The 106446-nt window shown below is 38.8% G+C and overlaps 5 protein-coding genes and 1 long non-coding RNA gene across 7 annotated transcripts; 2 read left to right on the top strand and 4 right to left on the bottom strand.

Annotated features, from left to right (window-relative positions):
* Positions 1–37659: 37659 nt before the first annotated feature.
* LOC134206735 (uncharacterized) lies at positions 37660–38121 on the bottom strand. The gene has a single exon (XM_062682463.1). It carries the CDS (start codon positions 38119–38121, stop codon positions 37660–37662), a length of 462 nt encoding a protein of 153 aa, XP_062538447.1.
* Positions 38122–44682: 6561 nt separating this feature from the next.
* LOC134208160 (large ribosomal subunit protein eL37A) lies at positions 44683–46502 on the bottom strand. Its single transcript, XM_062684227.1, has 3 exons — positions 46344–46502; positions 45812–45947; positions 44683–44906 (listed from the first exon to the last, which is right to left on the bottom strand). Exons 1-3 carry the CDS (start codon positions 46344–46346, stop codon positions 44770–44772), a joined length of 276 nt encoding a protein of 91 aa, XP_062540211.1. The 5' UTR covers positions 46347–46502; the 3' UTR covers positions 44683–44769.
* Positions 46503–51754: 5252 nt separating this feature from the next.
* LOC134208172 (uncharacterized) lies at positions 51755–80467 on the bottom strand. Of its 2 annotated transcripts, XR_009978532.1 has the most exons (7): positions 80335–80467; positions 80204–80275; positions 53251–53300; positions 52717–53179; positions 52313–52580; positions 51962–52238; positions 51755–51894 (listed from the first exon to the last, which is right to left on the bottom strand). It is a non-coding gene; the product is annotated as an uncharacterized LOC134208172 (long non-coding RNA). The 2 variants fall into 2 exon arrangements; XR_009978528.1 differs by lacking the exons at positions 80204–80275; positions 80335–80467 and having other exon boundaries at positions 53251–53497.
* Positions 63420–64813, bottom strand: LOC134218434 (uncharacterized). Its single transcript, XM_062697421.1, has 4 exons — positions 64716–64813; positions 64392–64660; positions 63670–64319; positions 63420–63483 (listed from the first exon to the last, which is right to left on the bottom strand). The coding sequence occupies exons 2-4, from the start codon at positions 64548–64550 to the stop codon at positions 63420–63422; spliced, it is 873 nt and encodes a 290-aa protein (XP_062553405.1). The 5' UTR covers positions 64551–64660; positions 64716–64813.
* Positions 66189–68195, top strand: LOC134218439 (uncharacterized). Its single transcript, XM_062697434.1, has 3 exons — positions 66189–66192; positions 66733–67001; positions 67074–68195. Exons 1-3 carry the CDS (start codon positions 66189–66191, stop codon positions 68193–68195), a joined length of 1395 nt encoding a protein of 464 aa, XP_062553418.1.
* Positions 80468–81429: 962 nt separating the features above from the next.
* Positions 81430–102193, top strand: LOC134205493 (semenogelin-1-like). Its single transcript, XM_062680772.1, has 4 exons — positions 81430–81859; positions 82598–83183; positions 83323–84134; positions 100969–102193. The coding sequence occupies exons 1-4, from the start codon at positions 81755–81757 to the stop codon at positions 101830–101832; spliced, it is 2367 nt and encodes a 788-aa protein (XP_062536756.1). The 5' UTR covers positions 81430–81754; the 3' UTR covers positions 101833–102193.
* Positions 102194–106446: the final 4253 nt, after the last annotated feature.

Consider the following 106446-nt stretch of genomic DNA (forward strand, 5'->3'; position numbering starts at 1 on the left):
CTAAATCTGATAGATTACCTGTAAGAACTAGTGTCCCCAAGGCAGCATACTGGGGCCCATATTGTATAACATTTTTACTTCTGACTTACCTGATTTACCACCAGGGTGTCAAAATCTTTGTTTGCAGATGATTTGGGCCTTTCAGCCAAAGGGCGAAGCCTTCGTGTCATTGCAGTAGATTCTAAAAGTTTAGATATTTTCTCCACTTACTTGCAAAATGGAAAATTTCCCGAATGTTTCCAAAACTCAACATAATTTTCCCACATAAGCCGAGAGCTTCTTATTTGAAACCTTCTAGCAGACATATTGTCACTATGAATGGGGTTCCAATTAATTGGTCTAGCAAGCTAAATATTTAGGACTTCTGCTAGATCAAAAATTAACTTTAAAAATCACATTGAAGGCCTTCAAGCCAAATGTAACAAATATATTAAGTGCCTATATCCACTTATAAACAGAAAATCAAAACTTTGTCTTAGAACAAACTTTTGATTTACAAACAGAATTTTAGACCTGCCATGTTGTGTATGCTGTACCAATATGGACTAGTTGCTGCAATACCAGAAGAAGGCACTCCAGAGGATTCAAAATAAAATTTTGAAAATGATTCTGAAGTTGCCTCCGTGGTATAGTACCAATGAACTTCATAGAATTTCTAATATTGAGACATTTGCAACAAATGTCCAACAAAATAATTTCAATTTTAGACAAAATCGTTGCAATCTTCTATTGCAACGATTAACTCCTTGTACCCTTAGTATAAAATAGGTTAAGTTTAAATTAAGTTGAAAACATTGTAATTCCTACATGGTTCAATTCAACCAGAGGAAAAAATTCTAACTGCCAGAGGCAATTGAAATGTATTAATAATAACTAAAAGCGTAACATAGCAAATAAGGATGATAATGTTAAGAAAACACGGAACACCTAGTCTAAGAGATGAATGCATGTATTAGATAATTAGCAAATAAAATTAGTTAAAAAAAAAAAAAAAAAAAAAAAAATTACATACCGCTTTCAAGGGCACATAACTCCTAAAACAAACGACAGGCAAAAGCGAAAAGCCATATTTCACCTTTGCTAACTTGCAGCATTCACGAAAAATGGTTTTCATACATGCTTATCTACATTTGTACGAGCAAAAACGCAAGGGTAGGGCTAGCACGGCCATTGTGGCAGCCAGAGTGTAAAATAATCGAAAATTTTTGGTGATGTCCACCTTTCTTCAATTGCCAGTTCACTTCCAGACACATTCATAGTCGACTCTGGACAGTCAATATTCGGACTCTGTCGTAATTCACCTGCGCATCCAGCGTTTTGGCCCATACCGGAGCGCTGTACCAGATTATCAACAGCACTACACCCGCAATCAGTCTGCGCTTATAACTCTTAACTGCTGAACTTTTATATATCATTTGCAAAAGAGACCACTGCTTGTCACTACCCTTTTATAAGGTACTAGTTGACCCGGCAAACGTTGTCCTGCATAGTAGGCGAGAATGTGCGTTCCGAACTGCCCATGCAAAGTTCGCATAAGAATCACAATTTTAGTTTTTCACGATTTGCTCAACTTTACTCGTAATTTTCGCATTAGGAAATATCATATAAACCCGTCGGAAACTATTACGAATGTTTCAGCTGAAGACATGAAAAAAATCCATCCAGCCGTTTTTGAGTTATGCGGATACGAACACAGACCATTTCATTTTTATATATCTCGGGTACTTATTCAAAAGGACGTATGTGATTTTGTAAACAAAGATTCAAACGTCGATTAGTCCGATCTGATGGCACTCCCACGCAAACCAACACCACCAACAGGTAGCCGAAGCCTCCCCCTATCTGTCTATGGTGATGGTTTGCGTGGGAGGCTATCGAATCGGACTAATCGACGTTTCTTTGTTTACAAAATCACATAAATCACTGAATAAAGTACCCGAGATATAAGAGAAGATATAAGCGCTATGACTTATAAGTTATGTCAAGTATGAAGTGCGCATCATAAAAAAAACAATCATTGTGAGTCTTTTTTTTTAGAAGTCTTCAATAGGTTTGAGTTGATTGACCAACTACATTTGAATAGACCGGTAAATCGGTGTACAATAGTAGACTTTCCCAATGAAATATTGTTTTTAAAATTAACTTAAAATAATTCATTTGTGATTATACAACCAACCTGCGTTAGTAGTTCTACCAGGAATACCTCTTTTTGCGATGTTATAAAAGCACTTGAGTCCTATATGTGCAAAAGTGATGCTCTTCACGTTGCAACTCATGATGGTCTTTATTATTTTATTGTTAGCATCCTGAACAAAAGTGTGATACCATTTTGCTGTGGAATATACCTACAGATGTTTGGAAAGTGAAGTGACAATATGTTATCATCTGAACCTGAGCTGATTGAGTTGTCCTGGCCCCCTCTTGGTTCATCGCTGTGGATAAATATACCTTTCTTCAGATAGGTGCTGGATAGCACAAGAAGAAACCAGAGTAAGAAATTGAGTTATGGTTACGGATTCATATTGCCTCCTTCCATTCAGAACTCTTCCACCCACAAAGCTGTGTTAAAAGCATCGACTCGTTTATCTCGTTTTATGCTGCATTATATCCCTTCGTTCCAAACTACGGCCGTAGCGTGTGTTTCACTGACAAGAAGTTCCATTGCAAATAAAGTGAGCGAGGGTGTTTGTTCGCTCAATAAGAAACAATTTAGCAGCACCTACTCTTAACAGAATAATATTATTTACGATTTAAATAAAATCAAATATTAATTTTTAAGGAATATTCAACCGCTGCAATATCGATACGTTGCTTATTCCAACTCCCATTTAAGTGTTTACGGGTTGAAATGAGGCCGTTACAAATATTCCCCCGTAACGCCGGGTAGACACCTTTTCGTGGTGTGTTACGGTGTAAGATCTACCCTGGCAATATGACCGTGGTATCAGGCAAATCCTGACCCAACGAATACCTTCCCCAATATTCAACTCCGTGGTACTTATGAGGGTGTCGCTGAGTCGGGGGCCTCTCGTTAAGTAAGTACTACATCAACACTTCCTTCCCCTCCCAAGTTACGGTGAAGATGGGCGTGGCCAGGAGTAGTAATCCTCATGCTTTTGTGATTTTTATCCTAGATTGAAATCAAGGACCACGCCCACCTTGATTTCTGATAGCAATCTGGATAAGGGTTTCAAAAGAAAAACATGAGTATCACTAGTGTCCAATCTACGAAGTACACCGTAACTATGCTATGCTATGCTATGCTATGCTATGCTATGAAATGAGGCCGTTACAAATATTTAATTTAAATTATGTCCTACTTGTCTTTGAAAGGTCAAGGGGGGGACAATAAAAAATAAATATTCAAATGGAAAAAATCAATAAATCGCCCGAATTTATTTTGTTGCCCCCTCAAAATATTTTTTTTGGGCAAAAAAACCGAGGGGGGGGGCATAATTGTTTTTAAATATTTGTATCGGCCGATTTAAATTTACGATATTCGAAATACAAGCGAAAGTGCAATGGTTGTACCGTCAACTATGAAATCATGGGCAGCATGGTACCACAGATAAAAGATATTGAGGCTGGTATCCGATACGTTTGTAAACATCTGCAACCGTTGATTTAAATGTATTGAACATTGGAAACGCAATTAGCAATCGTTTGGAGATGGCGCAACGATCATTGTTGTGTAAAACGCAACCCAAATGTGACTGTCAAACGTATTGGCTGCGTTCGACGATTGCTAATCAGTTTCTAATCAGTTGCGTACTTGCAATCAGTTGAGTAGATGGCAGTAGTGAGTCAACGTATACCAATTCAAAAGTTTACACAAGATTCTCGATAAAATTTGTTCCAGCTTAAATATCTGTTATTTGTTATAGTACTTTGAGCTTTGACAATGGCGTATCAAAAATGGGCAAATATTCTATCATTGCTTCAACCCTAACTGGTGCTCTCTATTTGTCCCCTTGAAATAATGGAAGAAAAAGCATGTGCTCCCCATAATGGTCAATTTGTTGGCTTGCTCAAGGCCACTAACGACGAGAAACCAATGTCGTATCGCATATTTCTAGATTAAAAACTCAAAGGTGCAGCCCAGTCGAGTTGTACGCAAAGGTGACGTAGGACTACGTATCTATACGAAATTGATGGTATTTGCCATTATGATTTGTGTCTCTTTATTACCATTGAGCAAACTGCTCGGAGGTCAACTGAATCAAGAAGCCCAATTAGATGGAGTTTGAGTCTCCAATCGTGGAATTAACATGACTTATCGGCCTCATCGACGCTGAAGCCACTCCACTGGTTTTCATTGGAGCGCATCACAACCCTAGAAGACACCATCCTCAAAAATGTCCGGAATAAAGGAGAAATAAGCAGAATCAAAAGTAGCGTGAAACCAAACGCAAATATATTTATTTAAAACGTTTGGTTTTCGCCCGCGATTTAAGCGTACGTGGCAAAGTGAGGAGAACTTCAAGAATTAATTACACACAGTCCTCGATGATTTTTTGCTAAGCCTCCACCATTTGGAATAAATTTTCAGCATTGCCACTGCTACCTACGCCTTCATGTTGCTGCGTCCGCTCCGCTGTATAAAATTTTGTCTAACCGTCCTTTGCGGAATCTCGATCAAAATGGCTTGCGCGCGCCGGAAAGCAGCTTTCTTGTATTCAATAAATTAATATGGGTATATATATAACGTGCACTTATAACGATTAATGAAGGGGCGGGGTTAATGGAATGAAACTCTGACAAACTCTAAGAATTCTATGAATTTTTTTCGCAAGATTCTGAATTTGGTTATAAGCTATTGGTTACCTAAGATGCGTATTGTTGTAAAGAATAACAACATAAATTTGAGTCAAGACTAAGTTTCTTCATATTACAAAACATTATCTCTTGGCATTTGTCTGTCCGAGCGACGTTCGCCGATGGGTGGTAGCTGTAGATAGTTTCCACTGAGGTGGCGTCTTCATTGATTTTATACAAAAGCCACCATTTTATACAAAAGAAGGTTGATCCGACTATCCGAAATAAACTTTCTTCAAATTGCAAAACTCAATCGTAAAAAGCAAATTTGATAGCGCGTCGGAGGGAGATTATGCAATAAATTTGAATGGATGGAATCACTAACAGCAACAAAGCTATCACGCCAAACTCGATGCCACCGAACAGTCCATTTTCGCAATTAACTCTTTCTTTCCATAAAATGTTGGTCCTGAGAAGAACCAATTTTCTTTAATTGCATATTATTCGGCAACTGGGCCGTACGAAAACCATTTTTTTTGTTAAATATCTTGGCTGTGCATATGCACAGCACATGTTTCGAAATGGACAAATTGGTATGAAATTTGCGAAAAAGAATCCACGTGTCTTGGAGGGACTCGAACCCTCAACCTCCTACTCTCTAGATAGGCGTGATAACCCCTACACAATTTGATTGCCTTACACATGCGGTCGCGAGTACTCAGACGACTAATGACGGAGGAAGACCGACACTTGATTACAATTAATTGCATATTATTCGGCAACTGCCGTACGAAAATCATATTTTGTTAAATATCTTGGCTGTGCATATGCACTGCACATGTTTCGAAATGTACAAATTGATATGAATTTTGCGAAAAAAAATCCTTGTCTTGTCTTGGAGGGACTCGAACCCTCATTTAGTATCTTGGCATTCCAAGTCCAGAGTTTCCAACTATGACTATGACCTTATTTCGTTGCCGGGTCGGTTGCCAACAATAACGTTCTCTTTTTGATACGAAAATTATTTTAAGCTTTTAGTGGAATGTATTTACTGATCATAAAATGAGTTTGTACTATTCCATTTAATTCCACTACTTTCATTTCATTTATTTAGTCTACATCTAAACAGATAACACTGAATCAACAATTTGACGCCACAATACACGGTTCGAGGCCGCATCTCTCCATCCTCGGATACGCCCAACGCTCGTCAAGTCGTTTTGCACCTGGTCTGCCCATCTCGCTCGCTGCGCTCCACGCCGTCTCGTACCTGCCGGATCGGAAGCGAACACCATCTTTGCAGGGTTGCTGTCCGGCCTTCTTGCAACATGTCCTGCCCATCGTACCCTTCCGGCTTTAGCTACCTTCTGGATACTGGGTTCGCCGTAGAGTTGGGCGAGCTCGTGATTCATTCTTCGCCGCCACACACCGCCAAAGATGGTCCTAAGCACCCGTCTCTCGAATACTCCGAGTGCTTGCAAGTCCTCCTCGAGCATTGTCCATGTTTCATGTCCGGTCTTATTAGCGTCTTGTACATGACATATTTCTTGCGGACGAATATTTTTTGACCACAGTTTCTTCTGTAGGCCCGACTTCCACAGATGATGCGCCTTCGTATTTCACGACTAACATTGTTATCAACTGTTAGCAACCGTCGACCACCACCAGTCTATCGTAACACTGCTTCCCAGGCGGGCCCTGTTGCGCTCGGTTCCACCCACAAGCATATACTTTGTCTTTGACGCATTCACCACCAGTCCAACTTTTGTTGCTTCACATTTCAGGCGGGTGTACAGTTCTGCCACCTTTGCAAATGTTCGGCCAACAATGTCCATATCATCCGCGAAACAAATAAATTGACTGGATCTGTTGAAAATCGTACCCCGGCTGTTACACCCGGCTCTCCGCATGACACCTTCTAGCGCAATGTTGAACAACAGGCACGAAAGTCCATCACCTTGTCTTAGTCCCCGGCGCGATTCGAACGAACTGGAGTGTTCGCCCGAAATCTTCACACAGTTTTGCACACCATCCACCGTTGCTTTGATCTGTCTGGTAAGCTACCGGGGAAGCTGTTCTCGTCCATAATTTTCCATAGCTCTACGCGGTCTATACTGTCGTATGCCGCCTTGAAATCAACGAACAGATGGTACGTTGGGACCTGGTATTCACGGCATTTTTGAAGGATTTGCCGTATAGTAAAGATCTGGTCCGTTGTCGAGCGGCCGTCAACGAAGCCGGCTTGATAACTTCCCACGCACTCATTCACTAATGGTGACAGACGACGGAAGATAATCTGGGATATCACTTTGTAGGCGGCATTAAGGATGGTGATCGCTCGAAAGTTCTCACACTCCAGTTTGTCGCCTTTCTTTAGATGGGCCATATAACCCCTTCCTTCCACTCCTCCGGTTCAGTTTCCCAGATTCTGACTATCAATTTGTACAGGCAAGTGGCCAGCTTTTTCGGGCCCATCTTGATGAGCTCAGCTCCGATACCATCCTTAACAGCTGCTTTATTGGTCTTTGGCTGTTGAATGGCATCCTTAACTTCCCTCAAGGTGGGGGGCTGGTTGGCTTCCATCGTCCGCTGAACTGACGTAGTCATCTCCTCCACTGCCTTGACTTTCACTGCATGTACTCTAAGCGCCATTCAAATGTTCCTCGTAGTGCTGCAATTCCACTACTTTATTGTACCTTTGACAGATACGTATTTCGACCTCAACAGTAAGGCCGTCTTCAGTGTCTTGTACTTGACTCGACTCGACTCGACTCAAGTACGAGACACTGGAGACGGCCTTATTGTTGAGGTCGAAATACGTATCTGTCAAAGGGACAATAAAGTAGTGGAATTAAATGGAATAGTACAAACTCGTCTTATGACAAATTCCCTTTTTTTTCTTCATTTTTCATGGTAATTGAAAGGCTTCAGTAAACTACCTTACTGGCGTCGCGTTACTTACATCGCGCTTGTGGGGCTGCCACCTCAGGTATACACCCAACCGGCGATTGTTAGATTTTCTAACAATTCTGTATAAGAATCTACCAACACCTGTATAAAAACTGGGCATATGCGAAATTGTTAGATTCTTATACAAAAAATGTAAGAAAAGCTCACAATATTGTTGGATTCTTATACAATATTTGTATAAGAATCTAGCAATTTCGCATATGCCCAGTACTTATACAGGTTTTGGTAGATTCTTATACAGAATTGTTAGAAAATCTAACAATCGCCGGTTGGGTGAAGCTAACGTTGTACAGCATTCCGTTTATCAGCCGCTTTAGTGTGTATAGTTATTGTTGCTACTAGAGCCCGAGAATACCTCTGCAGCTCCACAATTCCACGGAAAGATTTTTTCGTTAATTGGGTAGGGTTGATAAACAGAAGAATAGATTAAGAACTCACCTTGTTGTAATTAATGCAACATTTTTTTTAATAGGGAATTGGATCCACGACCTCCTGCTTAAAAGAGAGAAGCAGTGGTTGTAGTTAGTTACTATCAAGGAATGTAAAATAACAACATTGCCAATGACAACAACATTGTCCTCTCTTGTAAATGTTGGGACAAACTCAACTCGCAATAAGCGTTTGTCCCAAACTGCAACAGAATAGGACAATGATCGCCTGCCGCGCATTTTGAGAAGTAGTCGGTTTCCGATGATGTTTTTGGTTAAATAAGTATCAGTTATCACAGCTTAGACATAAACTTAACCATCTGTTGACATGATTTGTGTTTTACTTCTGAAATATACAAGTAATCGCAGTTTGAAAAGTTCACAACAATTACCTCTCCATGTTTGTTGCAAATAAAATGGAACGCAACAATGTATTTATCCTCTGCAGATGAGGACAAAGAGTTATCGCTATTCTCTTTTGTCGCTTGTTTTTTGGATTTTTCAGCGACAATTACATTCCTTGGTTACTATACGACCGAGCATGGCAGGCGTAATTCTCGATAGTCGATAATTTGATCAACACAAACAATAGCTAACAAATAATTTATTATTGTAATGTGCATTTCTGTAAAACCATATTATATCTTCGTGCACTAAATATTGTTTGACTGGACAAGCAAAATATAATGCAGTGCAACAAAATCTAATCATAACAAACTACACATACAGTACTCAACTTCCATGAACGTACACCTTGCAGCTAGGAGACGTCTGTCATCAAGTAAACAGCTTAAAATGCACATTAAACTGTTAATCATTCATAAATTCGTCGCTCCAAGCAAACGAGCAGTCGCCACTCATGCATTTGGCTCTATGGACATAGCTCTACATATATGGACTTCGGCGTATGCAGTAACTGCAAATGCAGTTGCATCTATGCAATCCTACATCCACACCATGGAGCAAGTTAAACAATAGAGTTCCTTACTCTGCCAGCGCACTATTATGCAAAGTGAGAGTGTGACGACGACGAAAAGGTGATTAAGTCAAAAGCTCCCGGTTAAACTTTAGCTGGTACTTTGCATAATAATAGGCGAATCTCTACTTCCGGGCCGTCTGTCTGTTACGGGGCTTACATCTCTCATATGTTTGATGGCAAGTGTGAGATTCACATTGCTAGATACTAGTCAATAGTAATACAAATGCAGGAGATGATAATGGGGCTTGCTCTTATGGATGTGAGGTGGTTGGTAGAGTAGTAAACAACTAACACTGTATTATTATTGAATTGAAATCATTTTAGGAATGTAAGCTATATTTATACAACAGTAAATCAATGTGATGTTTTGCACCGAAATCCTAGGACATATTCATACATATTTCTACACAAGGACATTAAATAAATAACCAGAGTCCAGAATAAAATGCCCACCTCACGTTCACAACGGCGTAAGAATATATTTCCCACACTTATTTGTTCACGAAAATACAAAATTGTTTATTGTTTATTGTTTATTGTTTATTGTTTATTGTTTATTGTTTATTGTTTATTGTTTATTGTTTATTGTTTATTGTTTATTGTTTATTGTTTATTGTTTATTGTTTATTGTTTATTGTTTATTGTTTATTGTTTATTGTTTTATTGTTTATTGTTTATTGTTTATTGTTTATTGTTTATTGTTTATTGTTTATTGTTTATTGTTTATTGTTTTATTATTGTTTATTGTTGTGTTTATTGTTTTATTGTTTATTGTTTTATTGTTTATTATTTATTGTTTATTGTTTATTGTTTATTGTTTATTGTTTTACTGTTTATTGTTTATTGTTTATTGTTTATTGTTTATTGTTTATTGTTTATTGTTTATTGTTTATTGTTTATTGTTTATTGTTTATTGTTTATTATGTGTTTATTATTTATTGTTTATTGTTTATTGTTTATTGTTTATTGTTTCTTGTTTATTGTTTATTGTTTATTGTTTATTGTTTATTGTTTATTATTATTGTTTATTGTTTATTGTTTATTGTTTATTGTTTATTGTGTTTATTGTTTATTATTTTATTGTTTATTGTTTATTGTTTATTGTTTATTGTTTTATTGTTTATTGTTTATTGTTTATTGTTTATTGTTTATTGTTTATTGTTTATTGTTTTATTGTTTATTGTTTATTGTTTATTATTTATTGTTTTATTGTTTATTGTTTATTGTTTATTGTTTATTATTTATTGTTTATTGTTTATTGTTTTATTGTTTATTGTTTATTGTTTATTGTTTATTGTTTATTATTTTATTGTTTATTGTTTATTGTTTTATTGTTTATTGTTTATTGTTTATTGTTTATTGTTTATTGTTTATTGTTTATTGTTTATTGTTTTATTGTTATTTATTGTTTTATTGTTTATTGTTTATTGTTTATTGTTTATTGTTTATTGTTTATTGTTTATTATTTATTGTTTATTGTTATTGTTTATTATTTATTGTTTATTGTTATTTTATTGTTTATTGTTTATTGTTTATTGTTTATTGTTTATTGTTTATTGTTTATTGTTTATTGTTTATTGTTTATTGTTTATTATTTATTGTTTATTGTTTATTATTTATTGTTTATTATTATTGTTTATTGTTTTATTATTTATTGTTTATTGTTTATTATTTATTATTTATTGTTTATTGTTTATTGTTTATTGTTTATTGTTTATTGTTTATTGTTTATTGTTTATTGTTTATTGTTTATTATTTGTTTATTGTTTTTATTGTTTATTGTATTATTTTATTGTTTATTGTTTATTATTTGTGTTTATTGTTTATTGTTTATTGTTTATTGTTTATTGTTTATTGTTTATTGTTTTATTGTTTATTGTTTATTATTTATTGTTTATTGTTTTATTGTTTATTGTTTATTGTTTATTGTTTATTGTTTATTGTTTATTGTTTATTGTTTATTGTTTATTGTTTATTGTTTATTGTTTATTGTTTATTGTTTATTGTTTATTGTTTATTGTTTATTGTTTATTGTTTATTGTTTATTGTTTATTGTTTATTGTTTATTGTTTATTGTTTATTGTTTATTGTTTTTTTATTTGAAAGGCTCATTCGCCATAGGCATCACGGACCCGGAATGTTACATTTTTCCCTCCCCCTCTTATTTTTATTATTCAACATATTAGCACCATTTCCAAAGAAAGATGAAAAAATGTTTGTGCAGTTTTCATCTACGAGAAAGGTTTTTGTTAAGTTAGTTGAATTCAGGTTTCATTTATTTTCCAGCACTTAATACAGTATCATTTCACTGCTCTACATACTACTGCTCTACAAATAAATTCTTATTCATCTCATTCGAGTAAGGTTAGCACAACAGAAAAAGAAAACTCAACAAAAGATATTCTAAAAAGACGCGCCAATAATATCCCGTATCTATATAAATTCGTACCCGGATAACAACCTGCATGGAAAACAGAAAATAGTGGCATGAAGCTATGCGTATACTTATATGAAGCTCGTCAATCGTTGTTAATCGTATCCATACCCTTATCTATTTCCTGTTGGCTGGGTTGACGTATTCGTTCTTTTACGGTTGTGTTTCACCCCAGAAGAAACATACTTTTTATATACTCTAACAATCAGCTTGCAATGACAAAAAAGCATCGTGTTATGTGTAAAATAATCAGCACCAAGGTTATGTAATAGTTCGTACGTGTTCAAAAACATGAAACGATATGCTTCATTATCGTAAACTTTTTGCCTTTCTCGTATACTAAGTATACATAAAGGCTATATGTTTGCTCCAAAACCAAACTTTTGATAGAAGGCTCAGAGACCCATAGTGTTGTATACCAATCGACTCAGCTCGGCGAATTGAGGTGATGTCTGTTTGTGTGTATGTATGTATGTGTGTGTTTATGTGTGTATGTGTACAATTTTTGTAGACACACTTTTTGAAACTTAGCATTGGCCGAATTTCTCGCACAAATTCCATTCGACTGAGAATCCTGTCCCATTATTTTCTATTGAAAATTGGCCAAATTGGACTATGGGATCAGTTATGGCCAAAATACTATTTTCTATGCGCAAAACACGCTAAAAAACACTCACTCATATTTTTTAGTTTTTTTTTGCACGAGAAAGGCACCAACGCCGCTAGGTGGATTAATCGGGGTTTTTTCTGAAATTTTATTTGGAAAAACAACTTAGCATGAAATTAGTCGAAGCTAGTAAATTAGATTGGGTAACTATTACCTTCTCTTTAATTCACTAAAAAATCGCATTGCAAGCAAGCAAAGTATGTAATCCTCAAATAAATCTTCCATCACCGGAACTATTTCATTTCACCGAGTAATCCCATCGTCACTCCCACTGAAAACAACATGCCCGGCAGTTGACCATGATTGCCTCCCTGAATATTACATGCTCACGAAAGTTAAAAGTTTATCCACGGAATCATAGGGAGAAAAGTGATTACACGAGTGCCAAAGTGTTGTTCTCCAGACAACTCCGACATGGTCTATCCATCGGGAGCAGAGTATCTGAAAATCAAATTACAACTTTTATATCCCATGAAAATTGAATGTAGCACTGTATTCACGGCGACCGATTGTCACTTGTCACTCCTCTTGGATATCCTAAGACCTAAGTACTGCTTCCTGCCCTTGTTCCATACATACCTACATGAGGTGGCTGGGGACTGGTAAGCAGGAGTGGCATGCCTGAGCCAAATGTGAAATGCCGAAAGAGTAACTGCTGCTATTTTTCCACCCAATTTCAGCATGACAGTCACTATCAGCAGGATAAAAATTTCTCTTTGGGACTAGATGAACTGAGAAGCATTAGCGTTAGCAAGTACAGTCATATGTCGGTTATAGTATATGTATGTATGCCAGAGGAATGGGAATGCGGCCCATTTCGTATCCGTGACACGACGACATGGTTTGCTCCGTAGAGGGAAAGAAGGAAAAATTGAACCGTATTTTTATAGTTGAATTATTGGTTTCTTCTCCTCCACGTGGGTGTTGAACGATTTCGTTTTGTTCCGTGTTTGTTAAATATAAAATTTGCTTATTTCATCATCCATCTAACAAAACTCTCTACTAATGTTCTTTTTTATCTATTTACACGGAACAATCATCGAAAATCGTGGTCTACATGATTCATTGAAACTTAGAACTATAATAACAATAAGTATTGCCGAGCATTTCGAAGCAGATTTTTAAAAATACATCACACATATAGAACGAATCGGTCCATTGAGTTCGTAAAAAGTACGGCGTGCATGAAAGCATAAAAAAATGTCTAAATATCCTGTCCTACGTGGTATTTCAATGGCGTTTAGAAGAATCATTGACAGAATGTTCGGTGCTTAAATTTTCGATACCAGCAATTTAGCTACAAAGGTTGCTTTCAAATCCGCAGTCTTTTAACCTTTTGTCTGTGCTCTGGGGTCAATATGACCCCAGGCCACTTTGAGTGGCTGCCATTTTTTTAGTTGTCAACCGATTCTCCTAATTTTTGGTAGTTTGGTAAAACTCGCCGAGATCTGTCTCCTATGTGCAAATTCGCTTGAAAAATCTTGAAAATATGCGCTACAGTGTCCTTTTTTCAAAAAACTTACGTTGTCTGTGCTCTGGGGTCAAATTGATTTAAATTGAAATGCTATAACTATTTTAATGTTTGGCCAATTTTGGATTTTCAGGGCTGTTTCGAAGATAATTTAATCATCTTTCAGGTCGTAACCAAAGATTGACTATAGGTGGGCGGGTACATCGCAGGGAGAGTGATTTTTCATGCTTATTTTATTATATCTAAAAATCCTACCCATTTTGAACTGCACCTTTTCAAAAAGGTTATGCAGGAAGGCGTCTGCTTTGACATGAGGCATTGATTAGTTTAGCGCTTGGTCGCTAGGTGGCAGCATATTTGAATTCAATATTTTACACTACTCAAGTAACTCCGATATATGGAATTTTCCTCATTGTAAATATTCTTATCGCACAATTTTGAAATTTGTAAAGATGACGTCTGTAACAAAAGTTCGTCTGGTCATAATAGACTGTCATTTGACGGAATAAATAATAAGGAAATTTACAAATAGGCGGCGCTAGTGTACTTGCAATATTCTTGCATATATGAAATATTGCTTTAGCTTGAGATCCCTCATACCTACACCAAAGTTGTATTCGGCAACATTGTTCAGGATGTCTAGTACTACAAAGCGGTGCTCAATATAATGAGCACTTCTTCTCATTTTTTAATTTGTGTGGTAAGAATATTTACACTGAGGAGAATTCTATATAGCGGAATATCTAGAGTAGTCTAAAATAATGAATTCAAACATACCACCACCTGGCGACCGAGTTCTAAACTTATCAACGCCTCATGCCAAAGCACATGCCTTCCTGCATAGCCTTTTTAAAAAAGTTGCAGTTCAAAATGGGTAGGATTTTCAGATATAATAAAATAAGCATGAAAAATCACTGTTTTTGTACCCTTGTTTACTAAAACCCCTCCCTCGATGTACCCGCCCACCTATAGTCAATATTTGGTAACGACCTGAAAGATGATTAAATTATCAAACAATCAAATCAAAATTGGCCAAACATTGAAAAAGTTATAGCAATTTCAATTTGGGGTCAATTTGACCCCAGAGCACAGACAACGTAAGTTTTTTTGAGCACAGACAGAAGGTTAAACAATGCTGTGGTTCCATGTTCAAAAGTTGATTGCTATCGCCATAAAGAGGTAACTCAAATCTGTTTGACCAAGGAATTCCAAAAAAATCCTGGTTTTCAGAACATGCGATCTACCCGATCAATCATGTTCTGAGCGATATATTCGTTCTGCGCTAAACGTCCCAGCCGGTCCATTGATCCAATAGGATTTCTCACTTATTACTTTCACAAGCTATTACGGACCTTTTTGATTCTCAAAACCGTCCTAGAGTTCACAGCATACGATCTACCCGATCAAGCAAGACCTGAATGACATATATGTGCATTGCTTAATGTCTTCACCTGTCATAAGACGGTTTTTTCAAAGTTGAAATTTGAAGTGCTGTAAAAAATCACCCCCTTATCACCTCCTTAGCCACGTGAATGAAGGACAAGACCGAGTAAACAAATGAACTGACGTGGAGCTGTCGCTTTTGTATCAGTTTATAATAATATGTAGTGTTTTATTTTTGAACATATCAAGAAAGGTAATTTATCACTAGTAAGTGAATTTTCACATGACACATTCCCATAGGCGTAACTAGAGTCTCGGTCTAGGGGGGGCCATGGCACCAGCTGGTGGGATGTAATTTTCGAAGGCGATTTAAAGCACTGTGCGCATGGATTGCAATAGAAATTGTTTGACTAAGTTTATCGCTCATTCGTCCTAGAACTTACATAAAAAAAATCGCGAATAATACAATTGATTTCCAATGATGCTGTGATTGCTTCAAAACGCTGTGTCTGTCTCAACTTGTCTTCTCCATGTTACTAAATGTGGATAAGTGTGTAATCTAAGATTCAAGAATCTTCTTCGAATTATCTATAAATGAAATTCGATATGAGTATATTTCTGAAAGTTTTCAAGCATTTCCATGATTACTTAATGCATAAAGATCTCGACTTTTTTTAAACTTGAAATTTTTGAAACTCTTTATATGTGGAATAAATTCCACGAAATTTTGTCATAATCAATATAAGTATTCATGCAATTCCAAAATGTATGCTATGTGCTGAAATAGTTAAGTACCGATGAACACAAATTTGGAATCCTAAAGTGTTTTTTATGAGTCATAAATTCCATGAGTCATAAATTCCATGAGTCATAAAATTATGAGTCATAAATCAAATTCCAGAATAACATAGGGTTTTTGTAGTTACTGACGTTAGGAAGAGGCTTTATTATGGTTTTCTGAATAGGTGAGAGATTTCTCTGCAAAAATCAAAGAGACTTGAGAAGCAACCAAATCGATCTGAATTGTGCTGCAAAAGAAATGTTTTCTGATACGAACTGGTTTCTAAATCTATTTTTTTTATCCTAAAAAACAAATTCTAACTAAAGCAGGCACAAAAGAGTTTTCCGATGATCCTTATGAAATCGCCAAAAAATTAAATGGAACAAGATCTTTTGAGGATTATAAAAATATTTCTTTAATGCAATCTCTGTTGTGAGTGCGAAGGTTGCCTAAGTTTTGTCCTAATACTTTCAATGGAATACGTTGTTGATTTTTCTGTCATTGTAACAAAGATTCTTAGGTTTTATAATTTTATATCTTTCTGTGCCAGAATTATATAGCGAGAGCAAAAAGCTCCATAGGAATTTGATCAACTGTTTTGCGGCATACCTTGCGATTAACTCGAAGATTTTCGAAAGAATGGTCGTTCGATATTTCATTGACCGGATTTGTGTACATGTGCTCATTTTGATGTAGTTGCTTCAGTCTTTTTTGAAGCGGATGGTAGTTTAATAGAACAGAAATATTTATATCTTAATACAATTATGTTTTTATGTTTCTGCGACCAGCATACTAGTCAAACAAATGCAGAACAAATTTATTATTTTAAGCTAGCAACTGAATTAGAAGCGGCATTGATTTTAGCTTAAAAATCGAGAAAATGTTCCCGGGGGTCCAACTTGAATATTTCGATGCTTTGCTGAACAAATGGTCATAGATGTGATAACGCAACAAAAAATATGTTTATAGAATTCATAATCAAAATTACTTTTCAAAATTTTCTGGGGGGGGCCACTAGTAGGTCTGGAGGGGGCCAGGCCCCCCCCGCCCCCCCTTATTTACGCCAATGCACATTCCAACGTAACGCGACACCATGAGGAATCGACTTTCAATGAGAAATTAGGTCGGCATTCGAAAATTAACTTCGGGGACATATGATTAAATAGGTTTAAAATTATCCTCACTAAATTTCCTTTCTGATAAAAGATATTTTAGTTACCAGATAAAGATTGTCGCTTCGGTTCCCTTTGTTCTTCTGTCCGAAACATGTGTGGTACCTAACTGTCAAATTGTATGTATTTTTCCTACATTGACATTTAGATCCCCTATCCTCGCCAGCAAAAGATGTTCCGGACAGCAACGACAGCGACAATGTTTATCTTGTAACTAAAATATGTTTTTTTCTGATGGTATATTAATTTTAAAAATTTTCGCTTTGATTGTGATTAATATAACGCGCTGCATTTCATAACGCGACACCATCGCTGAAACGCACTTTTTAGCAATTGGAAATGCAAGTGCGTTTTTCAGCTCTCGTATAAGGTTTGGAATTTCGGTTTATTCCAAGCATTTCTCGTATACATTAATAGAAATGTGAATGTGAATTCAAATTACGGATAAAAACGGATATTATATGAAAAATTGCTGGATTGATTTAAAACCCGCCGCGTTACGCTGATCAACAAACAGTGTTCTGCAAATGGTGTCGCGTTACGCGAACGTGTTTATCGTTGATGGAGTACATAATTTTAGTCGATCTCGATGCGGCATGTTGCGTTTGACGTGGAATATTATAACATTATCTATTGTTGAATTTTGTTCGAGTTAGTGGTCGCGATCGGGAGTTTCGGCTATTGAGGTTTTAGGGACTAATCGGCCCGAATTCGGTACTGAACCAAAACCATTCACGTCACATATCCAGTTTTCAAAACGAAATCAAAGCTAATGGGTTCACTGATTTTTAAATAAGTCACACCCAGGTATGATCAGGATCGGTGTTTCAATACACGGTCAGATGATCGATCCCCCTAGAAGTGAGTTGTATTTTTACATTGAAAAGTGACCCAAGCAAATCAGAAATGTTGAAGATGCACCTTTCTGTCGTTTTTTACTCTACGTTTCTATTGGAACGTGGTCTGTTTTCAACTTTTTATTTTTACCCTTTCAAAGACATTGGTGTATGTTTCATGCCTCAACAAATGTTCATTACAAGAGAGTGCACTACTTGCGTGCATTTTAAATCTTTACGCTCTAGAGCTTGCACTTTTTTTCAATACTTTAAGCTTTTAGCTTTTTTTTCAATAAGCTTAAGAGCTTTTTTTTCAATACTTTAAGTAAAATGAGAATTGCCGATACCTCCCATTTAAATTACACGGTCTGTCACGTGAGACGAGTCAGATTCGACAATTCTCGAGTCATTCAAGACGCATAATAGGCACAATTGTTGTATATTCAAGTTCACAGTGAAATTCATTCAAGTTCACAGTGAAATTCATTCATTCCTCAAGGAATCTAAAATTAAATGCACTCGCGTTTACAAGGGCACCCCACTCAACAACAAAGCAACGCACAACTGCCATGTCTGTGAAATGGTAGATGGAAACCGCGCTCAGGAGCAAATTGTTCGTTACGTATACACATATGAGTACCTGATAATGTTGAGTGCGAGAGATGTTTAAAAAAGCCTCACAATCTATTCAAACCATTTAATTGAGCCCTAGTTTCACGGGGGTTATTTATGGACGACCCCTATGAGTTCTACGAAACAACCAAATTTGCAATTTCAATTTTTCGTAACATTTCTTATATGGGAACTCATTTTTTTAGTATGAACCAAATGACACACCCCGTTCCACCCCCTATTTTGTTGCGCTACTCATGTACAATAGACTGGCCCAGATTACTATGGGGAGAAAAAAATGTTGTTGAATTCCACGGGGCACCCCCCAGAATTGGGTGAGAAAATCAATCTCTGAAAATTTCAGCTCAATCGCTTGTTGCATAAGCTGGCGCATTTGATTTGAAGTTTGTATGGGGATTTCACCCAAAATGTATAGAAAAATACACCTCCGTCACTCATTTGATCTGGAAATTGGTTCTGATTGCTCGATTGACCTCAGAATTGCAAAAACGGCAGTTGGTATGCAACAGAACAATTTCACAGAACATTGCAAGATGATCAAATGAACTTTTATATAATTTTCGGCTGATTTATTAGGAGCTGATTTGTGTATTTTTGGGTTTTTTGATCGAATCGCATCAGCCGAAACCAATGTAAAAGTTCATTTAATCATCATACAATCCCAACAAACATTCACTAGTTTAACTAACATCAGTGTGATGATTCAGTTCAGCACTGTGTTGAATTATGTCTGTACTATTTCTTATCGCAACTTCTGTTCAGGCTTTGTTCACACAATTTTGGAGAAGTTATACAGCTACAACATCTCATTTTGAAAAACAATTTCATTACCTGATTCGTTAAACCTCTAATAAGCATTTTACTTAGCCTTAATTCAGCTACATGTAAATTCTTCGAAAACAATAACGCATTGAGAGTAACATCATCAAGATCTCCATTGAACGTATTGCAATTGCTATTTTCATATAATCATTTTAAAATTTTCCTAAATCGGGTCTCGAACTGCTGACATTTGATCATCCGCCGGTAACGTTGCCATCCGCGCCATATTTGATTTGTAAGTTATGGCTTACCCAATGCAAAACATAAATAATTGTATGGCTGAATATGAATCATAAGTGGACTCTTAATCAACAAGTCAATCTGTCAAACTACAGTTTGTTAATAACAGTACAAGATTTTTGTTTCAACCATTGTTCAGCCAGTCATAACCATTCAACACTGGGAAAAAATATAAGAAAATAATGTCAAAACGAAAAAATTAAATTCGTCTCCAATGATAAGATTTATGAAAATTTAATGAATTTATGTTCGACCTTGCTCGTCATCAATACCACACATGCAGCGAGTAAATAACTACACATATCGACATTTATTTACATACAGAAAAAGCAACTAGTTCTTAGGAAATCTGTAACAGACATCCAATATAGTGGATTTTTTATGAATTTGTTTGTGTTCGTTTCCGCACAACTTTACAACAACTGCGTGAATTTTCTTCATTGCTCCACCAATTTTGTTCGTTGTAATCTCCAACAGCTTTATAGATCAGGAATCAATTATGTATCACGAAACCATTATGTATTGCCCACGAATATAAAAAGCCTGATTTTCCTTACCAATGATTCCAATGTCTTGAAAATAAATTATTATTTCCCTATCCAAATATCATCAATTCAAGCCTTCGCGATTTTCTTTCAAACGGAAAAAAACATAAACTATTATTTATAATGTTTTCTTTCGCTGTGCGATAGATCCGGTAAAGGTGAAATCCAATGGTTAAGAAGGACAACGGTTAAGAAGGATGTCTAATGCTTGCTTATGAATCTACTATTCAAACTCAATTCGACCACCCTTTTAGAGCATCACATCATAGTCGAACAGAGAATTTTGAAAATCATTAGTTCAGCACATTGATAAACTTTCCCCAATGTGCTGAAATATGATAAAACTAAAACGTTAGTTCGATCTCAAATAAAGGTGGTAAACAAATAAATAGGCCAAGTCGAATATTAGTTGGATCAAATGCTGAGATGAAATCTGCCTAGCGAATTATTCAGCAACCATTTTATTCAGCAATGAAGATTACAAATGAACAATAATTCAACTTAGATGCTTATTTGTAGCTTGTCGTTGTTTGTTGGGATGTTCTGTGAAATTGTTCTGTAGCATACCAACTGCCGTTTTTGCAATTCTGAGGTCAATCGAGCATTCAGAACCAATTTCCAGATCAAATGAGTGACGGAGGTGTATTTTCCTATACATTTTGGCTGAAATCCCCATACAAACTTCAAATCAAATGCGCCAGCTTATGCAACAAGCGATTGAGCTGAAATTTTCAGAGATTGATTTTCTCACCCAAAGACACAATCCTGGGGGGTGCCCCGTGGAATTAGACAACTTTTTGTTTCCTGGGCCAGTCTAATGTACAAACCCTAACATACAAAATAGAAACTTTTTTTTCATTTTATGACCCATTGTGATACTGTATACATAAACCGAAAACCGTATATACCTCATTCCAGAAGCACACTGAATTCGCGTAACGCGACACCATATTTTTGTACCTAGTGTAATTACATAAATAATGATCCGATTTTGGATCGTAATATATGAAAAGAAAGCTTTTGACAAGTACTAAGAGAATCCAAAATATTACTTTTCCAATGTGTGTACTTTTTGTGTAGTATCAATAATACGACTATTTTCGTAACGCGACACCATTTCAATGTTACTGTTTTAAAAATATAAATATTTCATGAAAACAAAAATGTTCGAAACAATACAATTGGTACAAAAAATGTCATTATAAGCTCTACTTTCTCATACGATGGTACGATGGAGCACATTTGTAAAAAAAATGATTACGAAGTCTTTTTCTCATGCTAATAGTCTACTACTTTGATTGGCTGTTAAACTATGTTCCTAAACCAATTTTCAGTGGAAAAATGTTTTTTCTTATAATTCAATATATATGTTTTCGTGTCCTATTGATACTGGACCTTAATTTTTAGTTTGAAATGTTGGTCCTTTGGCGTAGAAGTGCGTGGAATGTGTCACATGTAAAAATAATCGAAAATCGATTGTCACTTTGTTTTTTGCATCATAGATTCAAAACCTTCCAGAAAACGCCGAAATATAATTTTGGCCAGGATTTTGGTCTAGTTACCCCTTAGAACGACGTCTTATGTACATACATATTATCATCCTTCTTGTAGCAAAGATTGTTGAATTAATTTTGCTCCTCATCCTACATTGACTATCGTATTGATTAAAATATCAACTATAATTATAAACTACGATATGTGCAATCGTGCTAATTGAAAAAGTAGTATTTGGTCTGAAATTGATGAAATTTTTACAAATTATGTGAGGGTCAGAACGAAAGGTCCGGAGGTCCATTTTTTTAAAATATGCATCGATTTATCTACACCAGAACCCCAGAACTGTTTCCTGGGATTGAATCCTAAAGAGAATGAACAAGTCTCTCACTTATTATCTCTGTATACATATACGATATGTAGCATACCGCGAGAGACTTTTTTCGCAAGCTGTCATGATAGAGATCTGATTCGGGAGGCTATACCCCATGATTAATTTCTTTAAGAAAGCTCAAAATGCGGGGAGCACTGGCTCTGATGATGCATTTCAACACAGCTGTGCAGTAGGGTGTTCCAAAAAAAATCGATGTTCGATAAGTCATGGTGCTCAGCCCTGAAATGAAAGATATACCTGTCTGGATAATTTTTGTAGAAAAAACCTAAAAAATCGTTTAGAGGTCGCGCCAGATCGATTTTTGAAAAATGGGCTTTTTTAGGTAAAAAATCAAATATTGGGTCCTTTCACAATTTTTCTGAGGGTCACCCATTCGTTTTATATTTTTTTATTTTTCTGTGGTTCTTTGCCCATATTCTTCATGAATTAGTTTTTGGTATCTTTGGTTTGGAACTTTTTAAATATCGATAAAACACATTTTTCTGACTAATTTTCGAAGTTATTTCACCCTCAAACCAAACATATTTCTTCCTCGTTCAAAAAAACTTACATACTACAAAGATTCATTTATAAGGAGTATTTTCATTAAAAAAATATCCAAGAAATGTTGTTCTGGGGCTGAGATATTGCAGTTTTAGTAAATAATCAAAAATTGTACACTACAAATGACACTTCAAGAGTGACGCATATTTTATCGCCACATGTTAGAGTACAAAAGTAAGCATGCTGAGACCGTAGAGCATCGTCTCAGTTCAGCTTGTGCAAAGATAGTAGTGACGACACATGTTTACGTTCAAACTGAATGTTTACACACGTGCTGAGCCTGCCTTGTTTTTTGTATACCATGAAAAGCATCCTATGATTGAATCAAAACTAATAAAGAGATCATAGTAAACCTGATTACTTGTATATTGCTACATATTAACTGTTGGGTGTGATATCATTTTATAACTGGCTCCATCCATATACTCCGACCAAATCCTGTAATTCAGGTAACCAACTCCATCGGAAAGAAAAGCTATGTTACCTAGAAAATATTCCCATTTATTTGCTATGGAATTGTTTTTTTTTATTTAAATTAAAATATTGGTGCAATCTTGATGAAATCCTTCTTCTTCTTCTTCTTCTTCTTATTGGCATTACATCCCCATACTGGGACAGAGCCGCCTCGCAGCTCAGTGTTCATTAAGCACTTCCACAGTTATTAACTACGAGGTTTCTATGCCAAGTTACCATTTTTGCATCCGTATATCATGAGGCTAACACGATGATACTTCTATGCCCAGGGTAGTCGAGACAATTTCCATTCCGAAAATTGCCTAGACCGGCACCGGGAATCGAACCCAGCCACCCTCAGCATGGTCTTGCTTTGTAGCCGCGCGTTTTACCACACGGCTAAGGAGGGCCCACTTGATGAAATTATAACACGTAAAGAAAAAGTACCGAATTTTTCACTTTTTGACTATTTACTAAAACTGCAATATCTCAGCCCCAGATCAACATTTCTTGGATCATTTTATATGAAAATACTCCTTATAAATAAATCTTTGTAGTATGTAAATTTTTCTGAACGAGAAAAAAATATTTTTGGTGTGAGGATGAAATAACTTCAAAAATTAGGCAGAAAAACGTGTTTTTTTTTTCAATATTTAAAAAGTTCTGCGGACTGTAAAAACGCATAATACCAAAAACTACCTAAATCATGGAGAATATGGGCAAAGATCCACAGAAAAATAAAAAATATAAAACGAATGGGTGAACCTCAAAAAAAGTTGTGAAAGAACCCAATGTTTGATTTTTTACCTAAAAAAAGCTCATTTTTCAAAAATCGATCTGGCGCCTCTAAACGATTTTTTAGAAATTTGGTTTGTTCTACAAAAATTATCCAGACAGGTATATCTTTCATTTCAGGGTTGAGCACCATGACTTTTCGAACATCGATTTTTTTTTGAGACACCCTACTGTGCAGTAACCATCACGAAATGAGCGAAAACAATGCGAGAATCACCATTTCTTTGGGCCGCCTATCCGATTCTGTTTTTTTGCACTTGTATACAAGTTTGATGAATTTGTTATCATGGCTTGTTATGATTCGGAACAGTTTTTGCCTCTTTTTTATCGTTGTTCGTTATCTATTGAGAGCGATTTCTGCAAACCCTGACTGTTGCACAAATCGGTATTTCCCCTATTTGTCCTACCCACGACTTGCAACGTGGATGCGCCTCTGATGCTGAGGGTGGCTGGGTTCGATTCCCGGTGTCGATCTAGGCAATTTTCGGCTTCGAAATTGTCTCGACTTCCATGGGCGTAAAAGTATCTTCGTGTTAGTCTCATGATATACGAATGCAGAAATGGTAAATTGACTCAGAAACCTCGCAGTTGATAACTGTGGAAGTGCTTAAGGAACACTAAGCTGCGAGGCGGCAATGTCCCAGTGGGGGATGTAATGCCAATGAAGAAGAAGAAGATATGCATCGTTTCAACGTGCCCGCGTATCGGGACAAGTTGAAAGGGTGACCATGTGATTTTTTTTCTGAAGAAGGACAATTCACCCGAATCGTAGCGAAAAAGGAGGACATTTGGTTGAAAAAGGAGGACACCGATCAATTGTTAGTTTTTAAGAATATTATATTTGTTAGAATTTTGCACTTAAGTCCATTAGAAGTAGTATTTGTAAGTCTTCACTCTTCTTCTACTTTGTTAACAAAACAGATCACTTTATTAACTCCAGATGGAACATCTTCGAGTCTATATAAAGCACTTTCTATTTATTAACTACCAACACCATCTTTATAATGGGAAGATTTTAGCTTCAAATAATTATAAAATCAGCAGTGAAATGTTGAGTATAATTGTGCTATCATTTTCAGCGATAATCCACAGAATTTTAACAAGAAAAGTTCTTTGGTTACGATTCTGAACATTTAGCAATTGATTACTGGCCGAACATTGATCATAGGAGTTTTTTTCCCTTGAATGCCATTGAGAATCGCAATTTAAGGAATGTGAATGAGAATGATATCGTTAACTGTATGACCACAAAATACTCAACTGAAGAAACTCAAAACTGTTCAGATTAGTTTTAGATAGATTTCTATTGCATTTCAGGCATGGCATGGCGGCTCCTCTTTGCCTCACATATTCACGGAACATATCGTACGATGCGTTCAAAAGAAAGTATACTCGTAAAAAAATTTCAGAAGCATTTGCATTTTTCCTGATCCATTTTTCACAATTCCGATTCTTCTGATAACTTCGACACCTGTATAACTGTAACTCGCGCGTTTCATGTTCGATGTTTACAATTATTTTTTCCAAAACATGAAGGAAAATTGTAGAAATTGTGGCTATCCCAGCCTTGAAAACCCAACTTAATTCACCGAGTGGTGATACTGCCTTTCTCGCATTTAGCCAAGACACCAACCTTATATGGCGCTAATATAGTTCGATCCCATCACAGACAAACAGACATAACACTCGTCAAATTTCCATAGTTCACTGATTTACTGGTCAATTCAAATAATCATTAGTTGGCCAATAGATCACTTGTGGCGCGCGCATCATTTTTGCTCGAGTTTGACGTTTGCTCACTACCGCCATCTGGTTCGTGATTTGCCCAACTAACTGAAATCAACAGATGTCGTTAGTGTTTGAACGACGATGAATTTGATGAGTAAATGTTCAATGTGTTATGTCTGTTTGTCTGTGATCCCATGTTCTTAATAACTTTTAAACGCAATGGTTTATCGTTATCAAATTCAATAGTGATCAACAAGGCTTTGTCCCCTGTCGAATGCAACTTGTTGCGAGAAAATCAGTTGAGAATTGCTATATGAAAAAGTGGCTAATGTTTTTTCGGTTTTCGTGTGCACACACACACACACAGACATACACACGGACAGACAGACATTTGTTCAGCTCGACGAGCTGAGTCGATTGGTATATAATATCATGGGTCTCCGAGACTTTTTATTACATTTGGCTTGAATGCCTTCAATGTGATTTTTAAAAGTTAATTTTTGATCTAGCAGAAGTCCTAAATATTTTGCTTCGCTAGACCAATTGATTGGAATCCCATTCATAGTGGCAATATGTCTGCTAGAAGGTTTCAAATAAGAAGCTCTCGGCTTAAGTGGGAAAATTATAAGCTGAGTTTTGGAAGCATTCGGGGAAATTTTCCATTTTTGCAAGTAAGTGGAGAAAATATCCAAGGAGAGGCCCGTGTCATCTGCAATCAAAGATTTTTGACACCCTGGTGGAAAATCAGGTAAGTCAGAAATAAAAATGTTATACAATATAAGCCCCAGTATGCTGGCTTGGGGAACGCTAGCTCTCACATGTAATATATCAGATTAAGAATTCTGATAGTTTACTTGCAGTGAGCGATCTGATAAATAATTTTGGATCAGTTTAATAATGTACAGAGGAAAAATAAAAATCATCAATTTTACAATCAACCCTTCATGCCAAACATTGTCAAATGCTTTCTCTATATCAAGAAGAGCAACTAAAGTCGAATATCCTACAGATTTGTTGAGTCGAATTCAATTCGAAACTCTTAATAACTGATGGGTGGTTGAAACCAAATTGCTCATCAGCAAAAATAGAATTGCCTTAAATATGAACCATCATTCTATTTTAAATAATCTTTTCAAACAGTTTGCTCATTGAAGAAAGCAAACTGATTGGGTGATAACCAGAAGCCTCAGCCGGCTTCAAAATTGGAACAACTTTGGCGTTTTTCCATTTATCTGAGGGGTACGCCAATTGAAAACATTTGTTAAAGAAATTAACCAAAAAGGATAAAGAGCTTTCAGGAAGTTTTTTTGATAAGTATGACGCAATGGATAAAAGGACGCAATGAGAAAACAGAACTGTGCAGTAAAAATCCTATTCGACTAAATGCTGGTGTCATATTAAAAATTTGGAGACAGCTGAAGCGGAGTGGAAATGTCCCGAGCGGAATATTAAAACGCTTCTACCACGATATATGAAGCGTTCTAAGCCGACGGCGCGGCACTGGTCTTTCGGTTTTTCTAGTTCAAACACTCAACTACGGTTAGAATAAAACTTTATTATTTATGTATCACTTGTTTGTACAATTATAAACTTCTTTTACATTTTAGCACTTATTTATTACAATTATTACAATTAACACTTTTCGTATAATTATAAACTCGAATATTTTCCTTTTTACAAACTTTGCACTATTTCCCGTATGACAATGTCTTTCCCAGAGATACTAACACATTTTGTTTATCGATACTTATTCTGAGACTGTAACACCGTTTTTCGACTTTACCGCGACGGACTTTTTAACTGTTCACTTATGTTTTTTCACAGAGTTAATTAATTTCAACTTAGATCTCGATTCGTGCACTAGTCACGAGTGTCGAGGTGTCTAAGGGACAACCCTGATTCAATTGGAGTGTTCGGTAGGCCGGCTAGGGAAACCTAGAAAGCGCCGAATTCCAATAAAGGTGCTGCTGAATATTTGGGACTGACCCCGAGCTTGGAAAAGCGCACGGTATATATAGTCAATCCGAGTTCTGAATTTCATAATGATTTCATGAATTGCATCAGACTGGACTTTAGACCCCACGAAAGGTCCAAGAATCCTTAAATAACGTAACCATTTTCCTCATCCCACATTTATCTATTCAGACTATGTGGTTTTAATTTTAACTTCGTAAATATCCTCAATTTTGAGGTTCCATTCATTACTCAACTTTGCATTCTTTATGGATGCTCCCTAAAGCTCTTTTGCACGAAACGCTTCATCAGCTTATTTGAAAAATCCATAAATTCTGAAACAACTTCCTTTTGATTCCAAATTTTTTCAATAGTTATTTAATTTCTTGTCATAGATTAGCTAATTCAGCCTTAATATTGGACTTCCATACTTTACGAAACTTTGCCCCCTTTTTTTGATGTCCCCTTTGAAATTCTCTTGGAAAACCCCATAAAAAATTTGACAGTTCTGAAATTTCACGATCATTCGACGAAATCGGGTGTCTACTAAAGTGACCTATTTTTAGACCGACGACGTCAATTGTCGTAGGCTACATATTTTCGTCACCAGATTTATTGTACGATTAAGTCGAGAGTAACCCTTTGCCTATTTCATCGGTAAAATAATCGATTGATTGTTTATTTGGTGCTTATTTTGATCGTATGATTATTGAACAGACGACATCGGGTCCAAATGAAGCAAATGAAGCAAAGTGAGTATTTGATATTTATTCGATTATTGTTACTTTATTTAATAAATTTTCAGATCGACGCATATTCAGGAACATCCCGGGAGACTGGTGCTCTCGAAATAAGCTGTTAATCATGGTAAGGTATAAATTTTGGTCAATTTTAATATATATATATGTTTAAACAACAAGATCCCAAACTAAGTGAAAAGCTTTTATTATATCCTGGATCCCTCGTATTTTGAATTACTGGGTCTTCAAGGAGCTTTACTATCATCTTAAGGCTCGCGTATTCCTTGGCCAATCATGTCCACGGATTAGGATCACAGCTAAGAAACGAAAAATGAAACATTTTCGTAAAAGAAGGGAATGAAGGATTACCTGTACCAATATTCTTACATTTTCGTTAATTTTGTATTTTTTAATTTGAAATTCATTAAAGTGAACGAGTACCTGGTAGCTCTGTGCTGGTAGTTACAACTTTTTTCCGGGTCAAGGAAGAGTTTGTAGGACTTTGTTCATATGGACAAAATTATGAAGTTATGTTACAGTTTTCAAAGATATTCCGCGATTTTATGGAACGGGGCAAACACCTCCAGAAAATATAACAATAACTTTTTCTCTTACAGAATGATGAGGTTTGAAGACGATCCCGTTCGACCCAAAGTGTGTGCTGAAGTTCCTGAAACAATTACCCATGCCACCCATTTAAAATCATCGATTAAACTACATATTTCGTCGGATTTGATTATTTTCCTCACCGATTAATCGTAAGATTTGGTCTGGTTCGAACATTAATAAAATATAATAAATCGATCAAACCACAGATTTCGTCTGTTTTCATTATTTACTACACCGAACTATCTTCAGATTAAGTCTGATCTGTTCGACGAGGCAATTTATTAAACAGATTAAACGCCCTATTTTGTCGGATTCGGTTATTCTTTTTACCGATTATTCGATGGACTTGGTCTGGTTCGCTCAATGATATTATTTAATGAATCGATTAGACCACCTATTTGATCTGATTTTATTTTTTTCCTCACCGATCAATCGATACATTTTGTCTGGTTCGCTTAATAATAAAATTTAATAAATCAATTAATCACTCTATTTTGTCTGTTTTCGTCATACATCAGTGAAAAGGAAATTGACCTATTCTTTATTTGATTTAGTCGATTTTAGTCTGCCGATTTCGTTTGTCGTCGCGTCGGTAGGCCCCCCTGTAAAATCCCATAAGGCTCGGTGAAACAATCTATAAATTCGTCGGGAACAAGATCGGTCGACCCTACCGACGTGAACCGATCTAATCTGGGGGAAAGTCGAGAGTATTTTTTATGGGGAACATTCTGTTCTCTTTTCACTCTCTAAAACTCTCTTATTTCGAGCACACATTCAAGTGGCTACTTCAATTTACTAATGTATTAATTCATATATCTTTTGTATAAAATGAGTATCTCTAAGTCCTGTCCCTTTCTTTACACCTAAACTTGAACATTACTGTCTCACAGAGTAATGTTCAACAAGTCCCAAATGTTTCATAATGCATGATACTACTAAACCAACGGAGTTGTGAAAATCTTCACTTAAAAATCTGTATTCAGACCCAGCATGGGTTCTTTTGTAAAACAACGCATCATACCGCCGAGCTATTAACAGCTACCGCTTGTATTACTCTTTGATGTTAAGTATACTCTTAAAAATCAATCAATCAATTGTTTTCTCTTTCTTTCAACTGGGCTTTGAATTAAATTCCCCTTTCCCTAAAGAATCATTACCCCTTCGGGTCGGCTCTTTCTTATCCGAACCACTCAGACCCCAAAATCAATATTTCCTTTCAAGTTTATATTGGTAAGAACAAAATCATGTTCTCTCTGTTTTCCATACTGGGCAACAAACCCCTTTATATCAATACACCTGTATACGTGTATGCAGATTCAATGAAGACTCTTATTGTCTCTATCATTTTGGCTAAGTTATTATTCCGCGCTCCTCGCCCAAACAAATTCTTTTCTTAGTGTCCTATACATATGCGCCAATGCATCATCATCAATGACGATCGCGGCTATGTACCGCTATATCGTACACTGTCCAATATGTGAGCACGTTTGAACATGTCAATCCACCGTGCTCCAGTTAAGTAAATCTGACTAAGCTGTTTTCGACGGTTTCGCCAAACCGTGATAAGGGTATGCGATATTTCACATAACTTTTAAATTGATGAAAAGTAAATTAACCCAACAATTCCTACATGCAACATTTTTAATTTATGTTGATTGCTCAAATTACTTTGCGTTGAGTAATTGAATATATTCGGCCTTGTTTTTACAATATCTCACTGCCATCAGTATTTAAAATGGTTTTAGGAAGGTGTCGGCACATAAGGCTGTGCACAGCACTCGTCGATAGAAAATCCTTCCGCACGCGATGGCATATGAGCAAATCAAACCACTTTCCTTTTGCCAGTGGAGATATATCAGCTTCCACACTGATATTCTTCCCTCCCTCTTCATACGGGAGCTTGGCAGAAGGAAGGTCGTGTGATATGTGCCATAACAAATATTGCCCTCCGCTCGCTTTCAAATCGACTTCTATAAAAACATTCTTCATGCCTGCCGTATCCTAACGGAACTATCAATTCTATACTTTCGCCTCTAATTCTATCATGAACATGTGCGTCTAAGTTTGGAAGATGATATTAGCATTTCCTTGATTGAGAATGTCTTCGAAGCTCCGTGTAACCTGATCCTCAATTGGACTAGTGAGACCTAGATTAAAATTATGGGCACTCTCGAACTGCTGAGCAAGTTTTTGAGCCTTTTCGCCATCTGTCAATAAAACTTTATTTCCCTCTTTAAGTGCTGGAATTGGCTTTGAGGTTTTTTAAGAATTTTCGTATATTTCCAAATGGATTTCGAACTGGGATCCAACTTCGAGGCATTATTCTCAAAGTTGGTATTTCTCAGAATAGCGAAACGCTTTTGCCTTTCTCGTACAACAAAGTTGTACCAAAAGGCTATCATTTCACTCCGAAAACGAGCTTTTTATAGAAGCCTCGGAGACCCATAGTGCTATATACCAATCGACTCAGCTCGAAGAGCTGAGTAAATGTCTGTCTATCCGTGTGTATGTATGTGTGTATGTGTGTGTGCACAGAAGCTAAGAAAAACATTAGACAACTTTCCATACAGTAATCCTTAGCCGATTTTTTGCAACAAGTTTCATTCGACAGAAATCAAAGCCTAGTTGATCACTACTGAATTTTATATCTTTCGACCGTTGCATTTACATCGAACCATATCAACGCCATCTAAGGTTGGTGTCTTGGCTAAATGCGAGAAAGGCAGTTTTACCATTAAAATCTAATCTGCTAATCTCGCCAATTAACTTTCAACACGGGATCGGGAGTTCTTTGGTATTGCCTTCGCCTCACATTTTTAAGATCAGTAGCTGAAGATCGTCGTCAATAATAATGGAGTTGAATTTAATTTCACATTTAGGAATTGCAATGCCTCTGGCTTCGACAATTAAATTTGTCAAAGATACGAGAGCATTATCGATATCACTTTTGGTATCGAGAGGCATATCAACATCAAAATTCCTATCGATATACGTTTTATATAAATCCCAATCAGCTCTATGATAATTAAAAGTAGAGCTGATTGGATTGTTAATGGCTTCTTGTGAGATTTCAAATGTCACAGGAAGGTGATCAGAGTCTAAGTCAGCATGAGTTACCAATTGGCCACACATCTGACTTGAATCCGTTAAAACTAAATCAATTGTAGAAGGATTTCGACTGGAAGAAAAACAAGTTGGTCAATTGAGATATTGAATAGTATAACAATCTTCAAATAAAATTTTACCATTGGAATTGCTTTGAGCATTATTCCATGAACGGTGTTTGGCATTGAAGTCACCAATTATGAAAAATTTGGATTTGTTACGAGTTAGAATTGAAAGATCAGCTCTCAACAAATTCCTTTGCTGTCCATTGCACTGGAAAGGCATGTAGGCAGCAATAAAAGAGAATTGTCCAAAATTTGTTTCAACAGAAACTCCCAAGGTTTCGAAAACTTTGGTTTCAAATAAAGAATTTAATTTATGTTTGATACATCTATTAACCTTCCTAGTGCATTGGGGTCCATTTCGACCCAAGCACACCCAAAACACCGCTGTAACTTTGTAACGCAACGAGATACAAATCTGAAAAATTCTGACTTTTCCTAACTTTCGGAAATTAAGATTTCCCGAGAAAATCAGCTTACAGCGACATCTAGGAGAGGCGCCACAAAAAAAGTGACACATTGTGCATTGGGTTTCATTTGGACCCAAGATTTCATCACGATCACAAAAACTCAAATTTCAACCGATTTTCAATCTTTAGGCATCAAACGAAAGTTGTAGGTTCCAATAACAAACCCATGGGGTGATTCATCCAAATTGATCACTCTAGTCCCCGGGGAACCTGTGTTTAAGAGCTACTGTTTGAGCTTCTCAATTTGGGACCAAATTTTCGAGTTTCGTGTTATGAAACATAAAATTGCTTGCAAATATGTGCTCTGATGATCCCAACTGTATTTACTATATTGTACATGCTATTTCTGGGCAAATTTATCCCTCGAACGGTCATCGGAAAGCCCTTTGGTTGAGGATCAAAGGCCGGTTCTTCAACTTCAGCATAATCAACGTCCATAGCCCTCACTCCGGAAGCACTGATGATGAAAACAACGCATTCTACGCGCAGCTGGAACGTGAGTACGACAGCTGCCCAAGCCACGACGTCAAAATCATCATAGGAGATTTGAACGCTCAGGTTGTGCAAGAGGAGGAGTTTAGACCGACTATTGGAAAGTTCAGCGCTCACCGGTTGACGAACGAAAACGCCTACGACTAATTGATTTCGCCACCTCCAAGAATATGGCCATTCGCAGCACCTACTTCCAACACAGCGTCCCGTATCAGTACAACTAGAGATCACCACTGCCGACAGAATCACAAATCGACCACGTTCTGATTGATGAACGGCACTTCTCCGACAATAACGACGTCAGGACATATCGTAGCGCAGACATAGACTCTGACCACTATATGGTGATGGTTAAACTGCGCCCAAAACTATCCGTCATCAACAATGTTCGGTACCGACGACCGCCGCGGTACGACCTAGAGCGACTGAAGCAACCTGATGTCGCCACTGCATACGCGCAGCATCTCAAGGCAGCGTTGCTGGGAGAGGGTGAGCTCAATGGGGCCCCTCTTGAGAAATGCTGGAAAACAGTCAAAGCATTGATTCGACGAAGAGTGCAAACATATTCTGGACGCATCACGGGCGGTCGCGCTGCAGCAAGGTACCCGGCAGAACGTGGAACGTTATAGACGGTAGCGGAGACAGCAGACCCGCCGCCTGGAAGAAGCGGGGTGCGAGGAGATGGAACAGCTGTGCCGTTCTCAAGAAACACGAAAGTTCTTTCAGAAGCTCAACGCATCCCGCAAAGGCTTCGTGCCGCGAGCCGAAATTTGCCGGGATAAGGATGGGAGCATCTTGACGGACGAACGTGTGGTGATCGAAAGGTGGAAGCAGCACTACGAGGAACATTTGAGCTGAGAGTACAGGCAGTGAAAGCAAGGCAGACATGACTACGTCAGTTCAGCGGACGATGGAAGCCAACCAGCCCCCACCTTGAGGGAAGTTAAGGATGCCATCCAACAGCTGAAGACCAATAAAGCAGCTGGTAAGGATGGTATCGGAGCTGAGCTCATCAAGATGGGCCCGGAAAAGCTAGCCACTTGCCTGCACAAATTGATAGTTAGAATCTGGGAAACTGAACAGCTACCGGAGGAGTGGAAGGAAGGGGTTATATGCCCCATCTACAAGAAAGGCGACAAGCTGGAGTGTGAGAACTTTCGAGCGATCACCATCCTTAATGCCACCTACAAAGTGATATCCCAGATCATCTTCCGACGGCTGTCACCATTAGTGAATGAGTTCGTGGGAAATTATTTATCAAGACGGCTTCGTTGACGGCCGCTCGACAACGGACCAGATCTTTACTGTACGGCAAATCCATCTGTTCGTTGATTTCAAGACGGCATACGACAGTATAGACCGCGTAGAGCTATGGAAAATTATGAACGAGAACAGCTTCCTTGGGAAGCTTACCAGACTTATCAAAGCAACGTCGGATCTGTGGTCGGATGGTGTGCAAAACTGTGTGAAGATTTCGGGCTAACACTCCAGTTCGTTCGAATCGCGCCGGGGACTGAGAAAAAATGCACAGCATATGTTTCGAAATGGACAAATTGATATGAAATTTGCGAAAAAGAATCCACGTCTCTTGGAGGGACTCGAACCCTCAACCTCCTACTCTCAAGATAGGCGTGATAACCCCTACACAACAAGGTCACGTTTGCGGAAAAGCCATCAGATTCCGAGTACCAACCTCTACCGCGGTTAGCTCTCTTTTTTGCAAATTGAATATCTTTCGGATGCTTGATTTGCCCAATCTCCACATGTGCTTTACTGTTGTATATCCACAGCCAAGCGAGTGCACATTGTTTATTAAACGAAGAGGATCGCACTCCATGCCCTTCAGTAACGGACTGGGCGGGACGGTATAGAATGCGAATTCAATCGCACTCTGCTGTGCCAAAGGCTTGCTTGGCTAAAGCATTTGATGAGTGTTAATTGTAATCAACGGGAATTCTCTTTCAAAATTATAATCCTCTTCGTACAGACGGCTGTTCTTGCGGTTATGTAGTAGGAACGAGAGGATTATAATTTTGAAAGAGAATTCCCGTTGATTACAATCAACATAATATAATTTTTGTTTAGTTCCCTGTAATCAAGTTGAAGGTCGAGTTTGTCTAGCAGGTCGTTTGGTCAGATCCTTGTGAGTAATAGTTAATTACTTGAGCAACGTGGTTTCGACAAATAGCACTGTCAGAATGTTGGTGTTTTACTGCCAATTTGTGTATAATTTTAACATTAGTTATAAGAATTTAGAAACTAATTCGATAATGGATAATCTTAGGTTGAATTCATTTCGTGCAATCATAGGGTTTGTTATTATTCTCTCCTTCGTATACACTCACCCGTTTGTCAAACCTATACCTGACACTAGCCATCAATATGAGTAGCAGACGAAAGGTGCGCTGGTCGCCATAATAGGGTCGGCCAACACTCCCCTCAGGGTACACCAACTTCGTTTGGTTTATCTCAGTCGCGCCGTACGTCCAAAATCGCCAACTTCGTCGTAGGTCGTTCGTAAACTCCAGATGCAGTTTGCAGGGTGGCAGAACGAATTTGTCCGTCCTTGCTAACTCGTACGTTGATGATTCTCCCTTTTGGCCAGCAGTTTCGGGGCATCTTGGGATCCACGATGACTGCTATATCGCCTACGGCAATTGGTTTCGTATGCTGAAACCATTTGGTGCGGCGAGTAATTTCTGGTAGATATCCGGTTATCCACCGCCGCCAATATTGGTTAGCCAGGATCTGTGATGTACACCAGTTTTGCGCCAGAACGGGTCCTTTATCGTCTAGGACGGTAAGTGGTTTGGAACCGTCGGATGAGCCGAGAAGAAAATGGTTGGGCGTTAGAGCGGGGGCCGAGTCGTCATCGATCGGTACATGTGTTAACGGGCGGGAATTCACCGTATTCTCAATTTCCGCCAGTAAATTACGAAGGACTTCGTCAGATAACCTCCGTGTTGAGCATACGGCCATCAAGTTAGTTTTCACTGTGCGTATAAGCCTTTCCCAACTACCACCCATATGTGGTGATAGGGGAGGGTTGAATATCCATTCCAGCTCCGGACTAGTAAATTCTCTCATCATCATCTCCTGGCTCAGCATATTCTCCGTTTCTTTCAGATGTCGATTAGTTCCAATAAAGTTTGTCCCACGGTCGCTATAGATTTTTCTTGGTGTTCCGCGACGGGCGATGAAGTTGCGGAGACCCATAATACAAGAACTTGTACTGAGAGAGTTGACAACTTCAATGTGAACTGCGCGTATTGTTAGACAGGTCACTAACATCCAATTACTATTTCAATAGGTCCAAAATAGTCAATGCCAATATATGTGAACGGACGTGAAAATGCTGCTAAGCGTGCTGGTGGAAGATCGGCTATGATTGGAGGTTGGGGTATAGCACGGTCATTTTTGCAACGCTGGCATGCTTTTCGTACTTGAGAGATACAGACTCGTAAGTGTGGGATTCTATATTTCTGCCGAAGTTCATTTACGACTGTTTCTTGATTCAGGTGGTGGTACCGCTCGTGGTAGTGCTTTATAATAAGAATTGGTGGTGTGGTGATTTCTGGGCAGAATTATGGGATTCTTGGCATCATCTGAAGCATGTCGACATGCGCCAATTCGTGTCCTCATTCGCATAATTCCACGATTATCTAGCCATGGTGCTAGTTGGTAAATAGAGCTGGTCTTCGGGAATGCAGTAGAGTTACTGATGTTGACTCGTTGTAGTGTGGCGACTTCATTTGCGTACCCTTCAGATTGGGCACGACGCAGGATATAGCCTTCAGCCGTACGAAGTTCCTCGCTAGACAGTGGATCTTTGATTATTGGCTTTTTACGTAAGTGCCTAAGCGCAAAGTTTTTCAGGAAACGCTGGATATAGGCGACGATGTTAATCAGTCGAGACCAGCTGGAATAGTTCTCCAAACAGATGGCTTGGTCTGTTGTACGGTGAAGTGCTAAGAACATCGGACGAAGCTCGGTGTTGGTCGAACGTGTTAGGTTGGATTGTTGTGGCCACTGGCTTTCTTTGCGCTGAAGAAAATTGGGTCCTTTGAACCAACGGCTTTCGGGAGACAAATCTGGCAGGCCAGTCCATTTTGTAGCTTCGTCGGCAACGTTTTGTTTACTTGGAACCCATCTCCATTCAGTAGCTTCCGTTGACTCTAGTATCTCACTGACCCGGTACGCGACGAATTGTGTATACCGTCGATGGTCTGAGTTCAACCAACAGAGAACGTCACGAGAGTCTGTCCAATAGAACTTTTTTTTTGGTTCAAGAGATAGCGATTCACAAACTGTTCGAGCCAATCTTGCTCCGATTACTGCGGCTTCAAGTTCCAGACGGGGAATAGATGTGAACTTGATCGGTGCCACGCGTGTTTTAGATGCAACTAATGAACATTCGATTTCCTGTTCTCTGATGATTCTTAACATCACATAGGCAGCCATGGCGTTTTCACTTGCATCGACGAAAGTGTGAAGTTGAACTTCATCAACTTCATTTGCAGCTATTCGAACTCGGTAACATCGCGGAATCTTTACTTGTTCAACGTTTGGGAGAACCTTTAGCCAGAGGGCCCATTTCCGAAAAGCTTCGTCGTTGATAGTTTCATCCCAGTGAATCCCCGAACGCCATATTTCTTGGAGAATAACTTTTAGATATGTGAGGAAGTGCGCAATCAGTCCTATAGGATCATAGATCGTCATCAATACGCGCAAGACCTCTCTTTTCGTGGTACCGCTGACCTAGCAATAGGGCGCTATCGTAGCGACTCCATCCAACCTTATACGTGAACATATCTGACGTTGTGTTCCACCACATCCCCAGGACCTTTTCAGTGGACATCTCTGCGGTGAGGTCCAGACTTTTCTCTTCAATACTCGATCCATTCAGCATTGCCAGTACACTCGTCGAATTACTTATCCAATTTCGGATCTCAAACCCTCCTTCTGCGTGAACATATCTCACGTCTTCAGCTAGCTGAATTGCCTCTTCTTCAGATTCAATGCTTACCAGCATATCGTCTACATAGTGAGCCTTTGTTATAGCGTCAAATGCCGCCGGAAATTGTTCTTTGAACCGTTCTGCGTTTATGTTTTTGACAAATTGCGCGCTACTCGGTGAACAGCAGGCTCCGAACGTCATAACCCTCATAGCATAGATTTCGACTTCGCCAGCTCTTCCTTTTCAGAAGAAACGCTGGCTTGCTTGATCTTCCTCCTTTATGAGCACCTGGTGAAACATCTCGCGAATATCTCCAGTGAGACCGATGCGCCCTTCTCGGAACTTGAGCAGGATTGTAAACAGGGAGCATGTTTGGTCTGGACCTTTGAGGAGTGCAGAGTTGAGCGATTTGTCGAATGCGGTAGCTGCCGCGTCCCACACCAATCTCACTTTGCCTGGTTTATTCGGATTAGTGACGGTGAAAACCGGCAAGTACCATGTACGCGGATGATATTCGTCTATCTCCTTTTTTGACAGTTTCCGTATGTATCCATTGGCTTCGTAGTCTGCAATTTTTTGACTGAGCAGTTGTGCTAGTTCAGCGTCGCTTGACATGCGTTTCTCCAGACAGTAATGTCGACGCAGAGCCATGTTACGACTATCCGGCAGTCTAATATCGTCGTACCGCCAGAGCAAACCGGTTTCATAGCGCCCCTCTCGACGATGAGTTAGAGACTGGAGGAGAGATATTGCTCTTTGATCTTCGTTAGAAAGCAGAGGCATGTTAGGCTTCGTGACGCCGAGACTATCCAACGAAAAGTAGTCCTTAATTATTTGGTGGAGGTTTTCATCTGATTGTTTGTTGCAGGGACAGATGTGGAGATTGAACCGTAGTGATTTGGTTGAACTGGAACCGTTTCCGCCACACACTGTCCAGCCAAGCAGAGATTTCGCCGCAATGGGTTGGCTGGGGTTCCCTTCCGGCTTTTCGTACCATACTCATTTTAATGTTTTTCATGCCGATCAGAATACGTGGACTGATTTTTCATAAAAGTCTATCGGAAGGCCTCGGAGATATGGATACATGTCAGTTAGCTCATCCATGTTCAGCGTCTGTAAAGGCAATGTCAGGTTTTCAACGGTCCTCACTTCTTCCAAGGCGAACTGTTTGTCCCGATTTTTAACTCCGGCTATCCGCAGGCTCACTATTCGAGAGTTCCGCTCAAAGCGTTCCATTCCGCCCGTCCATCCTAGGCAAATTGGGTCAAGCGGGCCGCTTAGGTCTAACTCCTCCGCGAGATCCTGATTGATTAATGTTTATTCTGCACCTTCATCGAGAAACGCGTATGTGTAGATCATTCTCTTGTTTCCATACAGAACTACAGGAATGTAGCGGAACAATATCGTGTTCGTTTTAGTGATGTGTGCATTACATCCTTGCTTAGAACCGCTTGTTCCGAGTACTGCAGACTGCGTATCACTTTCTGCAGGAGCCGTCGGCTTCTCCTTTTGGTCTTTATGAAGTAGCTCATTGTGCCTGAAATAACAGCCATTTTTTCCGCATGGCTTCGCTCGACAAATTCCTTTGTGTCGACGTAGGCAGGTCCGACACAGTCCAAATTCTCGCACTGCGGCCCAGCGAGAATCCCGAGAGAGCTCCAAAAAGCGCGTGCATTTGTCTGCTGACTTACAATCTCCTTTGCAGATCGGACAGTCCTCGCATAATACTGTGGGATATGACTCCTGTGGGAGACTGGGTTCGCCTTCTTCGTATGATGATGCTTCGGAATGTGCGTTCAAGAAAGTCGTACTTTTCTTCGTTCCACGATTTTCAACTTTTGTTTGTTTAGTTAGCTGATATGTGATCGGAAGGGTGACAGAGCTTGCTGCCTCTGCCAATGAGTAGATCCATCCGCTGAAAGTCGCCAGGTTGACTATTGGTTGTGTCCTCTTATGTTGGCCCCAACTGAGTTTCATTGAGGATGGTAGTTTGCAGACAAGCTGGTGCAGAAGCGTGATATTATACATGTACTCCTGCATTCCGCACATGCCGACCATTGCACAAAAATTTTGCACGCTTACTGCAAAATCCACTAGTGTATCAAGCTTGTCCTCTCGAATTGCGGGAAGAGAAGCGATTTTATCTATCAACGAGTGTACGATCGCCTCTGGTTGACCAAACATCATCTTCAAGGTTTCAATGATTCCAGGAACGTTTCCAGGATACATAAGACGACATTTGACTGATTCATACGCCTTCCCTTTCAGACTCTTCTGCAAGCGCACTACGTTTTCTTCATCAGTAAACCCACACATAGCTGTCGTACTATTGAAGGTAGAAAGAAAAATGGGCCATTCTTCCGGGTTGCCAGAGAACGTGGGCAGATCCTTTGGAACAGCCTGACGAGCTGCTATTTGTGATCGAGAGAGTTGAAATGGATCGAAAGGTTCTTGTTCGATGCCTGGATTTATGCTATGTCCCGGAAATTGGTCAGAGATGAAGTTCGCCGGGGGGTGTCCTTCTATGACGGTAGAATTGATCGATTGTCTGGATTTACCCGGTCGATGTTGACTTGTTGGTAGGCGAGACGGAATTGTCATCATGCTGGTGCCCGTTGTTCGTACTGGCATAGATGGCGGATTAATATTTGCAGACGATCTTGGAAGATTTGACGTATGATCGTGGAAAAGATTTATGACTCCACTTGACGCTGTTGGTTGACTCGGTCTTGCAACAGAGTGTTGAGGTAATGAACTCGTATCGAATCGGACGTGATTAGCAGCTACATGCGAACAAGGTAACTCCGGATGGTATCGGTTTGCTTCATCTACCCAATTGCCAACTCTACTAGTTTTATCACTGGTGTTGGAACTTATATCACTATCAATTTCTTCAAGAAGATTGTACTTCTTGTCCAAGTACAGTTTGTAATTCTCAGCTTCACGTTGAGCTGCGATCTTACGTTGCTCCGACTGCTGTATTTCGAATACACGTTCTTCTTCCAGACGCATTAATCGTAGTTGTGCTCGACGACGCAGTGTCCTTTGTGATGAAGTACCTGAGAATTCTGATGTTGCCTTCTCCATTTGCATCGGTGCGTTCTACTTCGATGATGCTTGCTGTAATAGTTGCTCATGGTCGATAAAGCTGGGACTGGCTGGAACAATTGTGATACTTGGAACGCGAAACGGTTCATTTTGCTTGCTAGATGTTTTTGCCGATGACTTCACCTCAACAGTAGGAGTAGTTCGCTGGATCCATTTGGCTGCTACGCAGCTGGTACATTTCCAGCTCTGGTTCCCGACTTCATCCGACACACCGACGCACACAAAATGATGCCACCCACTGCACTCGTCACACTGCACCATACCATCAGCGTCAGGCCCTCTACATGTCCTACACGAATGGCCTTCAGCGGTCTCGTCCGCGCCAATTATATGTTCCACATCATCACCACCACCCACAGCACCGTCTTCACTAATCTGTGCCCGCGATCGTGTAGCGACACCGTTTTTACTACTCGTTTTCGAACCACGGTTTGACATGACTTCGACAATGCCAATAAACAAAAATTATATTATGTTGATTGTAATCAACGGGAATTCTCTTTCAAAATTATAATCCTCTTCGTACAGACGGCTGTTCTTGCGGTTATGTAGTAGGAACGAGAGGATTATAATTTTGAAAGAGAATTCCGATGATTAATCAACATATAATATAATTTTGTTTAATTCTAACAATCAAGTTGAAGGTCGAGTTTGTCTAGCAGGTCGTTTGGTCAGATCCTTGTGAGTAATAGTTAATTACTTGAGCAACGTGGTTTCGACAAATAGCACTGTCAGAATGTTGGTGTTTTACTGCCAATTTGTGTATAATTTTATCATTAACAGAAACTAATTCGATAATGGATAATCTTAGGTTGAATTCACTTCGTGCAATCATAGGGTTTGTTATTATTCTCTCCTTCGTATACACTCACCCGTTTGTCAAACCCAGAGTCTATTATATAGAGTTGCGCAAAGAGGATCTTCTTACTCTTATTCTGAATGATGCTCTTGTTATTATGTTGAAAACTTTCATTTTTGTTCAACCCTTCAAGTGACTTCAAGGGAGTGATCACTTCTAAAGCTTTTTAATTCGATAACCAAAGTCACCTACAGAGTGCAAACACGTGAGTTTCTTGTTGCAACTTTATTGGGGGGTGTATTGAAGTTTTTTGAAGCTGTTTCTAGAACAAATCTAATACATTTCAATTCATGAGTTTTAATTCGCCATAATAATCATCAGGTACTTCCGCCTTACCAACAAGCATTTGTTTACTTTGCTCGATAGGTAGACGGTTTGACAGTTCAATAGGTAGATTTGGCTTCACTCTTTGCGTAACTCTATATATAATAGACTCTGGTCAAACCTATACCTGACACTAGCCATCAATATGAGTAGCAGACGAAAGGTGCGCTGGTCGCCATAATAGGGTCGGCCAACAATGAGTTTGATTGCCTTTACGTAAGCGGTCGCGTGTACTCAGACGACTAATGACGGTGAAAGACCGACACTTGATTACAATTAATTGCATATTATTCGGCAACTCGGCCGTACGAAAACCATTTTTTTGTTAAATATCTTGGCTGTGCATATGCACAGCATATGTTTCGAAATGGACAAATTGATATGAAATTTGCGAAAAAGAATCCACTCTCTTGGAGTGCGATCCTCTCGTTTAATAAACAATGTGCACTCGCTTGGCTGTGGATATACAACAGTAAAGCACATGTGGAGATTGGGCAAATCAAGCATCCGAAAGATATTCAATTTGCAAAAAAAGAGAGCTAACCGCGGTGGAGGTTGGTACTCGGATTCTGATGGCTTTTCCGCAAACGTGACCTTTAAGTGGTCTTGTTGTGTAGGGGTTATCACGCCTATCTAGAGAGTAGGAGGTTGAGGGTTCGAGTCCCTCCAAGACACGTGGATTCTTTTTCGCAAATTTCATATCAATTTGTCCATTTCGAAACATATGCTGTGCATATGCACAGCCAAGATATTTAACAAAAAAATGGTTTTCGTACGGCCGAGTTGCCGAATAATATGCAATTAACTGAGAAAAGATGATGGATTTTCGTGCCTGTTGTTCAACATTGCGCTAGAAGGTGTTATGCGGAGAGCCGGGTGTAACAACCGGGGTACGATTTTCAACAGATACAGTCAATTTATTTGTTTCGCGGATGACATGGACATTGTCGGCCGAACATTTGCAAAGGTGGCAGAACTGTACACCCGCCTGAAACATGAAGCAACAAAAGGCACTACATGCTTGTGGGCAGGACCGAGCGCGACAGGGCTCGCCTGGGAAGCAGTGTTACGATAGACGGGGATACTTTCGAGGTGGTCGAGGAGTTCGTCTACCTCGGATCCTCAGCCGTTAGTGATAACAATGTTAGTCGTGAAATACGAAGGCGCATCATCTGTTGAAGTCGGGCCTACTACGGGCTCCAGAAGAAACTGCGGTCAAAAAAGATTCGCCACCGCACCAAATGTGTCATGTACAAGACGTTAATAAGACCGGTTGTCCTCTACGGACATGAAACATGGACAATGCTCGAGGAGGACTTGCAAGCACTCGGAGTATTCGAGAGACGGGTGTTTAAGACCATCTTTGGCGGTGTGTGGCGGCGAAGAATGAACCACGAGCTCGACCAACTCTACAGCGAACCCAGTATCGAGAAGGTAGCTAAAGCCGGAAGGGTACGATGGGCAGGACATGTTTTGCAAGAATGCCGGACAGCAACCATGCAAAGATGGTGTTCGCTTCCGATCCAGCAGGTACGATACGGCGTGGTGCGCAGCGAGCGAGATGGCCAGATCAGGTGCAAAGCCTGATTTCTTGTATATGGTTTGAACAATACTTTTCGAAGCGTACATATAAACATTTTTTGTAGACCTTCCAGCTACGTACCTTCTTCGGTTAAATATTTCGACATCTTTCAAACTATATGCTAACGTATTGAGCAAGACCATGCTGAAGGTGGCTGGGTTCGATTCCCGGGTTGGAAATTATCTCGACATCCCTGAGCATAAAAAGTATCATCGTGTTAGTCTCATGATATACGAATGCAAAAATGGTAACTTGGCTCGTAAGAAAGTGTGGAAGTGCTTAAGAACACAAAGCTGCGAGGCGGCAATGTCCCAGTGGGGGATATAATGCCAAGAAGAAGAAGACGTACCTTGTAAAAACAACTTCAACGAAAATCTTTTTTTTCGGTTTCCAAAAATCCCCTGATAATTTAAAAAACCACGTAAAACCGTGTTAAAATCGATCCCAGTGTAAATAACAATGAATGCTGACCACTATAGGTTCGTAGGTAGAACACAGCAAGGGATCAATCATCACTAGCAAAAATGTTCTCTTTCTCCACACAGCTTTGTCGTGCTGTAATTCACTGGTAATTATCATTTTGATTATTAGGGTACGGAAAAAGTTCGAACTGTATGATAGAGATACCATTTTTGGAAAATATTCAAAAAAATTGAGATAGCCCCAGATATTATTCAATTCATTACTCGAGCGCATTACAACTGGTACTTGTTTTTTAGTACATGGTTAGTTCCTGTCGATATCTAGTAATGTACAAACAATCAAGCCATTTGGTTGGAACGCGGTCGGGTTATTAATGTTGTGGACGGGAATAGGGGTGCTGCCCAAATGGTCCCGCTCCCTATTGGACAAGTTCAGGAGGTAATTCGGATAAAAAAGTACTCTCAACAAGTGCAAATTAGTTTTTAAAGAATTATTTCAGATATAATTCTCCTCCATCATTCAGCGCATTTCACATATTAGTAGTATCCTGGAATCGTACTGTTTATGCGGTGGCCTTGCGTGGCTTGGCGACCTGTCCCTCACGGAATCCGTTGCGGAACTTGCGGCGCACCACCTTCAGGTAACGCATGCGACCAGTTCCAGTGGTCTTCCTCCTCTTGGCCTTGATGGACCAGTTGTCTAGAAAAGATAAAATGCAGAAAAGTTGTTGTTTAGCAGAAATATGCAATAATAAATATATAACTTTGCAATAAATTATCAAATTTTGCACCTTCCAACTTAACGACGAACCAGCCTTGGATTGAAAGTCTCGCTAATAGACATAAAAAAAAACTTCCAACTTTCGTTGAATTGTTTCAACAACAAAAAGCAATACCGTGACCTAATACCGTGGTTTTCATAAAAAATCAGAACCTGGCTATCATGGACATCACATTATTTGGTGAAATGTTCCAAACATAATATGTTTGAACATTTTATGCCAAATAATCTGATATCCCATAATAACTCAGAATTCTATTCTGATAAAAAAAGCTAGGTATTAATGCTCAATCTCTTATGGAATTAGGGCATGTCGGTATATCTGGTAATCTTCTAAGTTTTATCAGGCTGCTCATAAAACTTTTTTTGGTCAAATATTCAAAAATGTATTTTAGATCCCGAATCAAAAAAAAAGTTTCTGCCTCAGTTAGCTCTCTTTCATGTAGTGTATCTACACCTATCTACAAGTCCCATTAAAATTACAGTTTAAACGTTTACCGAAATTTATGAAAGTAGGGGAAATTTCAAAATCATTTTTACTTATGTAGGAAATACGAATAAATGTGATTCAAAGAAATTTACTTCTGGTGCGGCGCTGTAAGTATGCTCAAAGCAGAAATCAATAACGATACACTGTTTCCTTACTTTTTAATGAAACGACATTGATGAAATTCGTTTCATTTTGATCGTAAGACTTGTAGGTTCAATCTACGTCTGTTCCATAGGTCGGGGGAAAATATTGATCATCTCCGACCACATATTAATGGAAGAGACGAAAAACTCTTTTCACTAATAAATATACTCCGAGAACATTCAATACTTACATGATCGGATCTTGGCCGCCGGATATCCACACTGCGAGCAAGTGTGCTTCTGGATGTGATAAGACGACCGGCCGCAGCGACGGCACAGCGTATGGGTCTTATTACGACGTTTACCAAAGCTGGAGGTACCCTTGGTCTGAAAAATAAACGCAGTGAAACGTAGGGTCAGTTTCGGTCAACTTCACGTAAGCTTAGGTATCGGAGTCTTCAACAAGCGAATTACAACATAACCAAACATTGTTTACATTTTTGATTTTGTTTGTGACTGATACTTTGCATTCTACTATTTAATTAAAATATTCTCTATTTCAGCTGGGACAAAACTAGTGTTGTCGAAACTACGATACTTTGGTCGGAATAATCCAATGCACATGCAAAACATCGATTCTTCAACCGGTGTGTACACTTTAAAGCAATGTCGCAATTCACTTGTTTGGACGCCGATTTATCACAAATTCACTGCCCAATATGTTCGGGGCCTACAATATAACACGAATTTAACTTAATTCAAAAGAATAATTAAAATATTAACCATTTTAAAGCATTAAATGCCAAGAGGTATCAAATTCAAGTGCGAACACTTTTACAACAAAAACGGAAAGAACAACTGTCAGTTTGCCGGAAATGGAGCTGACATTTCGACTGGGTTGCACGAAAATTATTCGGTCGTCACATGAACTCAAGCAAGATGAGGGAGTGGACACTGGCATATGCGCGCAAAGGGTCGATCAAAAATTACGATTTATAGTTTTTCTAACGTTTTCGTCTCCACCCTCATAATTCTTAAATATAACAAAAGATCATTTAATACGGTCTATGTTAATTTCAATCCCATAACCAGAACGGTAACAAAAAAGCTAACTGTTGGTACACTGAGATAAAAATATGTAAAAAAAACCACCATATTTTAGTTTAATTCAATCAAATGTTTAGGTTGAATAATTCACAAAGAAAATTTAAGTTTGATGTAACTTTTTGCTATGGTTGAAACAAACTAAAAGTTAAAGTTGTTTGTTTTTCGTGTTTCACGTTAAATCAACCTACATTTTGTTTGAAACAACAATTGTTTTGCTTGCTCCAGTTTGACAGTTTATTCAACAAACATGAATATTAGTTGTTTCCGAGGGGTGCGACACATCCAGATTAACAATTTGATGCTTCTTGATATCTAGGGGCAGCAGGGACTATGTCCAAGGGCTTGACGATCCCTCCCCAGGCCATCTGCGAGTTGTGGGGCTTGCCTAGGATGTGGTGGGGTTTGACAGTGAGCCCTGTTAAACCTCTATAAAAAGCTGCATGTATCCGCAAGTAGGCCCCACCAAAGCGACCGTGTGCCGCTCAAAGCGCACAAGCCCAAGTCCTGGTGTTAGGTGGGACGCTAAACAGCCCTGACACGACGGCCTCCGACAGAGACAGGAGGTTTGCGCTGGCCCAATAAGCCGCCTAGAAAACCAATCATTACGAACAATATAAGAGATAATGCGACTCGATATAATCGGCAAAGACCTAGGCGACGAATACAGGATCACGATTGGAAGCTTGGAACATGGAATTGCAAGTCGCTAGGTTTCGCAGGTTGCGACAGGATGATCTACGATGAATTACATCCCGCAACTTCGACGTCGTGGCGCTGCAGGAGATTTGCTGGACAGGACAGAAAGTGTGGAAAAAGCGGGCATCGAGCGGCTACCTTCTACCAAAGCTGTGGCACCACCAACGAGCTGGGAACCGGCTTCATAGTGCTGGGTAAGATGCGCCAACGCGTGATTGGGTGGCAGCCAATCAACGCAAGGATGTGCAAGCTGAGGATTAAAGGCCGTTTCTTCAACTATAGCATCATCAACGTGCACTGCCCACACGAAGGGAGACCCGACGACGAGAAAGAAGCGTTCTACGCACAGCTGGAGCAGACATACGATGGATGCCCACTGCGGGACGTCAAAATCGTCATCGGTGACATGAACGCACAGGTAGGAAGGAGGAAATGTATAGACCGGTCATCGGACCGGATAGTCTGCACACCGTATCGAATGACAACGGCCAACGATGCATAAACTTCGCAGCCTCCCGCGGAATGGTAGTCCGAAGCACCTTCTTTCCCCGCAAAAATATCCACAAGGCCACATGGAGATCACCTAACCAAGAAACGGAAAACCAAATCGACCACGTTCTAATCGACGGTAAATTCTTCTCCGACATCACGAACGTCCGCACTTACCGCAGTGCGAATATTGAGTCCGACCACTACCTCGTTGCAGTATGCCTGCGCTCAAAACTCTCGACGGTGTACAACACGCGTCGAAGTTGGACGCCGCGGCTTAACATTGGGCGGCTACAAGATGGTAGACTAGCCCAAGAATACGCGCAGCAGCTGGAAGTGGCACTTCCAACGGAAGAGCAGCTAGGCGCAGCGTCTCTTGAAGATGGCTGGAGAGATATTCGATCCGCCATTGGTAGCACCGCAACCGCTGCACTTGGCACGGTGCCCTCGGATCAGAGAAACGACTGGTATGACGGCGAATGTGAGCAGTTAGTGGAAGAGAAGAATGCAGCATGGGCCAGATTGCTGCAACACCGCACGAGGGCGAACGAGGCACGATATAAACAGGCGCGGAACAGACAAAACTCGATTTTCCGGAGGAAAAAGCGCCAGCAGGAAGATCGAGACCGTGAAGAAACGGAGCAACTGTACCGCGCTAATAACACACGAAAGTTCTATGAGAAGTTAAACCGTTCACGTAAGGGCCACGTGCCACAGCCTGATATGTGTAAGGACATAAACGGGAACCTTCTTACGAACGAGCGTGAGGTGATCCAAAGGTGGCGGCAGCACTACGATGAACACCTGAATGGCGATGTGGCAGACGAAGATGGCGGTATGGTGATGGACCTGGGAGAACGCGCGCAGGACATAATTCTACCGGCTCCGGATCTCAGGAAATCCAGGAGGAGATTGGCCGGCTGAAGAACAACAAAGCCCTGGGGTTGACCAACTACCAGGAGAGCTATTTAAACACGGTGGTGAGGCACTGGCTAGAGCGCTGCACTGGGTCATTACCAAGATTTGGGAGGAGGAAGTTTTGCCGCAGGAGTGGATGGAAGGTGTCGTGTCCCATCTACAAAAGGGCGATAAGCTGGATTGTAGCAACTACCGCGCAATCACATTGCTGAACGCCGCCTACAAGGTACTCTCCCAAATTTTATGCCGTCGACTAGCACCAACTGCAAAGGGGAGTTCGTGGGGCAGTACCAGGCGGGTTTTATGGGCGAACGCTCCACCACGGACCAGGTGTTTGCCATTCGTCAAGTACTGCAGAAATGCCGCGAATACAACGTGCCCACACATCATCTATTCATCGACTTCAAAGCCGCATATGATACAATCGATCGGGACCAGCTATGGCAGCTAACACGAACACGGTTTTCCGGATAAACTGACACGGTTGATCAAAGCGACGATGGATCGGGTGATGTGCGTAGTTCGAGTTTCAGGGGCATTCTCGAGTCCCTTCGAAACCCGCAGAGGGTTACGGCAAGGTGATGGTCTTTCGTGTTTGCTATTCAACATCGCTTTGGAAGGGGTAATACGAAGAGCAGGGGTTAACACGAGTGGTACAATTTTCAATAAGTCCGTCCAGCTATTTGGTTTCGCCGACGACATAGATATTATGGCACGTAACTTTGAGAAGATGGAGGAAGCCTACATCAGACTGAAGAGGGAAGCTAAGCGGATCGGACTAGTCATTAACACGTCGAAGACGAAGTACATGATAGGAAGAGGTTCAAGAGAAGACAATGTGAGCCACCCACCGCGAGTTTGCATCGGTGGTGACGAAATCGAGGTGGTAGAAGAATTTGTGTACTTGGGCTCACTGGTGACTGTCGAAAATGACACCAGCAGAGAAATTCGGAGACGCATAGTGGCTGGAAATCGTACGTACTTTGGACTCCGCAAGACGCTCCGATCGAATAGAGTTCGCCGCCGTACCAAACTGACAATCTACAAAACGCTAATTAGACCGGTAGTCCTCTACGGACACGAGACCTGGACGATGCTCGTGGAGGACCAACGCGCATTTGGAGTTTTCGAAAGGAAAGTGCTGCGTACCATCTATGGTGGGGTGCAGATGGCGGACGGTACGTGGAGGAGGCGAATGAACCACGAATTGCATCAGCTGTTGGGAGAACCATCCATCGTTCACACCGCGAAAATCGGAAGACTGCGGTGGGCCGGGCACGTAGCCAGAATGTCGGACAGTAATCCGGTGAAAATGGTTCTCGACAACGATCCGACGGGAACAAGAAGGCGAGGTGCACAGCGGGCAAGGTGGATCGATCAGGTGGAAGATGACTTGCGGACCCTCCGTAGACTGCGTGGTTGGCGACGTGTAGCCATGGACCGAGCCGAATGGAGAAGACTCTTATATACCGCACAGGCCACTTCGGCCTTAGTCTGATTAAATAATAATGATATCTAGCAATTTTATGAGATTTTTTAGATCATTGTATTTTCATTAGATTTCTTTTGCTTCAAACCGCTGCTATATTTTTTTCATCGTGTCAAAAGGATGCGTGGAGATGGCAAGGATAGACGAGGATGAATATTTAAATAAACATTAGAGATTACATATGTTTATTTTTCATTCAGTCAGGTCAAGAGCATCGACATCGTTCATGTCGCTGCGGAGCAACGTTATTAAAATGAAAGTAATTCGGTGAATCGATATCACCAGTACTACAGATTTCCGTGAAGAATCATTCTGGGGAGCAGGATCAGAATGGCGCGGCACCGACACCGATATGTTCCATTCGCAAACGTTGTCAAAGGATCCTGGCATATCTGCTGCCAGTGCCAGTCCCAGCCCAACATTTTCATTAAACCTAAAGAATGGAATCATTCCGGCACACAAGAGCATTTTGCGAAACGAAGTTTGCACTCGTAAATCTGAACCGAAATCGCAATTTGCACTGATCCCGATTGTATAGGTTCCGCAAGTACTGACATTTTTAACGATGCCACCGGGAAAAGTACGGTAATCAGGAAGTGGTAGTCGGTTAAACATTGCAATGTACTGGTCCAAATCGTGATTAATTGATGCGATTTTACTAATCAACGGATTCTTATTGAAAATAAGAAGGAATTCCTTGAGAGATTCCTTCATGAGTCTTTCTGGGATTCTTTTTGGAATTCTGAAGGGATTTCTTTTGGAATTTTGTAATTTCAAAGATACGCTAACCTCATCATAAATCATAACCACTGTATGATATGTTGTGATTGGCAAATCGATGGGCGGTTAAGTTTAATTCAAGACAAAATTTTCAAAGCGATTTATTTGCTTTTGTAAACAAAGATTCAAACGACGATTTGACGAATCTGGTAGCTCTCCCACGCAAACCAACACCATCTACAGGTAGCGGAAACCTGCACCTACCTATTGGTGGTGTTGGTTTGCGTCAAATCGTCGTTTTAATCTTTGTTTACGAAAGCAGATAAGTCGTTTTGAAAATTTTGTCTTGAATTACAATATAAAACGGGACATTTCTCAGTACATTGTTTTTCTAACATGGCATGTGGTATGGTCCAGTTATAATCCGTGTTTTGGATGAGAACAATATGGGATGTAGTATCCAGCTTTCCACGCTCGGTAATGGCGGCTTTCCGCTGTGTAAAAATCAATCGGTCACTGTACTGTTTGACACTAGCTGGAGGAAAGCTCACACGCTTACTTCAGTCCACCCAAATATGGGTGAAGAGTACCTAAAATCGCCAAAAAGTGCACATACCTAGATATGGGTGAAGTTGCATTTACCTATATATGGGTAAACCGAGCGAGGAATAATTTCTAGGTGATTTTCACCCATATTTGGGTACTTTTTAATTATTTTGTATATGGAATAGGAATCAAATATTGGATTCAAAATTGTAATTAAAAGTAAATCAAATTAAGATAGACAAGACATTTAAATTTATTAAATTTTTCCAATATATTATAGATAGATACAATTAATCTAATATATACAACCCTATAGCTAGTTTCTGCTTTAATCGTAGTCTCCACATCGTGTCATTCATTGAGTTTTTCCTGGAATACAAAGTTGAATATTATATTTCGCATAGCATGTTAAGATATTTCACCCTGTTCCACTTACCGATATGCGTGGAATAATCTGAGCAAATCTGCTGAACCTTATAATAATTTATGCAGTCACGGGATAGGCAGTATGCAGTCACCGGGATAGGCTTCATCACAGGTATGACACTCCCGGCTCCGTTGGTGTAATGCAGTATATATACGATTTTGGTATATTGGTGCATTCCCCGCTAGTGGTATATTGCAGCACACTCCTGTTATGAAACCCAAACAGTGTTCTCTCGTTGTGGAGATCGCAGCACAATGTGGGTGATGTTCCATGGCGAATCCGGTTCCTGAAAGGTAGATGAAAACGGAAGATGGAGTGTCATTATGGAAGTTAGAGGCATGGACAATCATTAACACTCACATGTTGACGAGGTACGTGTCATGGTTGCTGATTCGGCTGGTATAACTGATTTCCACATCAGATGTGCGCTCTTCATTGAAGCTGATTTCGTTGGGGTGGATGGGGTATTAATGCTGGTATATTGTTTCCTCGATGGTAAAGAATACAAAACGAAGAAATCGTTCCATATTCCTAAAGTATCTTGTCTCTCGTATCCGGGACGTCCGGGTGCAATACAAACCAAGCCTCCCAGCGATAAAAAAGAATGACAGTATTTTCATTGTTGATTCTGAAAATAAGAGAAAAACATCATTAGAATAAAACAAATACGTATTTGATGGAAATATGATTGTTATTATTATTAATTATTCAGATTCATTCCGAACTGATTCTACCAAAGGAATAAAAATTTCAAATCTACTTACCGATGAAGGGACACCTGTCTCGTGATTTGACATTTTACGTGGAAGGGCATAGCCGTGTTCTGACCCGGAAGGTAGTACACAAAAGGGATCAGACTAATTGATTGATTTAACGTAACCAGTAGATGATTCATAGAGGACACTATTGGTTGGCGATCTTCCGGAGGTTGACAGAAGTTGAGACGGCATAGCGCTGGATTTTTATTGATAGTTGTCCGGATGTTTGAAAGCGACCGATAAAGAACAAAAATTTTTCCCCGGTAGCTGATTCCACTCATTGCTTGAAGATCAGATTTATTCGGCCGTTGTAGAAGAAGGATGATTGAAGAGGATGACTGCTGATTCGGTACATTCTATTGGGTCGCGAATCCGAGGGCTCCATAAGGATCGTTAGAGGCTCAAAAGGAACTGCTGGCTTGGGGTTCATCCGTTGCGTATAGCAAATTAACCGTGTCACCGCCGATATCTTTAAATTAATAAAATTAACAATAAATAATCTGAAACAGGATTTACCAACTTAATTAGGATTTTACTCACCTTTATTGCTTCATGAACTGCCGGACCGGTTTTATGATTGTTTTGCAGAGCTTGAAATAAGAACAACAAAGTCCTTTTTTTCAACCAAATATGAGTAAATTAATTTACCCATAAATTAGTAAATTCACTTCATCAACAATATGGGTGAAATTTACCGATTTTCTCAGTATATTTCACTCATAATATAAGTAAAGTTTGCAATACTCAAATATGGGTAAATGAAGTACTCATAAATAGGTAAATTGATCTAAGCGTGCACTGGCGTTCCTGGGTGAGGGGAAGGGAAAAAAGGCCCTTTCGCCAGTGAGTTTTCCTCCAGCTAGTGTCAAAAAGTACAGTGACTGATTGATTTTTACACACCGACAAGCCGCCATTACCGAGCGTGGAAAGCTGGATATAAACAGTAGAATGATATTAGAGAAAAATTGGCACACCGTATCCCTTATCTTTCACTTGAAACAAAGCAGATGAAAAAATCTCCCACGGTAAATAAAAACAAGTGCTTGTTACATTTTGATTATTTATTTGTATGATTTATGTTTCGTTTTCCTTAAATAAAATTTATGGGCAAAATAGTCAGTTTGTCTTTGTTTGGGCATCCGGGAAGCTGCATCCAAATGAATATTACCCAAGTAACACCAAGCATTAGAATATTGCACATATATCAATCATAAAACGGCATCCTAAATGCTAATTGCATTAAATCAGTTTTAACGATGTGAAGCTGCATTTATTTATCAACTGTCAGACAACGATACTCCACATCAGCATTACGAATGCACCGATGCTTTACTGATGCTTTATTTCAACATGTCAAAGTAATGAACCATTAATTCGGTCTTACAAGTGCCCTTTTCCACTTTAAGTCAGCTTTTAGGGCTATATATTTTACAAGTTTATATAGCTTCATGGTTACTTGGGTATTTATTCTGACCTGAAAATACGCACACCCAAAAAAATCTGCACGTTGTTTCCACCTGAAAAAGTACGTAGATCCTTTCCACCTGAAATTCACGTAACTTTCACCTGATTTTTTGATAGAATTTTCATTCTACGTGAAAATCAGGTAAGTTCTACCTGAGTTTTGGATAGAGTTCACCGGACACGTAAGTTTCACCTGAATTTTCTGAAGCATTTGCAGTTACGTGTGCACGTAAAATGTACCTGAAAATTCAGGTGGAAACAACGTTTAGATTATTTGGAGTGCAGGAAGAAAACCGCGAGATTACACACAAAGAAATTTCATTGGTGTTTTTGAAAAATCCATTGGTAAAAATAAAAAATTGCATTGGTTCTTTTTCGTAGAGAGTTGTGTATGTTTGAAGCAAAAGTCAGCATACTGTTAAAAAAAAAGTTGATAGTCATCTGCTACCCACCCCTGAAATAAAAGTTTATATACTTTCGAAATAAATTGTAAAAATGTGAAACCCATATAACGGCACTGTTAAAATAAAAAATGTTTTTTTTCAGGAAAATTCCCACACCCCTTTTCCCACACACTTAAATTGAGAATACCAGCTCGGTAATATTTTTTACTGATTTTATACGGTAAAAGGCAATTCTAACCGAGAGCTCAGTTAATTTGAAAGAATCAACGGATTTCTGAAATCAGTTTTACCGATGTCTCAGTTGTAAAAAATAAAATACTGGGTTTCGGTAGTATGTTTTACCGATCATCTTTGTTCTAAAAAATTATCCTGTACTTGTCAAAAAACAAACCGATCACTCAGTAAAAACAAATGCACTTTACCGAGCACCGGGAAAATAAGTACAAAGTTCTCAGTTTTCGACCAGGCGCCGCAGGTTTGACGCCATTTTTATTTGTGAATCTGAATTTCTGGAAGTCTGATTGCATCGCACGAACTTCCCAAGTAACCGTAAGCATTAAGTAACTGCATATTAATGGCCTTATATTGGCATTTATGCTGCATAAAAACTTAATAATAGCATTCTTGAAGCATTCATGTTCTATATAAGCATCGCTAATGCTTTTAAGCCAAGAAAAATGTAGCATTATAACTAGCATTATATTCGTCTCTAATGCTCATTAAATGTGTCTAAGCATTATAAGTTTCAAAAGCTAATCAGCTTTAAATCGGCATTAGGAATGCAAACATTAAATCTATTTATAGACGCGTTGTTTACGATCGTCACTAGCTGCAAACAGAATGGATTTCACTAGGTGGAAAAAGCTTTGAAAAGTGGAAATTATAGAAAAAGAGTGAATTTGTATAGGCGAATTGCCGATTCTGAAGTTAATATCACCAAAGTAAGTGATGTCGTACCCCTTGAAGGGTCAGCCATTGATCGTCCTGATCCGCGTGAAGAAGTATTATCGGAAGGGCCTGTATATGACCCATGCCCTGTTCATTCAACACTGCCATGCGACTCCGATGATGAAACAATAGTTGGTTGCGAATGCATCTATAGCCCCGATGAGGATTCCGACGAAGAATCGGAAGAGGAGTGGACTACCGTATTACCTGAAGATTCACTCGCCGAAGAACCGGTGCGAGGCAATAATCAAAATGAAAATTTATCTTCCTTCCTACGCAACTGGAGCACGCAGTATAACATTCCGCAGAATGCATTGAAACCGTTGCTACAAAAATTAAACCAGCTGGATAGCACAATTCCGAGAAGCCCACGGCAGCTTCTCCGCACTCCTCGTATTAATGCTTCAATCGTCCATATAACTGGAGGACAATATTGGCATCAAGGATTAGGTGATTCTCATTGGAAAACTAATGTATTCCAAAAACATAATATTTCTTTTTTTCTTTTCAGAGAATTGTCTTCGAATGTATTTCGCTGCACTGAACGAGTCAACATCGGTTAGCATAAACATATATATATATATAGACGGCCTTCCATTGTTCAAAAATGGCACTGATCAGATTTGGCCGATACTATTTAATATTCACGAACACAAATCCTTCAGGCCCATGATCATTGGTATTTTCTATGGCAAAAGTAAACCACGACATGTAGAAGAGTTTCTTGGTCCTTTTGCGGATGAAATTCAGCCAATACTAACATCAGGCATTGATATAAATGGATTCAATCTCTGTGTTCGAATCCGAGCGTTTATCTGTGACTCGCCTGCCAGAGCATTTGTTAAAGGTATGTCCGTTTTCTACAATTAAAACAAATGTATATTAATATATTTCTTTGTTTATAGGTGTAGTAAATTTTAATGCTTTCCATGGGTGTTTAAAATGCTGCACTATTGGACAACACTCGACACTGTTGCGAACAAATATCTTCCCAAACACATTTGCTCAAAAACGGAATGATTTAGATTTTCGGTCTGGCGCCTATGATGGTCATTATCAAATCAACAAAATTCACGAAAACGGAAAACTAAAAAAAAAATCTGGTTGTGTCACCACTTCTCCGATTACCGATCGATATATTAGAGGACATAATCGTTGCTGATTCACTCCATTTGCTCCATCTTGGAGTAATGAAAAGATTACTTCTGTCATATAAAGATGGTCATAACGGTAGTGACGATAGTAGGTGGTCAAAAGATATCGTTGTGAGAATATCAAACACATTGAAATCCATCGAACTACCAATTGAGATACATAGAGCTACTCGAGGAATTGATTGTTTAACCCACTGGAAAGCATCAGAGTGTGCCACGTTTTTGCATTACATTGGAATCATTTTACTTAAACATTTTATCAGTGAAAGCCAGTTTAATAACTTTGCTAATTTATTTTGTGCCGTTACTATTTGTTCAAGCAGCTACTATGAACGATATTTACCGGTGGCTCAATCACTGTTTGAAGATTTCATTTCTAATTATTATGACTTGTTTAAGTCCATAACAAGTAACATCCATAACTTAGTTCACGTTGTAGATTAAATTAAACGATTCGGTCCGTTACCTTCAATTTCGTCATATCCATTTGAAAATCATCTATTTCAGATTAAAAAATTAGTTAGATCAGGAAAACTACCATTACAACAAATCATTAATCGCATTACCGAAAATATTCATTCAACCTCATTGCAAGCAAAGCTACTGAACAGTTTCCAGTATTCAAAAATCCACTAAAGCATGATTGCAATCAGTATTCCTGCGTACGGTTGTCAAGCGAATTCACTTTGTCTTGTAAATTTGCTGATAGATGGTTTCTTACCAGGGATAAAACGATAGTAGCTATGCAATGTGCAAACAAGGAAGAAATTCGTGGATCACAGTTAGATTGCTTTGAAAATCTCTTTGAATATCCATTAGATTCCCCTTGCATAAACGCATTCAAAGCGTCAAATGAATATAAGCTCATGCTGATACAATCATATACATTTGATCAAATTTTATGTAAAATGGTCGCGATTGTTGTTTTTAATGAAACAGCTTTTATACCTTTACTACATACATTACCAGAGAACGAACAACTATGAAAGAAAAATGAACTCTATTTCTTCTAATTCATTAAAAATATATTCAACGATTTCCGGAATTGTTTACATTTATTTTTATGTAACATAACGAATAATGATCTCATAATATCACACATCATCAAACATGTATTCGTCGATGACTCCCGCTTCATCAATTGACTTCGCTTGGTCTGTTTGATAATTTAGGGATGCGTGTTGTAATGACTCCGAGTCCATCAGATATTCTTCGACAAGTACTTCTTCGTTGACTTCTTCCACATGTTGAACTCGATGACGCTCAGACTGCTTGCATCGTTTCCTTGCTACAGAGGCCCTAGTGCCCTTTATTTCTTCAAAGCGTTGTTTAGCATTTCGCAGGCACCGATGAAGAAACTGCTCGCACTGCACCTTGGAAAACAAGGGATCCGAAAAAAGCACAACCTTATGGAACAATGTGATTATTCCGTCATACTTATGAAACGGTATCTTGGAGATGATGTTTTCATTTCCCTTCTTATTGCAGCTAATTCCACTCCACGAACAACTCAACAGGAATTCACGATCGAAAAAATAGTCGATGATCGGAAAGCCTACTGTGGCACCGTCACCAACCGATCGGTCCTTGCCATGAATTGAACCAGTACGCGGTCCGAGGGACTGTATGAAACTTCCATTATCCGACCGTTTTCGAGAGATTCCATGTCAGCCAATCTTTTAATAGGGGTCAAAGGATTGGCTTTTGTATCAAACTTTCCGGTTGAACAGGTACCTCTTGTCGTGTTTTTTGGGTGGCAATTATATCAAGTTTGGCGTTCATTTGTGAAAGCAATGCTGCGTACCTGTTTTGACTTTGCTTGATGCTCTCAATCTGCTTGGCATTTTCGTCCGTTTTATTGTGCAATGATAACACAAGCTGATGCAAATTTGGTTCGTTTATTGTCGAATCGGTGCCATGAAAAGTTGCTCCACCCTGCTGTGAATGTGATGACGTTGAAATTTCCTTCAATGGCTCAGCGTAAACTTCGCGTTTCGGAAAAATGTTCAGATATGACTCGTCAGCAGAAACTTCTTTCTCATTGTCTTCTTGGCGGTCTCCGAAATTTGATGATTGTGCTGAGGAAGGGCCTGGTTGAGATTCGATTTGCTTAAAGAGCTCCGCAGCTGTAGATTTCCCTATCTTTTTACGTGGTTCCGATTCATCTGTGTCGGAGTAACTTTCCATCCGTTTCCGCTCACGAACAGCCTGTATAAAAACAAACAAAATATATACCTATTTAATGTTTCATACCAATGATAACTTTTAGTCGAAATTTACCTCATTGAAACTAGCAAAGTTATTCCGCTTGATTTTGCAACAGTAGGCGCTCAGCACTTTAGTGTCTACCGGTATTTTGGATCCTTTTTTGCCTTCTCCAAGAGCCGGTAACCAGAAACACCTTGTGGCCAATAACATAAATCGTAGCATCTCCCCATCGCCTCCGTTTTCCATCCGTTTTTCTTGACCCAGAGCGAAGGTAGCACAGACAGCAGAATATCATCGTTTTCGATTGTCTGCGCAATCGAATAATTATATATAATTTCACCTATAATACACTGCCAAAAATATCTATATAAGATACATGTGTCGCCGTTATAAATTTTTGCAATAGCTCCACCCTAATATAATCGATATGGAACCACACATAAATTAAATAATTGCTAATTCGAGACCACACATAAAGTTGACTTGGATATATATTTTATTAGCAGTTCGCGTGGAGAATGGTTATGTGTGCGCTGATATAAATCATAATTTAAATCTATGGATTTTGCCAATAAATATGTGTGGATTTTTAGTAGTGTACAATGTTTTTACTACAAATATTAAGATTGTCTTGCAAATACTTACCAGAAACGCAGAATAAACAAATTCAATTCAATAATACACGAATATTACAAAAAATAGATGAAAACAGAATGCGAATTGAAATCGAGGTTGGACGGCTATCCGAAATTGCAACTTATTTGTTTTGTTTTCAAAAGTTTCATGACATTTTGCCTATCGGTTTCTAGTGCAAGGTTGCCAGTTTTGCAGTAAAATAACTCAGTCAATTTTAAATAATAAAAATTATTATAAACAATGAGTTTGAAATTCATGAATTAATCGATCGAAGGATTTGTAGGGTAAAGTTATCAATAATGGTATAGGTTCCATTATTACACAATTACATCTTAAAAACATACATGGACATTTTGAATTCCATAGGAAAAACTTAACCTTCCTTTTTAACTTAATTGATTATATAAGACTTCAAATTGCATTCTGGCAACATTGTTGATCTATGGGAGTATTCGAATGAAGCGAGTTAAAATGGTCACTTCTCAGCGGATTCATACACATCCCGTATGGCCCTGGGAGCAAAGGCGCACTCCAGCGATGATCAACGAAACACCTCAGTTCGAGACCCAGTAAAGTAAATTTTCATTAAAATAGATTAAGTCTAAACCACATGCTAGACATTAAGTATAAATAATGAAATGGTAAAAACCAACTTCGCATATTTGAAAATTATTTTGATTTTCCTTCTTTTATATCAGTTCAAATGATCAAAACCTTTTATGCTAAAAATAGCGATGGAAATCGAAGTGTACCTAACATATGCTTTCTACAGCATTAGCAGTGCTATAAATGAGCTGTCACATTTGACGGGCATATATCACTGCATTGCAATAGCATTAGTGATGCTATATAAGAGTTTTTCATTACAGCATTACATTGGCATGCTATTTCGCCTTTTGCGGCATTAAATTAGCATTATATTAGCATGAAGAGCTAGTTAACTTTAAAAGCTTGCAATATAAATGAATATAATGCTGTATTAAAGCAATTTTATAATGCATATGGTTACTTGGGTATTCACCCAAGTAACCGTAAGCATTAAGTAACTGCATATTAATGGCCTTATATTGGCATTTATGCTGCATAAAAACTTAATAATAGCATTCTTGAAGCATTCATGTTCTATATAAGCATCGCTAATGCTTTTAAGCCAAGAAAAATGTAGCATTATAACTAGCATTATATTCGTCTCTAATGCTCATTAAATGTGTCTAAGCATTATAAGTTTCAAAAGCTAATCAGCTTTAAATCGGCATTAGGAATGCAAACATTAAATCTATTTATAGACGCGTTGTTTACGATCGTCACTAGCTGCAAAACAGAATGGATTTCACTAGGTGGAAAAAAGCTTTGAAAAGTGGAAATTATAGAAAAAGAGTGAATTTGTATAGGCGAATTGCCGATTCTGAAGTTAATAGCACCAAAGTAAGTGATGTCGTACCCCTTGAAGGGTCAGCCATTGATCGTCCTGATCCGCGTGAAGAAGTATTACCGGAAGGGCCTGTATATGACCCATGCCCTGTTCATTCAACACTGCCATGCGACTCCGATGATGAAACAATAGTTGGTTGCGAAAGCATCTATAGCCCCGATGAGGATTCCGACGAAGAATCGGAAGAGGGGTTGACTACCGTTGTACCTGAAGATTCCCTCGCCGAAGAACCGGTGCGTGGCTATAATCCTAATGAAAATTTATCTTCCTTCCTACGCAACTGGAGCACGCAGTATAACATTCCGCAGAATGCATTGAAACCGTTGCTACAAAAATTAAACCAGCTGGATAGCACAATTCCGAGAAGCCCACGGCAGCTTCTCCGCACTCCTCGTATTAATGCTTCAATCGTCCATATAACTGGAGGACAATATTGGCATCAAGGATTAGGTGATTCTCATTGGAAAACTAATGTATTCCAAAAACATAATATTTCTTTTTTTCTTTAAAGAGAATTGTCTTCGAATGAATTTCGCTGCACTGAACGAGTCAACATCGATTAGCATAAACATATATATATATATATAGACGGCCTTCCATTGTTCAAAAATGGCACTGATCAGATTTGGCCGATACTATTTAATATTCACGAACACAAATCCTTCAGGCCCATGATCATTGGTATTTTCTATGGCAAAAGTAAACCACGACATGTAGAAGAGTTTCTTGGTCCTTTTGCGGATGAAATTCAGCCAATACTAACATCAGGCATTGATATAAATGGATTCAATCTCTGTGTTCGAATCCGAGCGTTTATCTGTGACTCGCCTGCCAGAGCATTTGTTAAAGGTATGTCCGTTTTCTACAATTAAAACAAATGTATATTAATATATTTCTTTGTTTATAGGTGTAGTAAATTTTAATGCTTTCCATGGGTGTTTAAAATGCTGCACTATTGGACAACACTCGACACTGTTGCGAACAAATATCTTCCCAAACACATTTGCTCAAAAACGGAATGATTTCGATTTTCGGTCTGGCGCCTATGATGGTCATTATCAAATCAACAAAATTCACGAAAACGGAAAACTAAAAAAAAATCTGGTTGTGTCACCACTTCTCCGATTACCGATCGATATAGTAGAGGACATAATCGTTGCTGATTCACTCCATTTGCTCCATCTTGGAGTAATGAAAAGATTACTTCTGTCATATAAAGATGGTCATAACGGTAGTGACGATAGTAGGTGGTCAAAAGATATCGTTGTGAGAATATCAAACACATTGAAATCCATCGAACTACCAATTGAGATACATAGAGCTACTCGAGGAATTGATTGTTTAACCCACTGGAAAGCATCAGAGTGTGCCACGTTTTGCATTACATTGGAATCATTTTACTTAAACATTTTATCAGTGAAAGCCAGTTTAATAACTTTGCTAATTTATTTTGTGCCGTTACTATTTGTTCAAGCAGCTACTATGAACGATATTTACCGGTGGCTCAATCACTGTTTGAAGATTTCATTTCTAATTATTATGACTTGTTTAAGTCCATAACAAGTAACATCCATAACTTAGTTCACGTTGTAGATTAAATTAAACGATTCGGTCCGTTACCTTCAATTTCGTCATATCCATTTGAAATTCAACTATTTCAGACTAAAAATTAGTTAGATCAGGAAAACTACCATTACAACAAATCATTAATCGCATTACCGAAAAATATTCATTCAACCTCATTGCAAGCAAAGCTACTGAACAGTTTCCAGTATTCAAAAATCCACTAAAGCATGATTGCAATCAGTATTCCTGCGTACGGTTGTCAAGCGAATTCACTTTGTCTTGTAAATTTGCTGATAGATGGTTTCTTACCAGGGATAAAACGATAGTAGCTATGCAATGTGCAAACAAGGAAGAAATTCGTGGATCACAGTTAGATTGCTTTGAAAATCTCTTTGAATATCCATTAGATTCCCCTTGCATAAACGCATTCAAAGCGTCAAATGAATATAAGCTCATGCTGATACAATCATATACATTTGATCAAATTTTATGTAAAATGGTCGCGATTGTTGTTTTTAATGAAACAGCTTTTATACCTTTACTACATACATTACCAGAGAACGAACAACTATGAAAGAAAAATGAACTCTATTTCTTCTAATTCATTAAAAATATATTCAACGATTTCCGGAATTGTTTACATTTATTTTTATGTAACATAACGAATAATGATCTCATAATATCACACATCATCAAACATGTATTCGTCGATGACTCCCGCTTCATCAATTGACTTCGCTTGGTCTGTTTGATAATTTAGGGATGCGTGTTGTAATGACTCCGAGTCCATTAGATATTCTTCGACAAGTACTTCTTCGTTGACTTCTTCCACATGTTGAACTCGATGACGCTCAGACTGCTTGCATCGTTTCCTTGCTACAGAGGCCCTAGTGCCCTTTATTTCTTCAAAGCGTTGTTTTGCATTTCGCAGGCACCGATGAAGAAACTGCTCGCACTGCACCTTGGAAAACAAGGGATCCGAAAAGAGCACAACCTTATGGAACAATGTGATTATTCCGTCATACTTATGAAACGGTATCTTGGAGATGATGTTTTCATTTCCCTTCTTATTGCGGCTAATTCCACTCCACGAACAACTCAACAGGAATTCACGATCGAAAAAATAGTCGATGATCTGCAAGCATACTGTGGCACCATCACCAACAAATCGTTGCTTGCCATGAATTGAACCAATATGCTGTACGAGGGACTGTATGAAACTTCCATTATCCGACCGTTTTCGAGAGATTCCATGTCAGCCAATCTTTTAATAGGGGTCAAAGGATTGGCTTTTGTATCGAAACTTTCCGGTTGAACAGGTACCTCTTGTCGTGTTTTTTGGGTGGCAATTATATCAAGTTTGGCGTTCATTTGTGAAAGCAATGCTGCGTACCTGTTTTGACTTTGCTTGATGCTCTCAATCTGCTTGGCATTTTCGTCCGTTTTATTGTGCAATGATAACACAAGCTGATGCAAATTTGGTTCGTTTATTGTCGAATCGGTGCCATGAAAAGTTGCTCCACCCTGCTGTGAATGTGATGACGTTGAAATTTCCTTCAATGGCTCAGCGTAAACTTCGCGTTTCGGAAAAATGTTCAGATATGACTCGTCAGCAGAAACTTCTTTCTCATTGTCTTCTTGGCGGTCTCCGAAATTTGATGATTGTGCTGAGGAAGGGCCTGGTTGAGATTCGATTTGCTTAAAGAGCTCCGCAGCTGTAGATTTCCCTATCTTTTTACGTGGTTCCGATTCATCTGTGTCGGAGTAACTTTCCATCCGTTTCCGCTCACGAACAGCCTGTATAAAAACAAACAAAATATATACCTATTTAATGTTTCATACCAATGATAACTTTTAGTCGAAATTTACCTCATTGAAACTAGCAAAGTTATTCCGCTTGATTTTGCAACGGTAGGCGCTCAGCACTTTAGTGTCTACCGGTATTTTTGGATCCTTTTTTGCCTTCTCCAAGAGCCGGTAACCAGAAACACCTTGTGGCCAATAACATAAATCGTAGCATCTTCCCATCGCCTCCGTTTTCCATCCGTTTTTCTTGACCCAGAGCGAAGGTAGCACAGACAGCAGAATATCATCGTTTTCGATTGTCTGCACAATCGAATAATTATATATAATTTCACCTATAATACAAATGTTTTTTACTACAAATATTAAGATTGTCTTGCAAATACTTACCAGAAACGCAGAATAAACAAATTCAATTCAATAATACACGAATATTACAAAAAATAGATGAAAACAGAATGCGAATTGAAATCGAGGTTGGACGGCTATCCGAAATTTCAACTTATTTGTTTTGTTTTCAAAAGTTTCATGACATTTTGCCTATCGGTTTCTAGTGCAAGGTTGCCAGTTTTGCAGTAAAATAACTCAGTCAATTTTAAATAATAAAAATTATTATAAACAATGAGTTTGAAATTCATGAATTAATCGATCGAAGGATTTGTAGGGTAAAGTTATCAATAATGGTATAGGTTCCATTATTACACAATTACATCTTAAAAACATACATGGACATTTTGAATTCCATAGGAAAAACTTAACCTTCCTTTTTAACTTAATTGATTATATAAGACTTCAAATTGCATTCTGGCAACATTGTTGATCTATGGGAGTATTCGAATGAAGCGAGTTAAAATGGTCACTTCTCAGCGGATTCATACACATCCCGTATGGCCCTGGGAGCAAAGGCGCACTCCAGCGATGATCAACGAAACACCTCAGTTCGAGACCCAGTAAAGTAAATTTTCATTAAAATAGATTAAGTCTAAACCACATGCTAGACATTAAGTATAAATAATGAAATGGTAAAAATCAACTTCGCATATTTGAAAATTATTTTGATTTTCCTTCTTTTATATCAGTTCAAATGATCAAAACCTTTTATGCTAAAAATAGCGATGGAAATCGAAGTGTACCTAACATATGCTTTCTACAGCATTAGCAGTGCTATAAATGAGCTGTCACATTTGACGGGCATATATCACTGCATTGCAATAGCATTAGTGATGCTATATAAGAGTTTTTCATTACAGCATTACATTGGCATGCTATTTCGCCTTTTGCGGCATTAAATTAGCATTATATTAGCATGAAGAGCTATAGTTAACTTTAAAAGCTTGCAATATAAATGAATATAATGCTGTATTAAAGCAATTTTATAATGCATATGGTTACTTGGGCATTTATATTGCAAGCTTTTAAAGTTAACTATAGCTCTTCATGCTAATATAATGCTAATTTAATGCCGCAAAAGGCGAAATAGCATGCCAATGTAATGCTGTAATGAAAAACTCTTATATAGCATCACTAATGCTATTGCAATGCAGTGATATATGCCCGTCAAATGTGACAGCTCATTTATAGCACTGCTAATGCTGTAGAAAGCATATGTTAGGTACACTTCGATTTCCATCGCTATTTTTAGCATAAAAGGTTTTGATCATTTGAACTGATATAAAAGAAGGAAAATCAAAATAATTTTCAAATATGCGAAGTTGGTTTTTACCATTTCATTATTTATACTTAATGTCTAGCATGTGGTTTAGACTTAATCTATTTTAATGAAAATTTACTTTACTGGGTCTCGAACTGAGGTGTTTCGTTGATCATCGCTGGAGTGCGCCTTTGCTCCCAGGGCCATACGGGATGTGTATGAATCCGCTGAGAAGTGACCATTTTAACTCGCTTCATTCGAATACTCCCATAGATCAACAATGTTGCCAGAATGCAATTTGAAGTCTTATATAATCAATTAAGTTAAAAAGGAAGGTTAAGTTTTTCCTATGGAATTCAAAATGTCCATGTATGTTTTTAAGATGTAATTGTGTAATAATGGAACCTATACCATTATTGATAACTTTACCCTACAAATCCTTCGATCGATTTATTCATGAATTTCAAACTCATTGTTTATAATTTTTATTATTTAAAATTGACTGAGTTATTTTACTGCAAAACTGGCAACCTTGCACTAGAAACCGATAGGCAAAATGTCATGAAACTTTTGAAAACAAAACAAATAAGTTGCAATTTCGGATAGCCGTCCAACCTCGATTTCAATTCGCATTCTGTTTTCATCTATTTTTTGTAATATTCGTGTATTATTGAATTGAATTTGTTTATTCTGCGTTTCTGGTAAGTATTTGCAAGACAATCTTAATATTTGTAGTAAAAAACATTTGTATTATAGGTGAAATTATATATAATTATTCGATTGTGCAGACAATCGAAAACGATGATATTCTGCTGTCTGTGCTACCTTCGCTCTGGGTCAAGAAAAACGGATGGAAAACGGAGGCGATGGGAAGATGCTACGATTTATGTTATTGGCCACAAGGTGTTTCTGGTTACCGGCTCTTGGAGAAGGCAAAAAAGGATCCAAAAATACCGGTAGACACTAAAGTGCTGAGCGCCTACCGTTGCAAAATCAAACGGAATAACTTTGCTAGTTTCAATGAGGTAAATTTCGACTAAAAGTTATCATTGGTATGAAACATTAAATAGGTATATATTTTGTTTGTTTTTATACAGGCTGTTCGTGAGCGGAAATGGATGGAAAGTTACTCCGACACAGATGAATCGGAACCACGTAAAAAGATAGGGAATGCCGCAGCTGCGGAGCTCTTTAAGCAAATCGAATCTCAACCAGGCCCTTCCTCAGCACAATCATCAAATTTCGGAGACCGCCAAGAAGACAATGAGAAAGAAGTTTCTGCTGACGAGTCATATCTGAACATTTTTCCGAAACGCGAAGTTTACGCTGAGCCATTGAAGGAAATTTCAACGTCATCACATTCACAGCAGGGTGGAGCAACTTTTCATGGCACCGATTCGACAATAAACGAACCAAATTTGCATCAGCTTGTGTTATCATTGCACAATAAAACGGACGAAAATGCCAAGCAGATTGAGAGCATCAAGCAAAGTCAAAACAGGTACGCAGCATTGCTTTCACAAATGAACGCCAAACTTGATATAATTGCCACCCAAAAAACACGACAAGAGGTACCTGTTCAACCGGAAAGTTTCGATACAAAAGCCAATCCTTTGACCCCTATTAAAAGATTGGCTGACATGGAATCTCTCGAAAAACGGTCGGATAATGGAAGTTTCATACAGTCCCTCGTACAGCATATTGGTTCAATTCATGGCAAGCAACGATTTGTTGGTGATGGTGCCACAGTATGCTTGCAGATCATCGACTATTTTTTCGATCGTGAATTCCTGTTGAGTTGTTCGTGGAGTGGAATTAGCCGCAATAAGAAGGGAAATGAAAACATCATCTCCAAGATACCGTTTCATAAGTATGACGGAATAATCACATTGTTCCATAAGGTTGTGCTTTTTTCGGATCCCTTGTTTTCCAAGGTGCAGTGCGAGCAGTTTCTTCATCGGTGCCTGCGAAATGCTAAACAACGCTTTGAAGAAATAAAGGGCACTAGGGCCTCTGTAGCAAGGAAACGATGCAAGCAGTCTGAGCGTCATCGAGTTCAACATGTGGAAGAAGTCAACGAAGAAGTACTTGTCGAAGAATATCTGATGGACTCGGAGTCATTACAACACGCATCCCTAAATTATCAAACAGACCAAGCGAAGTCAATTGATGAAGCGGGAGTCATCGACGAATACATGTTTGATGATGTGATATTATGAGATCATTATTCGTTATGTTACATAAAAATAAATGTAAACTATTCCGGAAATCGTTGGATTAATGAATTAGAAGAAGTAGAGTTCATTTTTCTTTCATAGTTGTTCGTTCTCTGGTAATGTATGTAGTAGAGGTATAAAAGCTGTTTCATTAAAAACAACAATCGCGACCATTTTACATAAAATTTGATCAAATGTATATGATTGTATCGGCATGAGCTTATATTCATTTGACGCTTTGAATGCGTTTATGCAAGGGGAATCTAATGGATATTCAAAGAGATTTTCAAAGCAATCTAACTGTGATCCACGAATTTCTTCCTTGTTTGCACATTGCATAGCTACTATCGTTTTATCCCTGGTAAGAAACCATCTATCAGCAAATTTACAAGACAAAGTGAATTCGCTTGACAACCGTACGCAGGAATACTGATTGCAATCATGCTTTAGTGGATTTTTGAATACTGGAAACTGTTCAGTAGCTTTGCTTGCAATGAGGTTGAATGAATATTTTTCGGTAATGCGATTAATGATTTGTTGTAATGGTAGTTTTCCTGATCTAACTAATTTTTTAATCTGAAATAGATGATTTTCAAATGGATATGACGAAATTGAAGGTAACGGACCGAATCGTTTAATTTAATCTACAACGTGAACTAAGTTATGGATGTTACTTGTTATGGACTTAAACAAGTCATAATAATTAGAAATGAAATCTTCAAACAGTGATTGAGCCACCGGTAAATATCGTTCATAGTAGCTGCTTGAACAAATAGTAACGGCACAAAATAAATTAGCAAAGTTATTAAACTGGCTTTCACTGATAAAATGTTTAAGTAAAATGATTCCAATGTAATGCAAAAACGTGGCACACTCTGATGCTTTCCAGTGGGTTAAACAATCAATTCCTCGAGTAGCTCTATGTATCTCAATTGGTAGTTCGATGGATTTCAATGTGTTTGATATTCTCACAACGATATCTTTTGACCACCTACTATCGTCACTACCGTTATGACCATCTTTATATGACAGAAGTAATCTTTTCATTACTCCAAGATGGAGCAAATGGAGTGAATCAGCAACGATTATGTCCTCTAATATATCGATCGGTAATCGGAAGTGGTGACACAACCAGATTTTTTTTTAGTTTTCCGTTTTCGTGAATTTTGTTGATTTGATAATGACCATCATAGGCGCCAGACCGAAAATCGAAATCATTCCGTTTTTGAGCAAATGTGTTTGGGAAGATATTTGTTCGCAACAGTGTCGAGTGTTGTCCAATAGTGCAGCATTTTAAACACCCATGGAAAGCATTAAAATTTACTACACCTATAAACAAAGAAATATATTAATATACATTTGTTTTAATTGTAGAAAACGGACATACCTTTAACAAATGCTCTGGCAGGCGAGTCACAGATAAACGCTCGGATTCGAACACAGAGATTGAATCCATTTATATCAATGCCTGATGTTAGTATTGGCTGAATTTCATCCGCAAAAGGACCAAGAAACTCTTCTACATGTCGTGGTTTACTTTTGCCATAGAAAATACCAATGATCATGGGCCTGAAGGATTTGTGTTCGTGAATATTAAATAGTATCGGCCAAATCTGATCAGTGCCATTTTTGAACAATGGAAGGCCGTCTATATATATATATATGTTTATGCTAACCGATGTTGACTCGTTCAGTGCAGCGAAATACATTCGAAGACAATTCTCTGAAAAGAAAAAAAAGAAATATTATGTTTTTGGAATACATTAGTTTTCCAATGTGAATCACCTAATCCTTGATGCCAATATTGTCCTTCAGTTATATGGACGATTGAAGCATTAATACGAGGAGTGCGGAGAAGCTGCCGTGGGCTTCTCGGAATTGTGCTATCCAGCTGGTTTAATTTTTGTAGCAACGGTTTCAATGCATTCTGCGGAATGTTATACTGCGTGCTCCAGTTGCGTAGGAAGGAAGATAAATTTTCATTTTGATTATTGCCTCGCACCGGTTCTTCGGCTAGTGAATCTTCAGGTAATAGGGTAGTCCACTCCTCTTCCGATTCTTCGTCGGAATCCTCATCGGGGCTATAGATGCTTTCGCAACCAACTATTGTTTCATCATCGGAGTCGCATGGCAGTGTTGAATGAACAGGGCATGGGTCATATACAGGCCCTTCCGGTAATACTTCTTCACGCGGATCAGGACGATCAATGGCTGACCCTTCAAGGGGTACGACATCACTTACTTTGGTGCTATTAACTTCAGAATCGGCAATTCGCCTATACAAATTCACTCTTTTTCTATAATTTCCACTTTTCAAAGCTTTTTTCCACCTAGTGAAATCCATTCTGTTTTGCAGCTAGTGACGATCGTAAACAACGCGTCTATAAATAGATTTAATGTTTGCATTCCTAATGCCGATTTAAAGCTGATTAGCTTTTGAAACTTATAATGCTTAGACACATTTAATGAGCATTAGAGACGAATATAATGCTAGTTATAATGCTACATTTTTCTTGGCTTAAAAGCATTAGCGATGCTTATATAGAACATGAATGCTTCAAGAATGCTATTATTAAGTTTTTATGCAGCATAAATGCCAATATAAGGCCATTAATATGCAGTTACTTAATGCTTACGGTTACTTGGGTATAATGCTGTATTAAAGCAATTTTATAATGCATATGGTTACTTGGGTTGTTCAGCAAGTTATTGATGCTACCAGTAGAAATTCTTGTCTACTTATAAATATTCAGGTAAGTTTAAACATTTGTACTATCATGCGTCAGCATATCTGTGCTACACACTTAATTTTTATTACCGAGCTCGGTTACCAGATTACCGAATTCTCAACAGCTGAGCTCTCGGTAGTCACCTCGGTAAACCACATCGACAACCGAGTGCTCGGTACTGCATTTTATCCGATGAAATGTCACAATTTACTGAAGTGTTCTGTAAAACTTACTGAGCCCTCGGTAACATAATACTGAGCACTCCGGTAAATAATATGTCAAATAAAAAGAGTTTTACCGATTTCTCAGTACTTTTTTAACTGGTTTTCGGTACTTTTTTTGCGGCGCCCCTGTAAAAAAAAACCAAGCAGTTTCTATTTTTATTCTTTTTTATTTCAGTAATAATTCCTTTGAAAAAACTGAATATTAAAACATTATTTTTATTGTTCAGAGATTCTCATATGCATATATCATTTTGCTCGCACATCCTCCAAGAATCGTAGCCAAACGAATAGCTGTAAGTTCTGCGGGGCGTAGCGTCCTTTCCTTTCCATTTCCTGCACTATGCGCATTATCGAGAAGCATATATCTGTAAAAAAATTGTTGAAAATATATGATAATATAATGATATTTGTAATGATCTACAACGAAGTTAAAGCTTAGTTATTTACTTACCACACAAAATTGTAGAAATATCCATTATTTTAGATATTTTTTTGTTGAAATCTGATTTGCTTGCTCAGCCATTTTGAAGACAAATGAAGATTTGAAAAAATGGCGCTTTATCAAGCATCACGACAGACGACTTCTATTAACTGAGAAATCGGTATAAAATTTAACGATGTTAGTAAGATAACTTACAGAACACGGTGAAAATGTTTCAAAATCTATGGGAACCGAGATGCTCGGTAATTAACATTTGTGACGTTTCAGTTTACAGAGAGATCGGTGAACATTATTACAGATATCAGTTATTTTACAATTATTAACCGAGCTCACGGTACAAATTATTTTTTACAGAACAAAACCAGTAAAAAAATTTACCGAGCTGTAATTATGAATTTAAGTGTGTACACACTTAATTTTTATTACCGAGCTCGGTTACCAGATTACCGAATTCTCAACAGCTGAGCTCTCGGTAGTCACCTCGGTAAACCACATCGACAACCGAGTGCTCGGTACTGCATTTTATCCGATGAAATGTCACAATTTACTGAAGTGTTCTGTAAAACTTACTGAGCCCTCGGTAACATAATACTGAGCACTCCGGTAAATAATATGTCAAATAAAAAGAGTTTTACCGATTTCTCAGTACTTTTTTAACTGGTTTTCGGTACTTTTTTTGCGGCGCCCCTGTAAAAAAACCAAGCAGTTTCTATTTTATTCTTTTTATTTCAGTAATAATTCCTTTGAAAAAACTGAATATTAAAACATTATTTTTATTGTTCAGAGATTCTCATATGCATATATCATTTTGCTCGCACATCCTCCAAGAATCGTAGCCAAACGAATAGCTGTAAGTTCTGCGGGGCGTAGCGTCCTTTCCTTTCCATTTCCTGCACTATGCGCATTATCGAGAAGCATATATCTGTAAAAAAAATTGTTGAAAATATATGATAATATAATGATATTTGTAATGATCTACAGTCGGGATTCGCTGGTTGGGATCTTAATACTTGGGTCACTTTTTAGTTGGGCCTCCGCTGGTTGGGCCATGGCCCAACTAAAAAGCAACCGTACGTCAAAATTCAATGTAAACACGGAAAACGGGATTGGGCATCACTGGACATCATTTGTGATGTTCAAGTCGAAATACACGTGTTCAAATGGCTGTCAGTTGGCCCAACTAAAAAGCCGAATTCGTTAGTTGGGCCGAGGTCGTGGCCCAACCAGCGAATCGCGACTGTACAACGAAGTTAAAGCTTAGTTACTTACCACACAAAATTGTAGAAATATCCATTATTTTAGATATTGTTTTGTTGAAATCTGATTTGCTTGCTCAGCCATTTTGAAGACAAATGAAGATTTGAAAAAATGGCGCTTTATCAAGCATCACGACAGACGACTTCTATTAACTGAGAAATCGGTATAAAATTTAACGATGTTAGTAAGATAACTTACAGAACACGGTGAAAATGTTTCAAAATCTATGGGAACCGAGATGCTCGGTAATTAACATTTGTGACGTTTCAGTTTACAGAGAGATCGGTGAACATTATTACAGATATCAGTTATTTTACAATTATTAACCGAGCTCACGGTACAAATTATTTTTTACAGAACAAAACCAGTAAAAAAATTTACCGAGCTGTAATTATGAATTTAAGTGTGTAGGTTCCTAAAAAATTGTTTTTTTTTTAATTTATACATTTCCAGGCAAATGAAAAAAAAAATATCAGCGTACGATCACCAAAATGCTTTATGCTGGATCTGGATTTATAATAAGACATCAGGTATGTTAACTATGAATATACTGTTTTACAATACGTTTTTTTTGACGTAAACTACGTCTAAGGGGAAGCCTCAGAAACAGGGTGCAAAATGAAAATTTCCAAATTGAGGACCGTCACGATGTAAGATTTCAAACGGTAATAACGTCTTTATCTTTCGATGGATTTTCGACATTTGCTTATCAATCGATTCGAAAACTCTCCAGCAATTTGACAATTCTATTGATACTATTGATTATCAACGTTAAACTATTGAAAATGTTATTTCTTTCCAAACCGGGTGAAAAATTCAATCCCGTTCATAAATCCCCAACACGGACATCAGATTGCAGTAACGTACGGGCCTTTTGATCCACTGCTTCGTTTTCCCTGTGTATAAAAAGCCCCGTGTTTCGCGTGCGCGCGTCATTTTCATTCTGCATGTCACGGAGAACGGACGATTTCGTTCGCACGGGAGGTGATGATGATGGTTTGTTTTTGAGGGATATTAACTCAGGCGGTCATTCATCCCGGGAGGGCTCGTTAATTGAGATTTATGAGTGTTGATGCGGATGAAATTTTTCGTCAGGTGGTGGTGGCGGTCTGCCAACAGCAGTACATCTTTTCATCCGTGTTCCCAACAGCATCGTTGTGGAAATATATCGGTTCTTTTCAGGACCACCATTATGTTTGGGAGGAAAATTAAGTTGAAATAATTGTTGACGTAAACTACGTCTAAGGGGAAGCCTCAGATACAGGGTGTAAAACGGAAATTTCCAAATTCGAGACCGTCGCGAAATTAGGATAGATTTCAAACACGAATAGCGTCTTTATCTTTCGATGCATTTTAATCACTTACTCTGCAGAAGTCGAATGATGGATTGAATCTTATGAATTTTTGCGTTACTGCTGCCGATTTATTGCAACAATCTCATGAATTTACTCTCAGTCAAACCAAATTCCTCCAATGAAAAATTTAATGCCCTGAAAAGGACAGATTTCAGATCATGCGGATTTCTAATCACCAACACAACAGCAACCATTCGATAGTCAGAATATCACAAGAGTATTTCACTCAAATGCAGATGCTGGCTCTATGGTTCTACCGCTACACTGCAACAGATTGCCATCGTTGGATTCTTTGTCGCAACGATCCTGTTACGAGCGCTACCTACGCCATCGGTGGAAACGAAGAGCGTGCGTCAGAAGGAGAAGCTGCAAAAATGTATTTGCATGGATGGAAGTTAAACCTGAAACAAGTAATAATAATCTTGAGGGGAAATTTCACTGGTATTGATGCTATCCATGTAAATAAATTTTTGTAGCGTCCCTGACGCACGGTCGTGATTCCGCCACTGACGGAAACTATCAGCCATCACCAAGTGATTGATATGCACTTTGATCAAAATTCGTCTTGCCTCAAATTATGGCTTAAGAGCTGCTTTCACTGATGACACTTCAGACGCAACCGTTGCAGAAATAAACACCACCATAGCCGCCATCGTAGAGACACGCAAGAAAATTTCATCTGAGTGCTGTTGATGCTGACGACGACGACCGCGCGACCCACACCATCGCCGGGAAATTTCCGGTAGGAGCTCCGCCGATGCCGAAGGTGGTACCATGGTCTGGTCTCCGCGACATTTTGGAAGAGCTGCTTTCTTGTAATCAATAAAATTGAATCTGTAGCCACGCCCCTTTGGTGAGTGTTTGACGGTTACACAATATTTGCAGCCATACCGGACAACAAAGAGGCGGAACCAATGAGCCATCTTTATTGATGATAAGAAAACTGCTCTCCCCCGCGCACGTGGCACTTCATTAGAAATGTCGCGGGCAGCGGTCCCAGCATCGGTTCTTCTCAGGGCCACCATCCTATGCAAAGGAAGAGGTGAGGCGAATATTGTTCAAAGAGCAAATTAAGCACTTGGCGACGCCATAATGTTGCCGTCCGTAGCAGAATCACGAGTGCGCCCCGGGAGGAGATGCTACAATTATGAATTCGTATGGATGGCATCAGTGGCAGCCAGGTGAAATTTTATCAAGATCTTATTTGGTTTTGTTGCAGCTTGTGATTGGGAAGGCGGATTAACAATCAATCGAAAGATGGAGATGGAGACAGTTCAATCGAAATGATGCCGTCAGTAGCGAAATCACGAGTGCGCTTTGACGCGTGGTCTTTGCAAAAACATGTGTGCGTCTTCAGTGATTTGACGGAAGTTATCCTCATTTCTAAAGTTTTAACGGTTAAATACAGTAAAAAGTGCAATTAAACTTGATAAATTGAAATTCAGAAATACCCAAGTTTAGTTAAGCTCATTTAGAATATTTTTCGAAAAATTCGAAAAAGAGCAATGAATTGAATTTAAACAAACAAAACTAAACTACTCATATTATACAAAACTCGGAAATTCAATAAATTTGTTTTAATTACATAAATATATTAGTTCCTTTTAAAATGTAAATTTCATAAGAAATCCAAAGAGTAATTTTGTAATACTCATGGATAATGGCACTAGATTCTTCATTTTACCAAACTGTTTCACGTAGTTTACGTCAGGCGGTCGTGTCTTGTACACAACCCTTATGATTTTTTCAAATAACTTACTTTCTACAACTTGTTTTCAAATTTTTAGATTATTGAGGAAACCTCCTGCCGCTAACATTGTGATAACTTCCCAGGCGTGAAAAGAATAACACTAGTGCTGTAATATTGGAAGAAGCCAGCCGCAGAATCTTTTTGTATGTTTCTGATTAAAAACAACGCAATAAATATGTCTTTAGACCTGAGATTGCTTGTGTTTTTTTAAATATCATTAACAAATTAAAAATTTTATCGCATTCCATTCAGAACTATGAATTACTGAAATCGGTAATATTTTTACAAATCTACCAGCATTGTTTTACCGATTACTCAGTAACTATTACAAATCTACTCGGTATTTTTTGACAGTTCGCTATCATGAATGCTGAACCGAGAACTCGGTAATTGAATTCGATTACCGAGGTGACTACCGAGAGCTCAGCTGTTGAGAAATCGGTAATTCATTTATCGGGCCCGGCAAATAGAATTAAGTGTGCACAAGTTTCTCCCTCCCTTCTTCCCTTTCTTGTTTTCCACATAATAAACTTTTTACATAAAGTTTGTTTTTCGAAAATATTTATTATTATTACCGATATTGCGTGTTCTGCTATCAGCCGGAATCAATGCTGATGAGGATTTGATATGCAGTGTCTTCTGAGCATGTTGGCAGTTATTCCCATTTTTTCACAGCTCCAGTACTCTTAGATGCTGATCTTAATCGCATAGACCGAGTGCAAATAATCCCGGCCCTGAAAAACGAGATTACACAAACCTCAGAAGCTGCTAATTTAAACTAAAAACTGTGCGATACTAACCTGAATGAACAGTGATCTCGAGATCGTCTTCTTTCCATTTTGTATGCTGGAAATCCGAACGATTACTTGGTTTTTTAATACAGAAATATCTGCAACTATATTTCTTAAGCGTGCGAGCAAGTGTGAAAATATGTCAACAAAACAAAAATATTGCTGTTTCTTTCGTATCATTGAACACAGCTGTCACCTTGTGTGATTATTTTTTCATATTGAGCGTTTTGAAAATAAAAGTTCAAAAACTTTTGGGTTCACAAAGTGAATTTCAAAATTGACATTTAGACCCGACAAAAAATATGTTTGAATTAAATATATAACTTTCGATTCCAAGGTTTTCACTTTTATTTTAAAGAAAAACTATCACTTCTTAGATATAAAGTAGGATATATTTCTAGAGTGCTTTGAGAATAGGTCGTATGTGCAAAAGAGAGCCTCTCTTCGGTTACATTCTCTTTCGATTATTACAAAGCTATACACAAATTAATGTTGGATTTTTTGGCAGATATCTAAAGACAATAACTTTGTCTAGCATGCTAAAGTGAAAATGTAGCAGAAAATGCTAAACTTGCCGATCTATTAGCGAAAGAGAGCGTGAACAAAGAGAATCTCTCTTTTGCACATACGACCTATTCTCAAAGCAATCTAGATTTGATAAAACTATGTTTGTTCTTTCTGTGTATAAATATGAACACACAACACGTTTTTCTAGACTTTGTGCGGAATTTACCGTCTTTTTCGCCTTTTCGGGATTTTCCCCGTGAACATGCAGAGTATATCCTACACTCAAATTAAACGGATGATATATTTTATGTGCAGAAACCACATAGATGATGAGTGTGATTTAAAATTTCCATTTTATGTGCGTCTAATAAAAGTTACACACAAAAAAAATCGTTGGTAAAACTAAAAGAATCGTTGGTAAAGTTAAGAAAATGAGTTAGTGATTTTCAGTAGAAAGTATAGAACTGTTAAATTTACCAATGCAAAAATATTACTTCGGAAAGAACCATTTACTTTTTAAAATAAAAGTTTCGCTCTTAAAATGAAATGTGTTTTTTGCATTTTAATTAACTATTGGTGCTTTCAAAACAACAAGTTGTTCGTATTGTAAATTTGAGTTTATTTCTACTTAAATTATTGTATACAAACTATGGAATGAAAATTCATTTGTGATTAAAAATGATTTTGTTTTTATTTAATATTTTATTTCCGTTCATATACGAAGAGTTGTAAGATTATCTGAGTGTTCGGCATATTTTTTGTTTTTCGTCGCCGCTGCCGCCGATGAATAATGGTCTTGATCCTGGTACATTTTCTGGAATCAGACGGAATCTACCTGGCCTAGGGGATGTTGTCTTTGATGTTGGTCTTGTTGCACTAGCTTACGTATTGCTGCTCAGGAATGTTGCATCTGATAAAATTAAAGTAATCTAGGTTAGCTGGTTAATGTAGAAGGTTGCACTCACTTACCATCAGGAAATATATTAACTTGCGAATAAGCCTTTTCCGGCTCGGGGTTTCAGAATAACGTCGGCGTATTCGTTAGGCCGTTCCAGTCGATTCCAACTCAATGATCCAACCACAAACCTGCGGTTGCAGGTTGGCTTAATGATTTCCACCGCCATGAAACGCTATGCTTCCTCGATGTTTCGTTAGATTTTTCACCGACTGATGGAGGTAATTTCGATGAGAGCGGTGTGTACATCACTTGCGGAAACGGGTGCATGTTAGCTCCGGGTGGGTATAATGCAAATATTGCTGCTTGGCAAACACAACACTTCCTATATAGGGCACTCCGAAATTTTGCGATTGTTTCCTGGGCTTTGGGAAATAGTTGCATACACGGACAAGGATCCCAGATCGACGAGCGCTCGTTTGATGGATTGAGGAAGCGCGGGAAGTGAGGTTATTGATTTGTTGACAGTTTAATCAGTTGCCGGGAAGATTTTATTTACAGCCACTGTTGCCAAAATTGAAAAATTGGTCATCCCAATTGAAAGTTTTTGATCTTTCATTAGAAACTTTTTCGCTTTTAAAATTACAATATTTGGTTGAGAAAAGTACTGTCAAATTAACACTTTTGTTCTCACAATCAATGTTTCGCTATTCAAAACTACCAAAACAGCACAACTCTTAAAATAAAAACACAATATTCTCAAAAGCACAATTATTTTTTTCTCTGTGTATTAATTGGTTATAAATTCTATGAATGGTACATTTGTACTACACTATGTGTATAATGAAATCATAGTGCATCAACATGAACAACAAAAACGCGCGCATTGTATTTGTATCATGAAGCCGAGAATGAAGCTCACTCAACGGAAAATCCGTTGCCGTCCCGGATCTCCAATAAAAATCCGTCCAACTCGAACGTTTTTCAAGGTAAATAGTTTATGATTCTAATATATTATTTTGTAATTATGATTTAATTTGTATTGCAGAACTTAACTGTATAGCGCAAATCGATGCCCAGTGATTTACCTCAACGGTGACGTAGGGTAAAATGCCCAATAGTGGACCCCCTAGTAGCGAAATTTTGCTCTCCCGGGCATAATGAGTGGAAATTTGCAAAATATTAATTTTGCGTGATATCTAATATCAAGCTCTGCATCTCCTCTTCACGATACATACATAGAAAACTCAAATACTCGACGTTATTCTTCGAAATTAACATTTTAAAGTCGGACTGAATTTGCCCTATAGTAGACCCCCTGGGGGTCCATAATAGGAAATTGCTTCCCTATAGTCGACACTTCATTTGATTTTCATGTTTCGTTTCGGGACGTTCTTCTTCCCTATTATGGACCCCCCAAAATATTCCTATAATGGACACTCTCGTGTTTATTTTTTATAGAATTGTAAAAAATCATCTAATTTTACTTTCCATAGCATTATTTCATATGATACTGTAGTTTAATCATGTGTTATAATAATGTTTCTACATGAACATATAGTAACATTTTAAATCGACAATGGTATAAATAGTAACAATATCACTCATGTCATGTGAATAGTAACAATAATACTACATATTGTTTTCATTTATGCGGGTTCTTAACGTGATTGCAGATACCAACCAATCCCAACTAGCCGTGCTCAATCTTAGTAATGGGAGTAAAAACATCAATCAGTAAAATTTAAGATGCAATAAATCAAACAATTGAATGTTTTATTTCTATATTATAGAAATTTTTCCTTTGCCACAATCTTCAATTTGATTATTTTTACTATTCTCACTAATTCAATGCATAAGGGATAAGATGAATGGAATTTATTACCTTGCTACTAAATATCATGAGAGCTGCACATAAAATTTATCTTGATGGGGTTTGCAAAAAATCATTAGCGCTGCACATAGTTTTCATTTATGAACGTAACTGGTCACAATTTAAGTGCAAGGCTTTTATATATAATATGTTCTTTTTTCTGAGTGTCAAATTGATGAAATACTCACCAATATCACGCCTCAATGAAATTGTTTTGCAGCTTTGCTTCCACATTTTTCCGCCAAGAAAACTGTTGAGAACTGTGGGAATTTTTGATTATTCAAAAATATTTGAATGAATTACGCATTTCATTACTTACCCTTGATCTCGCCCTTGATTTTTAGTACAAGAAATAATTGAAAAAAGCACAAAAGTTAAACATTCTGGTTTCACCGAACCAGTTGTTTATTTTTACAAACAAAACCAATGGCAGCTACACGGGAAAATAACTCTGCGGTCTGTTGAAAATCATTGCAGAACTTTTATATTTATCATGTTTTTATCAGGGGTCGTTCAAAAATGATGTCACAGGTTTTAGGGGGGGAGGGGGTCTAAGGTTTTGTGACAGTACATGTACTAGGTATACAAAAAAGCGTGACAGATGGGGGGGGGGAGGGGGTCTAGAAATCCCAAAAAGTAGTGGACGTCATATTTGAATCGCCCCTCATTGGAAGATGTAATTTAGCTACCCTATAACCAGAGACCGGCGGAGTGAAAAACTGTCGAAATGGCAACGTATGAAAATGCATGAAATCGTGACAATGATACTGGCAGCACTTGAACTTTTTGCTTGCTTCTTATGGATGCAAAAAGTAAACAAGTCGAAATGGAACCGCTTATGACGGTTTGATTGGAAACAAGATGGCGTCTTCGCCGATCTCTTATTCTAGTATTTCTAATGTAATTCTTAATTGCGATTCCGCACGGCAAGGAAACTAGACTAAATTTAGATGATACATAATTATTTCATAGACATATTTCATATGGTTGATATATCATTTATGATTCATTTATAGTATATTATCGTTTTCTCTCGAAATAACGGAAGATAACGTATATAAAATAAACAACAAACTATGACATTAATGCATACAGTATTGTCGAAGAACCATGCTGTATAGTATTGATTATATGAATAAATATAGTTACATTGTAAATCTATTATTATACAATTAGTAACAGTATTCCTTTATGCAGGCGAATAGTAACAAGTATACTGCAGATGGTTTTTATTTATGCGGGTATTCAAATTAATTTCATGAAAAAAATGTTACTTAGGTCCTTTTGAAAAGTTAAGCGAGAATTATTCTTTTGCGTAATGGCAACCCTATGAATAGGCTTTTTGGTGTTTTTTGCATGACGTTTCGTAAAAAGAAAAGGCCTTTTTAGCTCTTTGCATGTAAAAACCGTAAAAACGGTGAAAACGTCAAAAATTTGCAGAGCAAAAAGAAAGTGAAGCGGACTCGCGGTGAAAAACATTTTCGGATGAGCATTCTTGACTCACGAAACGGGAAAATTGCGCGGAAAAGTGAAAATATCGTGTTTATGTAGTGGCGCTTTTTGTTTCGATACTTAATTATTACTGTTTGCTAGGAAAAATATACTAAAGTGAATTTAAAGCATTGTTGGACGATGCTTTACTCGCATGAAGGCGGTCATCAGTTTTGAAAGATTGCGGCTTGAACTCATCCAGCGGTAAAACTTTTTTCGTCTGGTAGCTCCGATTCCTAACAAGTCCTATGGATACAAGGAATAAAACCTGCTTGTTCTGTCTGAAGCCACGGCAAATTCTGGTGGACAACCCAACGACCGCCAAAGCCATTACGGAAATTTACAACGTTGAGGTAAGTAGCTCTGTACCAGGTCAATGATTTTTGCATTTTTTTTGTTCGTAGCGGATCAAGGTTCGTCGATCAGATCTGTACAAACGTTGCCCGGAGAATTAATGCTTTTATGGAGAAAATATTTGATGATGGAATTCGGATGCCTCTATCGGCGGCAAACATGGCTACCCTTGTCCGCCGTATAAAAACTTCGCGATATGAATATGGGACATGCGCAATTTTTGGTACACATAAACAATCCTTTGCTGTAGCAGAATTTACAGTAGCGGAATGATGGAGACTGATACTGCGAGGAGAATAGCATCAATCTCGACCGTTTTGGTTGATGATTTCATTACTGTTCCTTAGATCTCCGGTGCGGATTTTTGATCCGTCACTTCTCTGGTATCAATCCACCGTAGTTTCAAAGCTTCCTCAAGGGAGTGGCTCGATTACGTTTAAAATTTTAGGAACTGGCTTTTATTAACTATTAGCTGTGTCCACCTGTAAAGTTTTAACATTGTAAATCAGTCGTTCAAAAGAGTTTTATTTTTTTCATTTTCACATTTGATTCTAATTTGTCAAAAAGTTCAAAGCCTAACTATTAACATAGTCATACCTATGAGATGGCAACTTGCTAATAGTAGACACAATTTCCTTTATTTTTCAAAGAGTGCTATCTAGTCGATGTGGTTTTAATTTGTTTGTTATCTAATGGTATATCATGTGATTAATTTTACATTATTTTTTTATTTGCAGCTTCCTCATGATGGCTGTAGAATTTGCATAGAATGCCATTTCAACGTCGCAAGGGTTCAAGAATTTAAACGTACCATCGAAAATGCTGCCGATTTCGACGTGGACAGCTGCTTTGTGTGCAAATCCGAAAGCACCGTCAACGAATCTGGTGTGGACCGTGTTGTGGACTACCTCATCAAGCAGTGCACAACAATTGATTTCGGGAAGACGGACACGATCAAGGCATGCGTCACGTGTTTGCATGTTTTGGAAACCAGCATTAAGTGTGAGAAGATGGCCAAAAATTATGCGAGCGCCCAACGCTTCTGCAAACAGTATTCTACATTGAAAGAATGTAACGTCGCACTGTGGAAGATTAATTTGGATGCTCTTGGCGAAATTTGCGACGATGGGGGTGGCGGGAGTTCGGTCCTAAAGAATAACAAAAACAAGAAGAGTTCCAAACGTGCTCGCAGTTCCTGTGGAGAAGATGAAGGTCCGTCGAAAAAATCTAAGCTGGAGGATGAGTCTGTGCTTCCGGTCATGTTGACCAAATTGACGCCCACCGGACCGAAAAAAACATCTCCACCAAGTTTGAAAGGCAAAAGTAAGTTTGCATCACATTTAAAAAAAAATCAACTTCAATTCATATATTTATAGAAGTTGAATGATTTTTTTGGTAGTGTTATTTTGTATCGCGTAACGGTTAATAAAGTAACATTCGATATTCTTTCTCTTTTATATAGCCGTAAAGCAAAATGACAAAATCTTCATTAAGTTGCCGCTGTTCACTAGACCGAAAAACAAAAAGCCACGTAAAAAGTTTGGCCCACCGCATTCGCCAAGTCGAACGATTCCTGCTTCTCCGTCCGTGAAAGAACTGAATCAGATTTTCAGTGTAGATCTTCGTCCACTGAACATTCGAATAGAGCACATCGACCTGTCGTCTTATATGAATAAAACCATTGCTCACGACACGGCAAACCGGCAACTGCGGAAGCCAAAAAACGAGGAATTTATCGGACTGGACGAAGAGGATGTGGTTGAACTTCAGAACTGCAGTATGAATAGTTCCATTTGTAAGCGGAAAAGCATTCTGATAACCGAGCGGACGGAAAGCCCAAATTCGGCGAAAAAGACGGTTAAGTTCTCCGATTCGCCGAGTATCAAGTACGTGGACAAACTGGAGTTCACTGACGACGAGAATGGCTCAAAAGATAAGTCGGACGACGATGAAGATTTCGAAGTGAAAAAGAGCAAAAAACGGGGAACGAAACCTCAGAACGGCACTTCCACGCCAGAGAATGGTAAACCGCATGCAAAGGGACCTTCGAAAAATGCTGAAAATGGTGAAGGTGGTGAATCGGAGGAAACTGATCAAGCGGTTGAAAGTGGCAAGGAAGAGAATAGTGAGAAAACGACAGAAGAGAGTCAGAAGGTAGTTTCGGAAGATGACATTAAAGGTGAAACGGAGTCAAATCAGAAGGAATCAAAAAGTGAAAAAGAGGAAGCAGTCACTGAGGATGCCACTGATGAGAAATCCGATGCAGCACAAAAAGTAAGATCAAGTTTGTTTAATCAACTTACTGTAATAACTATGTGAACATCACTTGGTATTGGAACAATGTACAGCTCATTCTTTATTGGCTTTAACAATTTAATAACTAAAATACTGCCAAAATTGCATAAAAAAATTAACATTGTACGGCAACAAAACACGTTAATAATATGCTAACAAAATCTATTAATTGTAAGTTTGCAAATTTTCTCCGAGAAAAAGGTTTTTATTCCAGCAATATTAATTTTTATTTAATTGGCTTACTTCTAAACATATAGGTAATACTTAATTAACAATTTGACGCCACAATACACGGCTCGAGCCAATTGTCCAGCATTCTTGCAATATGCCCTGCTCATCGTATACGTAAAAAAATATTGTTATTTATTATTTAGATTTCTAATACTTTTTTTTGCCAAAGCATGCGCCACATACATTCCCAAACTTATTCTTTTCATTAACTTATAAATATTAGAATATTATTAGCTTTTTGGCATGGTATCATTCCGTAGGTGGCATAATGAAGTGTATTAGTATTTTAGAATAGGGTTTTAAGGGAAAGACAGGAACACCGTCTTGCCATAACCTATAAGGTTTTTTTTCTTTATGTGTAGTACCATTCCAGTTTAAGATACTTTATAAATCCTTGGTTCGCCGTAGAGTTATGCTCGTGGTTCATACTTCGCCGCCACACATCGTTCTCTTGCACACCGCTAAAGATGGCCATAAGCACGCGTCTCGCGAATATCTCGAGTGCTTGCAAGTGCTCCTCGTGTATGGTTCAAGTCTCTGTCCATACAGGACCATCGGTCTTATAAGAGTTCTGTACATGATATATTTGGTGCGAGTGTGAATCACGCCTTCCACAGATGATGCGCCTTCGTATTTCACGAATTTTTATTATTATCAGGCGTTAGCAAGGATTCAGGGTAAACGAATTCCTCGACCACTTCTAAGGTATGCACATCCATCGTAACACTGCTTCCCAGGAGAGCCCCGCCCACTAGCATTGATAGTATTTTTTCTCAACGTTTGTGGGTTGGGAACCTTAAGTCTTAGCAACTCCTAGGTCTGAAGCTGAAGAGCACCACACGGTGCCCCCAGAGGCGAATATTATCGAACTTTCATGAACCTCCGTAGTTTCCTAACGAAAAGAAAGCTTTTAGCTTGAGCTTGAGCTTGAGCTTGATTGACTGCTCGTAGTTGCTACTCCATTATGACCAGATCAGCTGTTCTTGCACAGGGAATCAACAGATGTTTGCTTGGGACTAGCACACATCTTCAATGTACAAGTACTGGTGATCTCATTTGTTAGGTCATACTGGCGCCTGCCACGTCAGAATGCAAGTCAATGTAGGGAAGGGGAGGAAATGATGATGCAATCACTCGCCCACTGCAAGCCGAATATACCTCTGCACTTGCCACGAGTTCATGCGGAATTTGTTGGAATTTCTGGGTTAGGTTGGAGAGGCAGAGGTCCGTTTTGGTTAACGAGCTGCCAATGTGATAGATAGGAGAAGGTAACTGATGGAATTTCTAATTGGATGTAGGAAACGAGCTCTATAGTTCATTTCCAATTCTAGCAGATTACTGTTAGAATACTCAAGTTGAAGGTATAGGAATCAGGGTTGTAAATTTTCGGCAGCACTGGATGAAGGTGATGTTTTTTTATATCATGTTTTTATTTTCTTCCTGCTTTGAAATCAACCTCACATTCCCGGAGAGGCAGAAAAGTAAACAACAGAACTCACATCACCCACTGCACCGCGAAGATGAAATCTACCACAGCAAAATGTACACATTCACCCAGCAAATTGAAAAAATTCACCACGCGTTTAAATGGGCCACTCACCGTCATATGGTAAGGAGCGAACTGAGCAGCATGTCAGAGTGACTTGTGAGTGGCTGAATGCGAAATTGAAAGGTCGGTGTTGGAAATGATTTTTCGGCTGCACCCAGTCGCACTCACCACGGCGGCGAAGAAGGCGACTGCAGATTATACTGAGATCCATGTTTTTCATTGCATTGACTGTGAAATATTTCTACCCTGATAGGAATAAAAATGGAAACGGTATGAAAGTCCATTTCCAGTTCTAGCGATTGCTAGAACATGAGAAATAAAGAGGAAAATACAAAGTAGGAGAAGACATTCGCTTTTAGACATTCGAGTAATGTGTCCAGCCCATGTAGGGCTGTCATACATTAAGATTAGTCGAGCTATAAATATGATGAAACAACCGTGCTGAACGCGTATGTTTTTACTTTCTTTACTCTCCAGATTCGACAATCCACATGGTAATAAACCCATAATGTTAAGACATGCTATCATATTGAATAAGTAATATATTGTCAATAGTCATGAAAATCGACCTCGAAAAGCGCCACAACTAAGTTTGCGCTCTGTGTTTTGGAAAGGCGAAGAATCCTTATAAAAGATGTGTGCAAATGCCAATCCACTACTGCATTATTACTAAGGGTAGTGGAAATTCGCGGCAAAATTTTCAAAGTTACGCGGTCAGCCAATTCAAGAAATCTGAAATTTTGCGGTGATTTATTTTTTGAAATAAAAAAAATGAAAATTCATGTAGATTCTAGTTCTTAATGAAATGCAACAGTTTATTTAAAAAAATCCAACTTGTTACGGCAGGTTTAGGGGGCAAAAGTACATTTTCTTTCACAACCCTGAAAAAAATCGGCTATGAAGCGTTATTTGCTCGAGGTCGAATGAAGGAAAATAGACTTAAACTATGCTACAAGACGATCAATACTGGCAAACTTTTGTCTCAAATCTTCACAGGTCAATTCAGTAGAAACAACGAAGCGATTTTGAATATTATTTGCTATTGAAGCAGCAGAACTGCAACTAACACTCCCACGCAAACCATCACCCCACACATGTAGGGAAAGCCTTTGGCTACCTGTTGGCAGTGTTGGTTTGCGTGGGAGTCCCATCATATTAGACAAATCGACGTTTGAATCTTTGTTTACAAAATCACATACGTCCTTTTCAATAAGAACCCGAGAACTCAAGCTTTAAGCTCTTATGGAAGTTAATCGAACACATTTTGGTGAATATCCATTCGCAAGCTAGTTGAATTAAGAAGTTATGCAAGGTTTTCACATTTTTCTGCGAATACTCTAGCGGTTTAAGTGATCTACCTTTTGAAGAGGAATGTTTGAGAAACTGAAGGCTTCGACCAGTTCAGAATATGGCACGTTTCGCGCATCATGTGACACAGTCTATCGCTGAGAAGCACCGATGATGTTTCCATGTTTTTTTGTCTGATATGCCTCTTCATCTTCCTCCCACTTACGTTTCTTAGCATGACTGTGAAATTGGGTGCCATCGATCTTAGTTTTCCGTGAATTCTGAAGGAATTTACGATTTTTTACGATTAAAATTTACTGAATGTCTCAGCATTTTGCGGACATTATTAATTTCGCGGCATACATAAAATTTCACGGAATTCACGGTTTCCGTGACCTATCTTGCTAAAACTTGTGCAAAATCAAATAATAGGAAGAAGAATTTATTATAATAATGCATTTGCACACTTCTTTTCATTAGGATTCTTGGTCTTTCCAAACAGAAAAAGCAAACTAAGTTACGGGCTTTTCGTGATCGATATTCATGACTATTGGGAACATATCACTTACACTACACACTTATTTTTTTTACCGGGATCTCAGCAAAATGTTGAACTTTTACCGAGAATCGCACAGCCGTGCCCCAGCAAACATGTTTTTTGCCGAGTTTTCTGTCAAAATTGCTGATAATCAGCAAATAATTTGCCGAAAATCAGCTAACAAACGCTATTTTTGCCGGAACATCAGTTATTTATTTTGCTGGCGCACGGCTGTGCGGATTTTTGCCGAGCTGCAGAAATAAAAACTGAGTGTGTATATTATAACATGTCTTGACATTATGGGTTTATTACCATGAAAACATTGGATTGACGAATCTGGAGAGTAAACTGTGCAGTTAAGAGCGAAAACGAATGTTGTTCCATCAGATTTATAGCTCGATCAATCTTAATGTATAGCATATCTACGTGGGCTGGACACATTACCCGAATGTCCAAAAGCATTGATTCATTTGGAAGATTTCGTATGACTACTGGCATTTAAGAATACTTGATTCAATTACTACTATTGAATAGGAAAACATTATATATTTCTATATTGCAATTAACATGCATATGGGAAAACCATACAATTTTAAAATAGGGCGTATTCAAAATTTCACCGATGAAAGATTTTAAAACACCCCGCATCCTTTTCCTGGTGCTCTAAGCTTTCTTTTCGTGAGAAAACCACGGAGGTTCATGAAAGTTCGATAATATTCGCGTCTGGGGGCACCGTGCACCACTGCTCTATAGGAGTTTTGAATAGCAGACAAGGACTCGCAACACGCACTGTGGAGGGTCGTTTCTGTTGGGCGATCTCTGAATAAAATCCAATCAATTAGATGGACTTACTAACCACTTACCTTGGTTTTCGGCGAACTAGACACGATTATGAAAGTAAGAATTTGAATACAAAATAACTTGACTACTAGAATTTTTGGGGAACCATGCAATCTAATACTTTATTTTAGAATTTTTTTAAGGTCAAGTGAATAGCATTTAGTTACTTGCTCATTTTTAGGGGCCCTCCTTAGCCGTGCGGTAAAACGCGCAGCTACAAAGCAAGACCATGCTGAGGGTGGCTGGGTTCGATTCCCGGTGCCGGTCTAGGCAATTTTCGGATTGGAAATTGTCTCGACTTCCCTGGGCATAAAAGTATCATCATGTTAGCCTCATGATATACGAATGCAAAAATGGTAACTTGGCTTAGAAACCTCGCAGTTAATAACTGTGGAAGTGCTTAATGAACACTAAGCTGCGAGGCGGCTCTGTCCCAGTGTGGGGATGTAATGCTAAGGGTATGTACTTACTCATTTTATTCCGTGTTTCTTAACCTTAACGTTCGTTGCGGCCGATGCGATGCTCGTTGGTCGAGTTTGGTGGTACGGTGCACTCGGGTGGGGCAGGTCCTGATTAGGTTTTCTTCAAAACTGAATTAGCAGGGAATGTCACAGCAACGTGGTCCAGATGACGGCCAATGTAGCGATAGGCCTAACGTTTCACTTTTCGGGCCCAGGGACCGGTACAATGTTAGTGAACACTTACTAATAAAGTGTCTTCAAAAGAGGTCGAATGGGATATTGGTGATCGGAACAACAGACGTAGTTTTCTGCCGGTCTTCTTTGTGTCCTTTGGCGACTTGACATACACTTTTTGGCCAAATATACGATTGGCTATTATTGCCGACTTAGGGCACACTCGCGATAGGCGATTGTTACGGACCATGGATTGGCTTCAAAGGCCATCTAACTACACTCTAATGGCCGGTGGTAATTTACCTTCGCTTGGCCAACTTATCGATCACAGTTCACTTGCTAATATCTATCACGACGCAATACTCCTACCTTTAAGAACCTTGTGCTCGATTGGAACAACCGATTTCACAGCAAACGCGCTGTTCTAAATTTTGACACTGCGTTTCTTTGTTATTAATCCAGCCTCGTTATTTTATATCAATCTCTAGGCTATAACAGGTTCCATAGCCACGTTGCTCAAATGGCCACTGTTTAGACCCGATCCAAATATCTTTTTTTTGTTATAAAAAGTCCCCTTTAATATTTTAGATTGCTTGAGTGGTTTTGTGTTTTTGTGTTTTTTGATCTTTTTTTTTGTAGTTTCCTCGTCAGTAGCGTTTCAGTATGTTTTCATCGAACTAAAATTTAATAAGTTCGTTCAAATACTTCATCATCAACCGCGAGAGTCAGTGTTAGAAAATATATATTGATGTGCTTATGATACAGTCCCGTTTCGCTGGGATATCGATACTCTGAAGTAGTGCGTCATATCGCCAGGCTCATTACAACTCTGAAGCTGTCAACATGACGTCCCTAATCCCGAATCCTAAGGTGTCAGGCGACCCGTGCCGAGGGGATGAATGGCTTGGGAGGTGAAACAATTAGCCAGTTAACGGAGCCTATAATGCTGGGTAGACATCTTTTCGTGGTGCATTACGGAGAAAGATCTACCACACTCTGCTCTAGTTCTTACTATTCTTGTTAATACTTATGAGTGATGGTTCGAAGAGTATGGAACTACTATAATTTGCTTTACCCACCTTTTGCCTCTTTTGGATGGAGATCAATAGTAAATTATAAAAACGTAACTCAATCTTAGGCTGATTTTTAAGGTGGTTATACAACAAAGCCACAAATCGGACAACTTGGAAACCACGTGCTTTTTCTAGTGATTTTTCAAGAGTACGAATTGAGAGAACCACAACGCCCATGGGGATGAAACATCCGTAGATCGTCTGCTTACTCATGCTAAACAATCGACTTTAATTTCAGCATTGTACGAACATTATTACGCTAGATTTGAACTTTGATAATAGGAGTAGAAAACCGTGTGGTGAATTTGATTGTATAATCACCTTAAGCCGACGACATGAATCTCCAGAGCTCCAAGCGCTGATTAATTAGGAAAGAAGCGGATACGAATGGATCAATCAATAAGCAAAAACTGCCGCTATGAAACGAACAGATCGAGCCACCGTAGACATGTTCTGTCAAAACAACACGAATAGAAATATGCGTATACAGTGCCGCCGTTGTTTTGATGCGGTGAGTGCAAAATGAGTTACCTTGATTGATCCATTTCGTGGATCTGCTTAACACTCTGATTGATGAGAGCTCTGTGTAAAGGTGAGATTCAGAAATGCCAAACGCAATGAAATTATATCTCTGTACAAAAACGAATTCGGAACTCATAAGAAGAAGCAAAAATATGTTTGAGCTACAGTACCGATGCATTTGTAAACAAAGATTCAAACGACGATTTGACAATTTCCTGACAGTACTCCCACGCAAGCCAACACCATCAATACATAGGTGAAAGCTTCTGCTACCTGTTGAATACTATGTTTGTGGCACTCCACAGCATCGGCATGATCTCCAAACAAGATTCTGTAAGTAATGTTTCAAAAACATTTCGTGAACTTGATGATGGGCTTATAAAGTCATTGGTCAACAACCCTCACGTCCTTAGGTGGTTAAATCAATAGTCATGGAGAGAGAATGATAGTGGATAAACGCATCATACCCTGCAAAGAATATAAACCGAATAGAATAGCTTTTTTGCCTTTCTCGTACAACAAAGTTGTACCGAAAGGCTATCATTTCACTCCAAAATCGAACTTTTTATAGAAGTCTCGGAGACCCATGATGTTATATACCAATCGACTCAGCTCTTCGAGCTGAACAAATGTCTGTCTGTCCGTGTGTGTATATATGTGTGTGTGTGTGTGGATGTTTGTGTGTGTGCCCACGAAAACCGAAAAACATTAGCCAGTTTTTCATATAGTAATTTTTAACCGATTTTCTCGCAACGAGTTGCATTCGATGGGGGACAAACTGATTTACTGATTTTTTTTTATTTGATGGCGTTCGATTTTTTGGTACCCTAGGTGCAAATCTGCTTGAAAAATCTTGAAAATAACAGTGCACTTGTATCAAAATACTTACGTTGTCTGAGATCTAGAGTCATATAGACCCCAAATTGAAATTGTTATAACTTTTTTATTGTTTGGTCAATTCGAAACATAATTTAATCATCTTTCAGAACGTTACATAATATTAACAATAGATGGGCGGGTATCTCGCAAGGATAGGTTTTGGTAAGAGAGGAGCCAACAGTGTTTTCTTTATGATTATTTACTTATATCTGAAAATCCTACCAATTTTCAACTGCATCTTTTCAAAAAGGTTATACAGAAGGGAGCCGTACACTAATTACGTAAGCAATTTTTCTGAGTTTGTCATCCCACCCTCCCCTCATGTAAGATTTTCCCCATACAAATCATTTTTTTTATATGGAGCTTAAGAAAATGGCCGACTTCCCCTCCCCCCATACGTGTTTACGTAATTAGTGTACGACCCCAAAGGGGGGGTTCTTTCACATGAGGGATTGGTTAGTTTAGAACTTGGCCGCTAGATGGTTGTAAATCATTATTTGAGAATACTCAAGATATTCCAATATATAGAATTTGGTAGATTGTAAATATTGTTTTCGCACAAATTTGATATTTCTCGGGTACTTATTCAAAAGGACGTATGTGATTTTGTAAACAAAGATTCATACGTCTATTTATCCAATCCGATGGCACTCCCACGCAAACCAACACCACGAACAGGTAGCCGAAGCCTCCCTCTACCTGTCTGTAGTGATGGATTGCGTGGGAGTGCTATCAAATTGGAGTAATCAACGTTTTAATCTTTGTTTACAAAATCACATACGTCCTTTTGAATAAGTACCCGAGATTTGTAAAAATGATGTGTTTAGGAAAGTTCATCTGATAGGAATGGTCTGTAGGGTGCCAATAAAAAAGACATTTTCGAATTTCTAAAAATGACATTGCTCACAAGCTTCATTACCCCAAAATATGACCCCTTGCAAAATTTGAGCTCAATCGGACATGATTTAGAGGTGCTCAAAATTTGTCAAACCTTTTTTTTCTCAGAAGGGGGAAATGCATGAAACTTTCAAAATGCATGAAACTTTCGAAATGCATGAAACTTTAAGAATTATTTTTTTAAAAAAATCGACTGTTTTGGGACTTTGAAAAAAAAAAATTATGGCGAAAACAAGTTTTCATCGAAAACCTGACGTTACGCAAACATTTCCTAAGTCCTAAAATATGCTCCTACACTGGGGATACTGGTCGTAAGACTATCATACGATTCCATTTGAAATTTCGCCACAGGAAAATCTATTGACTTTCATACGATTTACTAATGGAATGCATTTCATACGACAATCTAATGAAAAAAATCAAGTTCGTTTAAAGAAGTGTAACCTGGTTCCGAACCATGGACGTCGTGATTAGGAGGCGTGTGATCACACCACACGTCCACCGACGCTTCGAGGAATCATCTAGTTGGATATCCAATAAAAAGATAGATTTGACCGAAATACGATCTTAAGATTTTCATAGTTCAATTCTTATGAAACATTCTCATAAGTTTTGTCGTATGAAAATCTTACGACCAGTATCCTCAGTGGTAGTAGTTGCTAGAATTGGAAATGAACGAAAAAGCTCGTTTCCTACATCCAATAAGAAATTCTATCAGTTGCTTTCTCCTATCTGTCACATTGGCAGCTCGTTAACCAAGACGAACCTCTGCCTCTCGAACCTAACCCAAAAATTCCACCAAATTCCGCATGAGCTCGTGGCAAGTGCAGAGGTATATTCGGCTTGCAATGGGCGAGTGATTGCATCATCATTTCCTTCCCTTTCCCTACATTTACTTGCATTCTGACGTGGCAGGCGCCAGTGTGACCTAACAAATGAGATCACCAGTAGTTGTACATTGAAGATGAATGCTAGTCCCAAGCAAACATCTGTTGGTTCTCTGTGCAAGAACAGCTGATCTGGTCATAATGGAGTAGCAACTACGGGCAGTCAATCAAGCTCAAGCTCAAGCTCATCCGTTTTTCACGAGATTTATAGTAGAACTTTTTTTTAATTGTACAGCTGCAATGGGATTGGAACCAACACACCAAATTTATATTTCTCCTTTCAGGAATATGAATTGCTGAATTGTTTCCAGCAAATTATATTTTACTGCAAGTTCAGCGCATTTATTTTCGCTTGCTGGAACATCAGGAAACGAAGATATTCACTAAAATGTCAGCCTTATTTGTCAACATTTCGAATTAACTTCGGAAACTTTTCGAGATTTTTTTTTCGCAACAAGATTGGTGAGCGTCTTAACATTTTTTACTAAACATTTGAACATAATTCTATTATCGTTAGGTTTCGCAGTAGAATAATTCCCAAGAAAGGACGAGGGCAACAAAAGGGGCGTCGAAGTGCGAAGAAAATAAAGCTGCACTGGAAGTCCAACGAACCCCACTACACAATTAGCTGCTACTTATAAGATCTACAGATCTATAGATTTTTCCTATGACTCCATGAAACACTTAAATTATTTTTCATAAGGAATACGTTTAACAGCACCGCTGCAGTTATTATAAACTTTGAAAGCAACTCGTTATAAAGGTATATCGAATCTATGATATCTTTCAAATTTGTGATGCAATTGAACAAAACATAAACATATGGCTATGTAGAAAAGCTTCTTCAAATGGTGCGCAAAATTCAAGAGAAGAAGTCGCTTTCACTTTGCTTAAGAATAAATGAAAAATTAGAAAGAATGTTTCATTTAATTTTAATTCATTATTGTTTTTTTTTCTGAACTTTCACATGAAGAAACCTCCCATCGAAGGGAAAGTGGATACTAGAGTGGGGCGCAGTTGTATGGAAAAACGCAAACTTCGTCCGATCAAGTGAGATCAAGGTTTTTTCTGAATCGTTTTGGAACCCCAAGCAACTGTGCAAAATATGGGCTGGATTGGTTGCAACCTCACATGCCGCATCGCGTTTTAAATTTACATGGAGATTAGTATGGAAAAACGGACTTTTTTAAGATTTTTACTCTTAGTGGCTTCAATTTATCATCAATCACGTGACTCAATGCGTTAGCATATAGTCTGGAAGATGCCGAAAGACTTTGCAGAAAAAGGTACGTAGCTGGAAGGTCTACAAAAAATGTTATTACGTTTCGAAAATTGATTGTTCAAACCATATGCAAGAAATCAATGTTTCTGCCAGCACTACCGGACAACATATGGTTATCGAAGAGCAAAACCCATTTTCCTTCTAGTCGGATCTTTTTCTTTCCATTAGTTTTAAAGCCCTATAAGATCAATTATTTTAAAATAACACTCAGTTAAATTATTGGTCTACGTAGTACGGCATTGCTGGCAGAATAAACGATTTTTTGCATATGGATTTCGGCATCCTCTGGGCTATACTTTAACGCAATGGGCCACTGGTTTCGGCCAGACATATACCAGTATTTGTTACCTGGCAGGGAATCAGGGTCTACCACTGGCCGAATGTGTTGAGGAGGAGTTAGGAGTAGTCCAGTTCCTGGGCAGTTTGCGTGCCGTTGACTGACAGGGAGGTAGGGTCTACCATTAGTGATCAATATGGTGCGTCGAGTCGGTGGTTGAGCAGCGAGGCGATGTAAAGCTCGATCGAGACACCGCTGAAACGCGAACACGCTAGAAGAGAAGACGACTTGGCAGCTACGCTACGACACTCCTGCCTCAGCACGAGCAGATCAGTCACACCACTGCCGAAGCAGACCACACGCTACCCTGCCGAAGCAGGGACACTCCCCATGCACCACATGTGCACAATTGTAGGTGTGTGGGTACAACCCACTGCTACCCTGCCGCCGAAGCAGCTTCTCCAAAGACCATTCGCTCCATGTGACCCTTTTTCGGGTGCTAACTCTAACACTCCACTGCAATGCCTCGAGGTGTCGATGGGATACCTCGACTCCTACCTCAGCATGTGCAGTCCATACTCAGACTTCTGCTGCGCTTCGAGGTGACAATAGCGGCGACACGCTATGACACTCCTGCCTCAGCACAACCAGATCACTCACTCCCTGCCGAAGCAGCTCACGCGCTACCCTACCGAAGTAGGGACACTCCCCAACTCACTCTAACACTCCACTGCCATGCCTCGAGGTGTCGATAGCGGTATGTAGGGACCAATCAACGATACTACGCTACGACACTCTTACCTTAGCATGTGCAGTCCATACTCAGACTTCTGCTGCGCTTCGAGGTGACAATAGCGGTGACGCGCTATGACACTCCTGCCTCAGCACAAACAGATCACTCACTCCCTGCCGAGGCAGCTCACGCACTACCCTACCGAAGTAGGGACACTCCACATGCCAATTGGCACTCCCTGGGCTTGTGCTTTTGAAGCGGCACACAGTCGCTTTGATAGAGTCCGCTTACGGGCACTTGTGGTTTTTTGGGAGGGATTTTAGCAGAGCCCACTGCTAGATCCCACCACGCCCTAGGCAGTTCTCCCTGACTCGCAGACAGCTGGGGAGGGGTCGTCAAGCCCTTGGACATGGTCCATGCTGTCCCTGCTGCCCCGAGCATCCAAGCAGTGCAGCAACAAGAATGTGTACCTTCCAAATTACTCGATGCACGAACAATAAATAAAATACGAATATCGAGACTAAAATACTATGGGGATGTTTTACAAAGTGGAAACAATGGCATATTTAGGACAGCACTGAAATACAAAATAGCAAAAAAAAAGTTAGGAAGACCAGCATTTACGTGAAGAACCACCTTCCGCCAAGACATTGGAAGAAGTGGAATTTCGATGGAAGTGTGGTAAGAATGGGCCACAGATAAAAGAAAAATGGATTTAGAACCTAACAAACTCTGTGCCAACTTACAAGAATATGACGATGAAGATAGTAGCAGTGAGAACACTGACAATTCAAATGAAATCATACTAACAGACTTCGAAGAATTTGATAGTGATATATCTTCCATGTTGGAAGGTTTCTAGCACAATTTACAAATAAAAAAAGCATAAAATAATTACACAAACAATTAACCCATTCGATTTAAGAAAAATAAGGTGAGGACCAAGCCAACTAAAATGATGAACAAAGTGTTTATCGTATCGTAGAAAAACAGATTTCAATTGGTAAGACAAAACTAAAAACCTATATCTAAAATAAACTCTTCGCTAACCATTTTCTTCTCTTCTCTACTCTTTTTTAACGTTCTCCTGATGCTAACTTAACCTTATGGATTCGCGAAGTCGAAGCAAATTCTGCTCTTCCCTCCTATGGGAAACCCCATTGCTATCTGTCAGAGTTTGAGTGAAACATGGCCGCCATCTCCTCCTCTCTGTTGCTCTACTGTAAAAACCCATAAAGAACTGTCATTGTTTTGTGTGAGTGAAGCATTTGGCTTCGACTTCGCGAATGGAGCATGGGTATGAACGAAGAACTTAACAATTTCAGAATAATGTGAAGGTGGAGCGGTGGAACAATAGAATCACTTCGAAACAGAGCCATTCACAAGGAGCATAGTATGACAGAGAAGTATCACCAGAAATAGTAAGTATCAAATTAAACACATCACACATTTTAAACACAAAATTCACTAAAATGACAAAATTCATAGCACTGAAACAAAATTTCGGACAGTTTGAAGAATCTTTGATACACGGGGACTTACTAACAGAAAAAATCAATTTTGATTTTATAAGATAGTTCAAAATCTGTTTGCATTTTGCCGTCGTTGCAGTAGGACGAACAGAAAGATGTCTACTCATGATAATAGTTACGGCAGGTACCAAAAACAAGATTTTTGCCTTTTGTTTGCTACGTCTGGATCAATTCGGTCGTTGTTTGCATGATGTTTGTGAATGTGAATACAGTACAATTCTAAAATGGGCTGAGATAGCGGGTTTGGTCAAAAAGTTGGACACTAATGTAAAACTTATGAACTAAATTCACCTCGCCGGATGTCGTGCAGGACGCGTTACGAAGGAATCGCGAGCCACTAAAGTTTCATTACTCGAGCGGAAAGACTGCGGAAGTTCGAATGATTGTTGCGGGAAGTAACATTCGGTATATTAAGATGTTTGATCTTCCACCAGAACTACCAGATGAGGATCTATCTTCGGTACTTGGATAATACGGCACAGTGGAGTAGTCAGTTCGAGAAAAGTTTCCAGAGGGTTTGGGCCTCGATCACTTGTACACTGGTGTACGAGGTGTCTTTATAGACGTTGAAAGGGAAATACCGCCGTCGCTGGAAATTGCAAATCATAAAGAGATTTTTTTTATGATGACCTGAAGAACAAATGTTTCGAGTGTCAAAAGGAAGGATCGACAATAATTAAAACTGATATCCCTGTAGAAGCAGACCACGCGCTACCCTACCGAAGTAGGGGCACTTCCCGTACAGCACTTGTGCTTTACTGTGGGTGTGTGGACTCAACCGTGTGGTATAGTACGCTACATACAAGATTGTGCATTTATTTGCTTATCAATACCTGAGAGGAGATAAGACAACTCAAAGCTGAATGCCCTCACACAATTTTCACCACGCTTCTTGACCCATCTGGGAAATAACGCGACGTTGTTATTAAATCGACGAATTAAAATTGGTCTTTTCTGACAGCAAAGTGTATAGAAAAAAGGACTACTAGATGTCTTATCTCATCTCAGATCAATACATAAGATGGAGAAAAACAGTGTTGCCATATCAACTTTTGTTGTTGTTGTTATTTGGACCGGTTGGTTCAACACATGATGCACTAGTGTACGGGGACGCTTCTCTTAATCGTGAAATTTTTCACCAAACTTCTTCATCGAAATACATTGTTGAAAAACGTGTTCAAATGATCAAGATATGGTTTACTGCCGTGAATCGCAAATTTGTCCCATATGAATAGGAAGCCCAGCAAAGATGGGACAAATATGCGATTCACGGCAGAGCAGCTCCGACCAGAACATTTTTACATGTGAGGCTACTGTCAATCCTTCGTTATCTTCGCAACCGGGGCACATTGTGGAGCCCCCGACTCCTCTAGCTTAGTTCTGCCTTCTCTCACCTCTGTCGTCCTGGTGCCTTCCAGCATGCGACGACAGGCAAGTACAATGAAGTTTTCGTTTCTCCGACGTCTGATGCCGATCCACTTTTCAGTATCCTGCGCTCGACAAATCTACGTGCTTATTCCCCTATACTGCCCACGATTTCATAGTTGACGTAACAACCATTGAACTTCCACATGTATTTCAAATCATTTAAGGACAAACATTGCAAGTTTAAAACATCTCAACCCGTAAACACTCAAACGAGGCTTCAAACATTCAACGTATTGCAGGTGTTGCAGCGGTTGAATTACTTGCGTATACGAGTAATAAGTCAAATTCGCTGAAATTTCAAATGGTTGATTCGTCAACTATGAAATCATGGGCAGTATATGGCCTACCTCTGGGAATCCGGAACGCGCCGTAGAGAGTCTCAAAGGAGCCCTCAACTTCTACGACTCAGTCAAGCCTCTTGCCATCTGTGACTGTGATGAACGGAAGTCGTTCCGATTCTGCTGTCCGGAGCGAGGAGATGGTCGTCCAACAACTTGAATACGGCGAAGAACCTGGTTATCCGGCAGCTCAACCGATATATGATATCGCACACCTTACCTCTACATCCAATACGCTCACAGGACGTATTCATACCGCAAACTCTGAGGAAGCCCCTAATCCTCCCAACTCAGTCGTGCCATTCCTGCCAGCGACCAGCAGACATCCCGGTCCTGTGCTTGGGCCAGGAAATGGGGTCTTCCGATCTCCTTATGTCGGCAAGTACTCTCAGCCAATGAATTCTTCTCTGCCTGATAGTGTTCCGATTTGCAGTGCTTCATCCGTTCCTCGCCAAATTCATTCCAACATTTCCATCTACTACCAGAACGTTGGAGGAATTAACGGCCTTCTGGGCGAATATCGACTAGCTGTTCTGGATCAGAACTATGACGTCATAGTGTTTACTGAAACGTGGCTTGATTCTCAAATTATTTCGAGCTACGTACCGGAGGTGGCGTACTTGTTGCAGTTAACTCCAGCTTGAAAGCAAAAATGGTTGAGGACGATTGTTGGAACACCGCTAAGCAAGTATGGGTTGTTATTCAGCTTGGTAACAGGCAACTATTCCTCTGTGGTGTGCACATCCCTCCGGATCGGACTCGCAACTTGGATCTCATTGACACCCACTGCCGATCTGTAATCTTGTGCTTCAGATATGGCCGCGCCTTGTGATGAGTTTGTGATTTTGGATAACTACAGTATCGCAACGCTATCTCAAGTCAATAGAATAATCGCTCTCTGGACCTCTGCTTCGTGAGTGGTCGTACCACGGCACCTTCCATCTGTTTGGCTCATGCACCCTTAGTAGATTACGAACAATCTATTAATGTGCACCATAAATAAACAAATAAATTGGTGGTTGATTAATCTGGGCGTTACAATAAATGTATTGTAAACTGATAAAATAAAATGAAGATACAAGAAATCGAGAATGATGAAGAAAATATTGTAGGGTGCTGTCAACGCATTTGCACAAAATTCCACACGGCGTTCCATACTCCAAAGGAATAACCGCACTTCAAGAAACGCCGCAATGTTATCTCCCCTTAGAAATCGAGTATATAGGAAGCAAAACGTGCGTTGCGTCGTTTCCTTTCTAGAGCACCGCGTGTAATTTTTGGCACGTTAATAATATTTGTCTCTGCCAAGTATAAGGAATCATATATGAGAATAAAAGTCAAATAACATAGACGAAATTAATGAAAAACAGAAAATAATAGTTAATTTTGATCGTTTTGAATAGTTTTACTAAACTGACATTAAATCAATTATTTAATTTTAAACAATCGAATGAAACCATAAAAATGTGCCAAATATTGCTTTGTTAAAGCAACTTCATGAAGATCAAAAAGAGCTAAATTTAATGCTGCGTCGTGGACAGAAAATGGTTTAATCATCCTATTTGCTTGTAGTAAATTGTACTTGATGGGTAATTTTGAAATGAATATAAACGATTGTGAATTATAAGTTTTATACATACAGATTTAAATAATATCATTCAATACCAAGTGATTTCTCTATTAAATAAATTAATTGTGTTTATTCTGCGTCTCGCGTGAAATGAGGCGTTTCGTATGAAGCAAGAATTGCCGATACCTCCCATTAAAATTACACGGTCGTCTCACGTAAGACGTCCAAATGAACAATTATCGAGTCATTCAAAAATCAGAATAAGCACAAATATTTCTCTGTTTATGATGGATAATTTATTGCGAATATTTTCAGAAAGGTGTGCCTGAAGAAAACGGTGAAACTAAAGATCAACCAAATGACGTCCAGAAGGAAGAATCACTTACCACCGAAAAAGATACACCATCACCGTTAGCACCCACGACATCTGCGATGGAAATCGAGAATGCAGATTCTCCAGAGGCAATGAAAATCGACCAGAGTGAACAGCCAGCAATCGATGCTGAGATGAAGGCCGTCGATTCTCCGGAAGATGTGGAGATGACAGAAACAAAATCGCCTCCATTAGAAGACGTAGAAATGAAAGAGATAGGAAGCACCAGCCCCGAACCAGCAAAAAGCAATGAGGAGGCAACCTCAAGCAACGACACTCCTTCAGAGCCAACCGAGAAAGCAGATTGCATCACAGAATCTAAAGAAAATGATAACACAAAAGATAAGGACTCCCTGGCGGCGGAATTTGAAGTGTCCGATAAAGAGGAAGAAGAAATGGAAAACCTCAAGCAATCTCTCAGCAACATCCTGGGTGAAGAAATTTCAGATTCCGAACAAGGTGTGAGTCAAGACGCACAAGAAGCAAAGACTTCAAATTCTGCTGCGGATGAAGAGCACGGAAAATCCGATTCCATAGCGCCGAGTGAGCACGAGGCCATTGAAGAAGCGCCAAAATCGGAAACTCCTAACAACGCAGATAGACAATCGCCATCACCAGAATCGGACATAAAGTTAGCATCGAACGAATCTCCCGAAAAAAAGAATCAATCTTTCGCCTCATTGGAAGACGTAGATGACATTTCCGATGACGACGATATCCTCGACCGACTGGATGACGCTGATGAACCAACGGACGGTCGACGACGATCGCCCGATCTGCCTCCCTTGGGTGAGGATAGTCTCTAGGAATGTAGGGTACGTCGGCCAGAAGGACGCTGAGATTTATATTATCATTTCTCCGCAGATTATGAGTTTATTGTTTTACATTATGACAGCTTGAAACGAAATTAGAACGTGAGATATTATGGTGCGCTTTAGGCGACAAGAATTTTTGTATACTTTCTTGGAAAATGGTTGAATTCTGATTAAGGGAAAGTTGACTGCGACTTAGTACACAGAAAATTTTACATTTTAAATTTATTCAAAAAAAAAAAGATAAATAGTGCGAACACATTTAGATGTGACATGTAAATGTTCTAAATACACCAGATGATTTGTAGAGGAACTAAACTGGCATTGAAAGTAATAATAAAAAAATATGAATTAAGTTTGCACAATTTTTTGTTAGTTCCTTCATCCGAACATATTCCGGTATTATTTTATTACAGTCCCACCCGTTTTTATGTATCCCCAATTTTGGCAACACCCGTTCTTAACAACATTTTCTTCTCGATCATAACAACAACCTCAATTTTTTGTGTCTCTTGAGCTAAAATCTTGTTATTAATATGAAATAGGATTATAAATCCAATAAGGAATGCCATAAAGGTTAATACACGGCTCTGTACGAATAGTAAGCACTTCCACGGGAATAATGAACCACCACTTTTATCACAGCTCATTGCAACCATTTCCTAGTGGAAATCTTCTGTTTTTTTTTCTGTTCACGCTATCCCCTCCGGAAGGCTCAACAGTTTGTGATTAGCACATCTGATTATCTGTATGCGCCTGTATGTGCTCATAATTCAATGGTAGCCTCCTGAAATATTGCTTAATTGAGGGCGTTAGTTGTAGTTAGTCAGATGTAGTTAACCCATACGCACAATACCTTGGTTACACTTTACCCAGGTGTCTGAATGCAGATTTCCGTTACCTTTCTCTAAAACAATAAACTGGCCCACGTTTTCCTTTCCCGAAAAGCGATTTCCTTGCGGAAATTTTTGTGAGGGAGCATCCTGTGCTCCTGAGATTGAGTTAGCATTGCGGAGCCTGGTCCTCTCTATTCAGCTCGGTCCTTGGCGGTATTTCGTTAAATATCTAATCTTCGCAAATAGTCTTCAGCCTGATCAATCAATTTTGATCGTAGGTACCGTATTTTGCCTTTTTTTTACCCGTCGGATCACTATTTGATTTATATAGTAAACAGGGTTTGAGTTCAAAGGAGAATGAGAAAATCTCTCACTTATCATGTATGTAGGGGAGGACGGGGCAAGATCGCCACCCGGGGCAAGAAGAGCACCCCATAATTTTACCGCTTTTATGCTATTTTCTCTCTGAATAACCCCGCACACTGTTAAAGTATAGTCCAACAAAAGACTTGAGACTGAAAAAATATTATAAAAATAAAATAATTCTGAAAAACAGATGAATTAGCAAAAGTTGGTGAAAACTTGAAATTTCTTATAAGAGATCAGCATTAGAAAATATCAGCATTAGAAAAGTATATTTCGCGTTTATTAATGCTGTCCAATGAGCTGCTCGAAGTAGCTCGAAGTTATTCATATCCCTCTCATGTCCATTTGTTGACGAAAAAGAACGAGCAGGACGGGAACAACTTCGAGCTACTTCGAGCTTGGACAGCACTATTATGCGACCCGCTCAAACGTCATAATTTTTTGGGGGAGTTCATTTTGCGTTAGTCTATACTGCAATTTACTTACCTTGAGAGTGTATCCAGAAGCTCATCAACCTTATTTTATGAGAAATGTATTCCGATCGCAAGGAAGTCTATCATTGTTGCCTGAAATCAATCCACCAATTATTGGTACAATGTTCCAGTAGTTGTGGTACTTTTTATTTTATGTTGCTATTGTTGCGAATCCCATTGTTTTCTAACGGGACTCGCAACTATAGGAACACTACCGCAACTATTGGTGCAAATGCTGGTAAAAAAAAGATATTTGAGGTTTATTTACCGATTTCGAGTGTATTCCTGACCTGTTGTGGTTTGTTTCGTATTGTAACAGTTCACTTAATTGATCAACAATGTGGTTTTTTTAATATATATAGAGGGATGAAGGCAAATCTGCATACTGACACCTGAAATTATCACTCAGGGAGTGGGGTTGGCGCGGGAGGCAGAAGGCCAGCCCGACGGACCCACTAAACCAGGGCTGCCCAACGTACGGCCCGCGGGCCGGATGCGGCCCTCGGCTCCATTTTTTGTGGCCCGCGGCGTGTAAGAAAAATAACCCCATAATCGGCCCACCAGCTTCTCTACCTGACTCGAGAAGTTTTTTTTTAAATTATTCGTTATTAAATATGTAATTTTGAAAACAAAGCTCGCGCTTCAAAATCAATAATTTGAATTTGAAATGAAAATAATATTTATGAAAATAATATTATGTAAATTTGAAATGATTGCATTAAGTGACCCCAAGATACAAAAGGTTGATGTGGAACATCGCGTTTTCCATAAAGATTGGTCAGATGATGATATTCACGTTGAAAAACGGAAGGCTGTTTTAAGCAAAACAGGGAAGTTTTCTATATTGAAGGAATAGAACCTGAATCCAAGCATTCTATGAAATATGGTATTTGAAAGCGCCCAAGTAGGAAACAAGAGTTAATAGAACTTCAAAGGTTTCAATTTAAATTTTCATTTGTTGATTCAAATTATTGGTACAATGGATTACTAAAGCAACAAACTCTCTTTACTCAAGCTAAAACGAAGTCAGAAAATGTAGTACGGGCCAGTTTTGCTGTTAGTAATTTTTTGCAAAACGGATCAAACCTTTCCAGGACGGAAAACTTGTTAAGGAATGCATTTCGGTTGTTGCTCACATCGCGTCCTAAGCAAACTACCTCCCTCAATAGCATTAGTTTGCGCGGAATACGATGAAGAGTAAAAAGTTCTCTCAGAAGATATAAAAGCTACGTTACGTGAAAAAGCCGCCTGCTTCATATTCTACTCTCTCGCAAACGATGAAAATACTGACGAGGAAAACGTGACAAAGGTGGTGACAGAGAAATTGGCAGCTTTGATGATGATTTCCCAATGCAGGGAACAACTAACGGGAAAAACCTTAAAGCTGTTAAGACCTGTGTATAGGATTTTTTTTATCTTTCAAAAACTTAAGTGACCTTACGATTAATGGAGCACCAGCAATGACAGGAAAGAATAATGGCCTTGTGATAATTCTAAGCAAGGGAAAGCAATCACATAGGTACGGCGATATTTCCCTGCCATTTCACCAAAAAAATCGATATGCGAAACCGATCAATATTCCTCAAGTATTGACGCTCGTTATTAAGACAATTAACTTTATCAATGTTAGGGAACTCAACCCCACAAATTATAAATGATGTTGACGGAAATGAAAGCAGAATACGGAGACTTGCTCTGCCGCTAACCGCAAGTCAGACTTATCTGGATGTGGCGTCCATATGTATACAGATAAGTCTGACTTGCGGTTAGCGGCAGTGCTGTATTATTGCAAATTTCATTGACTAAGCCTTGGTATCATGCTTGAGAGATTTTATTATTTTCGAAAAGAAAATGGCACTATTTCTAAAAGAGAAAGGAAACCACTGCCCGAGCTGAATGATTTTGAATAGATGAGTGACTTGACTTTTCTAGTAGATATCGCCAAAAATCTTAATGACTTGAAGATAAAGCACCTTGGCACAGTGGGTTGCTGAAATCTGGTACATTTATTTCATCCTGTTGAAAACAGTTCATGCAAATGTGCTGGTAAAGTAACGAAATTTCCATTTTTTTAACAACCGGTAAACGTTGTAAATAATTTAATTTAATGTTTCAAATGGATCTAATGCAATGACGAAGACAAAATAAACTAAAAAGGTTATTTGAACGCATATAAATCGTATTTAGTTTTTACATATTTAAAAAGTTATGTACAAAATATTTTATGGCCTGCCAGCAACTGTGAATTTTAAAAATTGGCCCGTGGCTTGAAAAGGTTGGGCAGGCCTGCACTAAACCCACCCAAGCAACAAAAGGTTACTTGAGTTAAACTCTCTACTAATACCCTGGTTCCCAGCATTACTTCTGGGGGATAGGGAGTACTTAATGTACTCGCTCATTCACGCTCATACAAGTACTCATCCTGTATGAATCTTACTTGGGTGCTCTCTCTCTAACACACCCTGACATTCTTTCTGACGCACCAAATGAGTCTTACTTGGATGCTCACCACTGACATACCATGTGAGTCTAACTTGGGTGCTTACCCTTTATGCACCATGTGAGACTAACTTGGATGCTCACCCTATTTTTGTTTATTTTGTTTATTTTTTAGGAAAAGGGAAAAGCCCGTTTGAGTTGAACTCTTTTTGTTCTCTCTCAAATGGGCGCAAAACCTCTTCGTCTATTCGTACCAACAGAATACAATTTTACTCCAAATGATACACAATACTTAATTTCTTACAACTATTTACAATGATTAACTTAGTCTAGATCTAGTATCAACAATTTAAACTAACCTTTCTAAAAGTGCGACAGGGTGAGGGAAAACCTTTTCCGAAGAGTGTTACGACTCAAGTAAAAATCGAATTCATTTGAGCAGCGATTGAAAATTCTGCACATGCTCAGAAATGGTTCGTTGTGCCCGTAATTCG

Source organism: Armigeres subalbatus, chromosome 1 (genome assembly GCF_024139115.2).
Source record: "Armigeres subalbatus isolate Guangzhou_Male chromosome 1, GZ_Asu_2, whole genome shotgun sequence".
Classification (NCBI taxonomy): domain Eukaryota; kingdom Metazoa; phylum Arthropoda; class Insecta; order Diptera; family Culicidae; genus Armigeres; species Armigeres subalbatus.

What these genes read in the sequence shown, in the direction of transcription:
- LOC134206735 (XM_062682463.1), bottom strand. Translation starts at nt 38,121, where the DNA reads ATGAGGGTTATGACGTTCGGAGCCTGCTGTTCACCGAGTAGCGCGCAA.
- LOC134208160 (XM_062684227.1), bottom strand. An exon ending in GGCGGCCAAGATCCGATCAT is followed by an intron (nt 44,907 to 45,811) that starts GTAAGTATTGAA and finishes TATCTTTTCTAG; the next exon opens with ACAACTGGTCCATCAAGGCC.
- LOC134218434 (XM_062697421.1), bottom strand. Translation starts at nt 64,550, where the DNA reads ATGGGAAGATGCTACGATTTATGTTATTGGCCACAAGGTGTTTCTGGT. An exon ending in ACTTTGCTAGTTTCAATGAG is followed by an intron (nt 64,320 to 64,391) that starts GTAAATTTCGAC and finishes GTTTTTATACAG; the next exon opens with GCTGTTCGTGAGCGGAAACG. An exon ending in TTGTTGGTGATGGTGCCACA is followed by an intron (nt 63,484 to 63,669) that starts GTATGCTTGCAG and finishes TTGTTTTCCAAG; the next exon opens with GTGCAGTGCGAGCAGTTTCT.
- LOC134218439 (XM_062697434.1), top strand. An exon ending in ACTTTGCTAGTTTCAATGAG is followed by an intron (nt 67,002 to 67,073) that starts GTAAATTTCGAC and finishes GTTTTTATACAG; the next exon opens with GCTGTTCGTGAGCGGAAATG.
- LOC134205493 (XM_062680772.1), top strand. Translation starts at nt 81,755, where the DNA reads ATGGATACAAGGAATAAAACCTGCTTGTTCTGTCTGAAGCCACGGCAA. An exon ending in CGGAAATTTACAACGTTGAG is followed by an intron (nt 81,860 to 82,597) that starts GTAAGTAGCTCT and finishes TTTTATTTGCAG; the next exon opens with CTTCCTCATGATGGCTGTAG. An exon ending in AATCCGATGCAGCACAAAAA is followed by an intron (nt 84,135 to 100,968) that starts GTAAGATCAAGT and finishes GAATATTTTCAG; the next exon opens with AAAGGTGTGCCTGAAGAAAA.